Source organism: Sesamum indicum, linkage group LG9 (genome assembly GCF_026168435.1).
Source record: "Sesamum indicum cultivar Baizhima isolate 11 linkage group LG9, ASM2616843v1, whole genome shotgun sequence".
In the NCBI taxonomy this organism is placed as follows: domain Eukaryota; kingdom Viridiplantae; phylum Streptophyta; class Magnoliopsida; order Lamiales; family Pedaliaceae; genus Sesamum; species Sesamum indicum.
In genome coordinates, this window is record NC_142665.1 from 18429985 (window position 1) to 18571947 (window position 141963).

General features: G+C 35.1%; 10 protein-coding genes, 1 long non-coding RNA gene and 17 other non-coding genes across 45 annotated transcripts in view; 22 read left to right on the forward strand and 6 right to left on the reverse strand.

The window, feature by feature from the left end:
* Positions 1-4396: 4396 nt before the first annotated feature.
* On the reverse strand, positions 4397-8574 carry LOC105178157 (ATP synthase subunit d, mitochondrial). Its single transcript, XM_011101543.3, has 5 exons — positions 8268-8574; positions 6658-6739; positions 5565-5629; positions 4955-5041; positions 4397-4816 (listed from the first exon to the last, which is right to left on the reverse strand). Exons 1-5 carry the CDS (start codon positions 8436-8438, stop codon positions 4715-4717), a joined length of 507 nt encoding a protein of 168 aa, XP_011099845.1. The 5' UTR covers positions 8439-8574; the 3' UTR covers positions 4397-4714.
* A 1338-nt stretch (positions 8575-9912) lies between these two features.
* Positions 9913-13271, reverse strand: STR18 (sulfurtransferase 18). Of its 2 annotated transcripts, XM_088884896.1 has the most exons (6): positions 13112-13270; positions 12906-12992; positions 12672-12745; positions 12499-12569; positions 12244-12297; positions 9913-10159 (listed from the first exon to the last, which is right to left on the reverse strand). In XM_088884896.1, exons 1-6 carry the CDS (start codon positions 13129-13131, stop codon positions 10067-10069), a joined length of 399 nt encoding a protein of 132 aa, XP_088741022.1. In that variant the 5' UTR covers positions 13132-13270; the 3' UTR covers positions 9913-10066. The 2 variants fall into 2 exon arrangements, with proteins under 2 accessions (XP_088741022.1, XP_020554862.1); XM_020699203.2 differs by lacking the exon at positions 12244-12297 and having other exon boundaries at positions 13112-13271.
* Positions 13272-17879: 4608 nt separating this feature from the next.
* On the forward strand, positions 17880-17997 carry LOC148786965 (U5 spliceosomal RNA). The gene has a single exon (XR_016067641.1). It is a non-coding gene; the product is annotated as a U5 spliceosomal RNA (small nuclear RNA).
* A 287-nt stretch (positions 17998-18284) lies between these two features.
* LOC148786966 (U2 spliceosomal RNA) lies at positions 18285-18480 on the forward strand. Its single transcript, XR_016067652.1, has one exon. It is a non-coding gene; the product is annotated as a U2 spliceosomal RNA (small nuclear RNA).
* Positions 18481-18751: 271 nt separating this feature from the next.
* Positions 18752-18912, forward strand: LOC148786967 (U1 spliceosomal RNA). Its single transcript, XR_016067622.1, has one exon. It is a non-coding gene; the product is annotated as a U1 spliceosomal RNA (small nuclear RNA).
* Positions 18913-19912: 1000 nt separating this feature from the next.
* LOC148786968 (U1 spliceosomal RNA) lies at positions 19913-20073 on the forward strand. Its single transcript, XR_016067629.1, has one exon. It is a non-coding gene; the product is annotated as a U1 spliceosomal RNA (small nuclear RNA).
* A 1001-nt stretch (positions 20074-21074) lies between these two features.
* Positions 21075-21235, forward strand: LOC148786969 (U1 spliceosomal RNA). Its single transcript, XR_016067631.1, has one exon. It is a non-coding gene; the product is annotated as a U1 spliceosomal RNA (small nuclear RNA).
* Positions 21236-22236: 1001 nt separating this feature from the next.
* Positions 22237-22396, forward strand: LOC148786970 (U1 spliceosomal RNA). Its single transcript, XR_016067627.1, has one exon. It is a non-coding gene; the product is annotated as a U1 spliceosomal RNA (small nuclear RNA).
* Positions 22397-23326: 930 nt separating this feature from the next.
* On the forward strand, positions 23327-23487 carry LOC148786971 (U1 spliceosomal RNA). The gene has a single exon (XR_016067619.1). It is a non-coding gene; the product is annotated as a U1 spliceosomal RNA (small nuclear RNA).
* A 1002-nt stretch (positions 23488-24489) lies between these two features.
* On the forward strand, positions 24490-24650 carry LOC148786972 (U1 spliceosomal RNA). Its single transcript, XR_016067632.1, has one exon. It is a non-coding gene; the product is annotated as a U1 spliceosomal RNA (small nuclear RNA).
* A 966-nt stretch (positions 24651-25616) lies between these two features.
* On the forward strand, positions 25617-25777 carry LOC148786973 (U1 spliceosomal RNA). Its single transcript, XR_016067628.1, has one exon. It is a non-coding gene; the product is annotated as a U1 spliceosomal RNA (small nuclear RNA).
* Positions 25778-26775: 998 nt separating this feature from the next.
* On the forward strand, positions 26776-26936 carry LOC148786974 (U1 spliceosomal RNA). The gene has a single exon (XR_016067634.1). It is a non-coding gene; the product is annotated as a U1 spliceosomal RNA (small nuclear RNA).
* Positions 26937-27884: 948 nt separating this feature from the next.
* LOC148786975 (U1 spliceosomal RNA) lies at positions 27885-28045 on the forward strand. Its single transcript, XR_016067623.1, has one exon. It is a non-coding gene; the product is annotated as a U1 spliceosomal RNA (small nuclear RNA).
* Positions 28046-34336: 6291 nt separating this feature from the next.
* Positions 34337-34454, forward strand: LOC148786976 (U5 spliceosomal RNA). Its single transcript, XR_016067642.1, has one exon. It is a non-coding gene; the product is annotated as a U5 spliceosomal RNA (small nuclear RNA).
* A 274-nt stretch (positions 34455-34728) lies between these two features.
* Positions 34729-34924, forward strand: LOC148786977 (U2 spliceosomal RNA). Its single transcript, XR_016067649.1, has one exon. It is a non-coding gene; the product is annotated as a U2 spliceosomal RNA (small nuclear RNA).
* Positions 34925-35203: 279 nt separating this feature from the next.
* On the forward strand, positions 35204-35364 carry LOC148786978 (U1 spliceosomal RNA). Its single transcript, XR_016067624.1, has one exon. It is a non-coding gene; the product is annotated as a U1 spliceosomal RNA (small nuclear RNA).
* A 2461-nt stretch (positions 35365-37825) lies between these two features.
* On the forward strand, positions 37826-38973 carry LOC148786979 (uncharacterized). The gene is made up of 3 exons (XR_016067564.1): positions 37826-38018; positions 38334-38620; positions 38702-38973. It is a non-coding gene; the product is annotated as an uncharacterized LOC148786979 (long non-coding RNA).
* Positions 38974-39678: 705 nt separating this feature from the next.
* On the reverse strand, positions 39679-39839 carry LOC148786980 (U1 spliceosomal RNA). Its single transcript, XR_016067625.1, has one exon. It is a non-coding gene; the product is annotated as a U1 spliceosomal RNA (small nuclear RNA).
* Positions 39840-40118: 279 nt separating this feature from the next.
* LOC148786981 (U2 spliceosomal RNA) lies at positions 40119-40314 on the reverse strand. The gene has a single exon (XR_016067650.1). It is a non-coding gene; the product is annotated as a U2 spliceosomal RNA (small nuclear RNA).
* Positions 40315-40588: 274 nt separating this feature from the next.
* LOC148786982 (U5 spliceosomal RNA) lies at positions 40589-40706 on the reverse strand. The gene has a single exon (XR_016067643.1). It is a non-coding gene; the product is annotated as a U5 spliceosomal RNA (small nuclear RNA).
* A 7188-nt stretch (positions 40707-47894) lies between these two features.
* Positions 47895-55174, forward strand: LOC105178155 (26S proteasome non-ATPase regulatory subunit 4 homolog). 2 transcript variants are annotated; one of them, XM_011101541.3, is made up of 11 exons: positions 47895-48062; positions 48164-48277; positions 48444-48549; positions 48902-49016; positions 49109-49318; positions 49411-49720; positions 50715-50838; positions 54209-54312; positions 54464-54532; positions 54660-54727; positions 54911-55174. In XM_011101541.3, the coding sequence occupies exons 1-10, from the start codon at positions 48051-48053 to the stop codon at positions 54705-54707; spliced, it is 1212 nt and encodes a 403-aa protein (XP_011099843.1). In that variant the 5' UTR covers positions 47895-48050; the 3' UTR covers positions 54708-54727; positions 54911-55174. The 2 variants fall into 2 exon arrangements, with proteins under 2 accessions (XP_011099843.1, XP_011099844.1); XM_011101542.3 differs by having other exon boundaries at positions 47896-48062; positions 54663-54727.
* Positions 55175-56759: 1585 nt separating this feature from the next.
* LOC105178154 (Chalcone-flavanone isomerase family protein) lies at positions 56760-58413 on the forward strand. Its single transcript, XM_011101540.3, has 3 exons — positions 56760-56977; positions 57072-57523; positions 57622-58413. The coding sequence occupies exons 1-3, from the start codon at positions 56893-56895 to the stop codon at positions 58216-58218; spliced, it is 1134 nt and encodes a 377-aa protein (XP_011099842.1). The 5' UTR covers positions 56760-56892; the 3' UTR covers positions 58219-58413.
* Positions 58414-60096: 1683 nt separating this feature from the next.
* LOC105178153 (salicylic acid-binding protein 2) lies at positions 60097-64285 on the forward strand. Its single transcript, XM_011101539.3, has 3 exons — positions 60097-60528; positions 62639-62776; positions 63862-64285. The coding sequence occupies exons 1-3, from the start codon at positions 60157-60159 to the stop codon at positions 64141-64143; spliced, it is 792 nt and encodes a 263-aa protein (XP_011099841.3). The 5' UTR covers positions 60097-60156; the 3' UTR covers positions 64144-64285.
* Positions 64286-66560: 2275 nt separating this feature from the next.
* On the reverse strand, positions 66561-95848 carry LOC105178152 (Phosphatidylinositol 3- and 4-kinase family protein with FAT domain-containing protein). Of its 4 annotated transcripts, none has more exons than XM_011101538.3 (35): positions 95401-95848; positions 94509-95278; positions 94030-94155; positions 93864-93949; positions 92234-92342; positions 91920-92015; positions 91740-91802; positions 91595-91654; positions 89907-89975; positions 88644-88725; positions 88428-88480; positions 88252-88350; positions 86949-88181; positions 85555-86550; positions 85150-85485; positions 84146-84404; positions 83814-84036; positions 83355-83739; positions 78678-78827; positions 78350-78571; positions 77662-77883; positions 75903-76556; positions 74836-75096; positions 74397-74744; positions 73024-73436; positions 72517-72946; positions 70875-72173; positions 70419-70679; positions 70051-70341; positions 69487-69969; positions 68802-69233; positions 68236-68514; positions 67464-68015; positions 67142-67348; positions 66561-66846 (listed from the first exon to the last, which is right to left on the reverse strand). In XM_011101538.3, the coding sequence occupies exons 1-35, from the start codon at positions 95456-95458 to the stop codon at positions 66727-66729; spliced, it is 11727 nt and encodes a 3908-aa protein (XP_011099840.2). In that variant the 5' UTR covers positions 95459-95848; the 3' UTR covers positions 66561-66726. The 4 variants fall into 4 exon arrangements, with proteins under 4 accessions (XP_011099840.2, XP_011099838.2, XP_011099839.2 ...); XM_011101536.3 differs by having other exon boundaries at positions 85150-85497; XM_011101537.3 differs by having other exon boundaries at positions 88644-88728.
* Positions 95849-98964: 3116 nt separating this feature from the next.
* LOC105178390 (WEB family protein (DUF827)) lies at positions 98965-101021 on the forward strand. The gene is made up of 2 exons (XM_011101855.3): positions 98965-99326; positions 100116-101021. Exons 1-2 carry the CDS (start codon positions 99186-99188, stop codon positions 100638-100640), a joined length of 666 nt encoding a protein of 221 aa, XP_011100157.1. The 5' UTR covers positions 98965-99185; the 3' UTR covers positions 100641-101021.
* Positions 101022-102731: 1710 nt separating this feature from the next.
* LOC105178151 (ribonuclease H2 subunit B) lies at positions 102732-107532 on the forward strand. Of its 4 annotated transcripts, none has more exons than XM_088884502.1 (11): positions 102732-102897; positions 103005-103112; positions 103267-103326; positions 103746-103847; positions 104120-104196; positions 104482-104605; positions 104728-104792; positions 105662-105731; positions 106061-106136; positions 106776-106866; positions 107081-107532. In XM_088884502.1, exons 2-11 carry the CDS (start codon positions 103064-103066, stop codon positions 107201-107203), a joined length of 837 nt encoding a protein of 278 aa, XP_088740628.1. In that variant the 5' UTR covers positions 102732-102897; positions 103005-103063; the 3' UTR covers positions 107204-107532. The 4 variants fall into 4 exon arrangements, with proteins under 4 accessions (XP_088740628.1, XP_020554644.1, XP_088740627.1 ...); XM_020698985.2 differs by having other exon boundaries at positions 102733-102897; positions 103058-103112; XM_088884501.1 differs by having other exon boundaries at positions 102733-102897; positions 103062-103112.
* Positions 107533-110205: 2673 nt separating this feature from the next.
* LOC105178150 (cysteine--tRNA ligase 2, cytoplasmic) lies at positions 110206-119731 on the forward strand. Of its 5 annotated transcripts, none has more exons than XM_088884952.1 (11): positions 110206-110393; positions 113563-113639; positions 115063-115250; positions 116148-116211; positions 116725-116886; positions 117349-117519; positions 117607-117888; positions 117989-118114; positions 118601-118816; positions 118921-119037; positions 119130-119731. In XM_088884952.1, the coding sequence occupies exons 3-11, from the start codon at positions 115078-115080 to the stop codon at positions 119454-119456; spliced, it is 1638 nt and encodes a 545-aa protein (XP_088741078.1). In that variant the 5' UTR covers positions 110206-110393; positions 113563-113639; positions 115063-115077; the 3' UTR covers positions 119457-119731. The 5 variants fall into 5 exon arrangements, with proteins under 5 accessions (XP_088741078.1, XP_020554932.2, XP_088741080.1 ...); XM_020699273.2 differs by having other exon boundaries at positions 115067-115250; XM_088884954.1 differs by lacking the exon at positions 110206-110393 and having other exon boundaries at positions 113559-113639.
* Positions 119732-139718: 19987 nt separating this feature from the next.
* The window catches only part of LOC105178149 (Transducin/WD40 repeat-like superfamily protein), a 9829-nt gene continuing 7584 nt past the window's right edge, over positions 139719-141963 (forward strand). For all 6 annotated transcript variants that reach the window (XR_016067403.1, XR_849110.3, XR_016067404.1 and 3 more), the window contains exons 1-6: positions 139719-139866; positions 140043-140134; positions 140935-141035; positions 141453-141553; positions 141635-141701; positions 141796-141895. Coding sequence is in view for 2 of the 6 variants with exons in the window: in XM_011101531.3 (XP_011099833.1) it covers positions 139860-139866; positions 140043-140134; positions 140935-141035; positions 141453-141553; positions 141635-141701; positions 141796-141895 (468 nt within the window). In the remaining 4 variants the exon portion in view is untranslated. The remainder of the gene's footprint in view (positions 139867-140042; positions 140135-140934; positions 141036-141452; positions 141554-141634; positions 141702-141795; positions 141896-141963) is intronic.

Below are 141963 nucleotides of genomic sequence, written 5' to 3' on the forward strand. Positions count from 1 at the left end.
GCATATATAGATGTTTAGTTCAGGATGAGAACCGATGATCAATTTCATGACCTAAATTAAGACCGGAGATGGTCGATAGAAGGACCGTACCCATATGGCACTCGATAGCCTTAAGGTTCACGTTATTTTCACCTATTGTCTAGTGTCATGAATTGTTATTAGATGGCCACCTATGATGACAATTACTTTCAGATTAAATGTTAGCTAAATAGATTAATTAAATATAATTTAATTCATTCAGCGAAAAAATATTGACCCTTGCAATTTGTTAATATTAGATATAAATATGAACAAAAACATGAAATTGTATGTTATCAATACGTTTCCTCATAAAATAGAAAATATATTATATCTCAAGAACACAAAAACTATTTTATGGGAAATTTTTAAGATCTAAAATGTGAGTGTTGAATAAGACATTATTGACAAACAAATGATCATTACAACTAAAAAGAGGGTAGATTCGTATGTAGTGCAAAAACCCATACATAATTTAAGTCGTATAAGATCTATAACACTGATATTTCACTTATAACCAATCTATTTTGATATGTCATACTATGTTACAATTTGTGGACAATAATAATTGAAGGAAGAGAAAAAAAAAAAAAGTTAAGAACATGTTTATTTCATATGGAAATGAAAAATATATCTACAGAAGGACAGAAACAAAGGCCAAGAATTTGATCATTGTACGGAAACAAGAATCTTGAGACAATTTTTGTAAGACACAAACACGAAAAATCTAAGCCGACTGTTGGAAATATTTGAGAACCCATCATTGCTACGAGACCCATTAATGAATTAGAAAAAAGTTGATGGCTAATTAGATAATTCCTAGTGGCATTTTCAGTCATTTTCAGTTCATCATTCATCACTCTATCTGCTATTTGTTATTGGATTGACCTATTTAGTTTGGATTAAATTAGATTGATATTTTTTTTAAAAAAAATTATAGATATAAATTATAATTACGAGTAGAAATATATAGATTTTTACGACTACATCCTTTGTGATGTCTAGAGAAGGCAAATATAGATTGTTCCCTCAACCTCATTGCAGCCGGTCGATAGGGTACCTAAGAACAAGTGAAAAAATCTTAGATATTAGTTGCAAATATCAATTAATCATTTTTTGGTGGCAAAAAGTGAGTGGACTGTGAAAAATCCCCAAGGCTCTCATTCGAATGAACAAGATCGGCATCATAATGTTGGCATGCCTTTCGTATTGATTGCAGATAAAAAATTTCATGAGCAGCTTATAAACTTCAATTTCTTCTGTCTTTAGCGAAAAGTCTGAATCCATAAAACTTGTGGAATTAGAACATATTAATGAAATTAGAAGGAATAATACGTTTGTTGATAGGGGATCAGTTTGAAGACCAATACCCTCTCATTTCGGGTCGGGTCGCATGACCCAGACAGCCCGACCTGAAGAACCCGTTGCTGGAGACCATTGATCTCCCTAACATCGTACGAGCTAGGATCACATCACGTGACATAATGCAAGTGGACCCTTCAGATACGCAAGGAGACCCATTCAGACATTTTAAATATCTCATGTTCAGTTCATTTATGAAAAGACATTTATTGCACTGAGAACCCACATAAGATCGCAATTAGATCATTTATTCTTTCTCGAATACTTTACCGACTTAGTCATCAGAGGGGTTTAGTTGGGAACCTTCTAGTATGACTAACGATCTGCTCTTTTTTCTCAAATTTCAAACCTTTTCGAAAATATGAGATAACTAACTACCTGCGAACCAATTATTGAACATCCAACACTATTGAATTAAGGAGAGTATAGTAGAAAATATCATCTCATAGAAATCCAAAGGGCCAATTATAAATTGAAAGGACACATTACATTCAGTGCAGATCAAAGGGGGGGCCAATTTATAGAATAAAATATCATTTGACATTTATGCCTAATAAAGTGTTGTGTGGTGCATAATTAAATATCATCCCAACTAAAAATTTCTCTATTGAAGTAACACTCATTACACACCCCATGTCTCATTCATCTCTTTGCTTTCTGTATGAAGTACTATCATTATGATCATTAAATCACATCATTAAGATCATCAGATCATATCATTAAATCATACCCAACACCCCTTAAAATTAGTTCTGATTATACAAATATGTCATATCTTTTACAAAAGTACAGATATATTTTTTAAAATATATAGTCGTAATTATGAATATTCCCTTTATTCAGTGGTGTAGGATAACATTCCTTAGGATCGGGTGTGTACATGTAAAGGAGTAAGAAATATTTGGTTAATTACACAATTTCTTGATATCAATATAATTTATTCTTAAGTTATAAGATACTACTCTTAGGCCAAGTTTATTTGGGTGGATTAAGCCTGATATCAGGTCTACTCCGTCTTAATAATTTATTTATTTATTTATTTTTACCTGCCCGACAAAAATCAAATCGATTCAATATAAAAAAAATGGTATGTATTTAAATCCCACAAAAAGTAGGGAGATTTAAATTTGTTGGGGGCCACATATTTTGGATAATTTTTTATTTTCATTTTTACCCTCAATCCTCTATTTTTGACAGTAGCAAAGTAGCAACCTTTCATCTTCTCATGCGATACATATGCATTTTGCAACATAAAAGTTGTGAAAAATATAAGCAATGATTTGACTGTGACAGATTATCTGAAAATTACCTTTAGTGCAACATATTTGTTTATAAGTTTTCTCAATAAAAATATATTAATTTGATACCTTAATACAGTGCAAAACACAATCTTATTATACTAAAAAAAGATAACTATTAGTTATAATTTTTAGTGATCACGATTAAATAAAATCGATGCAAAAAAATAGATTCCACAAAAAAAAAAAATTATTTTCCATGACTAAGAGCTATGGTAAAAAATTTGCCATAACTTTTAGCCGCCCTCGCAGAGACCACGATCAAGAACCGTTGCATGACCGTGGTCAATAACTTTTGCTACGACTATTTATTTTTATTTATAATAATTAACTGTAATTAAATATTGCATTTTTTATACTGTTAACTAATCTACACTTAATTCATTTTATACAAAAATTTATATAAAACTAAAAATAAACATATTTTTTACTAAAAGCTGAAAATGAAAACACAAACAAATACGAAAACTCAGGTTCATCCTTAGCTTCTTCTTTTGTAAGAAGATCCTAGTCCATCCTTTCCAGTCTTGCCTCCAGCATCTTGAGAAATTTCATGAAGAAATTTCTTTTAAGTATTTTAAGAGTTTGGAGATATTATATATTTTTATTGTAACTCGAACTTTCATTTGATTCCATACTTTGATAAATCTCCTCCTTTAAAGATTAATATATATACATATATATAGCGTAAATAAATATTTTTTCAATAAAATCTAGATTTTGATATCATTTTCGCTTACCAGAGGTACATAAAGCGTACATGGACCAAGATGCACATTTTAAAGTTGAAAAAAGGTAAAATTATCTAAAATGCGTTCAGAGAATTAAGAACTGTCATTCTTCTGAAAGTGTTACGTCCGATAATTTGATAACCAACACGAATAAATAGTTAAGTATAGAATCTAAAATTGTAATTGCCCCCTTATATAGTTGCAGCATTTCAATGCAATATTGAGTTATGTTTGCGGCAAATTCGTCAACTGGCATAATTCTTTGTAAATTATAATAAAAAAGAAAAAGGAGGGTTGCAGTGGCGGCCACCTGACCACCTCCAGCTACACTGTGTTGGCTAATATATAAGCATTGATTCCGTTAACACAGCACCACCAAAGGCGCGAGTAGAATTCAAAGAAGTTGATGGCTAGTTATTATAAAGAAAATGCAAGAATAAGGTAAAATGGGGGGAAGAGGACTCCTGATTTTATGCATGTCCTCATATGAGATCGCAACTCGCTAATTTTTATGTTTTTAATATACGAGTCATTATTTGGAATATAACTCGTGTAGCTTTTTATTTTAATTTTGGATAAATTACAATGAACTTTTCTAAAATTTATTAATCACAAACGCCTCTTCTTTATTTGAAATTTTACAAATATATCCTAAAATTAATAATCATCTAATAAATACCCTTTTGACATTCCATCGCAGATGATATTTGTTAAATAACTATTAATTCTAGAGGATATCTATAATTTTTCAAACAACGAGTGAGTATTTATAATTATAAAAAATTTCATAGTATCCCTTTGTAAAACCAAATTTAATAATTAACGTAAAATTTAAAAAGTTAAATAAGTTATTTATTTTATCGATTTAAGGGCGTTTTTGACTTCATGAAAAAAATATTGCAGTAGTGTCTGTCATTTGTGAGTGTAGAAAACCAGACATCAGACTTGGCTATACGTACATAACATAAGAAGACGTAGAGAAGGAACTTTCAAATGCACAAGAACGCACATTAATTCAGAAAATGTTCCATCATTTGAATCCTAAGGTAAAAGGTCTGTCTGAGTGTGGAAATGCAGGTAAGTTTGAGGGATGAAAGTCACTCTTATCAATATTTTAACACATTTTAATCGGCCAACGGGAACTGTAATAACAATCCCAAGGATAAAATTTACTTTCGGATCTGAAGAAAAACCCTGAAAATCAAATGACAAAACAAAATCATTCTTCTCTTTATTCCTAAATTGCACTTTGAGCTCGGAACATTCACCTTTATGAGTTCCAAGAACAGCTATAGCGAGTCAAAACTAATAGCCCCAGTAATCATTTCGAATTTCGTCATCAAACTTCTTCTTGAGTTCAGGATGCTTTTCAAAGTATTCGTCAGCTGTCATGGTACTAAGCTTCCTCTGTTGCACCAGAAAAAGTGGGTATGAGAAATCCGGAGAAAGCGTCCCTCTATGAACAGAGAGAGAGAGAGAGAGAGAGAGAGAGAGAGAAGACGAAAAATATAGGATCATGAACGGAAAGTAAAATGTCTTCATCACCTTCAGCTCTTGAACCTCTGCAATTTCTTTTTCTAATCTTTCAGACTCCTTCAGTGACTTCTCCTCTGCTTCTTTCAGCTCTACCAACTGTAACTCGAGAAATTCACTATTAGATTCTCCATTTTCTTAATTTGACACATGAGCAGAACAGGGAGGTTTTGGAGATTCTAAATTGGTACATACAGTTAAGAATAATTTACAGCTGTTAAGTAACTGCAGTCTTGTGGCAATCATTAGCTATTTTTAATGCGAAACCTTATACTACATTTGCTATACCCTATGCAAAAGCGTACATATGATTTTTCAAGATTGTTTAGATGAAGTTAATTTGAAATGTACAGGAAAATCTCATCATAGATATGCTTCCAAAGAATGTTCCAAAAAAGTTGCTTCCAAAAATATCATTCCAGCATTTCAGCATCCACTAAAATGCCGATTTACACTAGCAGATGACCTCTTCATGATTATAGTTTTTAGTATGAAGCTTTTCAGAATCCTATGAAGCTATAATTGACCAGGTATAATTAACATTTCAATATTAGTACAAGTGGTATGAAAAAGATCCTGTAAGAAAAGTGGCAGTAAATACAAGATTCATGATTTTCCTCACCAGAGCGTCAAACTTGGGTTTGTATTGAGGAGTGACATTGTCAACATACTGGGGAATTTTAACTTCTGCAAAGTAAAAAATAAATCATGTATCGAACTTCAAATCAACTTATGATAACTGCAAGCAGATGCCAGATATTGCCTAGAAACAAGTCTAATGGCTAATGAAAATTCTAATCTTCATAATCTCAATAATTGAAACTTTCATTGGTCATATAGTTGATGATTGCTAGGTAACAGATAATTTGATATTATAAGAGAGGTTATATGACTCTCTCTCTCCTCTTTCTGGGAGGGGGGATCAGTTGATTGGGAATACTGATCAGAATATGTTTTTACAACTCATAAATGTCAAAGAACTTATCCTTCATCTAACTTTTAAGGACTCATAATGTTGGTGATCTATTTTCTGAGATCATCCATCAACAGATCATATATAGCCGTAGCTTGTGAAATCTCTAGACAAATGAGCTCTTCAAAAATTCAGCCTTGGTCTGTGAGTTACATCTTATTTACGTAAAAGAATTTCAAAATAAACTCCAGCGTGTGATATTAGATACCAAATTTTGTTGCCAGCTATTTGCCAAGACTTTGATAAAAAAATACCAAAGTCAATTAACAGGTATACCGACAGAAAAATATCAAAGGCAATTAACTTATATTCTAGTTATTACTTATTAGTATCATTGGGTCAAGATGTTTTGACTTAGTTTCAAGCTCAACCTGATTAATGGCACAGACTACTCCATATGGAAGCTTCTTTTGTTCTTTAATATGATTACAATATCCATTAGCAAGATACTTCAAAACTCAAAGTCTCACCTATTGCCAAAATGCAACAACAGCCCAATATTACAGAATTGTCTCTATTATTCATTCTTATTTTCCCACTTGTTCACTGTAGAGGGATTTTAACATATAGGTTCCAACATCCAAACAAGGAACAAATTTGCAGAAGATATTTGTCTTGTTTAAGTATATGCCCCACTCAAGATGTTGATTATTAAAGACAGAACAAAACACTTAAAATATAGAATCAACACTGTGCAGGTAAAGATATGAAACAAAATGAACAAACAACAAATAGAACAAACCATCATACGCCTGCTTGTACATATCAACCAAGCGAGATCCAATTCCTTTTCTGTAATACTCCCAGTCTATGGGTTCTGGTTCCTGCACTTTTCATAAAGAAAAGAACAGTAAGAAAGTCAGTAATTTATAAATATGCACTTTATTTACTTGTTTGAAAAGAAAAAGGTGCCAATCAAATATTTTGGCTAGTGGGGAATACTGAATAGTTTTGAATTTCCATATATAGTGGAGAACTCTCATTTTTATTAAACATTAGGGTAAAAAAGAACTTAGCTACATTGAAGCAGAAATTATGCGCAACGAGCCATATTTATCTAATGGAGCAAAAACTAGGCAGTTGCATGTCAGTTGACAAGACTTAGAAGTGAAAGGATCAAGGAAACTTGCAGGTTTCTTTCATATTTATGGCATATAAACTCAATAAGAATATTAAGTTGAAATAGTGGTTTTTCTCTTTTGGAAAACATTCTATGCCAAAGGATAATCTCCATCTTAAGTGATTTGTACTCAGATGATCATGCAAAACAACAGTCCAAAATTTCCAGGACTCATAGACAGAAATTTGCTCTATTCAGAACTTCATTAGATGATCTGAATCACAGATAACCACTGACACTCAGCAGTTCTGCACAGAATCAGGGACTAAAATTTCAATGAACAGACCAGACTTAATGGATCATTGCTTATTTTGCTCAGTGCCATTTCTGTAACAATAACACCAAGATGGCAAAGCTAAGTAGGATAACATGGATAAACAAAGCATAAGCCCTAAGGAGAAATGACGTGAGTCAACAAGGAGAAGAACATTTGCATCTACTTCTGCTTTTAGGTATCCATGAAAATCACTGTATTACATGTAATTCTTGTCTTGTGCCCCAACATCTTTACAAATTACAGCATTGAGCCTAATGTATAACCATCTCATTTGTACTGAAGACAGCACAGAACAGAAATCCATAATTCGTCGTGTGTTATAAGACCTTTAATTGATTTCGTAGAGGCACACCCTTGTCCAACTTTCCACCAATCAATGACTAAGTATATTCACGTCAAGTGGAATTGAAGATGTGACTTCGCATGGTCCAATCGCCATAGCAGCAACTCAGGAAAACCAGCTGTTAATACTAGTGTAGTATAGTTGAGTTATCATAATAAACTCAAAATATAAAAACTTACTTTTCTTCAACCTCAACTAATAATATTAATCTTCAATTCAAATTAAGAAAGGTAATGGATATCACAACCTCCTTTCAGCGGTAATATCGAGCAATTCAAGAGCAATGTCCCATTTGGTACAATGACATGAGGCTTCAGCTACGACTTAGAAACCACAAAATTCATTACATTTTTCAACCAATAAATAAAGAAAGAGCCAAATACGATATACAAACTCCACCACTCAACGATAAACATCAACCACATTCGTTACTTCTTCCAACTCTTCAATAAAGATCAAAATTAAACCACGCAAAGCATCAAGCAAACCCCAGAAGGAACAGATAAATGAAAGACCTGCTCCACACACCACTACTAATAAAATAAACACATGCACAAGTGAATCGGGGTGTAACTAAACCGCAAACAAAAGCATAAAATTGAGGAAATCGACCTGACTGAACTTGGTCTGGAGCTGCGTGATGACCTCGTCGAAGGCGCGGCGGAGGGTGGCGAACTCCCTGCGAGCCTCCTCGGAGACCAACAGCTTCGCCATTCCTTCCCAGTCAATATTCTTCCCGGCCTTGAATGCAACGTCGACTACCTTCTTCCCCGCTCCGCTCATTTTTCTTCGCTACGATTTGATTGATTGATTGATCAGTCGACAAACAAAGTGAGGCACAGTTTGTGAATTTGTGCGTGAGCAGAATGCTGCAATGTGGGTCGGAGGGTTGTGGGTGTTGGCCTTGATTCGTATGTATATAGTGTATGCATCACTGGACCAAAACATCATTTTGGATTTCATTGTTGCCCATACACTTATGGGGATTTACTCTCCTAGGCCCTAATTACTATCCTTCATTCGCTAGATCTCTCTCCTAATCCAGCCCAATCAACTATTACCCCCAATTTTTGTACAGTGCGCAATGTTATCAAAGGTGCGATAAATAATCTGACCTGCCCCAATAATGTAGTATAAAAATGACAATTGCTTAAGTCCATTTTGAATCTACACTTTAACATATGGTGAATAGCAATTTATATTATTGTGATATTGTAAATAAGTAAATTATTTTTTTTTAAAGAAATAACAGTTTATACTTTATATTCTATATTTTTTAAAATAAATCAATTTACTACTCTGTCTAAAAGATAAATTGCTCTATTTTACAAAATATAGAGAAATAAATTATTGTATCTTAAAAAACAAAGGCAGGTAAATTGTTATTCTTCTTATAAAAGGGTAATTTGCTCATTTACAATATGACAAGAGATTGCTAGTATTTTTTTCCTTTAATATAGGGTAAACTTATGACTACATTGCTTGAGGATAGATTTAACTACAGAAATATTATGTATTTTTTAAAAAATTATAAGCATATTTTTTTAATGGGATTTGGATATAATTTACTTGAGGGATTGTACTCGTAAAATTTTGAACTGATCAAAGGATGTATTTATAATACAGCTATAACCTCAAATAGTGTACTTATAATTTAGAAAAGGACAAAAATGTTTATAGAATTAGATCTAACGTTAGAGACTATTTATGTAATTTATCCTTTAATATGTTACTTGCAGACTGAATTTCAATTGTACAATTATATTTTATGCCTAAAAAATACACTAAGTCTGAGAAGAGGTTCAACTTAGGTGACGCCCAGCTAGGGGCCCAAAAATGCAAGAACCCAAGGGGGAATGGTCCATGCGCCAAGGTAACGAATGAGAAACAACTGTAACTAATAACATGATCAATTCAATAAAACTGAATATGAAAACCTAATTAAAGAATAATATGTCTGAGGAAAGGGCATTTGACTCAATCGTAAGCATTGATGTTTCCACACGATGATTTAATTATCCATAATAAAGACGACCAAAAATAAAAGCTGATTGTGTTGGAAAAATAATAAGGTCAAGTAATGGTTTAAGTCTATTGGCTATGCGTTCAGAAGCTCTCCTCATCACTACATTGCACAGACTAATTGGCCTTAGTTGGGATTTCAATTATAATAATTTTCAATTTTTTTTCCAAATATAAAATAATATATATATATATATATATTTCCATACTTCTATAATGATAGACACAAAATACATCGATAGAAGTTATAGATATTTAAATTTTTTTTTTTCATGTTTGGAACTTGAGAGAAATTAAAATCATAATACAGAAATCAAGCGGTGAAACTCGAAATAGTTCTTCCATAAATTATTGGGTTTAATCTCATGATAATATATATATTGTTGCAATCAGAGTTCCACTGGATTTGGCTTCTTAACAGCAAAACCGTTCCCAATCCACGCAATGTATCCCCCTCCCATGTTGCGTACATGCTTGAATTCCTGAAAAGCAACACACCAAATCTTTTTAAATTTATCATAATTATAAATAATTATTTATTATTTAAAAAAAATACAAATACCGTCATGAAATTATAAATGCTTTGACAAATACCCCTACAACGAGCTATCACAAAGAGTATTTGTTATATGGTATTTATAATTTTAGAAGAATATTTATAATTTTTTAAATAGCAAAAATGTATTAAAAATACAGAAAAATATTTTTTGGTAATTAAAAAAATTAGTGTTGCAGTGTAAGTAATCACTATTTATGAGTAAAAATAAATTTATATATATATATATGTAAGATAGATATAGATATAGATATAGGAAAAGATGGCGTGTGATGGTCCTTTTAAAAAAATATATACAATTTTTTTTATATATAATGCCCCTTCCCACTCACAAAATTTTGTAATTTATTAAATTATATATAAAATTTAATTATTTCTTTTATGTTGGTCCACAATTATTCAACTGTCCCCACTTATGTCCAAATGTAAATCAATGTATAATATATTTTTTCGGCCCTCAAACTTTCGTTTCTAAATCCCTTCCTATGAAAAGTTATTTTATTTGCTCCTAAAGTAACAAGCGGTAACTTTATAAATAATAGGGATTGTTTGAAAAAATATTGTAAGAGAATTAAAAGTGAATAGTATTAATGAAAAAAATAAAAAATAGATAAAAGTTAAATTGGGTAGTATTTGAGAAAAAATATTTTTAAAGCTAGATTAATTAATCAAATACCATTTTGTACTTGACTTTTGCTAATACTAATTATTTTTTTTTCAAAAAAATTATTTCAATTAGTATATCTCATATTTGATTTTTTGCGACTGTAAATGCCATAGCAAGCCTGCTCCTTGAAACCTAGCTTGTGGGGCATTGAAGGCGTAGCTGCCTAATTGCCCATTGGGACCAATGAGGCAACGTAATTCTTATTGGAATATTGAAAGACTGTGCCGTGGAAAACCACTGCCTTGAAAGCGAAATTTCGGTACTACCGTGGTGCAGATAGTACAAATCGATCGCTCCCTAAGGTTAACACATCTATTACTTTCTTACACGCGCACTCGTGGAAGAAAGCTTGGAACAACGAACGAAATATAAAACTCAGAAGTGAAAGAAGTGAAAGAAGAGAAGTGAGCTAGAAGAGGAGAGCTCTCAAGTTTCTTTTGTGATCTGTAAATGAAGGAGAACCCATGCCTATTTATAGAGCCATGACTAAGTAGATAAAATCAATTGGACTTATCCAATCCTTAATTAACTAAGTAGATAAAATCAATTGGACTTATCCAATCCTTAATCCAACGAATATAATAGAATAAAAGAGGATTTGTTGGTTAATTAGCTAAAATTAAGGCAAGGGACTTGGTCTTCTTATTAGTCATTCCTAACAATTTTCCGTTAGTTGGAAACTCAATTGGAGAAGAGAAGGAAGAGTTTGATATACGAAGCGGGCATTGAAGGCGTAGCTGCCTAATTGCCCCTTGGGACCAGTGAGGCAAGGTACTTTATAAATATTTGTCATTTACATTGTCAAAATATTGAATGCTAATAGAAAAATTAATGTGTTTAATTTAATAATACTCCCACTAAGTAATATAATTGTTCATTGAAATACGCCTACCAAAAAAATATATTTTTTTATTAATTAATCAAAGCAATTTAATTTATATTTTTTTTATGATATTGGAATGATATAAGATAATATAGAAAATAAAATTCCAAAATATATATTTTTTTAAAGCTCCAAAATATTAAGTATGTAAAAAATTTATGAATTTTATTAGTGTTAAATTAATTCATATTATTTGAAAACTCCAACATCAACTTTAGATTAAAAATTTCTAAAATAAATTTAAAAGCTAAAAGTTTTGATTTAAATTTTTTTTATAACAGTTTTAAAAGCGAAATTGATACTTCAAACACCTTAAAAATATTTTTCTAATTTTTTTTAAAACTCTAGCAAACAATCTCATGATATCGCTTGTCTCTAATAAATAGAGACACATAAAGAGCTAAAACATGGGGCGGGGGGGGGGGGGGATTGCAAATCAAATAAAGTGATTAAAACTTACAGCTTCAAGGAGATCAGTAGTTGCATATACAGACCTAACCCCGCTTTGACAACCCTGAATTTTACACCATCAATTATTTTTCAAATGATTTAATGTAAAAATTAATAAAAAATTATATCAACACCTCTTAAAATTAATACAAACAATTAATGTCCTTTTTAAAATCAAATGCACACCTCGTAAGAAGGTGTAAGCGTAAATAATAATACCGTAAATTAACTAATTAAATATATATTCTCTAGTAAGATGAATTACCACAAGAAGGTGATCTTCCTTCCCGGAAACGGCCAAAACTTGATCCACAAATTTGGGGTTCTTCACCCTGCCTGAATCCTCTCCCAATTACGTACTCAATTATGAATATTTTATGGGAAAAAATTAAATAAATTTACATATATATATATATATATATTAGTACCATATAATACCTTTTGGAGTATTAAACATGTATGGAATGTTGAAGGTGTTCTCGACATGTCCATTCTTAAATTCTTCTTCGGTCCTAAGTGAATCAGTCGCAATTACATCATAAGTTTCAATCATTGACAATTAATATAAGATAACAAAAAATATATAAATCATTTACACGTTTATGGGATTCGAACTCATGTTTCCATACCCGAAATCAGAAAAAGACAACATGGGATAGTGCAGCAATTTACCTGACATCAAGATAGCGGTAGAGGGCCTGATGAAGAAGATCTTTAGCTGCAAGAACATCAACAGTGATGACTTCTCCCCCTGATGAACTGCACAACAGACAAAGAAAGAAGAAGAAATCTTTATACAGACTGCAAAACTCATGATCCAAAAATTCTGTGTGTGTGTGTGTGTATATATATGTATATATATATATATATATATATACCTTTTCTTGATCAAGTCCATGCTTTGTATTTCTTGGGTCAATTTGCAGGCAGAGAAAAGCAGGTGGAGTGATTGTGGGTGTGCTCTTCCTGGTGTTTTGTAGTGTGTGTGCCACTCTGAAAATGTAGCACTCACCCATTATATATTGGGTAAATTGCGTCGGCATTCCGAGATGTTAGGTTTAATTATATAATAATTTTTTCTTATGGTAAAATGACAAATATGCTTTCTAAATGGGCATTAGTGTATTGTACCTTGGAATCGTAAGATATACATCTGATCCTGATGTATTCAGGGGGTATTTGTGTAAAATTTTATTACTGAATAATGGGTGTATTTGTAATTATAATTGCAATCTTCAAGATTGTACTTGAAATTTTTGAAAATGATGGAAAATATTTGTATAATTTAGTTAAGGGATAGTCACGAGCTTCTCTTATGAGATTTGATGTAATTACACGTAGACCCCTTGTGGTTTGGAGAATTATATTTAGTACCCTCGAGGATTGCTTCGGTCTAATAATAGAACCATCCGTCAGTCAAAACTCACTTAATCTATTGATGATATAACAAAAGAATTGAATAAAAACTTATATTTATCCTTGATTGACTTATTATTAATTTATTGCAGATCAAATAAATTTCTCTAATTAAATTACCCTTATAACGGTGAAAATATATTTTCTTATATATATTAATATGTAAAAATATATACAAAATAATTTAATTATAAAAAGATTTATGACACCTGATAATGACAATATAATTTACTAGATCTCATGGGAATGTGATTGTGCGTGCCTTAATGGGAGATGAGTTAGATGATTACGGTGTTTACCTAATATGTCACTAATTAAGTATTATTACTGTTTTACATGGTGGATTGTATTTTCCATAACTAAATATTAGAATCTATTCTAATTAAATTGTACTTTTTGTTATCAAAATGTATAATTGATTCTAATGAATAGAGCCCAAAAACAGTCCAAATTCAAGAGATAAAGGTAGCAATTACATGACGTAATCTCTAATTTGTGATTGTAACAATATGAAAGTGTTTGTGTGAGCTTTTTAAAAATGTTTTTCAACTTTTAGATTTAGAAAAGCACTTTTAATGTGTTTGGGATGCCAACTTCTGTTTTCAAAACTGTTATAAAAAATACTTTTAAGCCAAAAGTTAGAAGTACTTTGGGAGGTGCTTCTAAACGCTTTGGCTTTTTTATAAATAAATTTAATTTTCTTTTGACTACTTTAATATAATAATCTTACTTTGATTTTTTGCCCTTTTAATTTATTTTTAAAATTGCTCATCTAAAGTTGATGTTGGAGTTCTCAAATAATTTGAATAATTTGTCACTAACAATATTTATAATTTCACATATTTAATATTTTATAATTTATTTATTTTATTTTTTATATTCTTGGATATTATTCCTATATCATAGAATAATATAAATTAAAATTGCTATGATTAATTAATAAATATATTTTATGGTAGTCATGCAAGGTTATTAATTGTGCATGAATTACTTAACAACTAAATGACATAGTGAAAATACTATTAAATTAAACATTTAATTTATTTAATATTTAATATTTCAATAATATAAATAATAAATATTTAAAAAATTAAAAATACTATTTGCAATAAAATTTATTACTTTTTTTTTGCAAAAAATTATTATTATCAAATGACAAGTGCAAATATTAAACAAACATAGTATCTTTTTAAACATATAGACAAATTGGACGCGTTTTAATAGAATCGGACGCCAATCGAGCTCGAGTGATTTGAAATCGAATTAAGCTGAAACATAAATTGTAAACTTATCAAATAAAAAATTAAATTTGAGTTTGATTTGTTAAATAAATGATCGAATTGAAACAAATTTTAATTAGTCAATTAAAAATTGAATATAGAATAATTTGATTAATTTTTTTTAGCCTGAGTCGAGAATTTTTAAATTGGAAGACATGATCACGCACAATTCATTCAAAATTTTACCATTAGTTTTACATGCATCCATTTGTCACTGCATAGGACAAGAAGGCATGATTTGGCATTATTGATGAGACACTGGAGATAAGAAGATGAGAGCAGCATATCTGGAAGGAATCTGGGAGGAACCACAGGACAGAATATTAATATTTTCAAAATCTAAATAATGGAGCACTTGAGCATTTATCATTCATTGTCATAAAAGTTGCAATTTTTTTCCTTTAATTAGCGCACTACAAGAAATACTTAAACTAAAAAAATGTGATAAATATTAATTCACTTTGGCTATGCAACGACTATTAGATATTGCTTCGACAAATAAGGTCCGAATATTAGCCATAACTTATAATCTAGCTGACAGAATATTTTGGTATAGTTAAAACTAGGGGTGGTAATATGGATGGATATCTGTGGTTTCAGCCCTATCTGTAATTTTGGGTTGAGTTGGATTTAACATTTCTTAATGCGGGTTCCATATGAATTTGTTTAAATAAATTTAAATGGACTATGGGGGCCTATATCGGTTCTTCATATTCAACAATCTATTAGTCAATCAAAAGTCATTTTTAATAATGATGCAAGCAAAAATCACAAATCTTGAAAAGGGACTTACGAAAAATACGTTAGCACTCTGACGCTTAAGTAGGTATATGATGATAACAGTAATCATTAAACTAAAAAAGCATTATATAGAGGATTAATTTAGCATGAAAATGCTTTCAACAATAGTGTTTCTATGTGTGCAAATGTATAGAAAACCTTTCCTACTAAGGGGAGAGTGCTCCTTTTATAACTCTCCTCCCCTACCAGTTGGGAGAGTCTGGTCCCCTTGGAACTCGGGAAGAGGTTGCCATAGGATAGACCCCAACTGTCATGGGGGTGTTTTCTTGTTCATGTGTTTTAAGAATCTTAGCCAATGGGGATTGATCTCTCCGGATTAAATCCCTTCCTTGGATAAAGTTATCCTCTGCCTCGGGAGGCGCGATTGTAGCCACCCAATCCTCCTCCCTAGATCTTCGGCCTTCCTTCCTGTTAAGGGGATGTTTTTTCTTCCAAATTGTCCTGGTAAGGCTCATCCACATGTCATTCTAGCATTCCCCATGGCTGACCTGGCTGCCATGTGAGCCGTCTTGATGGACCTCCACAAGCCCTTCTGGGCTTTCTCGACCCTTGTTAGGCTCCTAAGATCCCCCAAGCAGGTTGGACCTCCTCCGAGGACTGAGAGTAAAACCCTTTTTGCTTCTGGGCCGTTGGGGAATGATCTTATTCCTTGACTTTCATAATTTATTTTCATGTACGGATTATATTTAATTGAGTGGATTGAATTTAATAAGGTTAATTAATAAGCCGTTTCAAACTGTTAAAGTTATTCTTAAATTAAATTGTTATAGCAGTTTTATAAAATATATTTCAAAAAAGTTAAAATGCTAAGTCAACGGCAACTTGATTAACAGAAAGAGTTATGTTTACAGATTGATTTATATGTTTTGGATTTATAACCAATGACGCGAAATTTAGAAAATAACTCTGAGTTAGTTGAGTTAAACATAATTGTATGAAAAAAACCTAAATAAATTTATGCAGGTGTTGATAGACTTAAATAAACTACTGTGCACAAGTTTCAAATTTGATTATATGTAATAATATTACGTACACTTCTCTTAAAAAAAAAATATTGAATTTGACACCATTAGTAATAAGAAATAAAACTATCATTTTCAGCAAATAAAAGAATATTTGGATTTGATATTGCTAACAACATTAAACCTAATCCATCAACTAATACAAAGATGTTCTCATTTTTTCATGAAATTCAATACAAAATTGAAGCATTACTTGCCTTCTCTACTAAGAAGAGTATCAAATAGGCTACACTCCATTTTATCCCCGGTATTTTTTTTGAAATATTTAAAAGTCTTCATGTATTTTAAAATAGTAATTCACAGTGTTTAAATAAATTCAACAAAAACAAATCCCCTTCTATTAGAAACTAACGGAAGGTGGGATGTACGCAGCTGAGGTGCATTTGAGCTTGTTTTTTTTTGTCTTGAATGACTAAAAATGCTCTTATATTGCATATATTTAAAATTATTGAGGGTCAAATTGATTTTTTAATTTTTTTTTCTTTTTGTATTTTCCTCTCCTCTAAAAATATAAATTCTTGTATTTTTTAACATATTTATATTAAATATCAAGATACAAATAAAAAATAAATAAAAACTACATTACATAGACTAATAAACTAAATTTTATTTTTCAATTTAGATATGCACATGAATATAAATATTAAGCAATTATAATGTTAATAAATGGGTAGGGGTCTACCAAATTCCCTGCCACGGCACCAGCAGATTTTAATTAAAAAAAAATTATAATAATAGTAAGTTAGAAATTAATTTAAATACGATAATTATTATAATTATCTAAAATTATTCTTAGTTAACTAAAGTATATTTAACTAATATAATTAAATTAATTTAAAAAATTAAAAATTTAGACGGCGGTCGTTGCCTTTCTCTCTTTCTTTATGTGGACGACATGGCCGGGGAGACGCCGCTCCGTCGCTCCAAACCATGTACAGCTTTGAGCATTAATACAAAAGAATTAACAAGATGCAGACGAGGACGAGACGATACAAGCAGGGCATGGAAGAGGAGGAGGAGACGGGCATCGACTAATTAATTTGTTCCCACATGGAGAAAGCAATAAAGGGTTGGCAGATTTAGTAGCAAAGAAAAAGGTAATGAGGAGATGCGGAGAGAAATTAAGGAGCCGTGAGGTAAGCACAGAGCGAACTATTCTTTCGCCTTTTACTAAAGAATACCGTGCGCTTGCCTCATTCAACGGCATACTCTAATTTTTGGAGGGTCTGAAACTGTAAAAGGTTTCGGCCCCTATAATATAATATATGTTGGAATTTTTGGTCTTATAAGATGTTACAAGAAATTGCTGAAACATACATATATATTAATCATTAGAAATGGAAGATGATTAATGCTGCAGCAGCAGCAGCACATAAATAGAAATCAAATGTGATTGCAATTGTACTTAATGAGGTATATTTATTTATAGTCAGCTCAAAAATCTGATTCTGAACTCCCACATAGGAAATGAACAGAGCATACAAAAGGGTTGTGGGTGCTACAAAAGATTAGGCTCCAGCACTGAGTTAATCATACCTTTCTCGGCCTTTTGGCTAAGATCAAGTGTAGTATCTGTTCTTATCAGTTTAATATCTGATACGTGGACCATTGGTCCACATGATATTAAATTAATTTTTCTAGGGGGAGAGCACATCACGGCAGCTTGCTGCTAGGGCTCTCAAGCGTCGCCTTGGCGTTGCACTATTGCCTTGGCCTGGCGCACCTCACCAATTCTAGTCTACATATCTTACTCTTCACTAAACATAAAAGGACATCATCATCATCATTATTGTCAAATAGAAACCTCGATCAGCATCACCATCATCGTCAAACAGAATCATTATCATCATCATCAGTGTGAGATCTAGCAGCAGTAATTCATTTCTCATTAACAAACTGCAAATTAAGTTTTTAATCCACATGCATCCCACATCGAATGAGTATTGTGTATCTAGTAGGAGAGGAACACATATTAGCCAAAGGAATCCCAACTTGAAACATACTTACCTGGACGGGGTCGATGGGCGATCTAGAAGGCCCATGGCCTAGGTTGGTGACCTCCATTGCACTTTGGTGGGGTGCTCGCCTAAGGTCTGCCTAAATGGTGGAGTCTACGTCATAATTTGTGGTAGCGGGGGCTTGCGTTCGCGCAGCCCCCACTCCAAGTCATAGTATCAAACATCTGTTGTGCTCGATACATATGTTCGAGTTTTTATTAGGATATGATCGGAAAAATGAATTTAGTTTGATATAATTTTGAATTTTCATAATTCCAGAATTTGTTGACTACTTTATAACTATTCGACAATTTCCTCTGTGACTTGAAAAGAAAGGTGAATAACAAAATAACCATCGTGGCATCCATTGTCCAGGCATACATTATCGAGAAAATCGGGCTATTCACTTCCCACTACTTTCAGCCGCACGTTCTTTGGAAGCGAAGCAGGCATGGTAGAATTGATGATCTTAAGAGGAACGATGATAAAATTCAACGGTCTATTTTCAAGCATCCTTGTTGGGCAAGTGGAGCTTTAAAGAAGAGATGGCTCTACGGGTTCAGAACGCCACATCATCAAGACTTAGATGTTGTGGAACTATGAAGTAGTCACGACCTATTACGAGTAAGAATATACGTATTTTTGTACATTGTGATTGTGAACATATATAAATACATACGTAATTAACGGAATTTGCAAACAACTAATTCTTAGTGAACTATTCGAGCATCACCATTTCGAGAACCCAAATTATTGATCAATTGATTTCAAGGATTGGTTCAAACGTCGTGTATAAGTTGATGACTTTGATTTTAAGCTATTAAACGATGAATCATTCTTATACTTCAACTTGATATGAACTGCGGGTTTATCCTGGAATATACTACACGGACAACAAGTTCCTGAATTGTCATTATGGGGTCTTAACATAGAGGTGACGATGTCAAACAAAAACTTAGAGCAGCGCCATCATCATTGTCAAACAGAAACCTAGAGCAACATCTTCGTCGTCATAATTAATGTGAGATCTAGCAGCAATAACTCATTTCTCATTAACAAACTGCAAATTAAGTTTTTAATCCACATGCATCCCACATCGAATGAGCATTGTGTGACTAGTAGGAGAGGAGCGCATATTAGCCAAAGGAATCCCAACTTGAAACATACTTACCTGGATGGGGTCGATGGGCGATCAGGAAAGCCCATGGCCTAGGTTGGTGACCTCCATTGCACTTTGGAGGGGTGCTCGCCTAAGGTCTGCCTAAATGGTGGAGCCTACGTAATAATTTGTGCTAGCGGGGGCTTGCGTTCGCGTAGCCACCACCCCGAGTCATAGTATAACACATTTGTTGTGCTCGATACATTTGTTCGAGTTTTTATTCGGATATTATTGGGAAAATGAATTTAGTTTGATAGAATTTTGAATTTTTATAATTCTAGAATTTGTTGACCACTTTAGAACTATTTGAACAATTTCCTCGGTGACTTGAAAAGAAAGGTGAAGAGCAAAGTAACCATCGGGGCATCCATTGTCCAGGCATACATTATCAAGAAAATCGGGTTATTCACTTCCCACCACTTTTAGTCGAACGTTCTTTGGAAGCGAAGTAGGCATGGTAGAATTGATGATCTTACGAGGAACGATTTAAAATTCAACGGTCTATTTTCAACCATCCTTGTCGGGAAAGTGGAGCTTTAAAGAAGAGATGGCACTACAGGTTCAGAACTCCACATCATCGAGACTTATATGTTATGGAACTATGAAGTAGTCATGTCCTATTACGAGTAAGAATATACGTATTTTTGTACATTGTGATTGTGAACATATATAAATACATATGTATGTAAACGGAATTTGCAAACAGGTAATTCTTAATGAACTATTCGAGCACCACCATTCCGAGGTCCCAAATTATTGATCAATTGATTTCAAGGATTCGTTCAAACCTCGTGTATAAGTTGATGACTTTGATTTTAAGCTATTAAACGATGAATCATTCTTATACTTCAACTCGATATGAACTGCGGGTTTATCCTGGAATAAACTACACGGACAACAAGTTCCTGAATTGTCATTAAGGGGTCTTAACATAGAGGTAACGATGTCAAACAGAAACCTAGAGCAGCATCATCATCATTGTCAAACAGAAATCTAGAGCAGCATCTTCATCGTCGTCATCAATGTGAGATCTAGCAGCAGTAATTCATTTCTCATTATCAAACTGCAAATTAAGTTTTTAATCCACATGCATCCCACATCGAATGAGCATTGTGTGACTAGTAGGAGAGGAGCGCATATTAGCCAAAGAAATCACAACTTGAAACATACTTACCTGGATGGGGTCGATGGGCGATCAGGAAGGCCCAAGGCCAAGGTTGGTGACCTCTATTGCACTTTGGAGGGGTGCTCGCCTAAGGTTTGCCTAAATGGTGGAGCCTACGTAATAATTTGTGCTAGCGGGGGCTTGCGTTCGCGTAGCCACCACCCCGAGTCATAGTATCACACATTTGTTGTGCTCGATACATTTGTTCGAGTTTTTATTCGGATATTATTGGGAAAATGAATTTAGTTTGATAGAATTTTGAATTTTTATAATTCCAGAATTTGTTGACCACTTTAGAACTATTTGAACAATTTCCTCGTTGACTTGAAAAGAAAGGTGAAGAGCAAAGTAACCATCGCGGCATCCATTGTCCAGGCATACATTATCAACAAAATCGGGTTATTCACTTCCCACCACTTTTAGTCGAACGTTCTTTGGAAGCGAAGTAGGCATGGTAGAATTGATGATCTTACGAGGAACGATTTAAAATTCAACGGTCTATTTTCAACCATCCTTGTCGGGAAAGTGGAGCTTTAAAGAAGAGATGGCACTACAGGTTCAGAACTCCACATCATCGAGACTTATATGTTATGGAACTATGAAGTAGTCACGTCCTATTACGAGCAAGAATATACGTATTTTTGTACATTGTGATTGTGAACATATATAAATACATATGTATGTAAACGGAATTTGCAAACAGGTAATTCTTAATGAACTATTCAAGCACCACCATTCCGAGGTCCCAAATTATTGATCAATTGATTTCAAGGATTCGTTCAAACCTCGTGTATAAGTTGATGACTTTGATTTTAAGCTATTAAACGATGAATCATTCTTATACTTCAACTCGATATGAACTGCGGGTTTATCCTGGAATAAACTACACGGACAACAAGTTCCTGAATTGTCATTAAGGGGTCTTAACATAGAGGTAACGATGTCAAACAGAAACCTAGAGCAGCATCATCATCATTGTCAAACAGAAATCTAGAGCAGCATCTTCATCGTAATTATCAATGTGAGATCTAGCAGCACTAATTCATTTCTCATTAACAAACTGCAAATTAAGTTTTTAATCCACATGCATCCCACATCGAATGAGCATTGTGTGACTAGTAGGAGAGGAGCGCATATTAGCCAAAGGAATCCCAACTTGAAACATACTTACCTGGATGGGGTCGATGGGCGATCAGGAAAGCCCATGGCCTAGGTTGGTGACCTCCATTGCACTTTGGAGGGGTGCTCGCCTAAGGTCTGCCTAAATGGTGGAGCCTACGTCATAATTTGTGGTAGCGGGGCATGCGTTCGTGCAGCCCCCACCCCAAGTCATCGTATCAAACATTTGTTGTGCTCGATACATTTGTTCGAGTTTTTATTTGGATATGATTGGAAAAATGAATTTAGTTTGATAGAATTTTGAATTTTTATAAAATCCAGAATTTGTTGACCACTTTATAACTATTTGAACAATTTTCTCGGTGACTTGAAAAGAAAGGTGAAGAGCAAAGTAACCATCGGGGCGTCCATTGTCCAGGCATACATTATCGAGAAAATCGGGTTATTCACTTCCCACCACTCTCAGTCGAACGTTCTTTGGAAGCGAAGAAGGCATGGTAGAATTGATGATGTTACGAGGAACGATTTAGAATTCAACGGTCTATTTTCAACCATCCTTGTCGGGAAAGTGGAGCTTTAAAGAAGAGATGTCACTACAGGTTCAGAACTCCACATCATCAAGACTTATATGTTGTGGAACTATGAAGTAGTCACGTCCTATTACGAGTAAGAATATACATAGTTTTGTACATTGTGATTGTGAACATATATAAATACATATGTAATTAATGGAATTTGCAAACAGGTAGCATTCCGAGGACCCAAATTATTGATTTCAAGGATTCGTTCAAACTTCGTGTATAAGTTGATGACTTTGATTTTAAGCTATTAAACGATGAATCATTTTATACTTCAACTTGATATGAACTGTGGGTTTATCTTAGAATAAACTACATGGACAACAAGTTCCTGAATTGCCATTATGGGGTCTTAACATAGAGGTGATGATGTCAAACAGAAACCTAGAGCAGCACCATCATCATCGTCAAACAGAAACCTAGAGCAGCAATAACTCATTTCTCATTAACAAACTGCAAATTAAGTTTTTAATCCACATGCATCCCACATCGAATGAGCATTGTGTGACTAGTAGGAGAGGAGCGCATATTAGCCAAAGGAATCCCAACTTGAAACATACTTACCTGGATGGGGTCGATGGGCGATCAGGAAGGCCCATGGCCTAGGTTGGTGACCTCCATTGCACTTTGGTGGGGTGCTCGCCTAAGGTCTGCCTAAATGGTGGAGCCTACGTCATAATTTGTGGTAGCGGGGGCATGCGTTCGCGCAGCCCCCACCCCAAGTCATTGTATAAAACATTTGTTGTGCTCGATACATTTGTTCGAGTTTTTATTTTGATATGATTGGAAAAATGAATTTATTTTGATAGAATTTTGAATTTTTATAATTCCAAAATTTGTTGACCACTTTATAACTATTTGAACAATTTCCTCTGTGACTTGAAAAGAAAGGTGAAAAACAAAGTAACCATCGAGGCGTCCATTGTCCGGGCATACATTATCGAGAAAAAATCGGGCTATTCACTTCCCACCACTTTCAGCCGCACGTTCTTTGGAAGCGAAGCAGGAATGGTAGAATTGATGATCTTACGAGGAACGATGTAGAATTCAACGGTCTATTTTCAACCATCCTTGTCGGGCAAGTGGAGCTTTAAAGAAGATATGACTGTACAGGTTCAGAACGCTACATCATCGAGACTTAACTGTTGTGAAACTATAAATTAGTCACGTCCTATTACGAGTAAGAATATACATATTTTTGTACACTGTGATTGTGAACATATATAAATATATATGTAATTAACGGGATTTTCAAACAGGTAATTCTTGATGAACTATTCAAGCACCAACATTCTGAGGACCCAAATTATTGATCAATTGATTTCAAGGATTGGTTCAAACGTCGTGTATAAGTTGATGACTTTGATTTTAAGCTATTAAACGATGAATCATTCTTATACTTCAACTTGATTTGAACTGCGGGTTTATCCTGGAATAAACTACACGGACAACAAGTTCCTGAATTGTCATTATGGGGTCCTAACATAGAGGTGACGATGTTAAACAGAAACCTAGAGCAGCAACATCATCATTGTCAAACAGAAACCTAGAGCAGCATCTTCATCGTCGTCATCAATGTGAGATCTAGCAGCAGTAATTCATTTCTCATTATCAAACTGCAAATTAAGTTTTTAATCCACATGCATCCCACATCGAATGAGCATTGTGTGACTAGTAGGAGAGGAACGCATATTAGCCAAAGAAATCACAACTTGAAACATACTTACTTGGATGGGGTCGATGGGCGATCAGTTAGGCCCATGGCCAAGGTTGGTGACCTCCATTGCACTTTGGAGGGGTGCTCGCCTAAGGTCTGCCTAAATGGTGGAGCCTACGTAATAATTTGTGCTAGCGGGGGCTTGCGTTCGCGTAGCCACCACCCCGAGTCATAGTATCAAACATTTGTTGTGCTCGATACATTTTTTCGAGTTTTTATTCGGATATGATTGGGAAAATGAATTTAGTTTGATAGAATTTTGAATTTTTATAATTCCAGAATTTGTTTGCCACTTTATAACTATTTGAACAATTTCCTCGGTGACTTGAAAAGAAATGTGAAGAGCAAAGTAACCATCGGGGCATCCATTGTCCAGGCATACATTATCGAGAAAATCGGGTTATTCACTTCCCACTACTTTCAGTCGAACATTCTTTGGAAGCGAAGTAGGCATGGTAGAATTGATAATCTTACGAGGAACGATTTAGAATTCAACGGTCTATTTTCAACCATCCTTATCGGGAAAGTGGAGCTTTAAAGAATAGATGGCACTACAGGTTCAGAACTCCACATCATCGAGACTTATATGTTGTGGAACTATGAAGTAGTCATGTCCTATTACGAATAAGAATATACGTAATTTTGTACATTGTGATTGTGAACATATATAAATACATATGTATGTAAACGGAATTTGCAAACAGGTAATTCTTAATGAACTATTCGAGCACCACCATTCCGAGGACCCAAATTATTGATCAATTGATTTGAAGGATTCGTTCAAACTTCGTGTATAAGTTGATGACTTTGATTTTAAGCTATTAAACGATGAATCATTCTTATACTTCAACTTGATATGAACTGCGGGTTTATCCTGGAATAAACTACACGGACAACAAGTTCCTGAATTGTCATTAAGGGGTCTTAACATAGAGGTGACGATGTCAAACAAAAACTTAGAGCAGCATCTTCATCGTCATTATCAATGTGAGATCTAGCAGCAGTAATTCATTTCTCATTAACAAACTGCAAATTAAGTTTTTAATCCACATGCATCCCACATCGAATGAGCATTGTGTGACTAGTAGGAGAGGAGCACATATTAGCCAAGGAAATCCCAACTTGAAACATACTTACCTGGATGGGGTCGATGGGCAATCAGGAAGGCCCATGGCCTAGGTTGGTGACCTCCATTGCACTTTGGAGGGGTGCTCACCTAAGGTCTGCCTAAATGGTGGAGCCTACGTCATAATTTGTGGTAGCGGTGGTTTGTGTTCGCGCAGCCCCCACCCCAAGTCATAGTATTATACATATGTTGTGCTCGATACATTTGTTCGAGTTTTTATTTGGATATGATCGGAAAAATGAATTTAGTTTGATAGAATTTTGAATTTTCATAATTCCAGAATTTGTTAACTACTTTATAACTATTCAAACAATTTCCTCTGTGACTTGGAAAGAAAGGTGAAGAACAAAGTAACCATCGTGGCATCCATTGTCCAGGCATACATTATCGAGAAAATCGGGCTATTCACTTCCCACCACTTTCAGCCGCACGTTCTTTGGAAGCGAAGCAAACATGGTAGAATTGATGATCTTAAGAGGAATGATGATAAAATTCAACGGTTTAGTTTCAACCATCCTTGTCGGGCAAGTGGAGCCTTAAAGAAGAGATGGCTCTACGGGTTCAGAATGCCACATCATCAAAACTTATATGTTGTGGAACTATGAAGTAGTCACGTCCTATTACGAGTAACAATATACATATTTTTGTACATTGTGATTGTGAACATATATAAATATATATGTAATTAACGAGATTTGCAAACAGGTAATTCTTAATGAACTATTCGAGCACCACCATTCTGAGGATCCAAATTATTGATCAATTGATTTGAAGGATTGGTTCAAACCTCGTGTATAAGGTTATGACTTTGATTTTAAGCTATTAAACGATGAATCATTCTTATACTTCAACTTGATATGAACTGCGGCTTTATCTTTGAATAAACTACACGGACAACAAGTTTCTGAATTGTCATTACGGGGTCCTAACATAGAGGTGACGATGTTAAACAGAAACCTAGAGCAACATCATCATTGTCAAACAGAAACCTAGAGCAGCATCTTCATTGTCATCATCAATGTGAGATCTAGCAGAAGTAATTCATTTCTCATTAACAAACTGCAAATTAAGTTTTTAATCCACATGCATTCCACATCGAATGAGCACTGTCTGACTAGTAGGAGAGGAGCGCATATTAGGCAAGGGAATCCTAACTTGAAACATACATACCTGGACGGATCGATGGTCGATCAGGAAGGCCCATGACCTAGGTTGATGACCTCCATTGCACTTTGGAGGGGTGCTTGCCTAAGGTCTGCCTAAATGGTGGAGCCTACGTTATAATTTGTGATATCTGTTGTGCTCGATACATTTGTTCGAGATTTTATTTGGATATGACTGGAAAAATGAATTTAGTTTGATAGAATTTTGAATTTTCATAGTTCCAGATTTTGTTGGCCACTGTATAACTATTTGAACAATTTCCTCTGTGACTTGAAAAGAAAGGTGAAGAATAAAGTAACCATCGGGGCGTCTATTATCCAGATATACATTATCGAGAAAATCGGGTTATTCACTTCCAACCACTTTCAGCCGCACGTTCTTTGGAAGCGAAGCAGGCATGGTAGAATTGATGATCTTACGAGGAACGATGATAGAATTCAACGGTCTATTTTCAACCATCCTTGTCGGGCAAGTCGAGCTTTAAAGAAGAGATGGCTCTACGGGTTCAGAACGCCACATCATCGAGACTTATATGTTGTGCAACTATGAAGTAGTCACGTCCTATTACGAGTAAGGATATACGTATTTTTGTACATTGTGATTGTGAACATATATAAATATATATGTAATTAACGGGATTTTCAAACAGGTAATTCTTGATGAACTATTCGAGCACCACCATTCCGAGGACCCAAATTATTTATCAATTGATTTTAAAGATTGGTTCAAACGTCGTGTATAAGTTGATGACTTTGATTTTAAGCTATGAAACGATGAATCATTCTTATACTTCAACTTGATATGAACTGCGGGTTTATCTTGGAATAAACTACACGAACAACAAGTTTCTGAATTGTCATTATGGGGTCTTAACATAGAGGTAACGATGTCAAACAGAAACCTAGAGCAACATCATCATTATTGTCAAACAGAAGCCTAGAACAACATCTTCATCGTCATCATCAATGTGAGATCTAGCAGCAGTAATTCATTTCTCATTAACAAACTACAAATTAAGTTTTTACCACATGCATCCCACATCGAATGAGCATTGTGTGACTAGTAGGAGAGGGGCGCATATTAGGCAAAGGAATCCCAACTTGAGATATACTTACCTGGACGGGGTCGATGGGCGATCAGGAAGGCCCATGGCCTAAGTTGGTGACCTCCATTGCACTTTGGAGGGGTGCTAGCCTAAGGTTTGCCTAAATGGTGGAGCCTACGTCATAATTTGTGGTAGCGGGGGCTTGCGTTCGCGCAGCCCCCACCCCAAGTCATAGTATCAAACATCTGTTGTGCTCGATACATTTGTTCGAGTTTTTATTTGAATATGATCGGAAAAATTAATTTAGTTTGATAGAATTTTTAAATTTTCATAATTCCAGATTTTGTTTGCCAATTTATAACTATTTGAACAATTTCCTCTGTGACTTGAAAAGAAAGGTGAAGAACAAAGTAACCATCGGGGCGTCCATTATCCAGGAATACATTATCGAAAAATCGGGCAATTCACTTCCCACCACTTTCAGCCGCACGTTCTTTGGAAGCGAAGGAGGCATGGGATAATTGATGATCTTACGAGGAACGATGGTAGAATTCAATGGTCTATTTTCAACCATCCTTGTCGGGCAAGTGGAGCTTTAAAGAAGAGATGGCTCTACGGGTTCAGAACGCCACATCATCGAGACTTATATGTTGCACTACTATGAAATAGTCACGTCCTATTACGAGTAAGAATATACGTATTTTTGTACATTGTAATTGTGAACATATATAAATATATATGTAATTAACGAGATTTGCAAACACATAATTATTATTGAACTATTCAAGCACCACCATTCTGAGGACCCAAATTATTGATCAATTGATTTCAAGGATTGGTTCAAACGTCGTGTATAAGTTGATGACTTTGATTTTAAGCTATGAAACGATGAATCATTCTTATACTTCAACTTGATATGAACTGTGGGTTTATCCTGGAATAAACTACACGGACAACAAGTTCCTGAATTGTCATTATTGGGTCCTAACATAGAGGTGACGATGTTCACGAATTGCCACAATTTTATCATACTAAGCATCACAATGTTGGCTAGTCAACTATGAATAGTGGGCTGTGTGTGAGAAGCTTATCATATACAGACACATATAGTAACTTCTATAAGACTCCCGAAGAGATAATTCAATTGGATTGCCACTTATTTTGGACTTGCATGTCGTTCTGTTCAAGTATTGTTGGGTAGATTCGGTCAGAGGTATGAATTTACATCCTCGTTATCACCTCGTTGATGTTAATTTCAAAAAAGTGTACCAAAAAGACAAACCTATTCATATTGGTAGAAAAACAATCCAAGTTTACTGCAAAGAGTATCCAAGCATGAGAGAGACAAAGTTGATTGGGTGGTTGTTTGCAAAACTAAAGCTCAAACAGTAGTTGATGACTCTCGATATTGACTGGTATCACATATCAACCTGATCATAAGGAAGTCTTATATGTTCAGTAAGTTGCTATAGATAATCAGTCATATGACATGCCTGAACCAGATGGTATATAACTGGTCGTTGACCTTTTTATGACAGTTCAATAGGGAGCTGGGACATCCCGTTCACACCATGTTCAATCCGACATTGAAGATGATGAGGAAGAAGAATATTGTTTTGATGGCTACAAGACTGGAGAAGATGGCTAAAAGACGTAGGAAATAGAACTATTTTTTTGGCAGAAATTGTGATTTTTGGGGGGAATGTTAGAAAGAAAAGTTTAAACAGCGCCACGTCCGAAATTTGGCAAAAAATTCAAATTCTGGAACGGCTTTTCTATAATACCGTTCCAACTTATTGTGATTGGAGCAGAAAAAAAAAATTTGGTGGATGTCCGTTTTTCAAAAATTCATTCCAAAATGTATAACTAGAAATATGCAAGAATAGTTCCAAAATTTTAAATATACCTGTTACAAAAGTTATCATCTCATACCAGAAAAATATGATGGTTTATATAACAAATCCATTCCAAAAGACGTAGGGAACATAACTATATTTAGCCGAAAATATTTAGAATACTAAATTTTGGAACAACATTTAAAAAAAAAAAAACCATTCCAAAGCTTGTTACCGAGCAAAATTAAGCTGGTGCCATGTCCAAAATTTGGATAAAACTAAAATTTTGGATTGATTATTCTATAATGCATTTTCAACTTATTTTGTTTGGCCTAAAAAATAAAAAATATGGTGAGTGCCCATTTTTCAAAAATTCATTCCAAAATGTGTAAGTAGGCAGTTCCAAATATCGAATATGCAAGAAGCGTTCCAAAATTTTAAATATATCCATTAGAAAAGTTTTCCTGTCATACCAATCCTATATTCGATTATGATATCTCAACATTCGAGAGCCAGATTTATACCAAACTTCAATAAATATAAGATTCTATCAACTTGATCTTGTCTGAAGTTTTGATATAAAACTGGATGGCCTAATTGAATGATGCACCGGCCTAAAAGATTATTTATATATTTCGATTACGATATCTCGACAACCATCTATCAAAGTATTATGAAACTTCTCGAATGTTTTTTTTTTTGACCGTTTGATAATATCTAACGATTTGATCTAAAATCAGATACTCTGATTAAGTGTTGCAGTACAACAATATAAGATGATAGTAACAACAGTACAATAATTACAACTATAAATATACAAATTCATTTTATTTTCCAAAAAATACATCAACCTCACTCCAAAAATTTTTATGTACTTAATTATATTATTGACCACATTGTATACTTTACTTTGATATTAAAGTGTCATAAACGTCTTTTTCTAGCTTATATTTATTTTACAAAAAAAATAATTTTTTAACAGGTTTTGGAACAACTCTAATAATTTGGAATGGGTTTTTGGCATCTTTACAAAAGTATTTTCATTAGGTTTTTAAAAAATTCATATCCAAAATTTATAATCCATGTTGGAACAGATATTGGAACGCTAGTTTCTGTTGGTACATTTGAACGACATCATTTAGATGTCTAAATGACATCATTTAACTAATTTGTAGTGACTTTTGAAACAACTTTTGCCCGTTTAAAAAATCAAGTATATAAACAACATTAACAAATTTTTTCCAGACACATTTTCACTTCCCTTTCTCTCTCTCTCCGTCACCGCCCCTGCTCCCGCCACTCCACTTCGCCTCTAGATGCGTCGTTGTCCCTCCGCCTCCACCTCGCCACTGCCCTCTACTAGTCCATTTCCACCTATAGCCTCCACTTGCCACACCCAGGTACGGCCAACATACTTATGAAATTTTTTTTGAATATTTTGAATTTTTTTCTCTAATTTTAGTGTATTTTTTTAGATTTTTGTCAAAATTTTCTGCAATTTTGGATAAATTTTGTTAAAGTTATTACTTTTTCTGTAATTTTTAATATACTTTACAACGTTATAACATAACGTAATTAATAACATAATTAATTCGACACTAATAATATAAATTTTAGTTAATTATAATATAGTATATCTAAATAAAGTGTGATAACTTTGCAAAAAAATTATAATATATTTTTAATTTTAATTTTACGTTATAGATTCATCACCATCAGGGTCCATCTCCTCCTCTATGACATGGTTGAGGTTGTAGCCCGCCTGTTCCACATCCCACTATTGATGCTTCCAATGATTGGGAAGCATTAACACGACCACCCCCACCACTGGAGCCTGCTCAGGTGCCTTAGACCCAATTGTGGATCCAACCACGTCGAATACTTCTATTGTGGGAGCCAGCATGTTATAGGCTGCCCCCCGCCCCTGGAATTTACCAGCATCACCACCACCACCGTCTACCCATAGAATATATCTGCTTCATCGACGCGAGTGAAAGTCACAAATTTCCTACAAATCATTTTCATTATAATTTTCTGGCCGAATATTACTAATAAATTATATTTTCTAGTCAGATCGCGATTTCCACAACACCATCAAAGTGTGGTGCGAGGCTATTTTTCCCATTCCTAAGGATGCATGTAAAAAAAAATCACTAGATCAACAATAGCTCTAGTTCGACAATCTCAAGATAAAAATTCTGAAAATATTTTATTTATGTTATTAATTGTTTATTATCAATTACTTATAATTTATTTTTGCTTATGTGAAAATTGCAACTTACTGATGGGTTGCAGCGATGCGTCCATGTTCAAAGTGTTTCGAATATTTAGTGGGAGGTTCCTATGGAAGCGATTTGTTAACACTAGGGCAAAGCTGGTCCAACCAATGTAGCTGGCCGATGAGATCTAGTGCCAGTTGTAGGAGTACTGGACCAACCCTGACTTTTAGGAGGAGACCGCCAATCGGGGGGCCAACAGGGCTACAGTAGCTATAATCGTCGTTGGGGATCATTACCCACCGGGATGCATAAAGAGGAGTTGATAACTTTCTTTTTTCTTTTTTTCTTTTTAAGTTTTTATAAATATTTATTTACCATCGAATATTTTTTCTTTTGTTGGACAAGAGACATCGGTTGATTGGACTCCAAAGCAGGTGGACCAGTTCTCCAAATGCTACAAAAGGACGGTGGGAGCTGGAGTGGCCCGAAGGGTTTATAGAAATGATTTTTATTTTTAATTTTAGTTAATTTATATTTCTATCAATAATGAATATTTTTCGTTTCATAGGAAACCTTCCAGAAGATGCTGGAGGAGCAACAGGCCCAAGCAACAACCGATGGGCAAGATCCTTCAGCCTTTTCTGAAGCCTCGCTGGGCATTAACAAGCAACAATTGTGGATGTCAGCAGTTTGCAAACGGGAGAAGGGACATGTCTTCGGTTTGGGTTTAGAGGGCCACAGCTCGTCATCTGGACCATCATAGCCCAAAGCGATGCCTACACAACCATAGCCACCGCCACTCCCAAATCTCGATGAACGAGTCATGAAGCTTGAGGAGATGTTCATGTATGTGATGACAAATTTGTCCATCCCTTTATTGCTCGATGTGATCCAGACTCCAGCTAATTCCCCAGCCTCCAACAACAATGCACAAGTCGATGTTGACACTGCTGATTGGTGAGGACGGTTTAAGTTTATATTAAGGATCTTTTATTATTTTTAAAAATTGTGTTTAAATACAATTTTTAGATGAATTGCTTATTTCTTTTTGTTATTATGTTAATAACATTTACTTGCATTTTTATTTATTTAAATATTCCAAATTTAGAAGTTTCAAAATCCTTTTTCTTTTTTTATAAATTTTAAATTCGAAAAAGTTATAAGAATAAGAAATATGAAATTAATTTAAATGTAAAAATTTATTTAGCAGTAATTTAATTATTTTAATTAAATATTTTACAATTGTAGCGAATTGTGTCATAGGTATTGTGATACAATTTATGAGCACATAACATGAAAATCGTTAAAAATCTGTTCCAAAAAAGAGCAAAAAAATACATATTTTATTTTTATTTGCTTTATTGCCCATATATACTATTTTCGTCTCCTTTTTTGTTGGTAATACTTGTATTTTAGAGAATGATAAGCAAATCATCTGAAAAACTACTACGCCGTCGATCGTTTGTATGAATTTTTATTTTATTTAAACTGAATAGCCACGAATAAATGCAAAATACTCATTTCATTGAACATTCTGTTAATAAAAAATATTTTTGTTTTTGTTTGACAAATAATTTCACTAACAAGTTTTTAAATTTTTTATATTCTAAAATTAGTTTAGTATAAAATTAACTTGTTTGTTTTGTAATATAAAATAAAAGGAAATGGATAATAAGTAAAATTACATAATTTAGTCTTCTCTTCTCAATATATTTTTTCTAGTACCGGACAATGAAAAGATTTTGTCATTTACTCCCGTTCCAATCATAGCAAACAACTTGAAGAAAAACTATTATCTTTTCCGTATCCGTTTTCATGTCATTTGAAGCAAACGAACCCTTGAAACTTTATCATCAAATGTTACGGTATGTCTATGATAGAATATCTCCTGAAAATTTAATCACATTGAAATATTACTTGCCTTCTCTACTAAGAAGAGGATTAGATAAGGTTAAGAATGTCCTCTAAATATAAAAAGAGAATAATTTGCAGAATCCACATATTTATATATAATAAAATAAATAATGAATTATGTAGAGTCAAAAATTGATTAAGACTAATACTGAATACTGGGAGAAAAATGATGAGGATGCTGAATATTATTGTTCATATAATGGTAATTAAAACATGTATTGTCTCTTACACTCACAGCTTTTGGAAGACGCATGCCTGCAACTACAGTAGTGTTCTATTTCATTGAATATATCAGAATAATAAGACTAATTTTCAGTACGTGAGAGACAGTGTTGATTGAAACCAAAGCATGCACAGCCTTGAGCATTAATACAAATGAATTGACAAGACGCAGACGAGGACGAGACGATACAAGCAGGCCATGGAGGAGGAGGAGGAGACGGGCATCGACTAATTAATTTGTTCCCACATGGAGAAAGCAGTAAAGGGTTGGCAGATTTAGTAGCAAAGAAAAAGGTAATGAGGAGATGTGGAGAGAAATTAAGGAGCCGTGAGGTAAGCACAGAGCGAACTATTCTTTCGCCTTTTACTAAAGAATACCGTGCGCTTGCCTCATTCAACGGCATACTCTAATTTTTGGAGGGTCTGAAACTGTAAAAGGTTTCGGCCCCTATAATATAATATATGTTGGAATTTTTGGTCTTATAAGTTGTTACAAGAAATTGCTGAAACATACATGCATATTAATAAGTAGAAATGGAAGCTGATTAATGCTGCAGCACATAAATAGAAATCAAATGTGATTGCAATTGTACTTAATGAGGTATATTTATAGTCAGCCCAAAAATCTGATTCTGACCTCCCTCATCGGAAATGAACAGAGCATACAGAAGGGTTGTGGGTGCTACAAAAGATTAGGCTCCAGCACTGATTTAATCATACCTTTCTCGGCCTTTTGGCTAAGATCAAGTGTAGTATCTGTTCTTATCAGTTTAATATCTGATACGTGGACCATCGGTCCACATGATATTAAATTAATTTTTCTAGGGGGAGAGCCCATCACGGCAGCTTGCTGCTGGGGCTCTCAAGCGTTGCCTTGGCTTTGCACTATTGCCTTGGCCTGGCGCACCTCACCAATTCTAGTCTACATGTCTTATGCTTCACTAAACATAAACAGAGAGGATCATCATCATCATTGTTAAAGAGAAACCTAGAGCATTATTGTCAAACAGAAACCTAGAGCAGCATCTTTATCGTCATCATCAATCAATGTGAGATCCAGAAGCAGTAATTCATTTCTCATGAACAAACTGCAAATTATGTTTTTAATCCATATGCATCCCACATCGAATGAGCATTGTGTGACTAGTAGGAGTGTAGCGCATATTAGCGAAAGGAATCCCAACTTGAAACATACTTACCTGGACGGGGTCGATGGGCGATTAGGAAGGCTCATGGCCTAGGTTGGTGACCTCCATTGCACTTTGGAGGGGTGCTCGCTTAAGGTCTGCCTAAATGGTGGAGCCTACGTCATAATTTGTGGTAGCGGGGGCTTGCGTTCGCGCAGCCCCCACCCCAAATCAAAGTATCAAACATTTGTTTTGCTAGATACATTTGTTCGAGTTTTTATTTGGATATGATCGAAAAAATGAATCTAGTTTGATAGAATTTTGAATTTTCATATTTCCAGAATTTGTTGACCACTCTATAACTATTTGAACAAATTCCTCCATGACTTGAAAATGATTGGTTCAAACGTTGTGTATGAGTTGATGACTTTGATTTATAACTATGAAACAATGAAGCTTTTTTATACTTCAACTTTATATGAACTGTAGGTTTATCCCGAAATGTACTACACGGACAATGAGCTTTTGAAGTGTCATTATGGGGTCCTAACGCAGAGGTGACGATGTTCCCGCGTTAGTTTGTGAATTGCCACAATTTTATCATATCGAGCGTCAGTCGACAAGTCAACTATGAATTATGGGGGGGTGTGTGAGAAGCTCATCATATACAGACACTGACAGTAACTTCTACAGGACTCTCACAGTGATAATTCAATCGGATTGCCACTAATTTCGGACTTGCATATATGTCTGTTCCAGTAGCGTTGGGTCGATCCAGTCAGAGGTATGAAGGTACATTCTCTTTATCACCTTGTTTATGTTAATTTCAAAAAATTGTACCAAAAAAAAGGACCTATTCATATTGGCATAACAAACAGTCCGAGTTTATTGCAAAGAGTATCCAAGCACGAGGAGAGACAAAGTTGATTGGGTGGTTATTTGCAAAACAAAGACTCAAATAGTAGTTGATGATTATCGATATGGACTGATATCAAATCAGCCTGATCATTAGGAAGTCGTATATGTTCAGTAAGTTGCTATAGACAATCAGTCGTATGACATGCTTGAACCAGATGGTATACAATTGGTCGTTCACCTTTCTACGACAGTTCAACAAGGAGCTGGGGCATCCCGTTCACACCATGTTGAATCCGACATAGAAGATTATGAGGACGAAGAAGATTGTTTTGATGGCTACTAGACTGGAGAAGATGGCCAAATGATGTAGGAAATAGAATTATATTTGGTAGAAATTATAATTTTTGGTGGGAATATTACGAAGACAAATTTAAACAGCCATGTCCGAAATTTGGCAAAAAATTCAAATTTTGGAACGATTTTTCTATAATACCGTTCCCAATGCCGTTCCAACTTATTTTGATTAGAGCAAAAAATAAAAAATTTGGTGGGTGTTCATTTTTCAAAAATCCTTTCCAAAATGTATAACTAGAAATATGCAATAATAGTTCCAAAATTTTAAATATACCTGATACAAAAGTTATCATCACATACCAAAAAAATATGATGGTTTATATAACAAATCTATTCAAAAAGACGTAGAAAATAGAACTATATTTAGCCGAAAATATAATTTTTTGAGAATACTAAATTTTGGAACAACATTTTTTTTATAAAAAACCAAACCATTCCACAGCTTGTTACAAAGCATAATTTAATTGGTGCCATGTCCAAAATTTGGAAAAAATTAAAAATTTGGAATTATTTTTCTATAATGCCGTTCCAACTTACTTTGTTTGGCCTAAAAAATAAAATTTATGGTGAGTGTCCACTTTTCAAAAATCCATTTCAAAATGAGTAATTAGGCAATTCCAAATATCGAATATGCAAGAACCGTTCTAAAATTTTAAATATATCCATTACAAAAGTTATCATATCATACCAATTCCATGTTCGATTATGATATCTCAACATCCGAGAGCCGTATTTATACCAAACTTCAACAAATATAAGATTCTATCAACTTGATTGTATCTGAAGGTCTGATTTAAAACTGGATGGCCTAATTGAATGATGCACCGGCCTAAAAGATTGATTATATATTTCGATTATGATAACTCGACAACCGTCTATCAAATTATTGCAAAACTTCTCGCATGTTTTCTTTTGACCGTTTGATAGTATCTAATGGTTTCAGATATTCAGATTAAGCGTTGCAGTATAATAATACAAGATGATTGTAACAACATTACAATAATTACAACTATGAATATACAAATTCATTTTATTTCGCAAAATTACATCAACCTCACTCAAAATATTTTTATGTACTTAATTATATTATTGATCACATTATATACTTTACTTTGATATTAAAGTGTCGTAAACATCTTTTTCTAATTTATATTTATTTTACAAAAAAAATTCTTTTTTAACAGGTTTTGGAACAACTTTAATAATTTGGAATGGGTTTTTGGCATCTTTACAAAATATTGTCATTAGATTTTTAAAAAATTCATATCCAAAATTTATAATCCATGTTGGAACAGATATTGGAACGATAGTTTCTGCTGGTACATTTAAAAGACGTTGTTTGGATGTCTAAATGACATCATTTAACTAATTTGTAGTGACTTTTGACACGGCTTTTGCCCGTTTAAAAAAATTAAGCATATAAACAACATTAATAGATTTTTTCCACTCACTTTTTCACTTTCCTTTCTCTCTCTATCTCCGCCACCACCCCTGCTCCGGCCACTCCACTTCGCCTTTAGATCCATCCTTGTCCCTCCGCCTCCGCCTCCGCCCCTGCTCCCGCCACTCCACTTCGCCTTTAGATCCATCCTTGTCCCTCCGCCTCCGCCGCGCCACAGCCCTCTACTAGTCCATTTCTACCTCTGGCCTCCAATTGCCACACCCAGGTAGGGCCAACATAATTCTAAAATTTTATTTGCAATTTCTATTTTTTTTTTTTAATATTTTGAGTTTTTTTCCCTGTAATTTTAGTGCATTTTTGTAGATTTTTGTGAAAATTTATGCAATTTTGGATAAATTTTGATAAAGTATATTACTTTTTTTGTAATTTTTAATATATTTTACAACGTTATAACATAACATAATTAATTAGATACTAATAATATAAATTTTAGTTAATTATAATATAGTATATCTAAATAAAATGTTATAACTTTGCAAAAAAATTATAATATATTTTTAATTTTAATTTTATGTTATAGATTCATTATTATCAGGGTCCACCTCCTTCTCTAGGACATGGTTGAGGTTGTAGTCCGCCTGTTCCACATCCCACTATTGATGTTTCCGTTGATTCGGAAGCATTGACACGACTAAGCCCACCACTGGAGCCTGCTCAGGTGCCTCAGACCCCGCTTGTGGATCCAACCACGTCAAGTACTTCTGCTGTGGGAGCCGACACGTTATAGGCTGCCCCGCGCCCCTGGAACTTACCAGCATCGCCACCACCACCGTCTACCAATAGATATATCTGCCTCACCAATGCAAGGTAACGTCACAAATTTCCTACAAATTATTTCATTATAATTTTTTGGCCGAATATTACTAATAAATTATATTTTCTAGTCAGATCGAGATCTCCACAGCACCATCAATGTCGTGGTGCGAGGCTATTTTTTCCATTCCTAAGGGTGTAAACGGGATGCCCCAGCTCCTTGTTGAACTGTCGTAGAAAGGTGAACGACCAATTGTATACCATCTGGTTCAAGCATGTCATACGACTGATTGTCTATAGCAACTTACTGAACATATAAGACTTCCTAATGATCAGGCTGATATGATATCAGTCCATATCGATAATCATCAACTACTATTTGAGTCTTTGTTTTGCAAATAACCACCCAATCAACTTTGTCTCTCCTCGTGCTTGGATACTCTTTGCAATAAACTCGGACTGTTTGTTATGCCAATATGAATAGGTCCTTTTTTTTGGTACAATTTTTTGAAATTAACATAAACAAGGTGATAAAGAGAATGTACCTTCATACCTCTGACTGGATCGACCCAACGCTACTGGAACAGACATATATGCAAGTCCGAAATTAGTGGCAATCCGATTGAATTATCACTGTGAGAGTCCTGTAGAAGTTACTGTCAGTGTCTGTATATGATGAGCTTCTCACACACCCCCCCATAATTCATAGTTGACTTGTCGACTGACGCTCGATATGATAAAATTGTGGCAATTCACAAACTAACGCGGGAACATCGTCACCTCTGCGTTAGGACCCCATAATGACACTTCAAAAGCTCATTGTCCGTGTAGTACATTTCGGGATAAACCTACAGTTCATATAAAGTTGAAGTATAAAAAAGCTTCATTGTTTCATAGTTATAAATCAAAGTCATCAACTCATACACAACGTTTGAACCAATCATTTTCAAGTCATGGAGGAATTTGTTCAAATAGTTATAGAGTGGTCAACAAATTCTGGAAATATGAAAATTCAAAATTCTATCAAACTAGATTCATTTTTTCGATCATATCCAAATAAAAACTCGAACAAATGTATCTAGCAAAACAAATGTTTGATACTTTGATTTGGGGTGGGGGCTGCGCGAACGCAAGCCCCCGCTACCACAAATTATGACGTAGGCTCCACCATTTAGGCAGACCTTAAGCGAGCACCCCTCCAAAGTGCAATGGAGGTCACCAACCTAGGCCATGAGCCTTCCTAATCGCCCATCGACCCCGTCCAGGTAAGTATGTTTCAAGTTGGGATTCCTTTCGCTAATATGCGCTACACTCCTACTAGTCACACAATGCTCATTCGATGTGGGATGCATATGGATTAAAAACATAATTTGCAGTTTGTTCATGAGAAATGAATTACTGCTTCTGGATCTCACATTGATTGATGATGACGATAAAGATGCTGCTCTAGGTTTCTGTTTGACAATAATGCTCTAGGTTTCTCTTTAACAATGATGATGATGATCCTCTCTGTTTATGTTTAGTGAAGCATAAGACATGTAGACTAGAATTGGTGAGGTGCGCCAGGCCAAGGCAATAGTGCAAAGCCAAGGCAACGCTTGAGAGCCCCAGCAGCAAGCTGCCGTGATGGGCTCTCCCCCTAGAAAAATTAATTTAATATCATGTGGACCGATGGTCCACGTATCAGATATTAAACTGATAAGAACAGATACTACACTTGATCTTAGCCAAAAGGCCGAGAAAGGTATGATTAAATCAGTGCTGGAGCCTAATCTTTTGTAGCACCCACAACCCTTCTGTATGCTCTGTTCATTTCCGATGAGGGAGGTCAGAATCAGATTTTTGGGCTGACTATAAATATACCTCATTAAGTACAATTGCAATCACATTTGATTTCTATTTATGTGCTGCAGCATTAATCAGCTTCCATTTCTACTTATTAATATGCATGTATGTTTCAGCAATTTCTTGTAACAACTTATAAGACCAAAAATTCCAACATATATTATATTATAGGGGCCGAAACCTTTTACAGTTTCAGACCCTCCAAAAATTAGAGTATGCCGTTGAATGAGGCAAGCGCACGGTATTCTTTAGTAAAAGGCGAAAGAATAGTTCGCTCTGTGCTTACCTCACGGCTCCTTAATTTCTCTCCACATCTCCTCATTACCTTTTTCTTTGCTACTAAATCTGCCAACCCTTTACTGCTTTCTCCATGTGGGAACAAATTAATTAGTCGATGCCCGTCTCCTCCTCCTCCTCCATGGCCTGCTTGTATCGTCTCGTCCTCGTCTGCGTCTTGTCAATTCATTTGTATTAATGCTCAAGGCTGTGCATGCTTTGGTTTCAATCAACACTGTCTCTCACGTACTGAAAATTAGTCTTATTATTCTGATATATTCAATGAAATAGAACACTACTGTAGTTGCAGGCATGCGTCTTCCAAAAGCTGTGAGTGTAAGAGACAATACATGTTTTAATTACCATTATATGAACAATAATATTCAGCATCCTCATCATTTTTCTCCCAGTATTCAGTATTAGTCTTAATCAATTTTTGACTCTACATAATTCATTATTTATTTTATTATATATAAATATGTGGATTCTGCAAATTATTCTCTTTTTATATTTAGAGGACATTCTTAACCTTATCTAATCCTCTTCTTAGTAGAGAAGGCAAGTAATATTTCAATGTGATTAAATTTTCAGGAGATATTCTATCATAGACATACCGTAACATTTGATGATAAAGTTTCAAGGGTTCGTTTGCTTCAAATGACATGAAAACGGATACGGAAAAGATAATAGTTTTTCTTCAAGTTGTTTGCTATGATTGGAACGGGAGTAAATGACAAAATCTTTTCATTGTCCGGTACTAGAAAAAATATATTGAGAAGAGAAGACTAAATTATGTAATTTTACTTATTATCCATTTCCTTTTATTTTATATTACAAAACAAACAAGTTAATTTTATACTAAACTAATTTTAGAATATAAAAAATTTAAAAACTTGTTAGTGAAATTATTTGTCAAACAAAAACAAAAATATTTTTTATTAACAGAATGTTCAATGAAATGAGTATTTTGCATTTATTCGTGGCTATTCAGTTTAAATAAAATAAAAATTCATACAAACGATCGACGGCGTAGTAGTTTTTCAGATGATTTGCTTATCATTCTCTAAAATACAAGTATTACCAACAAAAAAGGAGACGAAAATAGTATATATGGGCAATAAAGCAAATAAAAATAAAATATGTATTTTTTTGCTCTTTTTTGGAACAGATTTTTAACGATTTTCATGTTATGTGCTCATAAATTGTATCACAATACCTATGACACAATTCGCTACAATTGTAAAATATTTAATTAAAATAATTAAATTACTGCTAAATAAATTTTTACATTTAAATTAATTTCATATTTCTTATTCTTATAACTTTTTCGAATTTAAAATTTATAAAAAAAGAAAAAGGATTTTGAAACTTCTAAATTTGGAATATTTAAATAAATAAAAATGCAAGTAAATGTTATTAACATAATAACAAAAAGAAATAAGCAATTCATCTAAAAATTGTATTTAAACACAATTTTTAAAAATAATAAAAGATCCTTAATATAAACTTAAACCGTCCTCACCAATCAGCAGTGTCAACATCGACTTGTGCATTGTTGTTGGAGGCTGGGGAATTAGCTGGAGTCTGGATCACATCGAGCAATAAAGGGATGGACAAATTTGTCATCACATACATGAACATCTCCTCAAGCTTCATGACTCGTTCATCGAGATTTGGGAGTGGCGGTGGCTATGGTTGTGTAGGCATCGCTTTGGGCTATGATGGTCCAGATGACGAGCTGTGGCCCTCTAAACCCAAACCGAAGACATGTCCCTTCTCCCGTTTGCAAACTGCTGACATCCACAATTGTTGCTTGTTAATGCCCAGCGAGGCTTCAGAAAAGGCTGAAGGATCTTGCCCATCGGTTGTTGCTTGGGCCTGTTGCTCCTCCAGCATCTTCTGGAAGGTTTCCTATGAAATGAAAAAAATTCATTATTGATAGAAATATAAAATAATTAAAATTAAAAATAAAAATTATTTTTTAAACAACTTAGCACCACTTGCTCTCCCCGCGGGCCACTCTAGCTCCAAATGCCCTTCTGTAGCATTTGGAGAACAACTCTACCTGCTTTGGAGTCCAATCGACCTGTGTCTCATGTCCAACAAAAGAAAAAAATAATCGACGGTAAATTAAATATTCATATAAACTTAAAAAGAGAAAAGAAAAAAAAGTTATCAACTCCTGTTTGTGCATCCCGATGGATGATGATCCCTGACGACGATTGTAGGCCCTGTTGGCCACCCGATTGGCTTCATTCTTGGTGGACTCCTCCTAAAAGTCTGGGTTGGTCTAGTATTCCTGCAGCTGGCTCTAGGTTTCATCGACCAGCCACATTGGTTGGACCAGCTTTGCCTTAGTGTTAACAAACCGCTTCTATAGGAACCTCCTAGTGAATATTCGGAACACTTTGAACATGGGCGCGTCGATGCAATCCATCAATAAGTTGCAATTTTCACATAGGCAAAAATAAATTATAAGTAATTGATAAGATAAACATTTAATAACATAAATAAAATATTTTCAGAATTTTTACCTTGAGATTGTCGGATGAGAGCTACTGTTGATCAAGTGAATTGTTTTACATGTATCCTTAGGAATGGGAAAAATAGCCTCGCACCACAACATTGATGGTGCTATGGAAATCTCGATTTGACCAGAAAATATAATTTACTAGTAATATCCGTCCAAAAAATTATAATGAAAATAATTTGTGGGAAATTTGTGACCTTACCGCATCGATGAGGCATATATATCTATGGATAGACGATGGTGGTGGTGATACTAGTAAGTTCCAGGGGCGCGGGGCAGCCTATAACGTGCTGGCCCCCGCAGCAGAAGTACCTGTCATGGTTGGATCCACAAGTGGGGTTTGAGGCACCTGAACGGGCTCCAGTGGTGGAGGAGGTCGTATCAATGCTTTCGAATCATTGAAAGTATCAATGGTGGGATGTGGTACAGGTGGGCCACAACCTCAACCATGTCCCAGAGGAGGAGGTGGACCCTCCTCAAGACGACACACTTCCAGGAGGAGGAGGTGCTCGACCTCTACTTTCTCCTTGAAGCTTCCAACTTCGTGATGGCTTCCTTTAAAAGGCGGAGGTGTTTAACCTTCTTTCTCCTCTTAAGGCTTTCTTTAGGATGACTCTTCTTTAAAAGGGGGAAAGTGGTTGACCTTATCTTCTCTTGAGGCTTTCCTCTTCCGAATCTCCTTTAAGGTGGGGAGGTGTTTGACCTCCTCTTTTCTCCTGCGGAATTATTCGAGATAACTTTCCTTCAAGAGGGGGAAGGTACTTGACCTTCTCTCTTCTCTTGAGGTTCTCCTCTTCCCGAACGACTCTCCTTCAAGAAGGAGAGGTGTTTGACTTCCTATCTCCTCTTGAGGTTCTCCTCTATTGGATGACTCTCTTCTAAGAGGGGAAGATGTTTGACATCCTCTTTCCTTTTAAGGAATTCTTCTTCCAAATGATTCTCCTTAGAGAGGCGTAGGTGCTTGACCGCTCTCTCTTCTTGAGGTTCTCCTCTGGTGGATGATTTTCCTCCAAGAAGGGGAGGTGTTTGACCTCCTCTCTCCTCTTGATGTTCTCCTCTATTGGATGACTTTCCTACAAGAGAGAGATGTGCTTAACCTCTTCTCTCCTCCTGAGGAATTCTTCTTCCCAACAGCTCTCCTTCAAGAGGGAGAAGTGTTTGACCTCCTATCTCCTCTTGCGGTTCTCCTCTGTTGGATGACCCTCCTCCAAGAGAGCGAGGTGTTTGACCTCCTCTCTCCTCTTAAGGAATTCTTCTTTTGGATGGCTCTCCCCTAAGGAGGTGCTTCCTTAGAGGCGGCGGGGGCAGTTCGTTTTCCAGTAGGGAAGGCCTGCTCTCCACTTCTTCCTCTAGTCGGTCGTCTCCATGCTGGTCTACTGGCCTTTGCTCATTGTTCCTTGGGGCCAAGTCCACTCCAAGACCTCTACGAGGGTAACGAGAAGGTTTGGACGAGGCCGCATACTCTGCGATTTACTGTGCAATCTCCCTTGATGCAGCTTTTGCTGAGATGTCTTTGATCATCTGTCAAAGAGCGTCATGTGTAAGTTGGAGCATAAGGGGAAGGGGAGCTTGCTCCTGCTCTTCTAGTCTTCCGTTGCCTTCACCCATCCTGGGGCCGAATAGCTGCTAGACTTTCTCTTGGGTTCGGAGATCCCTTCAAATTCTCATATGCCTCCATTTTCATTCCATACTCTTGATCTAGTGTCCATCTTCAAATGTCGAACCGCACGTTCCCATAGACGGCGCCAAGTTGATGTCGCCAAAAAATAATATCGACTAAAAATTTGTATTATTGGGGCGCGTTCAACACACTTACACTAAAATCCTTACAAGTGATTTCTCTCCCTTCAAATGAAAAATTGAGGGGGAATTTATACTAATACAAATGTATGCTATTTAAGGTAGGCATGGGTAAAATACTACTATAACCGTCAACTACCCCCTATTACATGACTATAATTTATTGTCAGGATTATTCTAGTAATTCGTTGTTCCAATCAATTTGGTAAGTTGACTTGGATCTTCCTTTTTGAAAATGTCATTCTTGCCTTATTTAATTTGATTTCTTTCCTCCATCACTACTAATATACGCAAAAATGATTTCAACTTTCACAAATGAAAAGCATGAAATTACAAACGGTAAATGATGTTGAGAATAGACGCTATATCAATTGTTGCGAATGAACACTAAAGTAACAATAATAAAGAACACAAGGATTTAACGAGTTTTGATGCTGTGCCTATGTCCGTCCTCGAGAGCAATGAGTGGTTGTGTTTTATTATCTCAGAGGTTCGTCAATGCTCCAACTCGCTCATTACGCTGCCCTCCACTAGCTTAGTCTGTTCAACTCCAAAAATGCTTTTTTTTTTTGGGGGGTGGGGGGGGCGGGGGGGTTATATGGGCAATACGTAATAAATGGTAATTAACTTACAAATCAAAACCATGTCTCCATCACTTCTTCTGGAATCCATGTTTCAAAATTTTCACCCTGCGGCCCCATTTTCATAGGTAATACCAACGTAAACCTTGTTTAAATCCAAATAGCAACTTTGTGACCTCCAATCATTAGATTTTTTTTTTCATTAATATAGATAAACTTAAAAGATAATTGGCTTTAGCATGCATCACAAACTTGTTAAACTTTGAAAACTGTAATTCTGTTTTTAGCATCAAAGACCTCTTTAAGCTGATAACCATGCCAAGGTGTCGCGGGAGACTTGCAAATGGCCGGCGTACAACACACCACAGGTGGCAGGCAATGGTGCCCTCGAGGGATTTTTACAATTGTATGTTTACTATGTAAATTCACCTACAACAGATGTTGGAAATTTATGGCCAATGTCCCCTAGGCCAAGCCTAACACACTCCTCACTTGAATGACTAAACCCATCTCCATGTCAGCCCATTTAATATTATGGCTCAATACCTTTACAGCCCACACTATCTACCTGACCCAGTTGCATCTATTTATATGTAATTTAGCCGGATGGATCATTTTTCTAACCTAACCCTAATTTCTCCTAACTCTTCGTCTCTTCCCCTTCTCTCTCTTCTTGGATTTCTTCCTTCGCCGTTTTTCTTCTCTCTTTGTATTCAATGGCTTCCTCAATTAAATGTCTCATATGGTTTCAAAACCGGATAAGCAAGGAAGAAGGAAAAAGAAAGAGAAGAAGAAAAAGAATCAGTAGTTTTTTCTCCTTCCCCCTTTCTCCTGGTCATATAGTTCTCAATGAACATTCTTTTTGTGGAATCTTTGTGGTCCTTTGTGGATAGTATCTTAGTGATTTCGGTGAAAAATTGAGTGGTTCTGGTTTGTCCTTTATGGACTGAGCCTTGGTGGCTTTGGGTTTAGCACCCGTGAGGGGTTGCCGGCCATTGGTGGTATTTGGGCCTCCTTCTTGCTGGATCTGGCTCCTGAGTCAATTTTCTAATGAAATTTACTGCTTTTATATTTTATATATTCATATCTATTTATTTTTTATTTATTCATTAATTTGTAATATATTTGTATAAGGGTATTCCAACTATCATCATCTTTGTAATAGTTTGAAATGATTTATTTTGGACTATCACTGTTGGGATAAATTCCCAACAATAGATTAAAAGGTGGAGAAACAAACATGGTGAGGGGAAGGAAGTTTGTGAGAGAAAGAAGTTAATTCGTGTGAGAAAGATATGTGGAGAAGGGAAGTAAGAGAGAAATGCGGAATGGTGGATATGGAGAAAAGTAAATAAGTAAATTGTAATTGTGGAGTTATTAAAGAGATATTGAAATTACTATTAGGAATAATTACATTGTTTTTTCTTAAAATTTGTTGTAATTACGTAGATCAAGTAAATACACTTTCCTTCTTTGAGGTTTGTTTTTGTCTAACAAATTAGTCACACATTAGCCAAAATTCAACGAATTTGCTTATATTAACAAAAAAATTGAATGAAAAAATATTTACTATCGATTGTCTTATCACTGACTTATTATAGATCAAATGATTTTTTTTTCGACTAAACTACCCTTATAATGGTAAAGATATACCTCCTCACATGCATTAACACGTGAAGACGTATTGGGTAATTTGGTCATAAAAAATTATTTAACCTGAAATAAATCAGTGATAAGTTAATCGGGAATAAATACAGATTTTTTTTTAATTTTTCTTATTAATATCAACAAATTTGGTAAAATTTGACCAACAAAGGAACTTATTTGTTAGACGGACGCAAACCTCAGGGGTGCTAGATGTAATTTTCAAACTACAGGAGGTCTATGTATAATTACAACAAACCTCAGGGGAGGGGCGTGTAATTATCCCTTACTATTATATAATTATTGATATATATTAAAAGTTTTATTATATTTATTTAATTAAATTAAATAAAAGAGAGTAAAGATAAATAAATAAATGATCAAAATTGATAAAAATAAATTCTACACTTACATGAATAAAAAAATTATCAATAGAACTAATTAATTAAGCAAACTTACTTTCATGGAAGAATTAAATATATTTAAGAACATTTTAGTCAATTCGTATTTTTATCAAATAGAGCTAGTTACTAATTTACTATGATGCTTTTAAGTAAATCAATAGTATTAGATAAAAAGATAATTTACACAAGGTAGTTCATTGTAATTTTCCAAAACTTAGGGGTAAAATGATGAAACCGGAAAGGGAAAACCTTTTTCTCATTCTCCATGTCAAGTTTACAGCCCTGCAAGTAACCCCAAATTCTCTACTCTTCCACTAAAAAAACAAGACCTGTTTCAGCTGCTAATTTCTCCCGTTTTTAGGGCTCTGTTTTTCCCTATAATCTGATTCCAATTTTGTATAATCATGGTGCTCGAGGTTTGCCTTTCATTTGCCTTCTTGTTTTTAATTGAAATTAGGGTTCAATTTTTATTTCGATTGGTTACTTACTAGTCAATTTTTTATATTGCTGAAAATAGGCGACAATGATCTGCATCGATAATTCGGAGTGGATGCGGAACGGAGATTACTCTCCCAATCGGTTCCAAGCTCAAGCCGACGCCGTTAACCTAATTTGTGGAGCTAAAACTCAAGTATTCTCTTCGAACTTTTTTCTTATATTTTGTCTCTTGAATATGCCGCGTTTCTGATGTTGACCAAGGTTTCAATTTTGCTTGCCACTATTTGGAGCTTTATTTTCATTTAATCGTGGTAAGGTTTATTGATTGGTTTATTTCCTTTTTTTTCCTCTTTCTGTAGTCAAATCCCGAGAATACAGTTGGAATTTTAACAATGGCTGGGAAAGGGGTCCGTGTATTGGTCACTCCGACTAGTGATCTTGGCAAGATCTTGGCTTGCATGCACGGTTAGCTTTTATACTTGTGTTTGATTATGCTATCTTAATTTTACTATTTTTGTGCTTGAGGGAATTCCTTTTATTAATTGAAAAGTGAGATTTTCCTAAGTTGGGCCAAAGATGAATAGTTATGGGGTCCCTAAAGTACTTAGAATGTGTATGTGATTTGGTTATAGAATGAAATAAGGAAAACCAAAACAAGATATGGTTTCTATGGTTGTGAAAATATGGAAGTTCAGTGAACTGTGTCAGTAGGGATGGCCTGTGAGTTGTTTATTAATAAGTCATTGTCTATCTTAACTGATTATGTTGAATGTTGTTATTACTGTACAGAGTAATATTCCGCTTTATTGATATATAGGTTTAGAAATAGGCGGTGAAATGAACTTGGCTGCTGGGATCCAGGTTGCGCAGTTGGCTCTCAAACATCGCCAAAACAAGAAGCAGCAACAAAGGATAATTGTGTTTGCTGGAAGGTAAGAATCACTATTTTATGTACTTCGAAGTCAAATTTCTGCTATTGTTTTCAGATTTAATTTTATGTTTTTTTTATTTCGTGTGTTTGTAGTCCTGTTAAATACGACAAAAAGGTGTTAGAGTTGATTGGAAGAAAGTTGAAAAAGAACAGTGTAGCTCTTGACATTGTAAACTTCGGTGAAGAAGATCAAGAAAAGAGTGAAAAGCTCGAAGCTTTGCTTGCTGCTGTAAATAATAATGACAGCAGTCATATCGTTCATGTTCCTCCGGGTCCAAGTGCTCTTTCTGATGTGCTTATCAGGTTTTATTTTTTTCTTTTCCAGATTGCATTCTATGTCAATTCAAAATGAACCTATCATTTTATGATTTCCATTATTTTTCTTCATTCTGCAGTACTCCCATCTTTACTGGTGATGGAGAAGGGGGGAGTGGTTTTGCAGCAGCCGCAGCTGCTGCTGCAGCTGGTGGAGTATCTGGATTTGAATTTGGTGTAGATCCAAACTTGGATCCCGAACTTGCTCTTGCACTTCGAGTATCAATGGAAGAGGAGAGGGCAAGACAAGAAGCAGCTGCCAAAAAAGCTGCAGAAGAAGCTTCAAAACAAGAAAAAGGAGAACAACAATCCACTTCACAAGATGCTACCATGACCGACAATGTGAATGCTGATACTTCTGAACCTGAAAAGAAGACAAATGATCTGATGGTTGGACTCTCTCATTTACTGAATTCTCATGAGTGTCTCTGCTGTATGTATGAACTGCATGATAGTTGTGAAATGGGACTTCAGAAAGCTTTTTTCTTCAAAATGTTAATCCCATAGTTGGTTAATGACCAATGACATCTACTCCTTGACGACTTCAATTGTTCTTGCTTAAGTTTAAGCATTGAATTATAGAGAACACGGTTTGGACCAAATGTAATTATAGTGGACTGATCATTTTAGATATGAGCTCTTGTTAAATCCCTGAATAAGCATATTTCCTGCATATCAACACATTTACACAAGCACTTTAGAGCTGTGGAAGCATGGTTATCATACATATAGTCTTTATAGATTGACATGTTGTCAAGGGTCAGGGTATTTCTGGCATTGGTAAGTTCGTGAGTGACGATATCTGATGTTCACAAGCAAGTAATTGAATAAATGGGAGCCCCAAAACATGCAGGAAACATGTACTATTGGAATACTTGTATGTATCATAGTTGCTTAGTCGTATGGAATTGCTTGCAAGTCTTTTCTTTAGTTTTAGCAAGAGGCCATTTTGAAACTTTAGGAAAAGTTGAATTTTGTCTGAGGCAGAGCCGGCTGTTTCATAGGGAAAGATTGAGGAACAACTTTGTGACTTGGTGTTGGTGAGAACTCTTATGTTTATAGAAGCCATATTCTCCATATGATCATTAATAAGTTGGCATATCTTGTGGCATGGCCAAAAGAGAGAGGTTCTCCCCAGTCCTAATAAAGGGTTCACACAGTCAGTTATCATTTATGTGGATAAAGCTCCTTTAGATTTCTAGTTCTTTACTCCAATTGCTTGCATGTTCCTGTTCCCTTTGCATGTTCAAGTTTTTTTGGTTACTCTGCTAAGTGGAGCTTTCTAAACAATCTGAAACTCCTTTTATTCCTGTCCTTTTTGACTTCTTATGCATGACGATATCTGAACACTAGGCTACAGTTAACACATGATATATTCTTGCAGGATGATGAGAATGCATTGTTACAGCAGGCCCTGGCAATGTCCATGGATGATTCTTCCTCCACAGTTGCTGTGCGAGACACTGACATGTCAGATGCATCTGCTGATGATCATGATCTGCAACTTGGTGAGAGCTTATCATTTAATATCTTGTATTAACACATCTATTGTTTCTATCCTCTGACTTCGTCCTTTGCTGAATTTGATGACATTGCCTCTGTGACTCTGTCCCAAAATTATTGACTTAGTTCAATTTGGCAGTAAGCTTTAGGTGAAATCAAAAAACGAAAAAGTTTTGGATGTCTTTGCACTTTTTCAATGAAAGTAGTTTCAAGAGTTAATATGGTGGTTTAATTACTTTAAGGGAGATGGTGATTTTGAGGGAAAAGAATTTTCATTTTAGGAAATGGAGCCTTATTTTAGGTCGTAGAGAAAATTTAATAGGAGGAAGAAGTTGGGGAAAGGAGAGGGTATATTTAGTTAGCTGTAATGTCTAAGCTGTGTATTTTGATCGGGGGATTTTTGAATTCATTTCTTTTATTGCTTCTCCAGAAGAGGAACACTTGATTCATGGAAGAGTGGTAGACATCTTGGTTTTACTCTGATGAATGTTGTTGCTTAAATAATGTTAAGTCTATTATAGTAGTGTGTGGGTGTATGTTGTATGCTATTAGTGAAAAGGCCATATATATGTTTAACAGTCAATTTTATTTAGATCTCCTAAAATACTGCAATTAGAGCTTAGTAGCTTACTCCTCCACATTATGGAAATTACACCTAGACCCTTCTAAAAATGCTGTGTTTACAATTTAACCCTGGACTTTAGTATTTTGGATGGGAAATATCAACAAAAAGTTCTAGTGAACTTTCAATTTTGTTTGGGGTCCGAAGCCCTTATATTTTACTGGCCAGTATATCCTTGATGATGTTCGAAGCTTTTAGGAGTATAAGTGTTCTGATTATAATTTGCTTCCTTGAGATTTTTGGCTAAAAAGTTAAAAGTCTAATCTTAAACCTGCTGACAAATACTAAAGGTATGAATATATAATTTATTTCTATAAATCTGCTCCATGCTTCAAAAAACGCGCACCGTGCGATGCACTGTGCGGCATGGCTCCAGAACACCTTTCCTCCATGATGCACCATGTGCCTTTGACGACTATGGATATAAACTAGAATCAATTTGTAAGACTGTTCCCAGAGTATACTCAATAAAATGATCACTATAGGAGCTTCTTTATTGATTTCCTCAATCATTCTCTATATATGTAAAAGAGTATATGATGTCGTTATCCCAAAGAGACACATTTTTTAAATATAAATATTACATATACATCTATCTCTATTTTCAAATGTCACTAGACATCTCTATTATTAAAAATATTATAAATAGCCTCTTAGATTAATATAAGTTTTGCGAAGATACTTTTTAGCATTACAAAGGCAAATCACATCATAATTATATAAACATACACTAACTAGAACGCACAAAGTAATTGTGTGCATACTGGATACATGACATAATGAAAGAAATAAAATGTAGAAGAGTGGACATTCTGCCTATCCATCTTAAAAGTGTTGGTATTTCCTAATCAAATGTTCCAGGCATTTTCTTATAATTTTAAAAAACTAAAGAATGCCACAAAGTCTCTTAAAGTGTGTACATAATAAATTCACCCCTCACAAAATATAAATGTTACAAATAGATTCGGGGGCAAAATGGTTAGTTACTAAATTTATTTTCAATTATTTTTCTTAACTTTTTTTTTTAAACCAAGGGGAAAGTGAGAATTTCACCAGTTCCCATTGGCTTAACAAATGGAGCATTTTCAAGAGGCTTTTGGTATAATTTCCTAAAGTTTGAGTAGTTTTTAGAGAAAAATAACAGCCATGATACTATGATTTAGAGCTTGTTTGTGACTCTCGAATGAAACATTGACAACATCGAAGTTCAATTTTGCTACTGCAGGAAAAGAATGCGTTCGTTTGTTACGCTTTTGAATGATGATCCACTTTCAAACAGTACAAAGACAAATTTGCAATCTTTTTCCTTATTATATTTTGGATACATCCTCTCCAGTTTCTTATCTCCCATTCGCTAGTGCACCCATTACCTTCTTCACTATTTGTTCATAATTACTTCCCCTAGCTTAGCACATCTTATTTCTCTCTCATTTTCATTATAAACAACAAAACTATTACAACACGATTCAGATAATTGGTTACATCACTATTCAGATAATTGTAATCAGTTTTTGTATTAAAGATATCGCTGAGTTCATGATTTGATGCCACTAAAATTAAATCCATCCACTTGAAGTGATGCATGGAATTATTTGATACTATTTGAGAATTGTACCAAACAAGAGCCATTTGTTTATGCTTTCTCCTGGGATTTCTTCAGTTGCATTGTAAAAGATGTATCAAAGTCTAAGCTTTCAATACAGGGAACCTTGGGGTAAGCTGAGGTTTAGTTGCATTGTAAAAGATTTCTTTAGTAGATATGCGTGCAAGTGATATTTTTGAAAATGAATCAGAAGGATTTCTCATTATTTTCTGGTTAATTTTGTTTTTGTTTTTCCGCTAAATATACCTTTGTCATTGCTGAAGTATTCCTTGTGAAGCTGATTAATTGTGAAACATTTTGGGAAGTCCCAGATTCGGACTGTTTTAATGCTTCAGGTGGTTGAGACATCAGTTTAATGTTATTTCCTATTTTAAATTATGAAGGAGTCAGGTGAGAATGTTTGTCTTTGGTGTGTCCTTGTCCTTTTTAATGAAGTTAATGAAATTTTATAATTGGCTCTGGTTTTGAAGCTGAATGAGCATATCTGTGGCAAGTAATTTATTTGCCATTTATATATTGACCTGCAGCAGAACTGCTGTTATATCCTTCTAGGAGACCCTTCAACCAAAAAATAAAAAAGATAAACTGCAAACAAGTTGAGCAGATTTGGCATTTCAAAAAATGATGTTATTAGATTCTAAATTGACCAGATAGATCTACCTCATGCCATCAAGGTTCATGTTGTAGACGCTCAATGTTGGAGAATAACAGCTAAAAACCCGGAAGTCTCCTGGTGATGCAATTTCTTTATAGAGATTTGGGAACTCAGAACTGGGGTAGGGAAAAAAAGTACATCAAGCAATCCCAGAACATGATGTCCAGATTTGAATTGATATTTTCCAATTAATTTTAAGCTTTAGAGTGTGTGATAGAGTACCAAAAGATCAATGTTCTGGGACTTGACTTGTTCTTACAGGATTTCCTTCTTGTTGCTCTTGGCCATTTTCATTGTGCTATTTTATTATAATATGATAATTTTTGTGAACTTACCTATAAGCTTTTTATCCAGGGCTACTGCCTCGACTATATCTCTCTACATTTTAATCTCTCTTGCCAAAAATTACTTCTTACTTTCTATATATAGGATTCTGGTGGAATCATCTGCACCTGACTTTTCTCTGATATAGTTTATTTATCCTGGTTCTTTTAGCGCTTCAATTGTCCGTGCAAGATGGTGCAGCAGATCAATCGAACCAGACAGACATGAATAAGCTATTGGCAGATCAATCCTTTGTGTCTTCCATCCTTGCTTCAGTAAGTCTAATGTTGATATGTTCGTGTTTTTCTAGTTACATTTTCATATTTGATTGATTTTGAATTATGCAGTACATACTGAAGAAAATGAAAGAAACATTTTGCTGCTACTATTCTGTTGCTATATTCTATAAGAAATTTGCTTTAACAGCTTCCAGGAGTTGATCCAAATGACCCCCATGTCAAAGATTTGCTTGCCTCCATGCAGAGTCAGTCTGAGGTGAGTTCAATAATCTCTCTCTCTCTCTCTCTCTCTCTCTCTCTCTCAAACAAAAAGTAGTGGCTTTACTTACAGCACTTGAGTTCATGTTTTCATTTCTGTTGATTCTCACTGTATATGGTTCCAGCAGAACAAGGAAGAAGACAAGGCACCAAAAGAGGAAGAAAAGAAGTGAACATGCTATTCCACCATCAGGTGTACTTTCAAGCTTTACGAAATTCTTCTATCTGTTTATCGGTGCTATAATGGCTTCACCATTACATAAATATTCTTGGAAACTCGAGTTGATTACAATATATTCTTCTCTTCACCATATGACGGATATCATGCTATTGTACGTTGAACCCCTTCAGCTAAATATTCGTAACTTCTGCACAGGTCAAAAGCATCTTTCTTTCCGAGCTGCCCAAGGTGTTGAGATTGACACTACGGATGTTGGCAATCGATGTCACTAGGAAGAATGTGCCATGAAGATTCCTGTTTTAGATTTGTTATTTCTCAATTCACATCATATGGCTATTTCAATCAAAACATATATGACATGAGTTCCTTAATCTTAATCTGGAGTCGCTGTGAAAATTAAGCATGTGAAGAATAGCTATAGCAATCCAGTCCAGGATATAAGGATTGTTGCACATCTCATCCTTGTTGGGTGTCTTTTATGATTAGCTGCTCGGATTTCAAGTTCTAGGAATAATTTCAATGGTTTATGATAGAAAAAAATAAAAGAAAGAAAAACTACAACAGTTGCGAGTAGTAAGAGTAGAGATTTTTATTTTCTCAATATATTTTAATGGGCAATAGCAATTATAATTAAATAAATATATTTCTAAGAAGTTTTCGAACATAAACATAAGTGAATTGACTATTTAAAAGAACTGACAATTAAAGATGAAACTTTTTTAGTAATTGTACTCTTTGCAGATTTGTGAGGCATCCTTTTAGGAACATTCACTTTGGACGGTTCAAGACTTAAGGTTAATAATATTTAGATCTCTTTTGAAAATATTAAATAATACTCTCATTTAAGAAATTTTAAAATTATATATGCACTCCTTTTGAAACTCATCATTTATATCTATTCATTAGAGTTTGGCGAAGTTGAAAAATATCGATACTAGTGAGTTAATTATATATATATATTTAATTTTATTCCTCATTTAATTTTTTACGCAATAAGTTTGTGCTTGTAAAGGGAGAATGTAATGATGTTTAATCTTACTCTCTCTCTATACATGTATATATATATATATGTATATGTATATATATTATATTTATCTATTTATAAGAAGAAAAATTCTTGAAAATATTAAATGAGAGAAAATTTAAAATTTTATGTATATTCTTTTGTTAACTTCAATATTTTTCGTTCAAATACGAATGAAAGAGGTCAAGTGTAAATTAAGAATTTTTTAAGGAGGTGTAAGTGTAAATTCAAATTTTATATTTTTAGAAGGGATCTAGATATAATTAACTTTAATAGTTATATATATGTACTATATATATATAAAGGGAGAGTATTTTTTTTACTTTTTTTGTTCTTTTAATATTTAATTTAATTAATTATTTATTAATTTAACTTTTCATTTCCTCACTATTTTTTATAGTTATTTTTTCTAAATTTTCATGGATTTACTTTGTCATTATTTATTTATTAATTTAATATTAACTTATTATTTTTGTATATACTTTATTAAGTAACAAATATTATGAATATTTTGGTTTCAAATAGTATTATAAAATTTGCACACGGTTGTGCCATAAATTAATACTTGACAACAGTTTAAAAGAGCACATTCTGTATTTTTAATTCTGATCATTTAATATCAAAAACTCCTAATTGTCATTACTCAAATATTTTTGCAGACTTGATTCAATTAAATTTGTACCAATTATATGGTCAGTGTAATATACTTATTATGTAATCAATATATAATTAAAATTTACTTTATGATTGATTTAATTTGACTAATTTAATCCGGACAAAAATTTTCGTTCGCACAAGTGAGCTTTCATGTAACCAATGCTGCAAGAGAGCTGGAATGGGCCGAGCCCAACAGCCAATGGGTCACACCTTACCATATTGAAAGAATCCGAAATCCTGGGTCCATTTCAAATCCCCAACGGCTAGTTTCCGCCGTCTCAACAGACAACACGCTCTCTAACGGTCATATTACTCTTTCCAAACCCTCATTACTTCTCCATAATTTCTCTATAAAACCTTCCGTTCTTCACCAAAATAACATCTCCTATTGCTCCTAATCTCTCTCCATTTCTCTTCTCTCAGCCTCTCGCATTCTCGGCGATTACAAATCTGAAATTTCCCGACGACCCTTTTCAAGGATTTCATTCATTTCTCAATGGAAACCCCGTCATCCACAAGAAGAGTAACAAGATCACAGACCTTGGCTGCTTCTGCCAACAACAGCAACTTACTCCTCTCAAGTAGGTTTTTGCTTTCTTTGATCCTTCTAAGAGTACTTCAAGATTATCTTGATTCTGTGTTTTTTTTTACATGTTTTTCGATTTTGTTTTGCAGGGAAAGTTGAGGAATCTGAAAAGGTTTTGGCGAAATCAAGGCAGAGGAGTGCTAAGAAGCAGCAACAAGACCGATCGGCCCTCATCGATATTACGAATGATTCGCCGATTGTTGGGCTTGCAATGGGAAATCTTGAGACCCCATCATCGGCAATGTCCAAGAAGAGAACGGGCAGTCAAGGGCAGTTCGCTCGTACTCCGGGTTCCGGCGAGGCCCTTTTGAGGGGTCAAGTGAAGACCCTTTTGCAGAGAGTTGAAGAAGAGGCTGAACTATCGAAAATTACGCTCGAAAATAGGCCACTCTTCAACCTTCAAGGCCTTGTCAACTCTCCAATCAACCTTGTTGCCCCAACTCCTGCAAACACACCCCAAGTCTTGAACCTCTCTGCTAATGCTGATGGTTTGCCTTCTGTCACTCCCTCCCCAGTCACTGAGAAGTTTCTGATCCCACAGGTATGTTTGTTGTTAGTCTTTCTTGGTAAAGAAAAGAACTTCCGTTCTGTTGTTGAAGTTTTGAGTGTACAATGTTGATCCCTTTATCCTGATTTTAGATGTTTGATGAAAAGAAACAAGAGGGAGTTGAGTCTGAGAATCTGATCACAAGGTCTCTGTTGCTGGATTTCTCTGAGAAGTCTGATTCATCTGAGTGCTCTTCTGTGGTGACTTATCAAGGAGTAGTCTACGGAGACACAGAGAGTAGCAAAGAGAAACCCTCTACTGATGACGATGACTCGTCGATTTGGTCTATTCAGGTGAATGCAAGCAGCACTATGGATGACGACGAAGAAGAACAAGAAGGGGAGAATTGTCCCGAGGAAGATTGTGATGATGATTATTATCAATATGAAGAAGAAGAAGGGCATGAATTTGGTGAAGATAATGATGACCTGCTTGATGAGCTCTGTGAAGGAATCAGCAAGATTAGTGTGAAGGAGGGGCCAAAGTTTGAGGGGAAGCACATTCGGTTCGTTTACAATAGCGACGATGAGATTCAAGACGAGGAGCAAGTGTGTGTTGGTGATGAATGTGAATCTCCATCATTGGATGCTTCTTCACCTAGTCGTGGGGTGCTGCGTTTAAAAGGCTTGCCAACGCCTAAAGGGAAGCATCTCCGGTTTCCTCAGGAATCGGAGACGATGGAGAGATGAAATGTTGTCAGCACCCATGGGTTGTTTTTGCTCTTGATGATGGTTGTCTTCCTTGTGACACCATCATGGTTGTCTAGATTGTTTCTATTGTTTGATGATTCAATTGGTTCTGTTATTGGTTTACAATTGTGCTGATGATATTTTGCTGCTTTCATTCTAACTGATATATATCAATTGATATTGATTTTATGATCTCTTGAAGTGGAGTTCTGACTACATCAATCTGATTATGTGATGCTTTCAGGCTTTTTCAGAATCATAATTTCAGAAAATCACTGAAACGTACAAAAAGAAAATGCATCTTTTGAATTCAAAATATATGTAGATGAAGCAAGTTGCATGATGAATGATACTGGTAAGATCTATCATTTAAAATTATATGGAGGAGGATCAAAAGTCAGATTCTAAGTATAATCTCATGATGAAATTATTATATTTCTTCTTTAATTTTCAAGATTTTCCAAAATAAGATTTAATTATCAAAATAGTTATGTCTTTTCTCAACACTATTTCTATCTTAAAATACTATTAAGTATGTCTTAATTACACTGTTTTTCTATCATCGATTTAGTAAATATTGTAAGAAAACTTTTCCTTTAATATAATATTTGAAACTTCATATTATTTCAAGAATTTCCAAAAATCTTGAAAATCTTGACCTAAAATCCTGTAAAAAATGATGGATTTGATTGTTAACCTTCATCATCACCAATGGAATGACATCCTCATCTTCCCCATTCACATCCAATTCTAGGGTAACATTCTCAAGTTACATTACAAATGTTCTGTAGCAAACATTTAAAACTACATATGATGTGATATGTCGTCACGAGGATTCTTAAATGTATCCTCACAGTTACAAGTAATATTAAAATCGTGCTTTGTTTTAACATTCAATGAATGACATTAAACATTTTCGACCAATATCATTTAACAAAGTTTGAAACGTATAACATTTTACAATTATAATCACGAACTTGGGTAACACATATTATTGAGGAAATTAGAGAGTCCTTGTCAGTCACCTTCAAGAGGCTACAAAGACCAATCATGCGATGAGCATATTGGACTAGGATCAAGCCACTTTTTCTATAAATAGAAGGAAGTGTGGTTGGCCATATAATGGTTTTTTTTAAGCATTGGTGTGTGTCTTCATTTGTGTGCTTCTCCTCTTACTTCTCTCTATTTTTCAAAAGAGTTGTATCTCTTTCATTCCTTCCCAAGGACTTTAAACTCATTCAAACTTTTTTATTAAGAACCCTAAAATGGTTTTTAGTTTATAAAAATATTGTTCTAGTTCCACTGTTTTACGTCCTGGGCTTGTACTGATTTCTTCACTTACCTTCCTCAAGATGACCCTTTTACGTAGAAGGAAATATAGGGTCGTTGTGTAAAATAGTGACCCTAATAAATTATATGATAAATCGAGAATAAGTATATATGGTCATAAATCACAATAAAAGGGGCCATAAAATGAGTATTTAAAGTTTGAAAATCGTATAATAAAAATATAATAAATTCGCAATAAAATGAGACTATTAGTGAGAATTATAAAATAATTAAGGTTACGCTTGAAAAGATGAATTTTGATTTAGGTAAGAATTTCAAATTCATATATCTAAAATATCTTATGTGGAATTATAAGATTCTCATAAGGACTTCAAATTCATTATTTGACCAATGACTCCAAAAATTTCAAATCTATCGCGTCAACTATTACCATCATTATACTTTTATGTCACGTCTATGCCGCACTCTAAAAAAAAATCTTTTTGACCAAATTCATTCCTATGTCATTTTGTGTCACTGAAATGAGATAAAATGAAATTACAAGCAACCACAACCATGATTTCCCACATGTCGGTGGCGCTATATTATACACAACTAAAGGTGGTCCACCAACATTATAAGATATGCTTACACAAAAATTTATTACTAATGGCAGATGCAAAGCAACAAGTTCATATTATTCTAGTGCATGGCGCCTGCCACGGGGCATGGTGTTGGTACAAGCTGAAGCCGCTGCTCGAGGAGGCCGGCCACCGCGTGACGGCCCTTGACCTCGCCGCCGCCGGAATTGACAGGAGAAGTCTGGAGGAGCTCCACACATTTGCCGACTACTCGCAACCGCTACTGGAGCTGATGGCCTCAATTCCGCCGGAGGAGAAGGTGGTTCTGGTCGGACACAGTCTCGGTGGAATGAATCTGGCCTTTGCCATGGACATGTACCCTGAGAAGATTAAGGTTGCTGTTTTCATAGCAGCAGCGATGCCTGATTCCATACATAAACCATCCTACGTTTTGGACCAGGTAGATCTTATCATATTGAATTTTGAATTCAGGTACTGTTACGCAAACTACTACGTTTTTTGTATTTATTTATATCTATATCAATATTTATATTATTATAAGAGAAAACTTTTTATTTTACCAACTCTTAAACACTCAAATTTATCATTTTAAAGGAATATCTTAGTAGTGACTTGAAGGGTTAAATGCAAATTACCTTTCTATGTTATACGAAATGAGCAAATTATCTTCTTGTGAAAAAAATAGCAAATTATCCCCTTATGCTTTTCATAATAAAGCAAATAAGCCCCTCGCGCGAATTCGTGTCATTCATGTGCTATTTTTAGATTTTTTTTATTTTTAATTATAAAATTATATTTATAGCTTTATTAATAACCGTTGGACCTGCTTGTATCTAAGGCTTAAATTGAATTAACAAGATCAATGGTCTAATTTAAACTAAATTTGATAAACAGTCTAGATTCAAAATGTAGTTAAAAGATATATTCATGATATATTTTTATTAATTAAAATTATAGATGTAGGGGGGCGGCGTCGGCAAAGTGGAAGGGGGGGCTGGCTGGGGCTGCCTATTGGATTGTGGGGGGGGGGGGGGGGGAGGTGGGGGTCAGACGGCGGGGATGGTGGATTCGGGGAGGGGAGGGGCAATTTGCAGTTTAATTGGGTTGGGACAATTTTTGTTGTCATTAATATCTATATATATATATTATTATTGTGAAAAAAATATTTTTGTTAAATCAATTTTTGAGTACTCAAATATACCTTTTCAATTCATTTCTTCTCTTAGGGAAAAAAAAAAGTGAAAATAGTAATTTTAATATTTTTTTAATAATCTCACGATTAAAAAAAAAACAAAATTCTCTCAACCCACTGCTCCGCTTCTCCCTCAGCTTTCTCTTTTCACAAGCTTTCTTATTTTTATTAAACTCACAGTATCAATTTATTTTTTCTCTCTCCTTCACATTTCTTTTATGATCTAGGAGCTAAATAGTCATTTTTCTTTTGAGGGAGCATTAATAATTATTTAAATAACGAGAAGGTATTTATAATTATGATAAATCTCAAAGACGGTAGTTATAGTTTGCCCTTATAGTAGGAATTTAAAAGGTTACAACAGATTCTGCACCAAATTCTATCAAGACTCTAAAGTTAAGCATGTTTGGGTGAAAATAATATTAGGATGAATGACCCTCTGAAAAGTTATAATGTTGCACCCCTTAAAAAGAAAAAAAAAATCACAATAGATTTTTCAAAAACATATTTTAACTTCATAGAAGAAGACATCCAGACCAATAAGGCCTCGTAGTCAAGAGGTTGTGAGTTCGAGATCCTATGTATTTTAAATATAATAGTTAAATTTAAATTAACATTTAAATTTATGTGTATTAATGTAATAATGATTGGAAAAAAATTAATAAAATATATTATCTTTTTCAAAGAAAAGAAGAGGACATCCAGAAGAGAAGGGACCATCAATTAAACTGACTTGACAAATCCTACAAACAGAACAAAAAGGCATCATTATTGAAGTTGCTTCCTTCATTTATCTTTCGAAATATCTATATATTTACTCTTCTACATTTGGAATGGCGGAATATATATTATATATATATATATATATATATATCTCCAAAAACAAGTTTGTAGTTGTTATTGGGGGAAATTGCAATTTTTGTAAGTGTTGGGAGTAGCATTTTGGGTTTCGTACAAATCTAATTTTTTGCAATTTGGTCCCACAAGCTTTCAAAATTCACGATTTGAGTACAATTCTCCCAAAAAAAAATCATAAATTGATCGTAAATCACTAAATTAGCGTGTCACGTGCACAACACATGTAATTTTTTTTTGCGAATTGATCGAAAATATCCTCAATTCACGAATTTTGAAAAATTATGGGACTAAATTACAAAAACATATTTGTATAGGATTAAAAATACCACCCAATACTTACAAGACCAAAATTACAATTTTCGCTTGTTATTAGTGGTGGTTGGTGATAACATTGGAACAATAATTTCATCTTTTATTTAATTTCTTATTTATAAATGATTTTAATAATCTCTTAATTCACAAGATTTCATATTAATTGATCTTTCATTTTAATGGGAAGTCCGTGGGGATGAAGTCAGCAGAAGATTGGGTAGACACTAAGTTCATACCCTTCAGTTCTTCGGAGGAGAATCTAACTTCAGTGCACTTGGGACCCAATTTCATTTCCTCCAAACTCTACAATCTATGTTCTCCCGAGGTACATTCCTTCTCCTCAATCCTTTTTTTCTCCTATAGATGCATTTTTAGTCCCGTAGCTTAGATTATTTAATGTTTTCATCTCTTAATTTTTTAGGATAGTATTTCGATCCTACATCTTTTTAAATTTTGCAATTTCAGTTATTTTTTTTCTCCAGAGTTCACCTCAACATACTTTTTTTTAGACAAAAAAGCTCAGGTACTTTAGATTCTCCAAATCCAGAAACAAAAAATGAGTTGCAGCCCCAGGGGGGTCTCAAAAGTCCACCGTAAAAGTTCCTGCAGTACGAGCGATAGAGTGAGCTACTCGATTGCCTGTTATACAATCTAAAGAAAGTGAGTGAGAAAAGCTAGATACAAGAACTTTGATATCCCGAACAATGGAACCAATAATAGATAGATCCCCACTACTGGATTGTAACTTATGAATTAGAGAGGCACAATCCCCTTGAAACATAACAAAGCGCCAACCCATCAGAAGAGCAAGAGAGACAGCATCCCAGAGGCAGCCAAAGCTTCAGCCAATTCTGGGAAAACAGGCTGGACGAAGCAACATGCAGCCCAGGCAACACACTGCCATTATCCGAGCGAGCCACAACACCACATCCATCCTCCAAACCCTCCAAAAACACACTCCATCAAAATTAATCTTCACCCACCCGACTTCTGGAGGCCTCCAACCGCTACCCACAAACATCCCACCAAAATTTTACCCCTGGATGAGTGTCTCTGAAACTCTGCCAAGAAACGAGAAACCCCAGTCAGAATCTCCAGATGGTCCTTATGTACATTCTGGATCAATACCTCGACTGTAATATTATATTAGAAAGTTAAAGGACAATGGAAAAAACCAGCCAATAGGAATAGTAGCCCCAACTTTAAAAAGTCAAGTAAGATGCACTTGTATTTTTCCGACAAAAATACCAACTCGAAATAACGAGAGTGAAATTACAAAAATTAAAAGAACACAAGACCAAAATCTTATTTTTATGTAATTTAATTTACGGAATCCATAATGCATTTAAATTCAACAAATAATTACATGCATGTAAACCATTAAAATATTAAAACAATGATGTCTGGCAGGATGTGGCATTAGCAAATATGTTGGTAAGGCCATGCTGTCTATTTCTTCAAGATTTGTCGAGTAAGAGTGCATTCTCAAAAGAAGGGTTTGGGTCAGTGAAGAGGGTTTTCATAGTGTGTCCGGAGGATAAGACCATCCCCCTAAATTTCCAGCGCTGGCAAATTGAAACCATTGGAGCGGACCAAGTCAAAGAAATAGAGAATGCAGATCACATGCCGATGTTCTCAAAGCCACGAGAGCTCTGCCACTCTCTACTTGAGATTGCAAATTACTATGTTTAATTTAAGTCCTACGTACTAAAATTGCTTTTGATAGTTGATTTCCAGTATGGATTACGATGTGTATGGCAATTGAATGCTTCGTGCAACTCATGAAGGACTGTCTGTTTGTGGTAATAAAATAGACATTTCACTTTCTGAAGCAGTTTGTTGTCAAATGGAAGTCACGTACGATCATAATGGTAACGAAAGAATCACTAACAAAAAAATTGTTTTATTTGCGATGGAATTTTATGGAACTTGTAGAATTCCGACAAGCATTTGTTTTTTGCGACGGAAAAAGACCAGTACCTTTATAGTTTGGACAGATTATAATATACGTAATTTGCGACGGATTTTGTGACAATAAAATAGATTCTTTACTTAATATGTTTGGGACTTTATTTGCTATAACAAACCTTTGCAATGACATTCATCAATGTGATGCTTTAGGGACGGTCATTTGCTACTGTTGCAAATGTTCAGGCGAAATTTGGGATAATTTTTAATTAAATTTATATTTTTTATAATTTAAAACTGAAATAGAATGCAATTAATTAAAAACGGAATGAATAAATTTAAAAAAATATAAATAATGAAAAAGTAACAAAATTCAATAAAATTTTGTTTTCAAATTGAAAAAAAAAGAATCCGAATCTGATGAGACATCCCTCCTGATGTTCATCGCCCGATGGCCCTCAACGGTGTAGTCGGCTTGCCGAGTTGGGACACCTGTGGAAAAATAAAATTTGTTAGCCTCGCAATTAATAGTATTTTACAGAATATTATGGAATTTTATAGTAATTGAAAATAATTCACATCATTTTATATCATTGTATTTCGTAATATATTCTATATACATTGTACTGTTTATAATATTTTAAATTTTGGAATAATATAATTTCTTGTTTTTTATAAAAGTAATATTAAAATATTTCTTAAAAAGTACATTTATTATAACATCTAAAATCCTAAAAGTTCATAAGTTTAAATGAAATGCATACAAATTCTGTTGTGTTATCTAATTACCCCTAAAATTAAAATCACTAATTCAATGTATAAAGCAATAAATTTTCAAAATTCCCAACATCAAAATTCAAATAATACACAGAATATATTCAATATATACAACAATATATTTTCAAAATTCAAATAATCTCACAAAAATTCACCAATTCAACTTATACAACAATCTATTTTCAAAATTCCCAACGTCAAAATTCAAATAATCCACAAATATATATTCAATATATACCACACTATATTTTTAAAATTCACTAAATCTATACTTGATAATGTTGTCCAAGGTGAACTATATATCTCAACAATGGCACAAAAATAATTGACTTAGTAAAAACGAAAACAAACAAAAGTCAATAAATATACAAAAAGATAATAAAATCAACAAACTTACAAATTTTGCCATGAAAGTATATATTCATTTCATAAAAAATTTTGAAAAAAAGGCAATTATTATAAACCATGTAATAATTACTATATTGGTACCTAATAAATAATTATTACTAATTATATTTTTAGAAAAAAATTCAAAGCTTTGTAAAATATTTATAACTTTTATAACTATTTTTTTTTTTTTTATTTTTGTTTTGACAAAAGAAGCGCAACTAACGTGTAGTGTTAAGAAATGTAGATAATAGGAATGAATTCTTGAGCAAAAGAATTAGAAAAATCAAATCCAATGTAACAACACAAGCATAAAATAGCGTTTTGTATACAATAGTATGAAGGTTAAAGAAAATATAAATAATATATAGAGAATAACAAGTTTATAATATACCCAGCAGAATAATTGATAGTAAATTATAGTTAGCATATTTACAAAACCTTACAATATAAATTGTGATACTATGGCTATATAGTATTAGATTAATTTGTTATTAGTAGATCAAATATATAATATAGAGAATGATGTTAAAAAATTAAAGATAAAAACAACAAACATAAAATTATGCAAATGAAAAAACAATCAATTCTTATTAAATCAATTTTACTTATAAAAAATTCAAAACAAGAGATCTTATACCTTTCTATTAACTAAGTTTGTGATACGATTTGGATAATCTTTTACAGATCACTATTTTTACTACAGCACTAATTGATTTGCTATAAAATCATGCATAATAACTAGCTCATGGATGAACTTTTTGTTTGATAATAACTTTTTATCTACACGTGCATTGCACGTGATAATTGCTAATATTTCTTGGTGACATAAGTTAGAAATGAAATTCCAAGAATATATTAATATTCCTTCTAAACTCATGAGTTGATGGATATTTGCAGGCTCCGAATTTTCAAAATTGGCATAACTCACTGCATCATGAATCTGAGAAATTGTCTCCAAATGCAGAGTCTGACGGAGTGATTTTTAGTTGGTGACTTACTCATATATTAGCTTATTTATAGATGAACCATAGAAAGACAGAAACAAACAAAATTGATATTAGCACAAATATATTTACACCTTAGTAGAAGTATTCAAACAGCACTTCAGTTCCCAATCACCTACTTAATGTTACTCCTACCTGAGTAAGTAATGTCAATCTATGGGGACTGGTGCAACTATACAAGCAGGTTAGCAATAAATTAAAACCAAGGGTGCCACGTTGGATCCATCATGCATAAGTTTCTGGGAGTAAGAGCAGCCTCGACCAACTCAGCAACGCCCCTCTGTACTGATTGTGGTGGATCCACACCATTTTCTTCCTATATTCCAATCACATTATTCAGTAACAAAACCATAGCCAGCCCCCAATGAAGCAAAATTTTAAGTGGGCATCACATATACATATAGAAACATGTGTGTGTTTGTGTGTAGGTGGTTAGCAAAATAATCAGGAAACCTAGAAAGTACTGATGCTTCTGATTCACAAGTCAAAACATAAAGAATCATCATTCAATTGCCTCTTATACGCAGTAGATCTATTCAGTAATTGAGGTAAATCCGTAAATGCATTTGAATATTGGTATAAGAATATAATGACCACACTGTAAAACATACCTCTTCAGATATGTATTGTGGGGCTATCCCATTGATCCGGCCTATGACATGCTCGACATTTGTAGTAACTTTCTGTTTGAGGTCCACATTATTCAAACTACCGCTTCCCACAGGTGCAAGTGGCATTCCAAGAGGTCTTCTCCAAGACCAAGATATCAACTCATCACGGAAGAACATTGCCAAATGATGCCACAAATGCTGACTTTGCTGTAACAGTGAATTTTCAAACATTAAATATCAACCTAATAAGCTGAACTTAACCAAAAAAAAAAAAAACATTAATAAGTTGGAGATGATGGCATATACACGAGCCTAGACTTACTTTGGGTGAAACCACAGCCTGTGCAGCAGCACACATCGCAGACACAATAAGGCCTTCGACACCAAAATGGGAGAAAAATGCCTGCAGATTCCTTGTCAATCGGAAAGGCACTGGTTCATTGAACTCAATCATTCCATTAGCGTCATATGCTGGATGAAAATCTGTCTGAAAAATTTTTCCTGTGTTCTTGGCAAACAGAATCTTGTTTGGGGACCTTCCTCCAATATGTAGCATGAAGGACATAAAGCTTGAAAGAGCCAACTGGACTGCAAATTGTTTCTTGAATGCCCACGTATGATTTCCATTTAACAAAGTTTTGTACATGTACTGTGAGAAAATGCTCTCTGTCACGATACTTTTTGTAATATCATTGTACGCTTGCAGACGAAGGTCTACCACAGCTTCTGGTGATATCTGGCCACATATGGCTTGGTTCAGTTGCTCCTTGAAATAAGTAATCGGTAAGTCTGCCTCCCGGTCATTCCTAGCACAATGGTTTTCATATACCTCAAGGAAGGTGCTGTACATCAGATCATCTTCAACCATGCGGACCTAAATGAGGCAAATAAGAGTCATTTCAGCCAAAGATTGATTATACACAGGCAAGGCTCTAAGAAGCTTTTTACTAATGTAATATGTAGCTACATCGATTGCCAGATTTTTTCAGCAAGAAAATTTTGGTGAATGAGGTTACTAAACTTTTATCTCTAAGTCAAATTATCAAACAGTAAAAGCAAAACAACATATAGTATCTTAGCACCAACTTTATTACCTGCGACCACACCGGAATAATGATTGGCGTGTGAATGCAAATATGGCGACGCCTGGATTCCTTGTGCTTATCGAACATTCGGTTCATTACACGGAAGAGTTGCAAGATTCTTTCATCACTTCTAGCATTGGGGGTTAAAGATGTCTGAACTATAAAGTGGCGCTGAGAGCCATCAGACCCAATCAGAGTCAAACGCCGGAAACTGCTACCATGCCTTCTAACAATAGGAATGTCAGCTCCCACTCTGTCCAACTTCACTGTATGATCAGGTGCGACTTCCTGAGATCAAACCAGATTGATTTCAGTTCAAGGAACGGAATGGACCTGGGGATTCTTAAGGAATGACATTTCAACAATAAATTATACTAAACACAGGTTTGGAATAGATTTGCGAGTGCCAATTAAATGCCCATCCCACATACCAATTGCACGTAAACCAAAAAACCAGGACCAATAAAACACGATTGCAATCAAATTTATTTTGTTCACAGAGAACTTATAATTTGATATTGGAAAGTCGATCTGAAAATTATATCATAAAATTTCAACTTCAGATGAGGAGGCACCTGATCCGCAAAATACTGTCCAGGAACTTCAACATCAACAACATGGAAGTCTCGCAATACCCTGCTTTCATCCTCCAACTTCAGAACAGCTGGAAAGCGGTCTTCAACATTGCTCTGGAGAATATTCTTCCAGTGCTTCAATCGTTCAGTTAGATCAGCAAGGGTAGCTGGAAACGTTGCAGTACTTTCTGGATCAAGGTCACGCTCAAAATCCTGCTTGTATTCTCTCACGAATTCAACATGCTTGTTCACAGCATCTGCTGAAAAGCAAGCTCTGCAAACACCAGAAAGCTCTTTTTTGAGAGACTGGGGAACTTCTGCTGTAGTTGCAGTTGGGTACTTGTAACAGCGATGAAGCAGGGCATTAACTACAGCCAGCAGTCTCTCCTCGGGCAATGTAACAAACCTTGAGCCAATTTCCGTGAGTAGAATCTGTACAGAAATGATAGACCACAATGTTAAAAATCAATCCCTTCTCAAGCAAAGGTCAGCAGCTTATGATCTATTAATTAAAAAAATGATAAATAAAGCACCCCGATTCCTGCTCTAGCATTATCAATGAGTTACCAAGCAAATGTAAACAAGTATATTATATTTGCTTACTAAACTGAAGAATAAGTAATAGATAGCATATGCTATAAATGCCCAAGCAAATTGCCTAACCCAGAAAGACTAAATAAGCTACCTCAAGTTCACTGGCCAGATTGGTGTGTTTGCTTCTAAGAGTCTCCATTATGTCTTTTGCAGCATCAAAAGCACTGGCAGCAGAGGCAACCAATCCCATGGCATTGTTTCGCCTCAATACATTCTGGCCTCCTTCATTACTGGATGAAGTTTGATGCAATGATTGGTCATTCCCAGAAGGCATACTATTTTCAGCAGCACCTTGTCTTTCAGTCTCCTGAACCTGCGAGCTACTTCCATCATGCGACCCAAGCCCTCCAGCAGATTGAGCTCCCTGATGAAGTTGATTCTCCGAGACAATCGTGCCCCCACCCTGAACAGCCACTCTTGTGCTTCCATCAGGCAAGCCCATAGACCCAGCTGCACCAACCCCAGAGACATTTTGCTGCATTCTTTGCTGAGCCATTGCCATCCTACCGTATTCAGACTTATTAGCAACATCACGGCGTTCAAGCAGATACGTACGAAGCCAGTAATACAGTGCCTGGAATTTGGAAGAGGATGGTATCAACACTAAGATAAACATGTAAAGATGGATTCAAGGCCTGTTCTAAGTGATTTCTACCTGAGGATATACAGTTGCAACTTTAAGTAAAACAAGTTTGCAATGAGGAGCTTCAGTCCTTTGTAGAGATAGCAATAACTGGGGAATCCAAGATAGCCAAACCCATTGAGGTACTTGCTCCATGTACTTATCAAATGCCCTCCCCACAGGCTCACTGGGAGTATCAAAACTGAGAAGATATAGAACACGGGCTAGGTGGCTTCTTGAATTTGGAATCCCAAATTTGATGCCCTGAAGAAAGCAGCTCACTGCATATTCTAACCAGACCTCTTCGTGGGTTTCCCTGTAAGCCTGTGATAGGAAGAGCACAATAAGAACTTAAGTCACTGGGAACAGATATATTGATGACCAAGCACGAATGTCAGTACCATGTCACAATAATTTCCCCAACTAATCCATCCTTTTGGCAAGTTCTTGAAGAGGGTGATAGCATTTGAATATGCAAGATTGGCACCTTCACAGTCGCTAAGCTTCAACAGGAAATCACCTTTAAGGCGAAAAATTTCAGCCTTGTGTTTGACAGGAAAATATTCCAGATTAGTACTATTAATCAAATTAAGACCACTGGTTAGCTCTCCCTTCATCTCCAGGTACGCTTTTGCTTGTTCCCTTATCTTAACAAAAGCCTCCTGCAGAAATTAATCAACAATGAAGTGAAAAGTAAGACAAATGAAGTACTGATATTAAACCCACCTTTGCCACCATCCATCCACTCATCCAAAAGAAATAAAAAGAAGAAACTCGGAAAAGGTACGTGTGGAGTAGGATTGGTAACACTGGTGGGAGAACATAAAATATAACATAAAAGCATCAGTGGACTGCACCTGAACTTCCATCGTGGAGTGACCATACATCTTTTCTAGTATAGAAACACAAACATCATACAACCCATGCTTACGAGCAATGTGGGCAAGCTTATTGACATTCCATGCCTTGTCACGGAAACCAAGATGATGGAGCTGTGAGTTCGTATTACCGAAATCCTTAAATGCATCTATAACTGCATTGTACATCTCATTCCTCCATTGAAGTAAATCATACCAAACAGACATATTATCCCATTCATTTGGTGTTCTTAATCGCCATGTCTCAAGGATATCCTTGAGATCTGCATATAAGCCACCATGAACACCAACAACAGAACTGCCAGAAAGTTTGTTCCCATTTGCTATATCAACTATAATTCTAGCTGATTCTTGGACTTCAACAAGTTGCTGGAACTGCTGCAAAAGAGGTATTCTGGCATGAATGGACATTTCAGGCAATTGCCACCACTGTTCCAAAGCAAGATCAACACCTTTTCCAACTATGTTTTCAGCCTCCGGTACCCCATTAGTGTTCTTTTCATGAAGGGCAAAGTAAGCCTGAATAATACGAAGCTTTGGAGTTTCTTCTAGTTGAGCCTTAGGAATAACTTGATCTTTTAGATATGCCCAATCTGGCTGTTTCCAAAGACTATCAAATAGTATCTCATAATTCTCAACCAGTTTCCCAAAATCAGAAAGAGCATCCCATTGACTAAGTTGAGTAGCAGCATGGAGCCACTGTTCTTCCCAAAGGCACATCTCAGCTTTTGGTACAGTATTGTTGTAAGTGCCTTGGGTTGCCTTCACCATGGCCTGGTAGAAAAGGCTTTGTGCTCTTTGCCAATACCCATGCTGAACAAGTGAAAGGCCAGCCCTAGTTTCTGCAGTAATTGACCGTTTCATCCACAAACCACACCTCATATCTTCCTCATTCAGCAAACGATAAAGCTCAGCCAGAGACTCAGAACACTTTGTGTCATTCAAGAACAGCATAACATGACTTTCAAGCAGTCCTAGAGCAATGTGCCATGCGTTGTAAGTCTTACCTATGTATTTGATTAGTTCACTGGGCATCCGTGGTTGTGGGTGACTTAACTGAAGCCCTTCAAGAAGAGCTTGGACAACATTTGGCCGATGTGCTTGCTGTTTCTTATGATAATCTTTAGATAAGAGAGCTATCATTGGCTTAGCTAGTGCCACCTGCTCTTCCTTATGCAAGGTCACCCAAACAATTGGAAACACCAAAACCCATAAATGATATGCAACATTTGCATCTGTATGAGCCAGCTCTCTCAATGGAATAATAAGGTCCGCAACCTACAGTATAAGATAGATTGAAAGCAATTAGTCACCCATACTTTGGAAGGAAGAATGAAAATCAATAGTAATATACACTGACATCCTATTTTGCATTCAAACCAGGGAAAACAAAATTAATGCCAAAACATTAGTGTTAGACACAGAAACATAAAAAGCCAAAACTAAATGTTATGGCAGCATAATGCCACATAACATTACGGATAGCAACATGACCTTTATAAGCGAAGTGTACCATCTCCAGATTCATAATTTCATGTGAACAGGACTCTTTTTAATCACTGAGAATAAAGTACTAAGCCAGCCTTAGTTACAGGGAAATAAGTAACATAAGGAACAGCACCTGAAGTTTGCTCATCTCATTAAGAAAATGAGCATGCTTCAAAACGAGGCTATCTAGTGTGAGAGGAACCTCATCTGAGCCTTCAGGAATATCAGTTGCCATGGGCTGCACACCAGAAGAATCAGGAGCTGCACCTGATACCAAAACAGGTGGAATCTTTGCAGAGTTTGGAGCTAGCGTAATAGGTTTGTCCTCGACTAATATAGCCAAAAGGAGATCAAGTCCTTGCTTAAGCCAGAAGACATCACTCAAAGCCTCCCAATCCTGAATTTGGATAATGTACTGCAGCCTTGTAAACAATGTTTTCCCAAGGGATTCATGATAAAGGGCAAAGAATTTCATCCGCACTTCAGGATCCTTTGCCCGCAAACCCAGTAAATACTGTCTCTCTACTTTCTGAAACACTTCTTGACGTAGCGAAAGAGGATATCTGCAAGACAACTACATTAACATATTGCATACAGATCAGATGTTTAAATAAATATAGACACCAAGAATTTTAATTACTTATTTGAGTCAGCACAAAGTCCATATAGAAGTTCAAGATACTTCCGGTCCCATTCTTCTGCATTGCTTGCAGAAAAATTCTGCTTATCAACTTGTGAAAGCTTCTGGAGCAAAGAAACAACTTCCTTAGGAGTAAAAAGGGTACTAGATGCAACAGGTGTTCCAGGTTTACCAAAATCATCTTCAACCCAACCCTTTATTAAATCTAAAATGCAGAGAAGCACAGATGGATCAGTGCCCTTCTCAGACAGCAAGGAGTTCAGAATTTGAGTAACAGATCTTTTGCAATCAGGTACAATCATGACTCTTTCACTGATAAGTTTCAAAACAGACTTAAGGTTCCCAGTCACAACTCCAACATCAGCACCTTGACGAGAGGAAGTGACTGCAGAATCTGGGTCTGATCTCTGACCCTGGAAGAGAAAATACGAAGCCGTGTTCAGAAAAGTATGATACTTTCAGGAACATCAAAATTGATCACCAGCATTTGCAATTAATGATGCTAAGCAGAAAGAGCATGGCTGTGCTCAAATTTAGCTATGAGTCCATACATGTTGGCTAGGCAAGCTTTGAAAAATCGGTTGCAATGTACATACTTCAAAGTGATAAATGGAATATTCCAGGATAAACAAAATTTCAATTTTGATTATACTAAATTGACAGAAATCTATAAAAAATTAACACAACCATGCATCTCTTGAACTAAATATACATATACATATATGTGTGTGTAGATGCAACAAATTCCATAAAATGGTGCAATTGAAGTGTGTCCTGATACAGATGAAAATAAATATTGTTTGCTCAGACGTATCCCCTAGATCTTAAATAAAAAGAACTTCACTTAATTCAATTACACACAATATTGATAAAATCTATCAGTTAGACCCATATCAAGTTTCTAGGAGGACCAAACTCACTGTCGCTAATCCCTTTCCCACCTCTCTTCTTATACTATCGGTAGTACTTTCAACTCATTTCCCAAACTTATTGTTCCTCTTCACTTTTTAGAATGTAAGAAAATAAGATTCCGGTTTTTAAAATACAATTATATTTTTTTAACTGAATCTTGGAACTTAAACTATATATGCAGTTAAAATATTCTATTATTTTTCATGATTAATTAGTAATTATCAGCATCATTTAACAAACAAGAATTCCGGGAATTCTGAAAATTTCATAGAATTCTGGAAAATTTCAATGAACATCCTGTAGAAATAAATGGATAGTTGACTATCGAAAGCTTCAGATGTTCCAAATACCTGAAATTCCGAGATTTCTATAGAAATTTAAAACAATGGAGCAAAATATCAGCTCAAAAGCAACAGAACAAAGCATGCTATGTATGTGTGCTTATGGGAAAAGAAACGTACTTGTCTTGTATAAGTACCATTAGACAACCCCATATCCCGTGCAAGGCGCTGAAGGACACGGACCAAATTGATAGGGTCGACAAGGTTTTTGTGCACCTCTGCCAAGGATTTAATGACATAAAGCACAAAGCTAATCATGCTAGCTGAATTATCTTCTCCTGAGGTCTGAGGGGCAGCAACCACTGCAAGGTGCTTCTGAACAAGCTCCTCTACTTTTTGATACAACATCTTCACATCTTGTGGCGTGCTCACTGCTTCAGGAGAGAATGCAGCAGAAACCATCTTCAACAGGGAGCACAAAGAATTTCCAGCATCAAGCATTTTGAACTTGAAGCATGGTTCCAGAATCTGTCAAAGATTTATGAATAATTAATAGTGATATTGGAGCATTGGCCTTTTATGAAGCCGCACCACAAATCATAATTCTACAAAGACATACTTGGGAGATCTGGTTGATATTATTTCTCACAAACAAATGGGGTTGCTTTTCCAGAACCTTGTTCATCACATCTAAACCCTGGGATAGCGCGGTAGATGGATCCTTTGATTGGGATGATGGAGTACTGCTGAGCAGCTTCTCCAAATAATTGAATTTGACATTAGCATTCGGCCACACTTCCAAAGCTTGAGATAGAAGCTCTAAAGCTTGCTTGTACATAAGACTTGCTTCCTTATCTTTAGGTTCTATTACTAGGGCTACCTACATAATAAAACCAAAGCAAAGTTACAATGCCGATTTACATCAACTAATTGTGAAAGTTATCTCATGACATATGGCTGATTATGGAACAAACACGGAGACCGGGTATAACAGAAAATAATAAACATAAAGAATTAACAAAACAATAAATAGACAATACCACATCCTTTAGATAAAGTGATATAATAGAATAAAGAGTAGGACTGAGTTAGAATCATAGAAACTCTTGTTTAGGACCAAGTTTACACAAGCGTATCTGAAGTAGAGATTCAAGGAAAATCAATAAGGAACACCAGATGTACTGCTCAGTTTCATCACACACATATCTCCTTATGAATTCACTGCTCATTGTCCTGCTTTGCGCTGGAATGAGCACCATATATCTTCTTTAGTAATAAGAAAACTCCTCTCATTAAGCAATTATCCATCAATGATATAGCTAAGTGGAAACAAATTTTGGGAGTCTCAGAAAGCACATACCACATTCTAGTTAACTATGTCAGTCACCAAATGTCGCAACCAATTCAGGAAAGGGAGAGTGCATTGCAAAATAATCAAGGAAACCAGCTAAAAATCCACCTCTATGATGCAGTATATAACTTGTAAAAGCTGATAACTACAAAGGGAGTCGCATTCCAATAATAAAAGTGCTCTGATTTAGAGAAAGAGAAAGTAATGAATAAACTTATTAATTGTTTACATGAATATAGATGCTGATATTAAATTGTGTGTGTGAGGATGGGTGTGCTTGTCTATATGCACACTATACTTACATACAAATAATGTCAAGTGTGATAGAACCTTACTCTTATAAGAAAATTGATAATCATCTCTTCCATTGCAGCATTAGGCTTGAATTCTTCATCAGGTTGCCCAGCAGATCCGGGTGTTTCAATGTTGGGAATTGAAGAGGCACCTCCAGGTGACATGACACACAGAGATTGCAGACCAGGCTCAACCTTTATTCTCTTCGTTGAATCTTCAGAAAATGTAGATCCATCAACAGAAAGCTTAGGATCCCCTCCAGCAGAGGTAAGATGCAGCCCGTCGGTACTCTGACTGGTGCCATCGTTATTAGTCCCTTTCTTCAGGTCACTTTGTCTTTGTTTTTCCCAATTGACAACCAGTCCAGCAAGTTCAATAGCAAGGCGCCTATTTTCTGCTGTAGTATTGTATGGTAGCCCAAGGCGACTGAGAGAATTTACCATCTGAGGGACAAATTGTGCCCTACAGCTGTAGAAAAGATCCGAGTGGCGGACAATGAGCTGGAATATGTGAATAAGATTGGGAATTGAGTGACCTTCCTCAACTAAAATTTTCTTAGTGTAACGTATCCATATAGGCATACGTGAGTCACCAAGTGGCAATCTTCGTGGAAGTGCTGGCATGAGGATGTCAAGGGCTTGTTTGACCAACATTTTATTCTCAGGCTGGCAAGTCCTCAGAAGAGCAACAAACACCTAAAGCAGCTCCAGGTTGTTAAGAAGATAGCAAATTGATAGAAGTAACAATCACAAGAGAACAAAAGAGTTACAAAATAAAATGAATGCATCACACCATAGGTTAACGCAATTTCTCAACAAACACATTCCATATCAGTAGCATAGTAAGTGATTGCATGCATCAACCCAAACAGCCTCAGTTTTTCCAAGTGATAAGAACAAAAGGTGACATTGATTTAAAGAAAAAAAAAACAATAAGCAATTAAATCAGCAAAACACAGTGTAAAGACTGGCAACTGAAGCCAACTCAAGTATTTTCACATAAAGTTTTTGATGGGATGAAGTTGTATGTTCTTTTTTCCTTTCTACTTTGTGAAACACTCTATAGACTTTTAAGTGGCCAAGCACAAAGGAGACATGCATCCAGGTCTTTGTATAGCCGTTATTGATGGTACCGACTCCTCCAGTTTCTCTCTAGATTATCAAAGTTCTCAGGTCTGGTTTTTAAGCACAGTACACTCCCTAGTACATAAGAATAGCCATAAGGACACTCTATTTCGTCAGACATTATGCCTTTATGGCAAAAGTACTAATTATCAGCATGAGAAAAGTTAATCTCCATCTCCCAAGATAATTTCCACAGTTAAACCGAATCCAACTGTTACATCTAACAGAATGATTAATCTGGCTCACAAATCAAGTCAATTTATATCCATTCTCTCCACAGTGTTTAACTAAGATTTTAAAGGATGTGATGTTCGCACAAACAAATGTAAATTATCTTCATTTGTATCCCTCATTTTTAACCCATCTTGTATTTTTCTCTCTGAGCCATCTCAAATACTTCCACCCATTTTAACATGGACATCTTTTTCCCCTGCAAAGACAGTAATCTAGGACAACTGAAACATATGATATTAGTTTCAAAGTTGAACCTAGTCTCTGTGCATTTTTAACTTTCAAATTCTTATACAAACACACAAGAGCATATCGACACACTTCAAATACATCCTCGACTAGAAGCCCCATGATCTGATTTTCTAAACACCCAACTATATGATCAAAAAGAGTCCATTTGTAGACACCAGGAGCGAGAAATTATAAAGAATGCTAAAAAATTAACCTGAAGTATAATTTTCTCTGGAGCTTGATACGCCTCCAAAAAGTGGCAAACATTGACAAATGCCCACTGCTTGCTAGCACTATCTTCGCGCTTGAGATGATTCCAGCCAAATTTGATAAGTTCCTTTCGATGATGAACAAGGTCATTCTGCAGATACTTGAGAAGAAGAGTGGCAAGCTGTAGAAGCTCAATCCTCAGGGGCTCATCATAATCCGCAGATATCTAGGAAAATACAAGTGAAAGTTATACCCAAACCATAATACTCTGAGGCCATCATTATATTTCTGATTATAATAACATAATGCAACTGAAGCATTGTTTTGTTCCATAATTGTTATATTAAATGGAAAAATTTTAACTTAACGTGTAAGAGTTATATCAAGACATCTCAATGCAATATCATAAAATTTCAAATGAGAGAAATTCCTTGCACCCTGGTCTTTGTATACCAACTCTTCTATGACAAGCATTGACCTCTAAGTCCATCCCAGTACACCACCTTCCCTTCCGCTGATTTCAACTTGAATTTCAAAAATTATTTTTATTCCATACAAGAAAAATAAAAAATTGAAACTGCAATCACAAGGAAACTAGTACTAAGATTAACAAGAAACAACACCCATTCAAAGAAAAGTTTGAAACTGAAAATAGAATCCATAAAGTCCAACTAATCAAATAGACTATCTACCTCTTCTGGGGGATCAAGCAGTTTGTCAACGATCGTCTTAATTGTAGCCGCATCAATGACTTCCCATGTTTGGCCATTTTGAAAAGCATGAGCTAACATCGGAAGAATGAGCATTTGCATTACGATTACCATATGATCATGGCTCAATTGCTTTAGCTGGAAAAGGTTCAGAAAATGAAGTAGCAGTGTTTTCTTCAAGTTGGGCGGATAGCCCTCAGCAACCTATATCATGAATAATAATTGATGTCTTAAAAGCAACCATGAAACAGAAATAATAGATGATTGATTCTTCATATAGAAGTGAAGATAATGTAACACATTCATATACCTCAACAATATAGAACTCCTTTAAGAAAGTAAAGTCTATGCGAGTCCGATACAGGAAAATTGCGAGGATATCAAATAATACATTGACCTCCATTTTGTCATGACGCAAGTAGTTCAGGAAACATTTGACAAGCCACTTGCTTTCTTTTACCTGCAAATGTTTATCACAATTTTCATCGTAAATAAGCCAACACACTAAAGCTCGTAGAGGTAAATCAATTGCCAACCCTCATAATAATTAACAGAGAAATGCGGATAAATAATAAAATTATACCGACTTTTTTACGGATTATATATTTAATTATTTATCTTTCTTAATATATTTATTCTCTTATTTTCAATTAAAATATGACCAACCTACTAAAAATTAATATAAGATTATTTAATTAAAATAAACCTTGTTTTACATATGATCTTGCATCCCATTCAAGATTTCATAATATTGACGCTGTAATGTTTTGTAATTCTACTAATACACACACACATGCATACATGCATTGTTATTAATATTTAGTTGCATATATCTACTTTGACCTTTACAATATTTGGAAAATTACACTATCTCCATTCCAAAAAGGATGTCAAGACAGACTTCTCCTATTAAACAAGAAAAGCCAAGATGTTTACTTTCACCTTTACAATATATGGAAAATTACACTATCTTCATTCCACAAAGGATGTCAAGACTGACTTCCCCTATTAAACAAGAAAAGCCAGGATGTTTATGTTCTCTGCCAAATTACCCTTTTATAGGACTTTATTTATAACTGGGTATTTCTATAAGTAATTACTTAATCTTAAAAGGGCGTATTGTTGGCAATAAAACCATTTTTTTTTTATTTGGTAAAAAATAAGACAAGTATACCCAAACGAAGAAAGTGCTTTACAGGAAGGAGGGACCAATAACAACTAGAATATAAACACAAAAAATTGGACGAAAGTAAAGTACAAGATATTAATAAACTTTAATTTTAATATTATTTTAAGTCATTTCCCAATGTATATATGAATATGTATATCAGTAACACATACACACAATGTATACATGCATCCATATAATATGTACATAGTCATATCCAACCATATCATGTCACACCTTATATTTTCAAAAATGAACATATCCAGTTGTCATTATGATAATGTATCCATCCTAGATTCCATACTCATACATCACAAGATTGCATCAGAGAACCAAAATTTCCAAAGTGCTACTGTTATTACTCCATCTCAAGTGCTTTTGTTGCTTCTCATGGTGAGTCTTGGTTGTTGGAATCTAGTGCCACCAACTCATGACTGCTGGTACCAAGTTTTGTTCCACTTTTCTATATGTCCAGTCCTTTATTTTATATACATCTCGCCCATAGCACTCATTCCCATATCTGTGGCTCAAGTAAAGTTAATTGCACTAAACATCTTACACTTAATAATGTTCTTTTTTGCTCCTGTCTTTCCAGTTTCATCATGTCTATTATCAACTTACTAAGTCCTACAATTTGTTAGGTAACTTTCATTCCTTCATACAGTGTGTTCAGGATTTGCAGACAAGAGGATGACTGGTGGCAGGAATGAGCTACGCGGTTTATACTATTAGGATACACCGATTACACCTGTAGAAGGTCATGCCCTTAGCAATCTATCTCCCCTTTACAATGGCAAGTGTCATCTTGGACATGCTTCTTTAGCTACGTCAAAACAACTTTTACCATTTGACTTTGAGGCTTCTATTTCTAAAGTTATAATGTGAGACTTGTGATTTACGAAAGCATCATCTTGCTTCCTTTCCTTCTAGAGTAGAAAGAACCATAGTTCTTCGCCTTTTGATCTCGCCCACTCTAATGTGTGGGATCCTAGTCTTGTTGAGTTGTTGGTGGATTTAGATATTTTATTACAATTGCTGATGATTGTTCTCACATGACTTGGATTTATTTACTTAAACATAGGTCTCAAGTTCCTCAGAAATCACTTCTTTTTATAAGTAAATAAAAACCCAACTTTCAACTCTCATTCAAGTTCTTCAAACTCATAATGAGAGAGTTTGACCAAAAAGATGACTCAACATTTTGTCACTTAAACTAAACTTCATGTTCCTTACACAATGCGTAAACATAGCGACCTTCAAGATGTTGCCCATACAATTATGGTTCACAAAAAATTAGTTCAATTTTTCTGGGGGATGTTCTCCCTACTTGTTTCTTATAAATCATATGACCTCTGGTATCCTGCATAGAGATATGCCTCTAACTGCCTCTTCCCTGATCAACCTCTCTTTCCTGTCACTCCTTGGGATCTTGGTTGTGTGTGTTTTGTGCGTCCTTTCACCCCTAGTTCTAATAGATGGTCTCCTTCGTCAATCAAGTATATTTTTCTAAGGTATGCTTGTATGCAAAAAGGTAACCGTAGGGTTTCAAGCAAACTTGTGTTGTCAACTATGTTGAGACACTCTCTCCTGTTTTCGTCTCAATTTTCTTTCGTGCCTTGTTCTCCTTAGCTATTAATCAAGATTGACCTATGTATCGTGGGGATGTGAAGAATCCCTTCTTCTATGGTGATTTAAGTGAGGCTATTTTTATGGTGCAACCTCACAGGTATGTTCCACAGGGGGGGAATCAGCACATGGTGTACGAATTGAAGAAGGCTAATTATGGCTTAAAACAGAGTCCTTGAGCTTGGTTTGATAAGTTCAATCGGGTAATAGAGCTTAGATTCCAAAAATGTCAGCAAACCTATCTATATTTGTGCAACAAGCACCATCCTACATGGTGATTCTGGAGTTTATTGACGCGAGAAGACTAAGGCATATCTTCAGGACAACTTTGTCGCCAGAAAGATGGTATGTCCTAGATATTTCTTTGGCATTGAGATTGCTCATAACAAGCAATGGATCTCTCTTGTGCCAAGCTCTTGATTTACTTCAAGAAAGCGGCCTACTTACTTAGCATTATAACCGTTGATACTCGTATGGATTTCAACTCTAAACATTGGGACGAACTGATGATTATTTAAAAGAGAAGGCAGAATACAAATGACTGATTCGGAAGTTGACATGTTTCACTGTAACAAGACATGATATTCCCTTTATTGCAGGAATAGTCGGTCAATTTTATGAATAAACTGCAATCTATTCATTGGAAGCTGCCCTTAGATATTGAAGTACATCAAGGCTACTCCTGGTAAAAGGTTTGTTGTTCAGAGAAGATAGAGGCTCATTCAGATGTTGACTATGTTGGCTCTAGAAGTGCCACAAGGCATAAGGTCTACTTCGGATGTTGCACCTTTGTTGGGAGAAATCTGATAACTTGGCATAGCAAAAAGCAAACTGTTGTTGCTCAACCCTGTAGAAGCAGAATACAAGGCCACAGCTCATACTGCTAGTGAGACAATCTAGCTAAAGAATTTACTCAGTGCATTGGGCCTTGCATACAATGTTAGAAATAGAAGCTTATTTGAATATCTGTTACATACATTTCCCTTTTTCAGGATAGTTATGTTCGATAGGTAAACAATCATGTTATTACCATATCTCAGTTCCTCGTGCCCATCTCTATATATTTGAGAATCGGCTTCTGCTATAAAATGCACTCTACCAGCTACTATTTACAAAGATAGTCATGCAGAAATATATATGTTTACCTCTCTCCTACCCTCTTAGGCAGAGACTTTTGATGCGGAAAGCACACGAATCCTGGGCCATCTAAATTCACCAAAACACGGCATAAAACCTATGACTAGACTATGAATCTATTGACATTTTCCCACAAATTCTGAAAATTGAACATCATTAAACCATAAAAATACCCTTTTCCGTGAATCACATAAATCATGCAAATTATCTGACCTTTTTTTCCCTATTTTAAGGCACGCTAAAGATGAAATTTGAAGGGGGGGAACCCCTAAACACCCCCTTTAGCGGTCAAAATTCTCATGTTGCCCCAATCATATATGTTATACTTCATTACTTCGTCAACTTAAACTTACTTCTATAAACCAAAAGTCGGTCAAGCATTAGAAATAGCAAACTTTTATTATTGACACATAATAGCAACGGAAAAAGCCTCAACTCAAAAGAAAACTTATTTGTACTAATCTATTCTCTTCCCACAATAGTTTATCAAAGGCTATCTTCAAGTAAACAATTAAGATCCAAATCTTCTTAATTTCATCATTCCACATAATTTTATATCAAAATTCCCCTCCATCACTTAGTGGTCTTTGAGGAATGTGCCCACATATCGTAAGTAGTGATGCCTTGCATTGAACAAGAACAAAACACTTTCTGAGAATAAGCACACCAGCCTCAACTAAATTCATATTAGATCTGAGTGACCTCAATTTACAATTTTCTAAGGTATACAGTAAAGAACAAAGAGTCCCCTAAACTAATCTGCATCCCTTTCTTTGACGGTTAGGCCCATTAGGAATATCATTAGACTTGTGCAAAGACACTTAAAGATTGTGTGTAACAATAGTGGTTCCACTCACATAGTAGAGCGAAATGGAAGGGGCAAGAAAGGGGATCTGATAAAAAGTTAGAAGAATGCAACAACCAAAGCCTAAAAGATTAACAGACAGAAAGAAGATATACAAGATACTGACAAGGTTAAGTTTATTCAGAAAGAATGAAAACATGCTTTTCAAGATATAAAAAATTCCATAATATGTTATTAGAAAGCCGACTTACTTGCATGAGGTTCAGTTCCTGCTCATTTTGTAATCGGGATATCCTAGCTGGGGACTTCCATAATAAAACCAACGTATCAAAGACAACACGGTTACTTTGCAACCAGCCAGGCATCAATTTCACAAGAGTTTTAACAAGAGCAAGACCCTGAAAGTAAGCATCTGATGTTGCACCAGAGGTGGTTAGCAATTGAACAGAATCTTCAGATTTAGGTGTAACAAGACTTTCATCACCCATTAGAGAACTAGAAGGATTGGAAGATCCCTGAGTTGCCTCAGTTTTTTGAGAAAATTCAGGGAATGCATTAGCTATTATCTTTTCTGGTGACTTTGCAAGTTCTTCTCTCAAAGGTTGGCCAGCATCTGATCGTATTATATACATGAACCTGTACAATCAGAATTGAACCCAATTAAGACAAAAAAACTTTCTTCCAAACCTTAACCTAGAATGACTTGTTACCTCCGGAAATACTTTGGCTGGGATAATCGAGCAAGAAAATAATCAACAGCAGCAGTGGGATAACGATTAAGAAACTTCGTGAGTGGCAAGCGATAGGGACTGTTTATCTCACTATAAAATTGACCAGGTGGAAGGGCAGCTTCCAAATCAATAGTTAAAGTTACAAGTTCATCAAGAAACTTTCCAGCCGCTGATGGAAGCAGGTGGAAGAGCTCAATGATAGCTGCAAAAGAAGTAAATTATCATTACGAAAAGGCACCATATGCTTGATTGAGGTTGTCTGTGCAAACTCTTGTGGCCAGTAATGGTGATGAAGCCTTAGTAACACTCACCAGCAGCTATTTTAGGCTCCTCACCAGCCTTCCAAGACTTCTGGCACTGTGCAAGTTTTTCAGGTTCCAACCATTTCTTAAGATGCTCTAACAATTTACCACCTAAGGTAACATTAAACCAGTTAGATAGAAGTTCAAGCAGTCGGGCAAGACCTTGCAGAAGAGGCATGCTGAGATTTTTGGTATGCGCCAAATTAACTAATATAGGCCTCAAGCTGCTCTGTAGAAGTTCTTTTGGCATTCTTTGCTGCAGAATAACCTAAAAAATAGTAGCAAAAACAAATTAATTTGTTAAGTTATTACAACAATACTAAGCAAAGATTCACATAACTGAATCAGCATGTACTCTTATGCCCAAAACTAAAGATTCAATTGATCTTATAATCAAGCACTCAGGTCCAAGGTTCAAGGAAGCATCATAAACCACTTTTTCCACATTGTAAAGCACAAGTATAGGAAGGATGAATATCTCAAGCAAACTAGTGCAGTCATTGACAACTTATGCTAACATCTTCAGTCACAGAGATGAGCCAAAGCCACATTCAATTTCCGCCATACTCTTTAGCCTTTGAGAGCAGCTAATACGGCGGGAATCATGAAGTTGCGGACAAGGTTACCAAAGAATAACAGGAGAAGCATATAAATAAGAAAGTCCTCTTTGACACTTTGTTACATTCAAAGAAAGTCCTACCACCTCCTTGAATATGTCTTCCTCACCCAAAAACAACAAAACAGAATATCCTCTAAGCCTGCCCCATATCCAAAAACAATTCAGATAATTCAAGCAACAGCTTTTGCAACTGCAAACAGAACTTCTCAAAAACATCACTGAACCTTAACTTTGAAATAAGCCAGGAGGGTGAAAACCAAGCAAATCAGCAAACAAGATATATAATTAGCCAAGAAAACCACTCAAACAAAAAGCAACCCTATGTTTGGGTATTTATTAGTTCATCAATTAAGATGGAACAGTTGTAATACAATATGAAGAATCTGAGCTCAACCTGGCGTAGCCCTTCCTTAGCAACAGCTACAATTTCAGGACTCCTGCTCGTCAAGGACTTGAAGAACATTGAAATTATTTTGGCTCGCAAGTCCGAGTGATTTTGAGTTTTAAAGTCTGCCCATGCCATGGCAGTGCACAGGAGTTCAATGCAAGCAGTTCGGAGTTTATTCAAAGATGTCGCCACTTTTGGATTCATATATTTCACAACCCATACAGATTCATCCGCCTCTGCTATTTGCAGAGCTTCTTGCAAAAAATTGATTAGCTCTGGTGTTAACTTAAGAAGGGGGGGCCTCAAAGCTAGGCAGAAATTCAGAGCAGTTACGGTGCCGACCTGCAAAGTTGCCTGCATTAGAAGTAATTATATATGTAAAACTCATCTTCATCAAAAATACAACTATACCTGTTGATCAACAGTCTTAGACCGCAACGGCCGCATGATGAGAGGCTGTAGCAAAGTCTGGTGTAAAGGTTCAAGCAACTCAGAAACTTCACTGCCAGTCCTACTTGCCAAAAGTGCCAAAGAAGACTGCACAATCTTTCTCACATTTATAGATGAGTTGGCATTAAATAATTCTGAAGCCAAATATTCAACAACACCTTGAAAACTTTGCCTGCGTGCTTCGCTGTTTGCTTCATCAACATTGTTGACCACGCGTAGTACTTGCGTAAGCACCTGACTTGTCTCTTCCTGTTCTTTAGTGGCATACGTAGGAAGTCTTTTAAGAACATAGACAAGTGCTCGAACAATACGTACTTGAAAGAGACATAAAACTTCAACAGTGACCTTTCCAATCAAAGCACCAAGCCCCATAACTCCTCCCATTTGTGCTTGCCAGGTACTTCCATAGCAACAATGTAAAAGTCGAGGCAAAAGTTGCTCAAAACAGGCAACCCGAACGCTTGGAGGAGGTGAATATACAGGGCTCATCGAGGGGCTGGAGACGATCATAGGAGTGCTAGGACCTCCTCTGGACATCAGTATGTCACTGTGTTTAGATTTAGCAAGGAACAAAAGTGTCTCTGTGAATGTATTTAATGCATTTAATGCAGCTTTAGCATACAGTCTATTCTCATCTGCCAATACTTCTACCAGAGCATCCAAAAAGATTAAAGGATCCAACTCTTTCAGATAAGTATTATGCCTTAACTTTGAACTCATACTAGAACTGGACGAAATCATTGGACCCCCAGCAGATGTGGCAGAAATTGAAGTCTGAGCAGCTGGACTCTCAACATGAAATATTATAGCAAAATGGCGACATATGTGACCGATATATTCATCCTTAGGGTCATGTAGCTCGGGTTCTGCACTTGCAGCAATTATTGTCATCAAGAGAATCTTGAACACAGATTTCTCAGCCATAAGTTGGGTCTTTGTCTTGACACCTAAGTCAGCCTGCATTTGAGATTCTAATGGTCAAATCGCAATAAATATCATTCCCAATGGAGTTCTAGTCCCTTCACTGTCAAGAAGTTAGAGATAATTGTAAATATTGCTCTGGCAATTTAGACAAATAAACAAAAGAAAGAATAGAATACAGGAAGCACCTCAGTAAGGCAAAAACGTTTAGGACGCAAGGAAAAATATTATTCTTCACAGAGGACAAACTTGATAGTTCAGGAGGACTTAACAATTTCTTACACAATACAAACCAAGACATGAGAATATAGCGAGAAACTGATAATCATTATGCTTCTTAAGAACTTGGGAACACAGGTATATAGAAAGTCCTGATAAATTTAAATGTAACAAGATCAAAACTAAGCATATGAAACATTATATTATTTTCCTACCTTGAGATCAGCTGTATCAGATCTTCTCCAGGAAGGATCTACTGAAGAACTTAGACAAGTAGACAGTTGCTTAGATGTTGATCCGTCATCATTAACGAGTCCAGGCAAATTTAGCTGAGAAGACAAGCATACACGAAGGAATTTAAGTGCTTGCTTCCGGTAGAAACCATCCACTGTGCTATTCTTTTGCATGACAGCAGCCACAGCAAGATTAATACAGCGATCTAGTGGCACCAAAAATGGAGTAGAAGGCTCAAATGTGAGAATTAATCGAAGACCATGCTCCGGATTTTCCTTGCATTCAAGTGCCAAAGGCTCTTTGAGAAAACGTCTGTTCCGACCACCTAACTTCCCAAGAAGTTGCAATGACTTGCCACCCCAAGGATAGGGTGCAGGTCTTAAATGAGACCATAATGCCAAAATTACCTCAGACATAACATTTGCCATACTTGGTTCTAGAAAATCAGGGTTCAAGCTATCAATCCAAAACTCAAGTGTTCTTAAACCAAGATTGATGAGGTCATCACTTCCCTTGAGACACATAACCAAAGGCTTCATCAGACGAGGAAGGTGAGGTAGTAGTGAGCTTAACCGTGCAGGTAATGTCAAACAAAGCTCTAACAGAAGTTCTCTCATATCTTCATCAGTAGGTCCCTCAAGCATTGCAAGCAGCATATTTAAACATGGTTGCAGCATAGGAATCAAGTCACGAAGCAGAAGTTCAAATTTACCTCCAGCAAGTGCACGAAACATTGTGCGAAGAAGTTGTAAATAAGCAATTGGTCTCTCAATCTCGGTTGCATTTTTCATGCAAGTTTCCATGATTACAGGCACATGCGGTTGAAGAATACGCTCACAGTCTGATGGAGCCTTTGCAACTGCACTGAATAGAAAGCGGAAGAGATGCAAAACAAGTTTTGCGGCAGGAGAATCAGGATGCTTAAGAACATCAAGTTTGCTGTTCACAAGAAAATTAACTAAAACATCTGCGAAAGGGCGGAAAACTTTGGGGGCTTGGAGAAGAGTAGAAAAAATGTGAACTAGCTGGCTGTTAGAAATCATGCACTCAAAGAGCTCTGGCATGCACAATGAGAACATGTCCATTAAGTCCCGTGGTTCCATGATGGCCAAGATATTGGAAAATAGATGGACCATTTCTCTCTCTTCATCCTTCTCCTTGAACAAAGCTAAGCAATGCACACCACTCTTCAGAACACCTGAAGCTTTGCAGACCTATCAAACACGAAAGAATAAGACCATGACATTAATACAGGAATGAGAAGATATTGTAGAAATGTGATACCTCGTCTTCTCTCATCCCCTTAAAAGCTTGTGGCGTAGAAGAACCTGATGATGTCGACGCAAGCGCTTGCTGTGGGTTCGCATGTGTGGAAGGTGAAACCTACATCATTGAAATAATTGTATAAATAAGGCTAAACCTTGTATCAAATACTCATTCAGTGGCAGTGGCATACGAACCTGCGACCTTGGTATATGTGCATGAGTGATGCTCCAGATAATTGTCTTCATTCCTGCAGGAGTGTCACAATGATTTACAAAGTATATAAAAAGGTTATACTAACTGAAACAGACATGAAGCCATTTGACCCCTCCAGAATGTCATATAAACTCTTATGAAGTAAGTGTAATGGCATTTTTATCAGCAAAGTACAAGAAGGAATGAAGAAGGTTTACCCATAACTAATGTCTTTATCAGATGCTTACAATCATTGACTTCCTTTGAATGCTCAACAGATGTTGGCAGATTAAGGACTGCCTGCTGCAGCAAAGCGAGTAATTAGAAAAGAATGGGAGGCTATAAAGAAATCAAAAAGCAATATAAATGCAGGATTGCTCGTTAATTGATGTGAAAACAAATTGTTCCCAGTTATCCTTATACAATAATCTACTCTGTTTTTCTTTAAAGTAAAGAAATCGATGTAAAAGAGTGTTCCAGCAATTATGCAGATTAAAACAAGTAACTGGATTATCCAGAGCAAATGAATTTAAAAGTCAAATTTTTAAGTGCTTATGGAGTGAAATGAGTGTTGACTGTTTACAATATTTTGTAAAAGCTTGTTGCTAAACAGACTATTTCTTTTATAATATGACTGTATCCCAACCCATAATGTATCACATACTAAAAGAGGGAAATTGGTCAAAGCAATGATTTGGACAATGACATGTAGCATTCCAATTGCAAGTATTAAAACATTAAATATGATCAATTTGCTACTAGCCATGCATGTACTAAGTAAACTTCATTTTGACGAGCAAATCCCACTATAAATACAACACTAGATTTCACAATTTCCTGGCACTAAGGAACTTTACAAGATGAAATTAGGAATTACTCTGGATTGCAGTTATCAATTAGAAATTATTCAAAACCTTAATTTCGAGTAATGGCTTTGTGAAGGTCCATAAATTCAAATATAAGTGGGCAGAAAAAGTTTTTTCTCCATGAACTTTCAAGGGAAAAAATTACAATCACCGCCTGAGCATCTAGGCACTTGAATTCTGGACAATAAATTGATAAAACATAAAAACAAATAGAAGGTGGACTTTGTTAACCAGAACAAACTAGTATTTACATTATCATTATGTTGTCAATTTTATCTAAAAAGTTCACATGTACGAAAAGCTTCTTTAAATGTCTACATACACTTCATAATCCTAAAATAAAAAAGTGGAAAATATACTTCAAAATCATGTAATAACAAATGACTATCTGCACTTCCAAATTCTAGAACAAATACAGAAAAAGATAATGCATAATCACATAGTCAAAAAGTGGCAATTATTAATCAAGTAAAAGCTTCTAACTCAAGAAATGTAATTAACAAGCTGTCAAATGACAAATACCAAAAAGAAACGAACTTTTAAGGGAAAAAAACAAGAAAAGGATCAATTGAAAATAAACAGAACAAATCTAAACCAAGCAATATACCAAATTACCTGTACTGGCACTTCAAGTTTTGACCTCAATGTAGCCCGATTTTTCCCATCCTCTCCCTCTTCGAGCAGCTACCCAAACAAACAAAAGGGGTCCCGAAAGAAAACAAATCATCAGGCAATATAGAATTATGACTGTCTAGTACTAGCACAAGATGTCAAATGGAATTATTTGTTTTAACTTAATTCATTGCTTCAGAAAGAAATGAAAATATGAATGCAGAAGAAATAAATAGGAGAACAAAACTTTTACAGTTAAGCATTCCCAAAACAATATGTAGACAATAACCACATTTAGCATAAAAAATATTTAATAAAGCACCAGATAACATATTTAGCCAACAAAAAAGTATCAAGTCCAAAGAGCTAAGAACTCTAATATTTGCATATCTGCAATATGTTGACAGTCACCATACTCAGCATAGCCAAAAAAACATCAGCAGACATTTTTAGTGACTGGATAGTTCCAGTTTCTTAATATTTTCTTGAAATCTCACAGGTAAGACCGTAAGATAGACTTAAATGATAACGCACAGTTTATTGATGATTCATGATAGAATATAAAAAGAATTTATCTATTGGTTTGATGCAACATCTTGGCTATATAGTAGCCAATGATAAAAAAAAATTACATTCTATTTAATTTGCTAGAGCAATAGGTGCTGTTTAGATACTGAGAATTTGTGTTATTTAGGTTTCCTGCCATAGTCTTCATATAAACAATCAATCCCCTCATGCAGAAGTAAATATTTGATTTTTATTAACAAATGTACATGATTTTCACCTTTGTATATAAAACTCAACATCTAAGACTTTGTTGCAAGTAATCCATCAATTATAAGTTGATTATTTTGCATGTAGCTCTTACTTTTAAATAAATACCAGACAAATAAACTTGATAGAATATACAATACTTCTGTCAATTCATTCTTCTATCCCACAATGGCGGCAACATAAATATAGTTACAAAATTGGATTCTACAGTTTTGTCACTTCCTCTATCTAACATTAATAATATAAAGACTATAATTTTGTGAACCAGTTAAATATGTTCTTAGATATCCTCTTATAATTTAAAACATTCATGACCTCACTGCAGCATTTAGTTTCAAAAAAATCATCAACCCAGTAAAATGTAGACTTCAAAATCTTTTATCTTTAGATGTATAGAAGTTAGTATTTTCCTATAAAAATTATCAGATTAATGAACAAACTTAGTAGCCCTCCACTTAGTATCTATAAATTATTGTGATTTTTGTAATTTAAATTTTTCCTACGCCTCTAAACGCATTCCCTATCATTTTCTAAAACCTTTACTATTCTTCCAGAAAATAGTCTTAACAGCCACATGTGTTTCCTCAGTTCCTAGGTATATTACGGGTATTTTGGTCAGTTAGTACCTTCTATTAACAGCCATCCTGATTTCGAAAAGGGAAGTTCGCCCTAAGGACAATTTAGAGTTTTCTTTTCTGCAAAAGAGGTATTTGGAGCTTTACGGTAATTCACCCTAGAAGAATTACGAACAAATTTTTGCTAAGCAACAGGGGTGTCCAGTTGGTTCGTGGGCATGCAAAGTACTTCTCAAAAAGAAACCCAAAAGTGGATAGAGTAGTGAAATTTGGATTAATATAAAAGATCTAATCATTCTATACCAAAGAACTAATCTAAAGTATCATATAAAGCTGAAGTACCTGGGGAATAGTGCGCTTGAAAGTGTTAAATTTCCCAACAAAAGCATCCAATATCCGGCCCTGAGATGTAAGTGGCATAAGTTATTGAGAAGGAATATGCATATGACAAGTAACATAATGTACTCGACCACCAAAAGAGATATACCAACAGAATCCGTGCTTCATCCATTGATGCTTGATCTACACCTTTCTCAAATATTGGCTCCACCTTAAAGTTAATAAACCATATTAAGAACTCACAATAGAACAAGAGAAGTATATAAAATCTGCAATAAATATGTTATTGATTTGATAAAAATTCCAAATCCTCATTCTGAGCATATACCAGATTCAACATCAGTCGAGCACAAGTAGTATGAATGCTCAAGGACAATGAGGCATCATGCATGTTGCTCGAGAACAGGTAAATAATCCTTGATAACTGCAACACATTTAGACACAAGAATTATAAGTGAATATTCACTGAAATATGATTCCAAGCAAAAGTTACTGGTCAATATATCCAGTCTGAAAAATGTTGAACACAAAAGAAATCTTTTTCTCAATAAAGATCAGTGAATCAGGAACCAAGGGCTGATTCAAGAAGTAAGTAAAAGTTCCAGGAATCTTTCAAATACAACAAGAAAAGTACAGTTTTACCTGAGACAATGAAAGATCTCCTCTAACATGATGAACAATCTCTGCCAAAAGACTATAGGCCAATGGCCGCAATGCCTCAAAGCATGCTCTGCCAGTACCAACAAGAACCCTGATGCAGCCAAACATTGAGTTCATGAGGATCAAACAAGGCATGATGTCAAACATAAGCCAGAAATCATAAATTTTTAGGAACTTCGTTGAAAAATAATAACACAAAATAAAGAGACCTGCAAAGGACTCAAAGGAGTAGTGTATAAGAATCAGTGATAGTTTTACAGAAGATATCACTCTTACTTGTTCCTTCCTGATAGGTTTCCTCAGTATAGTTGTGAGAAGACAAATGAGCAAGCTTGACTGCCTCTTTTAGCATTTCCTTTCCTTTTCCTTTTCTATCATTTTCTTTTTGGAGTCATAAGGGTTTAATTTTGTCAAAGACGATGTACTTTTTGCAAGGCCTATTTGATACTCGACACCCTTATATGGTTTTGAAGTTAGTTGAGGGTGGTGGAGTTGGAGTTGGGGAATGAGGATTGCATACAACACCTAAAGTCTACCGTAGTATGTAGTTAGAAAGATTGCTATCATCAGGAAAAAGAAACCCCGCAAAGTTTTCCATAATACTACCTAAAAACTAAATACATTTGTCTATTTCTAACCGCATTCAACCGAATAAGTTACTGTAGCAATTACTATTGGGGCGTTCGGTTTTATTTGTAAAAAGCCATTTCAATGTTGCAATATTTCAGCATTTTGGCATTTGGAAGCTTGTTTGTTTAGCCCAATTTCAATGGAAATTTGCAGCCTAGGTCCACTGAAAACAACCTTTTCATATAACCTCTAGGCCTCATGATTTCTTTTGTCTTCAGCTACACAATAGGACACAAAAAGACATGTTGTCATGCCATCTTCACTTATGTTATACTATAAATTCAACATACAATTAAGTACGAAATAACTATATAACAAATCAAATCCAAACAAGTTCCCATTTGTCACACCTATAAACCTAGGTTTCGAAACATACAATCCAAACATATTTTCATTTCTTGCACAAAAACCAATAAAGCATTTTTACCCTATTGCAAATGCTGGAAATTGAAAATAAAACTGGAAACAAAACGAAAAGCCCCATATATGTTTAGGATAAACAGTCACTTAATTGGTTGATGCAAAAAGGAACTTCTATTAATTTTATTCTCAGCATGTACTTTTGTAAACAATCTGGAGCATCCTAACAACCCCGTTCCCACACCCACATTGATATACAGATACCCAATACAGGAATTCCAATGCAAAAGGAGAAAGGTAATCAATAACAAGAAAACAATTATGATAAAGGGGGCAAATTCTATGTTAGCCACATCGCTAAGAGCCTTTAGATGTTAACAGCACTATATACATACATATATATATATATAAAAAACAAGGCCTGAACAAATACAGAGCAAATATATGGCATGCAAATTCTGCGGTTTCACATGCAACACATATCTGCTTGAGGGAGTACTACTGTAATATACACATCATATATACAAAAAATTCTCACAACCCTGTCAGAGGAGGAGATAGACCGCTAGAGGAAGCTTATATCATCAAAATGTTACCATAAACTCTTTGTCAGAAAGTATACCTCTCATCCAAAAGTGTATCGATTAAAGGAAATAAACCCCTTTTGAAGTCCGTCCCAAGAACATGTTTCAGAGCTACCAATAGTTCCTGAAGTCAACAATTTTTATATGTCAATTTCAAGGTGAGTAAACAATAAATAACAAACAATGTTGCAAGAGAAAGCCAACCTTCCGAATTGAAACTGAGTCAGAGCACGTAACAAGGAGATTGACAATGCTTTTGCATATGCTTTCTTCATGTTGCTTGATATAGTCAGCAAAGCTCTTCAGCAGATAAGTTAAGAAAGAAACAGTCTGCACATAAAGAATGAAAAAATAGCTTATGAATAAGATGCCAAGGAGGTGGCAAAGCTGGAAATGCATTCCTTTGTATAGTTCAGGAGAAACTGGTGGGGGGAGAAATGATTATACAGAGAACTCATTCGACATCATCTGCTGCCTTTATAAAGGATAAATAATAACAAAGAGATATACTTTCAGACCAGAAACAAATAATTTTTTTTACATAAATCCAATCAATTTTACGTTTGGAGCTTATGCTGGTAGTCTTGTACTCTTAGTATAAGCAACAAAAATTACTGAATAACTGAGAAATTTCAGAAAATGATTTCCAAGCTGTGTGCAAAAGAAAAGGAATCAAATCTTACCTTGACTTGTGCGCCCTTCAGCTCAATAAAATGAGTCTTCAAGTGGGGTGGGACCTTCTCTGGACCTGGGACTGAAATTGCCGCAACCATCAGCGGCAATAGATGCGGGATATTAGTCTGAACCAGTCGACCATACAACTGAAATAGAAACATAACTACCAGCGGACTCTCTGTGACAACCTTAAAAGACCTTGTACTTGGATTAAGCTGCCCTGTAGCCCCAACATAACCACCCGAAGGACCCACTTGATCAGAAACTTCGATAGGCTTTACATCATCACCGCTCAACGATGATCCCACAGACCCGGAGGTGGTTGGTGGGGCTGGTGGTGGTGCCATCATTGCCCCACTCTCAAAGAAGTAACTAACAGTAGCCCTAAAGTTCTGGTAAATTTTGCAGACAAAATCCAGAAATGGCTGAACTTCAGTCTCTAAACTCGGCCTAAAGTTCCTAAGCAAGTCAAAAATAATCCTAATGCAAATTAATCCATTTTCCTCATTGTCTGCTGTTAGTACGTGCATTGCTACTTTAAGAAGCTCCTGAACAAAGGGCCTAAGAACCTCACTGTGGGGTAAGCGATTGAGAATTTCAATTATAATATTACGAAGCTTGTGCTCGGGGTTATCGGCAAACTGGGGCTTGGTAATATGATATAGAATTGCAGAAAATGCACGGAAATAGCACTTCAAGAAATTCAAATACTCCCCTGTATGGCATATCTCCAGACTGTCCCGTACCTCCATCGCCATTTGCAACCTCGTTTGAATTGCTGCACCAACAGAACACAAAAACCGAATAAGTGCACAAAACTAATACACAGAGCATACACATACACATGCACTCAAAGCCGAAAAATAATATATAAAAGCAAAAGAGTGACAGTTCGCGTACGGAGGTCAGGCTCAATTAAATGTCGAGCGTGCTGCTCGAAATTCTGAACTGGACTCATGGCCGATGAATTTACTAAAACCTAAAGACCCCAACCCAACGAAGAAAAACTACTTGTCAGCACTGGTTTACGGGAAGAACTGGGCAAGCGAGTTTTAACTTAAAATGGCGAAGAACATCAAATTTAGGGACAGAGGATGTACAGAAGGTTAGAATTTATGAATTTTGAGGGGTTGATTCTGAAATTTGGGTTGTTAATTATGTGTCTAGGGTTTTGGATTGGAAGAACAAAGAAGAGGGAAAGGGGTTTTCAATCTAGTGATCAAGCAAGGCAAACGGGGGGACAGTCTCGCACAGTTAATTTTCCCCCTCAGGGAACGCTTCCGCTCCTTTGGAGCACTCGGCTTATATATAGGCGAATTAATATAAGTTGTTCTGATTTCTTGCAATTTCATGCACGGCCCAAAGATGCTTTAGATATGTCGAGTTATCTCTCATTGATCTCAAAGAGAAAAAGAGAAAGTCAAGCTATACGTTTTAAATATAGACTATTGTTTAATTCAACAAAAAATTAGCTCCAGTTGGAATTTTTTTGCATTCATCTTAAATGAAAAAAAAAAAGAGAAAATCAAGTTATAGGATTTTAATACGAAAAATACAAGCAACTCTTTTGAAAAAAATATATATATAAATTATTTTTATGTGTTTTTAAAAACAAAATAAATTTTTTCTGTATTTTTTAAAAATAAAATAATTTTTTCCCTTAAAAAAAAATGGATTGCACACGCCTTATGTACAACTTTAATTGATTTTTAAAAATAATATATGTTATTTTATTTTTATATATATAATGTACTATATATAATAGTAATACTATATGTATTATATAATATTTATCCACACACACCCTCGGTCCCCCTCCCGTCCTCCCCTTCCCCGTCGCCCCCCTCCCCAACTGCCGCCTTCCCCCTTCCTCGCCGCCGCTTGAACCCATTCCCTATTGCCCTCCCCCCCATAGTCGCCCCTCCTCCTCTACCCTCTCCCCTCTCCCACCTTGGTTGTCGCCCCCTCGCTCTTTCCCTCCGGTCACCATCATCACTGTCCTCCCTCCATCCTCTTGACGTAGTCGCTTTTCCCTCTTTTCTCTCTCTGTATATATATATTAGTTATCGTATTTTTAATTAAAATTTATATAAATATATATATATATATATATTATATAAATATACAATCTTAACTCCATTTGGCCTTGTTTGAATTAAGTAAAATATAGGCATTGATATTGTTAGTTGAATTTGGACCTTAAAGTCAATTAATCTAACTATTCTTAAGTAAGATTATAATATGAGTTTATAATTAATAATTTAAAACAATAAAAATAAAGCGCGTGATAGGGTAAATTACTGTATTTTGACAAAAACATGAATGTAAATTGAATACTTCCAACTTAAATAGACGGACTCGAGGGAACAAGCTAGTCCTCAACCACCTAATTATTACCTAACGACATATTTAACAACTGGCAGTCACATGCCAACTATCCTCACAAAATATCTTACGGCTACAATAAGAAAACACCGCCAATTCACTGTTAAAAATATATTATAAATATACATGACTTTGTATGAGGTTATAATCCTCTTTGTTCAATAGCTAAGTAATTGCTAGAGGGAAACCTGCACCTGCAACTATGATTTCCAACACCAAGTTGCAACGGTAAAGAAGAGGAAGACGTCCCCCGCGGGTTGATTCCTACCCAAGCCACAATCTTGTGTCTTGGTGCATGTACACCAAAGACTTCATGGGCTGAAAATTAAAAGAAATAAAGTGGACCTCTCTTTCAACTAAAATACAGCCCAAGTTGAAATATATTGTAGGGCCTATTAATTTGGCCCAGCAAACACATTGACCTAATATTCTAAGGCTACCAACAACAAACAAAAAAAAAAAAAAAGTTTTTGGCTACCTCCAAGAAAATTATCATATCAATTTGCGACTCATTCACATTAAAAAATTACAAAATAAATTTAGATTTTTTAATTATATTTTAAGATTAGATAATTTTTATAAAATTTATTCATAATTTTATTTTTTTTGTCACTTTTGAAAATATAAAAAAAAAGAGACTATTTAATTTTACATTAAGCAATATGTTATTATATTTACGGGAGTTCAAAATTTTTATTTTTATACTAGATAATTACATTATATAAAAATATAAAAGAAATATAATTTTCTTTCTAAAAAGGACTAATTTGATAATTTTATAAATTTAAAAGACTAAAGTGATAAAATTAAAGTTAAATTGACAATTTTACCCTCCAAAAAGTCAAACTCCGGCTATATTTTTGTCGGAAAAAGGCTAGAGGAACAAAATGACACAAAAATTAAAACTTAAGGATGCTAAAGTCAATGGATGAACTTGAGGGACTAAAGTGATTTTCAATAAAAACTTAAAGGACCAAATGTAACAAATTTTCCCTCAAATAAATGAAATCTAATCTAACACCTACTACTCAATAGAAACAACACACGTGCTATTCAATAGACACAACATCCCACGCATAAAGCGAAGTTCGAACCAATAACCTCTAAAATCATGCGTGGGATGTTGTCTATTGTATAGCAAGAGTTGATCTATTGCATAGTAAGAATTGTTGTCGACTATAATAGTAGTGGGATGTTGTTTGCTGTATAGCAGTAGTTGGTCTACTGCATGTAGGAGTCATTGTTTACTGTAATAGTAGGTATTATGAGCAGGATATGATTATTGTAATAGTTTTTATTAGATATTGATGTCGACAAATGATTATACTTGTAATCGATTTATTTCAAAAATTTCACGCAATATCGGCTCAAAATTTTGGTCCTTCAATTTACATGAACTTAAAATGGCCTTAACATTGGATTATTGTTTTTCTTTAACACATTTAGTCTCACAGTTCAACTTTCATAAAAAAACAGATAGTAAAATCACGTGCCCAGCACGTAGCCGTTATTTTTCAGCAAAAAGTAGCTCTTAAAAATTCCAATATAGGACCAAAACTGTAAATTCCCTTATCCGTGTGACGAAAAGTGCAATTTTGCATTTTTCGTCCCACAAGATACAAGGACCTACACTTCTGGTACTAGCATTTTTAATTATTTCGACTCATTTAGTCCCAAGAGCCACTTTTCATTGGAAAATAACAAACACGTGCAGAACTTGAATTACGGGACTGAATGTGTCGTGAAAAAATTTAGTCTTATGACTATTTTTAAACTTGTATAAAATAAATAACTAAAATATAAATTCTTCAATTTTATTGGACGAAAAATACAATTTCAACGTAAAAAACATTTACAACAATATTAAAAAATTGATAGTACATATATAAATATACAAGAACCAAGTTACACTTTTAGTATGACGTTAGTGCAGGAGTAGACTTGGATGGAATTAAGATAGGCCAACCACCACCCAAAACCCATCAGCATCAATTAACAGATGTCTAGTGAAGTGGACGCGAAGAAATTAAACAAACACCCCATGATTTTTATTAACTCATTCCTTCCATTAATCAAACTTTCCGCTCTGCAATCCTTCCCTACCACCTCCACCACTACTAACACAACTAATTATCCTTAGCAGCTACCGTACATGTATTCCTTTCCTGCCTGTCTAGCTATATATAAGCAGCCAAGACTTGCTACCTTCTTGCCATACATAGTTCATATATACGCATTATTATTAGGATACGTACCTTGGACGTTTTTCCCCGACCGTCGGCAGCCGGAAATTGGGAGCCATGCAAGGGGAAGAAGGTCTGGTGGTGAGGGGCCGAGTGGAGATCGACACACGACAACCGTTTCGCTCCGTGAGAGAAGCCGTTATGTTGTTTGGCGAAAAAATACTAGCTGGAGAAGTCTATGGCAACAAGCTCAAAGAGGTCGTTTCTTACATCTTTCCCTTTAGTTTTTTTTTTCTTGTGTTTTTTATGGTTTCCTGCTGCCTGTGACGCTTGAAGAACCGAAGACTTATGACATTTTTGTTTGTAGCTGATCTAGCCAATTGAACATTCTATTCATTAGCTATGCATGGAACCGTAGCATCTACCAAATAATATGGGTTAAATAAAAAGTAAATTGCAACAATCGAGCTTTCTAATGTTTGATATATATGACGACTCCCTCGTTGTTTGAAAAAGTATTAATATTTTGTCACATGTGATAAAATTATGTAATCCTTGATGTAAGTTTGGAATTATCCATTTTGTCTTTGTTGAATTTTTTTTTCTTATGGTTAGTTTACCTTGAAAAGTAGATGAGAATGGAGACAAACAGATTGAATTAGTTGTTGGTTCGTTCTTAAAATTAGAATGATATTGACAATTTTCCAAATAACAAAAGATTTTTATAATTATATCAAATATTAGGGGAACTCATTATAATTTAGCCTTGAATAAAACAGAATTCTCGTAGAAATAATAATAGGCCTAAAAATTCCATTAAAGAAAAAAGAGAATATGACCCCTAAACTTTTAAAAGAAGCGAAATTTTGACTCTCTCGGTGGCTACTGAGCTTCTTTTTCAAAAGTTTAAAAAGGAATTCGGCAAGATGTAAAATGCAATTAACCATCAAACATGCATCATCAACTACACGATGATTCAATTTCCAGGAAAAGAATTTTGTTCTTAGGTATTCATGATAAAGTTGTTCATATACATACTGCGATCAGATGCAAAGCAAAGCAAGTAATGGGCAGAGCCAGCCCTCCAAGATAGGAGCAGTAACGGCAGAGCTCGAAGAGACGAAGCAAAGCCTACAAAAAGCTAAAGAAGAAGGCAGTCTCATGGCTCACTGCCTAACTTCCCTAAGGCAAGAACTTGAACAGACAAAAAGGGAGCTGCATCAACTCAAGGCCAAGAAAACCAACATAGCACCCCATTTTGATATTGATGAAGAACCAGAGATTGAAGAGCTAAAGTTTGTGGAAAACACGAGCAATGTGGAGATCACGGTGGGCACCCCAGGGAACGACGAAGATGGATTGGAGTTTGAGAAGAAAAGATCGGTCAAGTTCGCGAGTCCTCCATTGTTAACAAAAGTGATAGTCAGCAAGGACAGCAGCACGGCTGAAGACGGCCAACGAGCGCCTTTGAAGTCGAAAAAGAAGATGAAGAAGAACCCTTTGGTTCCATTGATTGGAGGGTTGTTCTTGAAGAAGATTAAGGGGCGCAAAGAGTCTGAATCTTGCAACTGAAGACAATGTTTGGTTTGCATGCTATACACTTGATTTGCGATCTTTACTATACTACAAGAAGAGGGGTCTTGGGTGATGGATTGATCTTACTTCTGAGTGATCATAGCTTGGCACTGTTTGGGAGTAGAAATAATGAGATATATTTCCTTCCAATCCAATTCTGTTCTTTCATGTTCTGACCCCTATTTTTGGGATTTTAAGGTTTGGTGGGGGGTTGATGTACGTGGGATAGGACAATATTAGGTGATCTTGTTTCATATGATGTTCATGTAACTGTTCTCTGTGTCTATCATGTTCGTTAGTTTGTCAAATTGTTCAGTTGGGATTTGTTTTAGGACAAATAATAGTATCAATGATCATGAACTTTGAGTTCTGTATCAATTTACTTTTCTAATGTTTCATTTTTTATCTTAAAGCCCCTAATGTTTAGTTGGTGTTTCACTTTTTGGAAAACTTTTACACAAACCAGATTTGACAAAGTTAAATTCTTCAAGAGCAAACGTGACATACTTGTTTACGTAATTGGTCATTTTTTTTTAATTATACATCAATCAGATTAGTACTATACTTTCCACATAATTAGTTTAGGTTCGACCAAATCTGATTTATGTTAAAATTTTCCCGTAGTAGTTGTGTATGCAGAAAAGTTGGCAACAAATTAAAGCAGCGGCCCAAATGGCAGTGAGGCGTCAATTTTAGCTGGTAATTTTTGAAGGCGATAGCACTATCATTATGGCAAGTCTAAAAATTACACTTACAACTTTTTAAAAAATTTCTATTTACATCTGACTATTTCCTTAGTATTCGAAAAAATTACTAACATCAGCAAAAACAAAAATAAAAAACTATATATAATTTAGTCACTATTTAAAAAATAATAATCTTATAGTTTTTATTCAAAATGTGAATCTCATGGCTTCTAATAAAATTTGATTTCTTTTAAATCACATTATTACTGCATATGAATTAACACTTGAATTTAAGAATGATGAATTAAATTAGAAAAGTAAACGACAAATTACTTACTATAATTACACATAATCAAATATTAACTTCTATCAATTGTTTTCTAACGAAGTATTTAATAATACATTAAATTGAAATATTTATTCTTGCATTTATTTTGCTCTATTATTTTCAAACATTGCTATTAATCCAATTCTAACACACTTAATTACTGTATCAATAAATAATATATATATTTTTTCATATTTTAGTTATTTATAATTATAATTTAATAAAAGATTACTATACAAAATTGTCAAAAAAATAGTATGAAAATAAGATCTTCAAACATTTCATTGATCAAGTTTTTGAGGCTTGAAAGCAATAGTAAACAACATAAAGTTGTTTTTCTCACAAATCGAATAATTTGAGGTCTTAATTGTAAATAACACAAACTTGAATTTCCATCTGGGTTAAATACAATTTACCCCCTATATTATTGAAAAAGTACAAAAAAGCTCATATGAAAAAATAAAGTGTAATTTACCTCCTTATAATTTAGAAAATGAGCAATTTATCCCCTCTAACAAGAGAGCTAAATATCATTTTTAGTATCACATTGGGTAAATTATATTTTTTTTTGTTGAGGTTCTTTTGCACCCTGCCATTAATACATGTAGGATTATGCATTGCGATTAACCGAAAATTCGATTCGGAGTTTTTAAAAATTGAAAACCGGTTTGGTTCGATTCGATTAAAAATTGAATAATTTTGATTTTTTAGATTTAAAAAACTGAAAAAACTATTTTTTTAAAATAATATATATAAATAATTGTGATGTTTTTTCAATTTTATCAAAAAATAAAAATACTAAAATTAAATTCTAATTTAATAGTACAATTGACAAGTGTACATTAATAATAATATATGTAATATGTATACATAATAGTTATTTTATTTAATATAATATTTAAAAAATTGATTTTTGGTTCAATTCGATTAACCGACCGATAATAAAAAAATCCAACCGAAAATCGATTAAAAAAACAAAAAATCGATGACCGAATTGAAAATTTCGGTACGATTCGGTTCGGCCGCTTAAACCGATCCTAAACGCATGGGTTAAATTGCATTTGATCCATTTCGATCCCTTTTCATTTTGTCCAGTTTTCTTCAATTTAGACTAGAGTTGTCAATACATTTGAACAACATCATAGTAACACGATTCCAGCTCCAATACTGAAAGGAAACGAAAATGGCGGGAGTCGCTACTGCGAAAACAGGAGGAAGGTAAACGGCCAAAAGCTCTAAGGTTAGGGTTTGAGATTTTTGATTATCCTTAAATTAAATTACCGTAGGTTCAACTCCATCTCCTCACTACATTCTGCTACTTGGATTTTCGTTGTCTAATTTTTGAAGCTCTTACGTTGTTGAACTGAGTAATTTGCTCATATTTCGATATTCGCTAAAAGCTAGGGATGGCTTGGCGGGAAGGCGCTAATGAAACTCGCGTACTCATTGCACAAGGTACCCGTTCAGGCATTATTTCTTACATTTATGCATTAAACGCATACATGAAATCATTAACTAATCGAGCTTTTAGTTATTTAAGCACAGTGGGAATTATTTGTGTTTCATTTGGTTGAATTGTTTCATATTTACTTTAAGTTCATGATTGCAGATCTTTCGACTCTGGGGAAGCATTTGGGTAAATTTTTATCACTTCGGCATCCAAGAACGGGTAATCTCCAACAAAGAGTTGTCTTTCTTATCCTCCCGTGAGATCACTATTTGGTGATAGTATTCATTAAGCTATGAAGTCGAAACAGAGTATTGTTTGACAACTTTGTTATAGTAAATTTTGATCATATTACTGATTTTACTTTTTTGTGCTCATTCCATGTTTCCTTTATTTTCTAAAATTTTTTGTTGTTATGTCACCGACAAATAATATCTGATGTATCATTTTCCCTGAACATTTTACCAATTAGTGAAGCTTGGTTATCCTACTCACTGTTAACCAACAGCCCCCCAACCAAACATTTTCGTCCCTCCCTCTCCCTTTCTCTTTCACAATAAAAAGATTTTGGAAAGTTTACTTGCTTTGCTTATTCCTAGTCCTAAGTTCAAGACTTTGAGATGATTTTGTTATGTTACCAGGAAATACAACGTGCTACCTCTATAGCGATGGAGGTCTTCAAGAACTTCACTGGTTGAATCAATCTTATGGGTCCTGGTTTCTTGGGGATTATGTTTGTGAAGGTAAAGATTGATGTCTGTAATCTATTTAAAAAAAAAAACATTGACGCATGTATGAATGAGGGCTATGCATGTGGATCATATCACATTGTGCTATTTGCCATAGATAATGATTGGATGGGATTTTGGCACTTCTTAGATATTCTAATCTCCAAATCCAGGTTGCTTCTTTTTCTAATGCAACCTTCCCACAGTTTTGTTGATACCTTCCATTACTACTAGATATTAAGAAATCTGCACATTCTTATATAATTTTGTTGGTTTTCCCCATACAGATGGTCGCTTGTATACTGCCACTCCAGTTGATCCTGTTTTCATTCTTTTGCCTATCTTTGAGGAAGCTCGAATGAAGGTCTTCTGTCGTTATTGTTGGCGCTTTCTACTTGGAAAAGCTTTTCCATGTCTTCTTTATTTCTTTAAAGTGCTTCTACAGTATAATTTAGCAGTTTCGATATAAAGTTGAAAGCATATCTGAAAATCAATTAGATTATGCAGTGTGTGTCAGAGCATGAACTATGTGACCCTCATTTAATATATGATTTTAACTTCTCACCCCCTAGTGAAGTACAAAAGTGGAATGTGATTTTTTTCCCTGCTTCGACTCATCTTTAGCGTTTCTGAATTGTAATGAATGCAGAAAGGAAATGATCCAGGGAAGTTTAGACAACTTGATGAGATTATTTATATTCATGGGTATCCAGGATATCAATCTCTGTCGTCCATTGCGGAGAAGACTATGCAAGTCGTTTGTGATCTTAAAGGTAGTTTGCTATCTATTTTCTTATGAAGGTACTTACATCCGATGTATTTAGGCACACATGGATATAAATGACACCAAGTGTAATACTTTTATATGTTTTTCAATTTCTTTCTCTTTGACCAGAAGTTGGGTCAACCAAGTTTTTCAGGCTCAATGACTTGAAGGTACTGAAGTGGTTATGCTATAAGGTTAGTCTCGTTTGCCTGTTGTTTATCTACTTAGTGGACTTGTGGTTATTTGATTTTTATCAGAAGGCTTCCAGTCTTACTGTGTGTTCAGTCATAAGTTATTACAGATCAAATGCAAGATGTAGAGACACATTGGCATCATAAGAGAATATAGATTAGGGAAAACAATCCTGATGTTCAACCTGTTACAGCTTATGTCTTAAAGAAAATTTCTCCTTCTTAGTTGTAAGACTAAAGATCGAAAAGTCCTGATGTTATTGGTGTGTTTTTTTAAAGCTTTGTGATCCGTCTCAATCTTACCTTCCTCACTATGACAATAAGAGCTTGCCTGATCTTTATCGAAAGTTGCACAACAACGTTGGAGAATTAGCCTTGAGTATTCAGAACAATGCATACCCACCTAGATGGCTGTAAGTAATAAGAACCATTAAGGGCATGGCATGTGGATAATCACAGGTACATTATGTTTGGCATGGAAAGGTTCCACCAAGGAACCTCCATGTTCACCAGTAGCACATGGATATTTAGACATGGTAAAAGATTGCTCATGAATACCAAAATTACATAACTGATGTTACAGAAGAAATATGTTCCTTTACCTTATCATGGAATAATATGGAATGAATTAGAAGATGAAGATGTTTGATGTGTTGTAAATTTATGTTGTTATTCATTATGTAACTGGAATATTCAAAGGAAATGGAATGAAGTTGTGAGGCTTTGCTAGAGTACCTCTGCGTGTTGGTTGTACTCATGAATTTACTTGTGAAGGCATGACCGATCCATTTCATATTTTACCCCCATCACCCCCTTTTATTTCTTGCTCCCTGGCTACTCTTGAACGATTTTAGTATCTGAATAAATTGTAGGTACATCAATTGAAGCAGACACTACCAACTTTGGATAATAATTACGCTGCTCAAGATGAGAAAGATTCATGTATGTTGTCATTGAATACAATATTTTCACCCTTTTGTCTTCGGTTTAATGAACTGACCAAGTTTCTGCTCTTTGAAGTCTGAACTCCTTATAAAGATCTTTAGGTTTGGTGGTACATTGACCAGTTTGCTTGCCTTTAGAATGACATTTGGGCACACAAATACAATACTTATTTCTGCAAATTATAATCTATTAGTGTCCAAATGACATTCTTTTGCATAGAATCAGTGTTGTGTTTGTTTATCCAAATCTTATGCAGCATGAAGTACTACATGCAAGCAAAAGTTTGCACTAATTTTGTTACTAATTGACATTGTTTATTTGCACAGTATTTGATGCAGTGTCAATAGTGGGAGAATACTTGAAGGACGAACCATGGGTGAACCTCCTGTGCAACAAATTAAAGTATGTATTGATTTTTCAGCAGTTAAACATGTTCTTTTTCCTTTTTACGTACACTATCAATCGGAAAGAAACTCGGTTCTTTTGGCAGGATACCTTGCCTTTGTTGAATGTCTTTTGAAATCCAACCATTAACTTGGTAAATATCTGAGTAAAAAGTAAAATGTCAACTGCTAATTCGAGTTAGGATAGTTTCAGCAATAATGAAGCAACTAACATGGTAATATTTGAAAAGGTGCTCCAAACATGCAACAGTGCTCATTCCAATTCTTGAAATGAGTTAAACTTCATATTTCATTTGTTGTAGAAATAATGCAAAATTACTTTTTACTTTGTTGCAATGATCAGTATTCGTGTTTCAAAGGAATTATTAGAATGGACCATATTTTATTATAGGAAAGTGCTGAGTATGCATGGTCAAGTCTTTTCAGCTTGGAGCAAAAAAAGGAGCCAGTGACTTAAATCCATCCTCCTCCAAATGTAATCAAGATGCATAATGTGATAATTATGGATTTCATTTTATGTCAAGAATATGCATTATGGAATTATCATGCTTAAAAGACTAATAAAGATCTAGGAGTCTAATAATGCAATGTTTTTATCAATATAAACCTCTAAATGATTTGGTGCTCATATTTGCAGATTAAACTTACAAGACTGGACGAAAGCAGAAGATACTGAAACACTTCCACCTTCCACAGGAAGTGGTCCTGCATCATTTAATCCTGTAAAGGTATACAACACAATCAGTTTTTCCAGTTTTGACGAACTATGGGACTGTTGCCGCTGCAATTACATTATATTGTTTCCTCTTTGCCTCCATTTGAGTGTCTGGGAGTGTAGGAGGTATTGGAAGGGGGCATGTCGAGGATAAACAAGAGATGCTAAAAATCAGAGTGGATGAGGTAGAAAGTTTCTGATATATCACCTAATTCTGCTTTCCTCAGGAGAATAATGGGATAGACAGGAAAGTTGTCCGGAGCACAAGACAAGCTAAGAAGGCCAGAGTAGAGAAGGATATACAGAATATCAAGGAAATGTTCAGCAGGGTCACTAGAAAGAAAGGATAAAGGCTTTGATCCTGAATTAAAATCGTTTAGAATGGCATCTCTGGAGGATAGAAGATAGCATCATCATCTGCATCGTCTACTATCAATATTTGCATGGAAAATGTAAGAAAATTGTTTTAGAATCAGCTACATAATTATCTGTGTGGGGCTATTCTTGCAATTTCAGGATCGTATGTTCATGCCATGAACCATATAACAGTTTGGGTTGTACCATATCCACTTATATATCTTATTTGAACTGTGTAAAAATTGCACCTTATGTACTCCTAACTGTCATTCCATAGCTTTGCTATGAAGAAATGTGAGATGAAGTTTAAGTTAGAAATTTACTCATGGGGCGTGTACGCAGTAGTGCACAACTCGTTTACAATAGGTGTTTTTATATAAGAAAAAAAGAAATCTGATTTATATATCCTCGTGTGCATATGTACTCTAGCCCTTGTTAATGATTGATAGTTTAATTCAAGTTCTCTATAATACGAAGTGTACCAGATAGCAGACTGTGTATTGGGTATTCATGCTTATGTTTGGTTGCAAATTTCCAGCTTTTTTTATTGTTGAGTGGGGTGCTTGTATCCTATTAAATTACCTGTTCTTGGGTTTGACTTATTTACATCACTCTTCTTGCTTCCTTTGGGTTTTCATCGAGGAAGTGGCATGTCGGGATAGAATTTTATTACCACCACAATTGTAGCACCTATAATCCTTTTTTGAGTTTTGTTTTTCATCACTCTTTTTTTTATTGTTATTATTATAGTATTTAGACTTAGAAGGACTTTTACCCCTGCTTCTACTACGACTTTTATTGTGTTTTCTAAATTTAAAATCATTTTTGTTATTTCTAGTCTTAGGTTTTCCTTGACAAAATTAACTTCACTATTACTGGAACCTGGGTTATTAGTTTTCAAATTCATTTCTTTACTTTTTAGACCATTACAGTTTCTAAACTTACATTATCCTTGCCATATTTAATGGTAGCCTTAACATCACCACATGATTCAGGTATAGCATTAAGTAAAACTATAGGTGAATAATCATCAATATTTTTATTTTTAGTTAATTTAATATCTTAAATTAATTTTGTAAAATCATCAAGATTTTCTTCAATATTTTTAGATAAATCGAATTTATATCTAAAAAGTTTTTCAAGAAGAAATAATTTGCTAAGAAGTGAAGTTTCAGTAAAAAGATCTTCCATTTTTTGCCATAGTTCTTTAGCAGAGTTATGTTTTCTAGCTTTTCTTATTACAGAATCAGACAAGTTCAAAATTATTGAAAAATAAACATATTCATCGTTTTCAAGCCGTTTTTCTTTAGAAATGTTTTCAGCATACCTTCCATCTATAGCCTTGAAAACTTTCTGTTGGATTAAACTACCCTTCATTTTTTGTTGCCATATAGAGAAATCAGATTTACCATCAAAGGATTGCAAGTTATAACCAACCACTTAAACAGATAACAAAAATATAACAGACAGCAGTATGAACAAGTAATTACAACAGAAATAAAAAAAAAAAAAAAGAATACTGGGGGCCTTAAACTGCCCCTCAAGCCAGATATCCGACGGCTTCAAGAGCTCGGCCAGGTGAGGACAGTAGTAAGGTTTTTGGGGAGTGGGACTGAAAAATTAAAAGGAGTAAGAGAAGGAACAATATTACCGTGCGTGGGATTTTTGAGCCAGAGACTTAACCTAGGGCTCTAATACCACTGTTAGGAATGGATCGGTCACCAGCTCAAACAATATATAGAAATTTTAAAAATTAATTACAGGCTTTCTAGGTTAATCAAACCCCTATAACAAATTACAAAGAATCTAACAAGCTGAAATAATAATACAATGAACAACCCAAAGAACTGTAGCATAAGAGATATGAAGAATATAAGACAATAACAGATCTAGGCTCATAAAGCCAAGATCCTTAAGCCACCAAGACCAAATGCCACAACCCAAACACAGTTGCTCAAATCTCACAAAGCTACCAAAAGCTTACACCACAAAGGTTATTCACAAAATCCACTAAGGATAGGCCATAGAGGCGTTTACAGAACCACGAAGGTTATGCCACTTAGGCTATTAACTTAACCCAGTGACTTCGAAACTTAGGGCATGAAGAAGCTGGTAGTATTACAGAGAAGGGGGGAAGAAGATGATAGTATTTTCAGCTGATACTTCAAAAACCATTTCGAACTAGCTATATAGAGAGGCTGGACATTAAATGTCCCTTAAAAGCCATTTTTGGAGAAGGAAGAGACACAAAGGAGATCGAGGAGAAGGGGGAAACCCAAAGGATCGTCTGGAGAAGAAGGAGAGAAACAGACGGCGGATTAAGGGGTTTAGGGTTAGGGTTAGAAGAAATGGGAAAGAGGGAGGTTTAAATTCACATCAAGCGGGTCAAACCTTTTAGTGAGCCGGGTTGGTGGATTAAGTGGCCTCTTGGGCCTTGTGATTTTGGCCGTCCAGTGTAAGGGTTCAGCCAATGGTTTGGGCCAATTTTATTTACAAAAAGCATGAACAAAATTAAAGTTGAATACTTGCGCATAAAACGAATGGCCTCGCCAATATAAGAGTTCGCTCAAACTATGATATTTTGCTTTAAAAAATCATCATAGCCTCAAACATTTCCATAGTTTGTAGTTTAGGGTTCAAGGAATACGATATATTTTATAAAGTGAAAATTGCTGTGAATAATCATCCTTTTAATGGTTCTATCTTATCCCAAGCACTCCAATCTAGGAGTCTAAAATGATTAGAGTTGGCTCAATTGAAGTTTGTGTTGAGTTCGCGCTCTTTGATTTGTTGTAACATATATATTTTTTTAATATTTTTTTATAATTATATTTATTTAATATAATAAATGTTCTTGAAATTAAATTAAGATACATAAATGTTCTTTATTTTTATAAAGTTACAGCTATATTTTATCATATTATTATTAAAAATTTATCCTATTCAATATTATATACTATTATATACTTTTATAATAATGTAATTTTATTGAAAAGAATAAAAAGTTAAAAATAAGAAAATCACCTCCTAAGTCGTCTTTCTCTTACGGCAATGCCCTAACCCCAACGGCCAACCTCACCCCCGAAACAGGGCCAACCCCGTCCACCGGCGTACTCGGCGACAGCGACAGCAGCGGCCGGTGACGTCTACGAAGCTTACCGGCCGGACACGAAGAAAAAACAGGTGGGTTGCGAGTTGCGACTTGTTTCTCTTTTCCCTTTTCTCCTTTGTGATTAGAAATGGATACATGAGGAATGAAGATGCTTTGGTAATGAAACTGTTTGAAGATGTATTGAAAATTTGAGTTTTCGGTGGAAAAAGCAATTACTTGCTTATGTGGGTATGGCTCCTTGACAATGCGTAAAGAAACAAATTATGGTACCAATTCTATTGTCTTTGAGATGAAATGGATATATGTATTTTCCTTAGAGATTCTCTGTATTTGCAGTTTGATTGTTGTCCTGGATGCTTCTTAGTTATTTCTTGTCATACCTAAGGCTAGGAGAAGGTTCTGCTGTATCTTTGTTGGAAAAGGTGGTAATGTGTGAGAAGACGCTAATCAATGTTAACATAATACTGCAGAAGGTTTAGATATCTAAGAAAATCATATAAATTTTTCTAAGGCTGATATATGAAACAACTGAAGTGTTGGTGTATGTACAGTGTGTATTGGGTATTCATGCTTATGTTTGGTTGCAAATTTCCGGCTTTGTTGATTGTTGAGTGGGGTGCTTGTATCCTATTAAATTGTGCGTTCTTGGGGTTGACTTATTTACATCTCCTCTTCATTACTTCCTTTGGGTTTTCATTGAGAAAGTGGCGTGTGGGATAGAATCGTTTGACGTTTCTCTGAAGTTCTTGCAGCCAAAATAAGCATTAATTATCAAGAACTATTTGCTTGAAACCTAGAAGTTCTCAATGCAAAGAACTGAACTTTTATGCTGTCTTTTCTGGTTTAGGAGGGTAGGATTTGAGACTTAGTAATTCTCACCCCGAGCTCGGCTCATTTGCAACTGTACTCCGATCCATGAAAGATTTTTGTTTCTCAATATCTTTTAGCATTTAGCACTGGCATGAGATACGAAGCATTACAGAATGGAATAATATTTGTCTCTAATTTGTAAATTTTTACAAATTAGAGATCAAAATGTTAGACAGAAAATTTCCATCTTGGAAGTTTAGATTATCAGGATTGTGAAAATAAATTTGTCTTAAATATGTCTAATTTTTCAAAATAACAAAGATAAAAAGAAGAAACAAGGAAATATTTCTTAATAAAACATTATTTTTTATTCAATAATAAATCCATTCCTACATCTTTTATTTAAAAAAAGTCTACATTTTTCATTGATAGAATTAAAAGTTTATTTGATGAATTTTTGAATATTACATTTTAGGGTATATATTACAACGAGCTCCCTTGAGGTTTGACATAATTATAGATATTCCCTTGTTTTTTGGAAAATTACTAATACCAAATATGAAATTATGTAATCTTTGAATGGAGGTTTGGAATTGTGAACTGTTACTGCATTTTTTTTTCCTTTTTCCAGAACAATTGAAAAATTCAAAAACCTGAGAGATTGATGGAAAATTTTTAAAATAAAATGATTTCACAAATTTTTTGAACATAAGGGTGTTTTAGTCAGTTCACCTCAAAAAATGGATGGTAACCTAATGAAGACTAATGAATTGTGCTAGTTTTTAGACGGGGGGGTAATTGGTATTTCCCAAACAATGAGGAAGTATTTGTACTTATGTCAAACCTCAGGGGACTTGTAATTTACCTAAATTTTATTTTAAGAAACTTTTAATAATTTTCAAGAATTTCCATTCTGTACCCTCATTTTCCCCTTGGCCTATCTTCCCTCACATCTGCAAATACAACATAGTCGATCTGCAAACAAACTTCAGTAAAATTTTCGTGAAGCTACTATCTTATTCATCACTCATCACAAGATATACACTTGTTGAGGTAGTATTTTCGCATTTAATTTTGAAAGGCATGCTTTAATTTTGAGGTTCTCACAGTATCCTTGCCCTTCTTTGCTCGATTCAGAAATTGCCTGCCTGTGAGTATCACATCTTACTGGTTGATTGAGTTGTAGGTTTCTGATTGTTTCATGTTTACTATGAATTCTCTGATACTAATCAAAGTCCAGTTCTGCAGAACATAATGCCTAAGTCAAGTCAGTACCAGCATTAATTGATCCAACGAGTTGGCATATGGGGCAAAATTCTACTATTTTATTTCTGATACATCTGCCAGCATGTTGTTACTTTAATTTATGGTTATGGGAGATCACAAAGAGGTGGCCCATAGTTGTTAAAAGTGCGGAAAGACATGGCGCGCCAGGCGCGAGGCTAGCCATTCTTAGAGGACGGGGGGGGGGGGGGGGCTTGCCATGGGGCGTCTTTCTGCCTGGAGCAGAGAGCCCAACCCTTTTGGGTGAGGGTTCAGGTGCCTTGAAGGAGGGCGCCAGACAGTAGGCGGGGAGGTGGGTGGTACACGAAGGAGGCGGCGGCTCAGAACTAGGGTTATAGAGAATGAGGAGAGCTTCTCTCTCTCTCTCTCTCTCTGTTTCTTATTTCCATTTGAAAGGAGAAAAGGAAAAAAAAAAAGAGAAAGGAAAAGAAAAAAGGAATATAAATCTAAAAGAAAGTAACGGAAAACATGTAGGGTTTTTTAAACCTTTTAGAAAAAACAAGAAAGGAAAGCGAAAAAATCCCTTACTGGTTGTTTTACATTAATATAATTTCTATTTATATTTTAATTGTTTGTGTACTATTGATGTTAAAAGATATTATGATATTTTATTTACGCAAATATGCACCATGCATTATGCCGTACGCCATGGCTCCAGGTCACCTTTGCGCCTTGACGCGTCATGCGCCTTTAACAACTATGAGGTGGCTTTGTGCGAGCCCACCTAGTTTGGGGAAAGAGCGTAGAATCCTTAGGTTTCCTTTGATAGTTTGTCATAGTGCACACTTTTGATGTTGATATTTGATTGGAATTTAATATTTTTCAGCGCATTATAAACTAATCCTGTTAAGTTTCCAAATGAGACATTGTAATACATGTCTATATGTATAAATGGATTGTAAACCGCTAGAGTTATCTTTGCAAATGAGATGATCTCGTATGCTTGAACTTAAAGTTTTTCAAGATGGGAGAATTTACTTTCTGCTTTCACTTACAATTTGTCAGCATCTTGTGGTGAAAACTGAAAACATTGGATTAAAGAGACTAGGTGAACCCACAAATTACTTGTCATTGTTCTTCTATTATGTTATGAAATTTATACTTTATTTTAGTGTTTCTACAATCTTTTTTTCCATGTTGCTACAGATCCAAGTTATTCTAAGATATAAGATTGTGGAGATTCTCAAGGGAAGAGATTGTTGAAGAACAAATTGTTTGTATCGGTAAGTATTCTTGCCTAGCCGAGTATGTATTTATCTCAATGAAGGTAATTCATTGAGTGTTCGACTGTGTTCATGTATCTAACTTTTTTGATATGCTAACTTCTGTTGCCTCTTCTGAGTGATAGTATATTGCCTCTATGTTTTGGAGCATTTCGATCAGTTGATTTATGACAACGGTCGCTTTATGATTCTTTCACTTACCATGAATATGATTACCTTTTTTATCTTTAGAAAGTCTTTAGTTTCTCCTCTGAATGGACAAAAGGATAGTAGGACACTTATTCTATTACTTCCATGTGCAAGTAAAATGACTCCTTTATTTCTTTAAATTGGAGACATGTTACATGGAAGTAAAATTGTCCAACAAATCAGTCGATGCTAATAATTCATTTAGTTATTGTTACACTTAAAAACTTCCATATGTTAGAAGTTTTAATAATGTTGTTAGATTGTTTTTCCAAAGTTTTCCTGGTTACCCACTGCTACTAGGTCATGTCACTTTTTAACTTCATTTCTCTTAACATAGTGTAATATGGCCAAAGCTTCTTTACCTTAAATTACCACCTGCTGATACATTATGCACAAAGAAGAAAAAACAGAGTTTCAGAGAATTAAAGAAAATCTTGAACTTTTTAAACTTTATTCTTCAAAATTGTTGTTTTTTCTTCTTTTCTCCTGATAATACCAATTGCACACTTTAAATTATGATCATATTATTCTCCAAATTAACTGTTGAAAATCTAGTTTTCTATCTACTTCTATTCTCTGGTGTTTTAGTTTTATTCTGTCATGGATGCTTCTCTCAGGTTCCGTTGGTGAATATAGTAAGCATTTATAAATATGAATTTTCAATACTATGATTTTAGTCGATCATATGGTATTTCTTTATTGGTAATGTAAATAAAAGAACATAGGAGTTAAATTAGTAGAATATAATATATTGAAATCAACTTTCTTAGTTTTAATCCTCCATAAATGGCATATTGATCTAGATGTCTTACTCTTAACATCTTTTTATAATGATGGAAAAAGTTCTACCATAAAGGACACCGAGGTTTTCAGCAAGTTATTTGTTCAACTTACGGAATTGGATTATAGTAGTTATATTTTATTTTATTCAGTTAGGGAAATGTCAATGAGGCTAAGATTAGTTCTATATCCACAACAGGAGGGAGCTGCATTTCTGAGGTGATGCTTGTTGTTATTGTATGAATTTCGATGTTTGTCGAAATTATTTGCACTAAAGATTCTTGATTGAGCTAAAAATCCTTCAGAGATGTTAAATTAAGAACTGAAATGAGATTTAGCCCACTCTTCCAGTCCCACCTTCCAAGTTGCGCTGGAATAATCATCCTTCCAATGTCATCTGATTCCAGACACCCTGATCCATTAAAAACATTTTTTTTTCTCAATTTTCTGCTAGCTAGTTCTAGAAGAAATGGCGAACAAGAGGCCGGAATTTCAAGTGTACAACAGTATGACGAAGCAAAAGGAGATCTTTAAGCCCATATTAGAGGGCAAAGTCGGAATGTATGTTTGCGGCGTTACCTCTTACGACCTCAGTCATATTGGCCATGCGCGTGCCTATGTTGCGTTCGATGTTCTCTACAGGTTTTCATTTTAGATTTTTTTGTTCAGATTTTTTATTAGGTTAACTATGGAGATTAAGCTGGATTCACATATTCGTTTGAATAAATGGTTTTGTTGTGTATGTGTTCATTATGTGCATGAATTGTAATTAAATTTGTTTTGTTATTTATTTGGAAGATGAATCTACAATATGGAGTTCTTTTCTTGTGCGTATGTTTTAAGTTGGAGACATGTGGTGTTTGTTTCTGGTTATTGCTTGGCAGTGGGAATAACTAATGTGGATTTTCAAGTTGAGAGGCTTTAATGGAAAATGAGAAAAAATTTAGACAAATCGTGGGCTGTAACTGATGAATCCCTTGAATTGCGCTTGATGCATGGATGTACTTTGATTCTGTATATAATGAGGCTTTGCCTGTGAAAATATGTCGAGTAATTTGTTTTGATGCTTAGATAGAAAATAGCAACTGATAAATGCATGCTAAACCTAAATTGCCAAGCTTAGCACAATGATGCTTTTGCATCTTGGACTTGTGAATACTCTTGGAGTTGACTAGTTTTTGTCTAAAATTCAGTCGTTTTCTAGATTGATAAAGACTGTATAGCTTACTTTTGCATTTTTCTTTAATTTTTTAATCATATTACCCATTTACGAAAGATCAAGCGTGCTAAACCTAGTTTTATTGTCTTGAGGTGTGGCCATCTTTGTTAAGAGGCAACTCATAGCTGTAATTTGTCTAAAAGAAAGGGGATCTAGAAAGTGGATTTTTTTTTTTTTTTGGGTAATTCTTGGACTTGCATTTGACGGTTATATATGTATTATGACTATGTGAATTCTTGGTCCTACCAAATGCTGTTGCTTTGATGTATCCTACATGTGCATTCCATCTGAATTTGTGTGTTGAAATTTGATTCGTGTAGGTATCTTAGATATTTGGGCTACGAGGTTGTTTATGTGCGCAATTTCACTGATGTTGATGACAAGGTGAGATGTCTTTGGCTGATGCTTTTCCTGATTTCTCAAGTGCTCAGATTATTTATAGAAATGAACTACTGAGTGGATAATAAACTGTTCATTTTCAGGTTTGTTGCAAAATGACAATAATTTTCGTATTTCTGTCCAAGTTGTCAGTAATGATAAATAAGGGAGACTAAACTGGGAATTTATGGAAACAGAACAAGGATAACATTTGTCAGTGATTGTATTTCAACTTAATAAGAGATCCTTCAAATCTATGGGACATAAATAGAGCACATTGAAGGGGGGATGGGGAACTGGTATTTATTTCTCAATGATATCAATGTCCAAGCTGTTTCAGGTCAAATATATTCTCAATGCCAGAGCTAATCATCAGTTGGAGTTGGACCTTCCTGCACGTTTTTGCATTATGCATGCTTGATGAATTGTGTTTGAGGAGCATGATTCTTGGTTGTAGATAGGGGCAGTTATATTCTTCATATTAACTTGTAATGGTCCTTAAAGGATTAACATGTTCAGATTATTCGTAGAGCGAATGAGGTTGGGGAGGATCCAAAAGCATTAAGCTGGCGGTTTTGTCAAGAGTTTCTTAATGACATGGCTGATCTCCAGTGCCTGCTTCCTACCCAGCAGCCTCGTGTTACTGATCATATGGAGCAAATCAAAGACATGATAGCTCAGGTTCTTTTCTCACCTTTGTTTTCTTTTATTTTAGTATAGGTCACGATCTTCTTCTAATCCTCATTATACATATATTTTTCTCTCTCGGATAGAGTGTTTTCATGCTCTTGTTCATGCATGGACATAACATTATCAGTAACTGTGACATATGTTGAAGCAAACAATATGTTATGTATAGCTTTCTTTGATGATTTACACAGGTTTTTGTTTTATATTTGAAATCTAAGTATTTGAATTTTAGCTTATATATTACATAAGACATCTTTGAAATTGTTGTATTTGATTTTGACTGAAAATTATGTAGAATGTGTAATTTCTTTTCCTCATGGTCATGCGAGCAGGTATATAGTTTTATGACGTATCCTATGGAAAATAGAAGTTCGATTTCTTTCTACATTTTGGTGCATCCTTTTCTCTGAATTCACTGAACATTCTTGTGCTATTTTTGTTTTGTTTATGTAGATAATCAGCAACGGTTGTGGTTATGCTGTTGATGGAGATGTTTACTTCTCTGTTGATAATTTCCCAAAATATGGTCTTCTATCAGGACGGAAGCTGGAAGACAATAGAGCTGGGGAAAGAGTTGCTGTTGATGACAGAAAGCGGAATCCTGCTGATTTTGCTTTGTGGAAGGTGAAAAACTTTTACAATTTGATTTCTGGTGTAATTATTCTTTTATGCCTCAACCTATATGTCTACATATGTATATTCTTTTTACAGGCGGCAAAGCCTGGCGAGCCACTATGGGACAGCCCCTGGGGTCCTGGAAGACCAGGATGGCACATAGAGTGCAGTGCCATGAGTGCTTATTACTTGACACATACATTTGATATTCATGGTGGTGGGATGGATTTGATTTTTCCTCATCATGAAAATGAGATTGCTCAGAGTTGTGCTGCTTGCTCAGGGAGTAAAGTTAATTACTGGATACATAATGGTTTTGTTACGGCAAATGATGAGAAAATGTCTAAATCACTGGGTAACTTTTTCACCATTCGTGAGGTAAAAGATGGGAGTTATTAATTCCCTTCACTTGATAGTTTTGAACATTCTGCTTTTGTTGTTTGGATCATCACTATCCTGATAAATTATTCCTTTGCAGGTTACAAAATTATACCACCCACTTGCGTTGAGGCATTTCCTGCTGGGAACTCACTATCGTTCTCCTGTCAATTATTCAATATCACAGATAGAAATTTCTTCAGAAGCTGTTTTCTATATATATCAGGTAAAAAACATTCCAAATTTCTCTCATGGAATATTGTTAGTGGCTCTTGAATGATTGTTTCTATCCTTCAATTGCACATCCATCACTTGTCATCATTTTTATTTGGGTCATAATCGCTGGATTTTGTTTGACAGTTGGTGAAAAATGATCTACATATTAGATCTGGGTAAATAGATTTTGCTCTTGACCAGCTACTTGTTTTTATGTCATTTGACAGCAGAAAATAAGTATGGAGTCTCATTATTGTTCCGTTTCAATCATATATTATATTGTAGTAAGTTCTATCACGCTATCTACGAGCTTTTTTTTAAGCTCAGTGCATTCTTGATTTGATAGATTATGCTTTATGCATAACAAATTTGGTGGCTAGTCTCCGATGCAGTGCATGCATGCACAGCAAAGTCAAGAATAACATATTCTGATTTGACTGCTCAAGGTTGGAACATTGTTAGGGAACAGTTTTATGTGTCATTTTTGTACTAGCAGACTTTGCAAGATTGTGAAGAGTCAGTATCCTCACTGAAAGAAGAAAGTGCAACAAATGCCAAAGTCCGCATCAGCCCCGCTGCTCAAGAATGTATCAGTAAGCTGCATAAAGAATTTGAGGCAAAATTGGCTGATGATTTGCACACACCATCTATCATAAATGCTGCTCTTCAAGAAGCTTTGAGATTTATCAACAGTTCTGTAAACACGCTCAAGGCAGGGATCCATATTCAATAGTCTCTCTCTATACATTCTCATTCTGTTGTGTATGCCCACAAAATTATGTCTTTCTTAGGGTATTTCTTTTTGCTTACTTTCAGAAGAAGCAGCAGCAGCAGCAGCAGTTATCCACTGTTAAGTCTCTTGTTGATCTAGAGAAGCAAGTCAGAGAAGTCCTGGATGTTCTTGGATTACTTCCCAGTTTGAGTTACGCTGAGGTGCATTTCAATCGACTTCTTTCACATTTGTACCTGTGACACTTTCGATGACTCTAATGTCGTAATGTGTTATTGGGCACTCTGTTGTACAGGTTTTGCAACAACTGAAAGATAAAGCTTTGAAAAGGGCAGGATTGACTGAAGCTGAAATTTTTCATGCAATTGAGGAAAGAACGGAAGCCCGGAAAAACAAAGAGTTCTCAAGAAGTGATCAGATCAGGAGTGATCTTGCTGCTAAGGGAATTGCCTTAATGGACATGGGAAAGGAAACTGTTTGGAGGCCTTGTGTTCCTGTGCAACAAGAACAGCCAAGAGTGCCAGCTCAACAGGAGAAACTTGGCGCTCCAGGTGAACAACAGAACCATCCTCGGCCAGCTGAAAAGCCTCAGTCTGTCGTACCAGCTGATAAACAGCAGTAGATAACTATCATACTTGTGGACTAGGTAAGTAAAATCAACAGGTGACACAATGTTGGAACTGTTAATTTGAGTTGCTTCACTTTATTTCAAGATCTTTGTGCTGGTGGGTCTTTACTGAATTTTGTCCCTTGCCCTGGAACCTTGATGGAAGGCCAAGAAGCTCACAGATGGTACGATTGAAGGTCTATTATTGTTATGGAGAATATTAGTATCAGTAAACCTCCTCTGACATCAACTTGAAAATTGATGTTATTTTTTCTCTTCTGTGGTTATCATCACCCCTAGTACCTGTCTGATGCCGTTTATAGTCATGTTCACAACATTTACTTGCAGAACAAAAATAAATATCGAAGATGTCGAACAGACTGTTGACACTGGCAAGCAGTTTCCTCAACTTGTCATATTCATTACAACGATGATATTTAACAGGATCAGTAAAATGAGAACGACTCCTGAATCGACATCTAAGGAGTCAATAAGGTGTGGAGAAACCTGAGGTAGGGGTCCTTCTAGGAAAAGTTTGGTGAAACAGCCCGTAGTCATGATCTAGCCTGCAGTCTGTGCGGTCACCAACGCCTATGGTTTTAAACGTACTACTCTGTAGGCCAAATGATGGTGAAGTACTTTTTACGAAGATTAATGGCCAAAAAACTGAAGCACTTACAATTACTCACTAAGTCAGTAAACTCCATCATTACCTCTATTGGATAGATTCCATCAAAGCGGTATGAACTACAAACATATAATTGTGCTTGTGAAATGATAGTATTGACACTTTATAAATTAGTTATATTGCTGCGCTTGCAGACATCAGCTAGCGCGCAAATAGTTGAACCTGTCTCCTTAATGACAATCATCGACACTTGACGGATGACTGGACACTTTGTCGGAAAATTACTGGAACATGATTGACCCAACAGTTGGGAAATGGCCTTTGCAGTTTTGTAATGTCTTAAATTCATCGTGGCCCCTAAGTTGCAAAAGAGTGTGTATGCAAGTTCTGAGCAAGTTCCCTTGTATTGCATGCTTGGGGATTAATGTAATGTTGGGTTTATTCCTGTAAATCTTACATCGTTTATGTTTATGGTGGTGTTGGCTTGCAAAAACATAATCAGGAACATATATGGAAAATGAGTACTTGAGTGTGTGAGAAGACTGGCTGATTGTGAGTGAACCAGGTCGCAAAGTGGCAAAAAATTTTGATCCAGTGTAAACCCCTGTAACTTCAGCTATGTCAAAAGTTCCTACACCAATTCACTCGGTCAAAGCTAAGAGGCTGGGCGCATTATCTCTTCAAGAAATAGGAAGACAAGCTCCTAGGGTGTTTCATTCAACCACGAGATACTTTATGTATATAATCTCTGCATTGAGATTATAACAGAAAACTCACACATACGTTGAAGAAACCGTAAAATGCAAAACTCCCTTGTGATATCGCAAATGACCTTCATATGAAAAAAAAATAAAGAATTAGCAATTTAGCTTTTTGTATTTTTCAAAATGAATTAATTTATCTCTTTAGATAGGGAGATAAATTGCTTCATTTTAAAAAATACAAGGGGATAAATCGCTATTATTTCTTTTATAGGGGGATAATCTGCTCAATTGTAATATCGCAGGGAAGTAAATTGTATTAAACCTAATTCAAATGAACATCACAATGAAAACAACAATCTCACCTCTAAGGAAGCACAATCATTGATGAGTCCAAACTCCAGAAGCCATTCACTAAGTTTACTAATTCTATGTTTGCAAATAATGAATGAATTCGTTTTGTTTTTTCATTGCATTCAATTCAGATACTTCTCTTAATCAAGAAAATTGAGTCATGCGGAACTGCTTCACTAATAGTCTCAATAATTAGTTGGTATTATATATAGTACAAATAATAAATGATATGTCCCAACTCCTACACTTAGCAAATACTATACAGAAAACCCAAAAACTAAAATACAGCTTCACCATGTTTTCCAGACATCTTTTTCTTTTTTCTTTTTGGTTGAAAGTGTGCAATTATATTTTGGTATTCTTAATTGTTCAAAACTATAGAAATTACATAACTCGACAACTTTATTTGATCTGTTAGTGTAAAAATTTAAAGATGGAGGATATTTCCAACTCCGAAACTCTACATGGGAACATGGAATGCTGGCTAATTAGATCAGCATACACTAATGTTTTTCATGTCCATAAAAATCTTCTTCTATTCTTATTTCTACTGTTTTTTACACTATTTTTACAATAAATGCACATTAATAGGTGTGGAACTTGAAGCTAAGGATTTAAATTCAATGATAACATTTGGATCAAATGACTTGAACATGTATTGGGATAATGGATCGCATTATAAAATAGTATGGGTATTAATTGCGGGTAATTTTGTAACGGAATTTTTGTGACTAAGTTTGGGACGATCACATTAATTTGTCTCAAAAGTCATCTCCAATCCGTCCCAAATTCAAAATTGAATTTACAAATAACGTCGTTTTTATTTGCGAGGATGTTTTTCGTCCCCAATTTCTAGTACCCAATTGCCAAATAATTACTTCACCAAATAATTAATAAAGCATCTTATCATAATTCTGTTCTAAAATATGCCAACTACATCACAATTCTGTTCTAAAATATGCCATAAGTTGTGATATACTTACTATCCTTCCAAATCCATTGTAAATGGGGACGAGTTTTGCAACGATTTTTCTATCGAATCCACCTCATCAATATTTTTGTCATAAATGCTTCGCGATTCCATCCCAATGCCATCACAAATTTGTAACTATACGGATATTTTATGGCATCCCAAATCACGAATTCAATTTGTGATGACTTGTGACAAATTGATCTCCGCCTTTTTTTAGAATGAATTTATAATCTATTTCCTGACACGTGTTCCACCGCAGATGCTTGTCATTTTTTCTATGACAAAATTTGCAATATTTTTGCGCACATACTGATTAGTCATCCCAAATATATCGAAAAATTCATCTCAAATTTTGTCACAAAATTTCATAACAAATAAATTATTGTTTTGCAGTGGCATTTCAATCTTTTTACGTCTTAACAAATATTTAAGTTGGGTAGATAGCCAGTGTGCTACATTTATAATTTGACACAAGGGTTAAGTGATTTTTATTTACAAGGGAATGAAAGGTATAATTGCCATTTTTCACTATTCACCCCTAGTTATAATAAACACGTAATAAACACGTAAGATTTATATGAATTCAAAACAGGCAATAAGTCACGCAACATAATATTAATTTAATCGCAAGTCGCATCGATAATATTTTACTTTTCCTTAGGGTTATACATGGAATGTAACTCTATCAACAAAAATAGTTAAACTATTTGTTAAGATAAGTTTAACATGGAAAAAATTGTATTTCTCGTCCATTGTTTACAAAATTTTCGAAAAAAGTCTCATAACTTGTAAAAATTTCAATTTAAGTACTCTTGTTAATTTCAGTTAGAAAACTAATAGAAAAACCCATGTGGATGTCGCATGAGCATTGTCTTTTTAGAGTGAAGGAAAATGGTCACATGACTTGCATGTAATTTTTTTCATCAATTTCTTGACGAAATTTGATAGGAGAACTGAAAGTGAGAATTCTAATGTTATCATATTATTTTTGAGAATTACGTAAATAATGTGATTAAAATGATACGGGACAAAAACTGTAATTTCAACACTCTTATAAATAAAACACAATCAAGTATAGAAACTTATTACTAAAATGTATGTAATTACTAGAAAAGGTAAATAGTAAAGTATGAGGTTAAACGCAATTTATCCGTAATATGTGAAATGAGCAAATATCTCTTTGTGAAAAAAGAATTAGTAAATTATTCCCGTGTTTTAAAAAATAAAGCAAATCACCCCATATCAATGGTTTGAATAGAAGGTATGTAATTTGTTATTATATTTTTTATAAAAAAATTATTTATTTTTCCACGTCACGTGAAAATAAATTGCATTTTTCGTTAAAATATAGGTAGAGAATGTTGTAATAATTGATGTCACATATATTCTGATGGAGATATGGAATTTGTGAAGGATGAAACATTGAATAGAATGTTGTTGGGGACAAGAGAACAAATAACAAGAAATTTAGAAATGCGTGTAGTCGGTAAGTCGGCTGTATTGAATAAGGGATGTGGTCAATTCATGAAACCTTTCAATTAATTAAAATAGAAATATTTAATTAATTAATTTTTTTAATTAATAAATGGAAGTTGGCACATGAATGCATGTTAACCCCATTCATCAAAATTATATATATATATATAAAGATGTATGTGTGTTTGTATTTGAATAAAGCCTTCCTCAGCTCACAAGCCATTTATGTTTATGGCTTCTTGATTCCTCCACCCATTTTTAATTTATTTTTTTTAAAATGTAAAGTCGCTTTAAAATGTACACTTTTTTGTTCTTGTGGGACACGCGTTCCACATTGGTTACAAAGGAGGAACTTGAAAGGTTTATATATAGTAAGCTCCAAATTCTGTTCTCTCTAACAAAACTCATTTTCAGGACAAAATCGTCAGTTCATACGAAGTTGAAAAGAGTAATACCTCATGCAACTGGTTAGTACTTGAGTCACATGGCACATCATTTAGCATTGTATATGAGGATAAGACCACGTGTCCGTCCCAAGCCTTTTGCTTTGGGATTGGGGAGGCGTTTATGATGTAGGTATGTGTTCCACATGTGTTACAGATGCGTAGTCTGTGGGGATGAGACCACGTGTCCGTTTCAAACCCTTGGTTTGAGGGATTTATGATGTAGGCATATGTTCCATATTTGATGCATACGAACAACTTAAAGGCCTTATAAGTCATAAAATTCTCCTCTCCTTAGTAAAGTACTTTTTTTAATACAAAATTATAAAATTTAAATAAAATTAAAATCGATAATATCCTGCACAATATGACACTAATTAAAATGCACGCCACATCATGCTAGTTAATCTTTTCCTAATTATAGATTTATTGATGTTATGAATGAGTCAACTTGACTATTTCTCTGAGTCGGTAATTTGATTATTATTTTCTCAAAGTAGAATTTATACTAAATAATTTAAAGTATATAATTTAGTCACAGAAAATTTATTCATTTACTTATGTGTTCTACTGATTAAGAGCTACTATCTTTTTCTGGGACATTTCAAAGGAAGGTTTTATTTTCTCTTTTCTTTTTCTTTTTCTTTTTAAAAAAATATAAATATACGAGTAATTATGCTATACACTTTAAACTTTGTATAGAATTTCATCTCCTAATTAAATGTTTTCTGGTTACTGAATAATATTATTTGTCTAAAACATTATTTGGTAATTAGAAAATAACTCCGTACCTATTAAAAGAAAAAACTCCTTACAATTGTTATATACGTACATATAATATTTATATATATTATAAATGTGAACTTAAAGTACCTATATATATAGTAATGGCAGAAAATGTAATTTTAATTTTGTAATTTATTCTGGGATATTTTTAATCCTATATGAATTGATTTTCGCAGTTTAATTTTGTAATTTTGAAAAGTTTGACAATTTGCATCCTTCTTTGTCCAATTTGGTTGAAAAAGTGCATGTGACTTGCACATGACCCAATTAAATTGCAATTTTAGTCATATAATTTCGAAGTATTGATATTTTTAATCCTATAACTAAGGAGAGTTGGCATTTTTCGTCCTCATGAATGTCTCGTGGCTTAGGCTCAAAATGTTTGGTGGAAGAGTAGTGAGGACGTTACCATGGCAAAGGTGTAGTGATGAAGGCACTCTTGCAACATAGATGTGTGGAGGATTGTGACTTCCTTCTCCATGAGAGTTCTTCTTCCTCTTTTAAGGGAGATTATCATCATCTGGAAGAGTTCATTATCCGCTTCCTTTATTCAGAGAGTTGTTTTTCTTCTTCCTCCAACCATAGTGTTCTTTCTCTGTCTTTCTTCAAAGGAGTTCTTCCTCTTCTTGGAGAGTTCATCCAGTCACTCTCATGGGCCTGGATTCTCAGGAAGGATGGGTTTTGTTAAGTTGTGAAGATTGATTTGAAGAAGAAAAGGATAACCTGATTCAACTTAGAATTCCCAAGTTGAGTTGGAGAAGGATAACCCGATTCAAAGTTGAGTTGGAGAAGGATAACCTCATTCAACTTAGAAATCCCAAGTTGAGTTGGAAAAAGGATAAGTCATGGCTATATATACTACTCTTATTAGCATTGTTTTAATAGAGCAAAGTAGAATAGAGTAGAGAGAAAAGAAAGAGTTGAGACGAGGGTGAGTGTTGTCTTTCACGTGTGGTGAAGACTTGCATACAAGTGTGTGTGTGTTGTACTCCTCAATTTTTCTCCTCTTTGAGTGTTTTCTCCTGGCTTGGTATCGCCCCCAGACGTAGGATTTATATCCAAACTGGGTTAACAAATTCGTGTGTCTTTTACTGCCTTCATATTCCACCTGTTATCCATCTTAACCCGATCCATTTCCTAACAACTGGTATCAGAGCCTGGTTCAAGGAGTTAAGATGGAGGGAAAGTTTCCAGTCGAACGGTTCAATGGTTCCGACTTTGGGTTTTGGCGTATGCAGATGGAGGCCTACCTGTACGGGAAGGACCTGTACGAACCACTTGCAGAGAAGTCCGAGAAGACGAGTGATGAAGAATGGAAGGTGCTCGATCGAAAGGCGATGAGCGCAATAATCCTGTCGCTCTCTCGGAATGTCGCCTATCATGTGAAGGGAGCAAAGAGCACGAAGGAAGTTCTACAGACTCTTGCCGATATGTACGAGAAACCCTCAGCAATGAACAAGGTTATGCTGATGAAAAAACTATTCAGGTTGCAGATGGAGGAGAGGAAGTCGGTGGCCGATCACCTCAATGACTTCAACCAACTCACGACACAGCTGGCGTCTGTGGATATCGTGTTTGACGATGAGGTAAAAGCGTTAATTTTGCTTTCATCTTTACCTGACAGTTGGGATGTGGTTGTTACTTCAGTGAGCACTTCGTCTGGGAAGGAGAAGATGAAGTTCGACAACATCAGAGACATGATGTTGAACGAGGAAACCCGTAGAAAGCAAACGGGTGGATCATCTGGCTCTGCGCTACATACAGAGTCCAGAGGGAGACCTGACACACGGGGTAAATACCGTGGAAGGTCAAGGTCAAGGTCCAGGGGGAAGAACAAGGGCAAGAAGGAGATGGTGTGCTGGAACTGCGAGAAGCCCGGACACATGAAAAGCGAATGTCGGGCGCCAAAGAAGGAAAAGGAGGGCCGAACAGCGAATGCCGCGACGGAGGAGATCACGGATGCACTCTTGTTGAGTGTGAGCAGTTCTTCCGATGATTGGGTTGTGGATTCAGGGGCCTCATTCCACTCATGCAGCAACAAAGACATCATGGAGCCATACACCTCAGGTGATTTTGGCTTAGTTTATCTTGCAGATAACAAACCCCTCAAGATTGTAGGAAAGGGAGATGTGCGGATCAAATCAACGAATGGGTCATGCTGGACCCTACATGATGTGAGACACATACCAGGACTGAAAAGGAACTTGATCTCAGTCGGACAGCTGGATAGTGATGGATTCCACACGACGTTTGGAGACGCGAAGTGGAAGATCAGTCGGGGAGCAATGACTTTGGCTCGAGGACTAAAGTCGGGAACGCTCTACATGGCGGGAGGATCTAGTTCAAACATTCCCTTTGCAGGAACTGTATCGCAGGCTAACCTGTGGCACAATCGCTTGGGCCACATGAGCGAGAAAGGAATGAACGTGCTGAAGTCGAAAGGACGGTTGCCCGAGTTAAAATCGGTGGAGGTGGGTCATTGTGAACACTGCGTGTTCGGAAAGCAGAAGCGGGTGAGCTTCTTGACCACAGGAAGAACTCCGAGGAAAGAAAAGTTGGAGCTTGTTCACACCGATTTGTGGGGGCCAGCACCAGTGTCATCTCTTGGTGGATCAACGTACTACATGACATTCGTCGATGATTCCACTAGAAAGGTATGGGTGTATTTCTTAAAAAGAAAATCTGATGCCTTTGATACATTCAGGAGATGGAGGGCACTAGTGGAAAATGAGACAGGTCTACAAGTGAAATGTCTCAGATCGGATAACGGTGGCGAGTACAACAGTGAAGGTATCAAGAATTACTGCGCCGACCATGGAATCCGAATGCAGAAAACAATCCCGGGGACACCTCAGCAAAATGGCGTTGCTGAGAGGATGAACAGAACACTGAATGAGCGTGCGAGATGCATGCGATTGAAGAGCGGACTACCAAAGATGTTTTGGGCAGATGCAGTCAACACGGCTGCTTTCTTGATCAATCGAGGGCCTTCTGTCCCGTTGAACAACAGGATACCAGAAGAGGTATGGAGTGGTAAGAAAGTGGATCTTTCTTTCTTACGTACGTTTGGTTGTTCAGCCTATATTTTGAACGATGATCGGACTAAGCTGGATGCTAAGTCGATTAAATGTACATTCATTGGGTATGGGACTGACGAATTTGGGTATAGATTCTGGGATGATCAAAACCGGAAAATAATTCGTAGCAGGAATGTTATATTCAATGAGGATGTAATGTACAACGACAGGAAGGTAAGCCCGGACGATGACAAGAAGGAAAGGGAATTTGTTGATCTCGATATTTCAAATTCCGGGATCATGAGACCAGCAGATACGGATTCAGTGGGAGTTCAGACGGACGAAACCGAACAAACGGAGATAGAGCCAGAACCAGTATCGGAGGAACCGATTACTGAAAGCAGCACACCCTTGGCACTAGGTCGAGAACCGAGGCTGAGAAGGGCCCCAGATAGGTACTCCCCCTCTCTTTATTACTTGCTTTTGTCTGATTGTGGAGAACCCGAATGTTACGCAGAGGCAGTCAATGATGTCCACAAGAGCAAGTGGGAGCTTGCGATGAACGACGAGATGAACTCGTTGAAGAAAAACAACACATGGGAATTGTGTCAGCTCCCAAAAGGAAAGAAGGCCCTACAGAACAGATGGGTCTATCGGGTTAAGGAAGAATCAGACGGGAAGAAGCGGTACAAGGCAAGACTCGTAGTAAAGGGATTCCAACAAAGATACGGTATTGACTTTACTGATGTTTTTACACCTGTTGTCAAGTTAACTACTATTCGTCTTGTGTTGAGCATGGTAGCGGCAGAGAACCTGGAGTTACAACAGATGGATGTAAAGACAGCCTTCCTACACGGGGATCTTGAGGAGGAGATATACATGGTACAACCAGAGGGGTATAATGGAGATGATCAGCAGGTGTGTCGCCTGAAGAAAAGCCTGTATGGATTGAAACAGGCTCCGCGGCAGTGGTACAGGAAGTTTGACAACTTCATGCTAGAGATAGGTTTCTCTAGATGCAATGCTGATCATTGCTGCTACGTGAAGAGGTTCGATGAGTTTTTTATCATTCTACTCCTGTATGTTGATGACATGTTGATAGCAGGATCAAATGTCAAGGAGATCAATAGGCTCAAGGATCAGTTATCGAGGAAGTTTGACATGAAAGATCTTGGCGAAGCAAGACAGATATTGGGCATGAAAATCACAAGGGACAAAGGTATTGGTAAATTATGGTTATCTCAATCTGATTATATTGAGAAGGTATTATGCAGATTCAAGATGGAAAATGCAAAACCGGTTGGAACGCCATTGGGAAATCAGTTCAAACTATCCAACAGTGATTCGCCCCAGACTGACTCCGAACGTGCAAAGATGAGAGTCACACCGTATGCCTCAGCAATTGGGAGCCTGATGTATGCTATGATCTGTACTCGACCGGATATAGCACATGCAGTGGGAGTAGTTAGCCGTTTTATGAGCAATCCAGGAGTGATGCACTGGGAAGCTGTGAAATGGATTCTTAGGTACCTGAGGGGTACTAAGGACCGAGCATTGGTGTTTGGTAAGGGCAAGCTTACCTTGTTTGGGTTTGTTGACGCTGATTTTGCAGGGAGTGACTATGACAAAAGGAGGAGCACTACAGGGTACGTGTTCACATATGGCGGTACAGCCGTATCCTGGGTCTCAAAGTTGCAGAAGGTTGTCACACTGTCCACGACGGAAGCTGAGTACGTGGCAGTTACTGAGGCAGCTAAGGAGCTCATTTGGCTGCAACACTTGTTGGGTGAATTAGGGAAACCTCAGGCAGATGTGATTCTTCATAGCGATAGCCAGAGTGCGATCCATCTGGCAAAGAATCCCGCGTTCCATTCGCGGACAAAGCACATCGAGATCAAGTACCATTTCATCCGACAACTTCTGGAGAAGAAGGCACTGCAGCTGGAGAAGATCCAAGGAGAAAAGAATCCTGCGGACATGCTGACCAAGGCGGTTGCGATGGCGAAGTTGAAGCTGTGTACGGCTTCGACTGGCCTTGATGACTAGAGTGGACAAACCCGGCGGTACCAAGAAAGAAGTGGAGAAAAGCTAATCAATCTTCAAGTGGGAGATTGTTAAGTTGTGAAGATTGATTTGAAGAAGAAAAGGATAACCTGATTCAACTTAGAATTCCCAAGTTGAGTTGGAGAAGGATAACCCGATTCAAAGTTGAGTTGGAGAAGGATAACCTCATTCAACTTAGAAATCCCAAGTTGTGTTGGAAAAAGGATAAGTCATGGCTATATATACTACTCTTATTAGCATTGTTTTAATAGAGCAAAGTAGAATAGAGTAGAGAGAAAAGAAAGAGTTGAGACGAGGGTGAGTGTTGTCTTTCACGTGTGGTGAAGACTTGCATACAAGTGTGTGTGTGTTGTACTCCTCAATTTTTCTCCTCTTTGAGTGTTTTCTCCTGGCTTGGTATCGCCCCCAGACGTAGGATTTATATCCAAACTGGGTTAACAAATTCGTGTGTCTTTTACTGCCTTCATATTCCACCTGTTATCCATCTTAACCCGATCCATTTCCTAACAGGTTTAGCCTTTTAGGTTTATAGAGGGTTGCTAGAGGCGCTTTCTCTCTAATTAGTCATGGTATGTACGTCCACCTCTCGCTCTTAACCTCTTATGAGGGGGTGTGTGTAGAAAACGGAAATAGACAAAAAGAGAGTACGATACATGAGAAGTAAATAGCAGAAATTCAAAGAGAGGTCATGATATAATCTTGAATTCATCAGCTTACAATGCCTTTTAAAGGAAGAAGACGGTAGTGAATTAACCACCATTAACTGATAACACTTCTTAACAACCTAACTAATAAAAATGTATTACAAAAATAAGTAAAAAGTGAAAACACGCTTCTAACTAGTTTGTGGTGCTTCTTTGTTACTTACCCACTTTCACATAACACAAACAGTAGCCTGAGAAACATCCTCAAATCTTGAACCTGCATACATTCCCTGCAGGTACTGAGTAACCCTCTGTGGGTTCCATGTAAATTTTCTCATCCAAACTGTTGTGTAAGAAGGCATTGTTGACATCCAGTTGGTGAATATGCCAACCGTGAGATACAGCTAGAGCAGGTAGCACTCTGACGCTACTGGTGAGAAACACTTAAAGAAATCAACTCCTCCACTTGTGTGTAGCCCTTTGCCACCAACCTGGCTTTATGCCTATTAATGGTTCCATCAGGTTTAAGTTTTATCTTGTAGATCCACCTACTACCAATGGCTTTCTTGTCTCTTGGAAGAGGGTAATATCCCATGTCTCATTTTGTTCAAGGGCTTGAATCTCTGCTTCCATGGCTTGCATCCAAGCCTGTTGTTTGCTAGTTTGTAAATAGTTTCTAGGTTTTTGCATTTCAAACAAGCAGGCCACAAATTCTGCATGCATAGGAGTTATAGATTGCACTACAACTGGAGAAGTATCAGAAGAGGAATAACATTCAAAATCTTGCAAACATGCAGGCTTGGTAACATGTCTAGATGACCTCCTAAGGCCAGCTTCAGTATTAGTATGTGTAAGTTGATCAACAGGCTCGTGCCCTACTCTATCATCTGTAGGATCATGCTCATATTTATCCTTGAAATGAGGTTCAACAGATTCCATTTCTGGTGAAGGAAGGGGTAAAGAGTAAGAGATTGTTGCCCCTCAAAAAGGAAAAGTGTCTTCATGGAAAGCTACATCTCTATAATAAGGGTGGTTCTCTTTTCTAAGTTTATACCCCTTTCGTCCTTGTACATACCCCAAGAATATACACCTAGGTAATGAGACTGAACCATGAGGGCTCCAGCCACTTGTAATAAATGTTGATATTTTCTTTCAACAATATCATTGTATTGGGGAGTGTACACACAAGTCTTTTGGTGTAAAATCCCCTCATTAGCAAGAAAGTCTTGATATTGTTTGCTTAAAAATTCAGTCCATTATCAGTCTATATTGGCTTAAGGTTTCTATTTTCATAGGTGTGTGGATTAATCTATATCCATAGTTTTGACCTGCCTTTGAACTTCTCCCACATCTTGGGAGATCTTCGAGGTATCCGACTCAGATTCTTTCCAATCAGTTCCTTTAATCAAAATTTTTTAAAACTGTAATTGCGGTAGGATTTTACCCCTTTCGCTTCTCTTGACGGGAATTCATCCATGGACTTTGGTGGAGAGTAATCGCCTCACCGCTTTTTTTAGAGTATTTAGTTGACTTGAAAAGTGCGCATCTCTTCCTCTATTTCTTCTTTCGTGAGAAGACTCAGTTCAATCCTTTTGGAACCATTGTAATATTTTTCAAGAATCTCCATGAGAAATTCCCTTCTTTGTATTATCAAAATTTAAAAATATTCCCTATTGTCATCAGTTTCATTTTCTTAAAGAATCTTCTCTGTTAGTGGAAAAATTACTAACTCCAATATTAGCAATATATTTTTCAATAAATCTAGGCTCTGATACTATTTTCAAGCTAAGGGATTAGATCTACGAAAAAACCAAACTTTTTGGGACTGAAATGATATTTTCAAAAGTCAGAGCATGGCATCAAAAGTGTCAAATCAAAAACTAAGGTACTATAATTTCAACTTTTATAAGTTATGGTATCAAATCTATTTATTTTAAGAAGTATGATACCTAAATCGCAAAGTAACCTATATTATGGTACTAATTGTGCATTTATCCCAATAGTCTATGGCTGACAGACTAAGTTAGTTCGGACAAGGACAGGAATAATAGTCAATATCCCTACTCGTCAAGGCACAATCTACACTCATTTCACCCACCCTCCGAATAGATCTATGAGTGGGGGCCTAATTTTGTTCATTAATTTATTTACTTAATTAATTAGTACACATTTTGTGGCCAAATTTCTGGGAATTGTTATGGCGTGGGCGCAGCCTGTGCCCATATACATTCCAGGTTGAATGATGACACCCCATTTTGGTTATTTACGTTAAAATTAATCTTTCATGGCATACACTACAAAAAGAGACAAAATTAGCAACAAATAAACAAATGAAATAATTAAGCCCCTCTTTTGAAATTTGATGCTTCATGTGATTCAAAAAATTATATCTAATATTTTTAAAAATTTACTTTTATCTAACAAATAAGTTTTTCATTAATCAAAATTAACTAAATTTACTGATATTAATAAAAAAATTGAATGAAAATTAATATTTACTTTACTTGACTTATTGCAGGTCAAATAATTTTTTTTTAAATTAAACTACCTTTATAATGGTGAAAATATACCTCCTTATATGTATTAATATATAAAAATGTATGAAGATAATTTAATTATAAAAAAATTTATTTATCTCACGATAAATCAATTATGAGTTTAAGCACCCACTCATCCTCCCCCCAACCACACCCACACACACAGAAAGAGACAAAGAGAAAGAAAAGACAAACAATAACATACGCCAAGATTCCAAGATGGCTCGGCTTCAAACAACAAGCCAAGCCAACCCAAAAAACAAGTGAGTTTCACCGTATTGTTAAATACCATTGCATGTGCTTCCTCACACTAGTCATAGATTCTCTTCCTCAAACACAAACACACAGCTCCAAGAAACATGATCAAGAATCCATTCTGTCTCCCCGGCCGGCTCAGGCCTGCCCGGAAGCCCACCCGCCGCCTCTCTCCCATGTCGCTGCTCGACCGCCTCCGCGACGCCGTTTTCCGCCTCATCATGCTCTCCGCTCTCTCCAAAAGCGGCTCCGCTGACGCCCGTCGATCCTCGTCTGCTCAGCCGTCTGATCACTATTACTATTCCAGTACCGATCCTCACCACAGTGAAGCCGTCGCCGACTGCATAGAGTTCATCAAGAAGTCCGCCACCGCGACTGACGATGCCCGCGGCTCCACCGCCGGGCCCTAGCTGCGCCGTCGCCATCAGGGAGTGAATTGCTTGTTCTTCTCTCTCATGAGTAGTACTTTTGGTTTATTTGGCAGATTTTTTTTTAATTTTTTTCCATATTTTCGGTATATATATATATATGTATGTATGATTGTATGACTGTGTAGAGGCAGTTCAGACGGAGATGCCCACATTTGGGGTATGATTGAACTGTAAATTGATGCGTGTGCAAAGAGTTAATAGAGTTAGCTTCTGTTTTTTGTGTGAAAATGGATGTCCTTGATTCTTGATATTATAGGTTTTTTTTGTGGTAATAATTACTAAACAGGGATGATGATTTTGTAATAATTACCCAACAAGATGAATGATTGGATTAAATCCAATTCTCATTGGGTATTTTAGTTTTTTATCTTTTTAAAACAGCGAATATGTCTAGTAATATTTTAATTTTTTTTTATTTTAATTTTTCGAAGTTTGCAAACATTACTGAAAAAAAGTATGCACCCTTCATGTGCTTTTTTAATTTGGAGTTTTGATTCTCATTAATTAGTTAATTTAATGGATCAAAATTATAAAAAATTAAAAATTACACGACTTATTTGCTGCTATAAAAAGATAAAGAACTAAAATATCACATGAACAAAAATTTGCTCCCATGCTCGCAATTGACCAATGGACACAAATTATAAAAAGCACATGGAGCCACATGCGTTTTTCTTACAACATTTGCAAATTTCAACGATCAAAGGACCAAAAATTTAATTAGAAAATTACAGGGCCTATTTACTATCCTGAAAAATGAAAAACTAAAATAACGTAATACAAAAGATACAGAATGAAAACTGCATTTAAGCCATTAAAAGGTGGATGGTTTGGCATAATTTATTGTCTGTGTGCATCTTAAATTAGAATTTTTCCATTGTTGGTAATGAATTTTCATACATTCAGCTGGTGAGTATATATAATAAATCAATAACATTTACCCTCCTTGAAATTTTAAAACATTACAATTTCGCCCGAAAGGACATTTTTGTCCAAAAAAATTGATTAAATTCTATTCAAAAACTTTTTATAAGGGGTATTTCTGGAATAATATATGTTAAATTTACCGAAACCCTACATATGGAGTTAAATGTTACATTGAACAAATCTCAAGAAGGGTGTATAATTTTTTATCTAATATGAATGTATTTATAATTATGCTAAATTTCAGGGGGTCTGGTTGTTATTTGCCCTATATATATACATATATATTTTGAAGAAAAATCGATTACAATTAACCACATGATAATCTCGAGGAGAAATTATAATTTTTAGTCCTATTTAGCCCTGTATGAATTTTTTTTACAATTATATCTTTTAATTTAAAAATTTTCACAAATTGAGGACAGAAAACATCAAAATTTGCTAAATTGACCAAAAAAAAAAGTGCAAATTAAGCTGATCACGTGCAAGTTTTCTGCGATTTTAAAAATCTCGATCATTCATTATCCTCAATGGGCAAATTTTTTAAAATTATAGGACAAAGTTACCGATCCTATTTACTCACAGAACTAAAATTACAATGTTTTTATTATTTCAATTACTATAACAATCAAATATACTGATTATGAATATCAGATATTTATAACTAATCAACAACTGATATTAAAATAAAAAAATAAGTACGACTAAAATTAAATAACAACCCATACATTAATAAAATTCAACTATCATAACTTAATAATCATGCATTGCTATTATTTTTTTTTATAAAAAAATAATTTACTCATTTACAATATTATAAAAAGGTAAATTACATTAAATACAGTATTAGTCTGACAAGCAACATATATGACTACTCTTTATAATCGAAGAATATATATATATATATATATATATATATTTGTGTCATGGATTTTCACTTCTCTCTTATCAATTTACAGGTTTCTTTCATTTTTCTCTCAACAACTTCTCATAAAACTTGTTTTCTTTTCTTTTTTTTCCTAATATTCTTTATAATATATTAAAATATATTCTTAAAAACAAAAAATCATCTTTTAAAATTTTTAATTAATTATTCGTCCATTTAAGTGTGTCATGCCTACTAATATAGTATCAGATAAATTATATTGACACTTTTTAAAATTATGTCTAATTATATCATTATTTTCCTAGTTTTTAAAAAAAATTATAGGTACACCTCATGAGGAGAGTGCTAGTTGGGTAAATTATTACCACAAAGTTGGGGGTGTAATTGTAATTACAACTATAATATTAAAGGATGTATTTTAACATGAGTTGTTTTTATTATTTGACTTAATTTTAGGAGGTATCGATGCAATTTAACCTATAACGTATTTTTTGGACACTATATATACCACCTATATTTCTTAATCGGATATATTAATTGGATAACATTTTAGTTGGTCGAGTTAGGTCAGTTGAATAATAACCTACGACCGAATTGACCCATATAAAAATTAGACTGGTCCAAGTAGGCCCGCTAGGATTTAGCCGTCCCAAGTGTATCACAGCACAATCTAGGATCAGAGTGATCCAATAAAAAAATAGTTTGATTCGACCTAAACGCGCTTGAATTAGGTCGATCCGAGGTACTGACCTTACATAGTAGCCCAGGAGCACCTGGTTGTGCCTCGGGCATGGGCCAAGCTTATTGAGCCATTTGTGTCTTTTACTTTTAGTAATGCATGACATATAATTTTTATTTTATTTTTTCAAGTTGACTAATATAGTAGGTTTCTTATATTGTTGAAATTTTATTTTTTTTTCATCTTTATTGTTCTACTCCAAAAATTTTAGTACATTAATTTATTAATATTTTTGTTTAATTTTTTTAAAGTGTATTTAAGTCCTTTTTGGATTAATTATTATCTAAATTTATTATTATAAACTTGTTAGTTAAATTATTATTTAAATTTATTATATAGTCTTCCGACTTCGAACTGTGCTTTTCCATACTAACAATTCGAGTGTTTATAGCATTTCTCATCTATACTTTATCATTAAGAGAGAATCGTTTCGATGTTTCCTTAATTAAATTTTTAAAAATTATACATACACATAAAATGTATTACAATTTTCTGTACTGGAAAATAGATGTCCGGACCCGACTCAGTCAAATACGAACCAATCACACAGTAAGTACAATACACTTATCATATAATTAGTGTACAATTTAGAAAAAGTGATCAATGACAGAGCAAATCCAAACAAAAATTTTCCATACTACATAATTGAAATTAAATAATTTGGACCAACTATATAGAGGTTAGGAATCCGAATGGCAAACTATTTGACTTCTGGCAACCTTTGGGCTCTGCTCAACTCATGATTGGATTATTTAGATTTGATTTATTTTTAAATATTTATAAGATATTTTTATATCATTATTGTAATGTTGTAAATATGAAATTAATGTTAGTAATCGAAGAAAATTATGAAAGAAATGTTTGGAAAATTTGTAGTGATGCTTTCCGGTTACTACAATAATAATTGCAGTAGGCCCTATATATTTAATTATATTGAAAAATGAGAATCAAACTAGTAAGATTATGCTGATCAAATCCTCAATAATATCTCCTAAATATATGCATTATCGTAATCAAATCTTCGATCATATCTCCTAAATATATATATAGGAAAAAATGCAAGCAACTCATTTGTAATATCGTAAATGAGCAAATTATTCCCTTATGAAAAAATAAATAGCGATTTTTACCTTCCTATATTTTTAAAATACAACAATTTATCTCCTATGATTTTTAAAATGAAGCAATTTACCTCCTTGTATAATGAGGTAAATTGCTTAATTTTAAAAAGTATAGGGGGTAAATTGCTATATTTTTTTTTATAGGGGGACAATATACTTATTTTTAATATCATAGGAGAATAAATTGCTATTCGTCCTATATATATACTGAAACGCAACTAGTTTAAGTGGTATAGGACTAATCCTCAAAGTTTCCGTGCTTAACAAACTCGGAATCGGATTTAGTTAAATATAAACCAATTATATAATAAATGTAATATACTTATTGTGTACTGGTGTATCATATTGCTATGTGAATGGTTTGATTCCATCCAACATGGTTCCGATAAGAAGTTTCATAGGTTAGGAAAATTTTAGCCCGGACCTAGCTCGACTATACATGAACCAATCATATGGCAAGCGCTTTCATTGAGCATGTGATTGGTGTACAGTTTAGGAAAAGTGATCAATCACATAATAAGTATATCGCACTTACTATGTAACTGGTTTGTTTCGGTCCAACTTGATTTGAGTAAGAATTTTTTGAGACGTAATATAAAAGAGTCACATAATCTAAAGAATATTATGTTGCGCTGATACTGAAAATTTTATCTCCATTCTTACATTTCTCCCTACACTAACATCTTTATTATTGAAAGTGACTTTCAAAATTTTCTTTGTCTGGAAATTAATATTTGCATCTGTATCTCATAACAACGATGACGATAATGATAGTGATTTCAATCAGTTGGTAAGTTCAACGTCTGTTTCATATTCATTAGTTGTTGTTACATGCAGTTTCTGCGAGTATATGAAAAATTGTAGTGTGAAATAAAGGAAAAAAAATTATAAAAATACAGAAAACATAATGATGTGATGAAAAAGAAAGAAAGTATCTAATAAAAAAATATGGAGTAAAGTAAGTAAAAAAGAAAAATTATAAATTATGAGTTTATTAAAAATATAAAAGCTTGTAAAAAAGTATATATATGAAGAATGTGGGATAGAAAATATTAATTGTAATAGGATTGGTTAAAATTATGGAAGTTAGTGATGGTAAAAAATATGGAGAACATGAAAGAGAAAAATTACAATTTTAAAATAATCAGAAAAATATTAAAATTACTATTACGAGCAATTTTTTTTTTTAAAGAATAAAATCCTAGCGAATTTTGCATTTTACTATTTAAACTTTTATTATTATTATTATTATTATTACAAAAAGTACATAATTTTTACAAGTGAACATTCTAGGTTACCTTTTGATGAAAAAATCCAACAAAGAGTGGTCACATGACATGCAAACTCGGTTTGAAGCTCGACTCGAGCTTGAGATATGAAAATTTGTTCTTACGCCCATGAGCTCTTTTTTAAATACTTATATATATAATATATTATTTTTATGTATTTTCATATATTTATGCACATATTCAAAATTCACCATATATTGTAATTATTAATATATCAAGATCAAATATTTTAACTTTAGATAACGATAAATATGGTATTTTTTATTATATTATTTAATATCTATATAAAAATAATTTTAATCAATAATTTAGTAATTTTTAATTATTTTTAAATAATTATTCAATATGATGCATATGATTTTATGTTATATTTCAATATCCATTTATGATCTCTTGTACTTTTTTAAATTAACAATTTTTAAAAAATTAACTTATAACTTTTTATATTTATTTGTGACTATATATTTATGCAAATGCATAGTATACAATCTATTTTCTTATGTATAAATGTAAATTTTTTATGGTTCATATGAGTTAATTTAAAGATAATAATAATATTAACAATGGTTGAACAATTTTATTATTATTGCATTATATGTATAATAAAATTAATTAAAGTCGAGCTCGAGCTAAAAAAATATATTGAAAAATTCAAGTTTGGGCTTAAGATCGAGCTTGACTAGGTGGAAAACAAGCCTGACTCGAGCCCTGAGTTATTTATATGTGCTTCTTGAAAATTTTCTCGAGCTTTTTCTTTATAATCTCGTTTAGTTCGAGTTCTTTATATGTGATTTAAATTTAAAATGAATTTCTTTTGCATAAAACTTGTTGAGCTCGGACTCGATCTAAAATAAAAAATTCATTCATAATAATCTAAGCACGAGCGTGCAAAATATGATCGACTCATTTACGCCCCTAATTATTTCTAAATTACCTAATTAAATAAATTCAATCCTTTAACAACACTGCCCGACCGCCGAGGGCCAAACCAACCCGATTTTTAGACCCGACGACCCAAGAACTAGATTCGTTTGAATAAGCCCGTTTTATACATAAGTCATCGAGGATCCGGAAAACCATTTCTTTTCCCTCCCCAGGGCGGTCTAACGGTGTGCGGTTTCTAACTTCTGAGAAACTCGAAGGAACTGCAATGGCGGGTAATGTAAACAGGGGGAAATTGAGTTGTTTCCCATTTGCTTTTCTTTTCATTGCGTGTTTTTTATTAGCATTCTCCCTTCATAGCTGTTTTTTGATGTCTATACTTCAAGTTCAGCTGAATTGCAGTACTGATTTGGGTATTTCATTTCTGTTTTTGCTTCTTCCCCTGTAAAAGGAGGTCAGCCGGAGAGAGAAGACAAAGTATCCTTGGAACTCACCGAAGAAATTCTTCAGAGCATGGAAGTTGGAATGGCTTTCCGCGATTACGTATGTGTTACTGTATTATTTTCTTAATTTTGTTGTAATTAGTGGGATTTCTTCAAGAAAAGTGTAACTTTTGTTCCACTTACCTCATTTTCTTTTTCATCTGTTGTAGCTCCTGATAAATACTAGTGGTATTATGTAGTTGTTAAAACCTTTGGTTATATGATGCACTTTCTGAGTCGGTAAATCTCCCTCCACCACCCTTTATCTTCCTCTCTCTCCGTACAGGAGATGGTCTTCGAGTTTGTAGTCTGATTAACAACAGATTTTGCACGGAACCAAGTTGGTGAAAGCCCAAGTTATATATATGCTACTCAATGTTAGTACTGAAGAAGAAATTAGTCTATTGTCATTGGATGAAAAATTGAACTGAATATAAATACTGGAACATGAAGTTTGTTCACGTCTACTTTTGCAATTGGTATATTAATCACCAAATAAGTTTGTCATAGAATATGCCTCCTATCTTTCCACACTTATTTTTGCTGCGGATTGAAGACCATGTTTGTTCTATCTGAATTTGGGCTGAAAGGGATCTTATTATCATAACCCCTCCCCTCCCACCCCCCCCCCCAAAAAAAAAAAAAAAATCTCCCCCATGAGATGTTTTCGGGTCCAATTTCAAGACCTGAACCTTCTGTAAGTGTGGCTACATATATGTTGCAATTGGGGTTTCAGGTAAATGATCAAGTAATATGAGGTTAATTGTTTGTGTGCTTTATCTTTTAACATTATATAAATTGAGGTGATTCACTCCATCAAGTCTATATAGCAATGAGCAAATGTGTTATTTCCCTCTGCAGAATGGAAGAATTAGTTCGATGGATTTCCATAAGACCTCAAGTTATTTGGTTACTGCTAGCGATGATGAATCCATTCGCCTGTACGATGTTGCTAGTGCAACGTAAGCATCTCTACTTTTATTCAACTTAAATTTCAAGATTCCTTGGTGAATTGACCATATAATGTCAAACATTAGGGATTTTGGTTTCCTGAGATATCGCTAAAGCAGTGTAGTAATTTATTGAAAATTCATCGGAGCAAAACTTTACAAGAAACCAAAATTGCAGAAGAAAAGGGTATCTGCTCTGTGTCTCTGCAGAAATAAATTGTTTCAATATTTGGACGTTTACAATTTTGAACTGAATTTGTTTCTGTAGAGATTTTGAATGAAAGGACAAAGGATTCTTTTTAACCTCTAACTGTATGTCTTCCTTTGTATGTAACCTTCTGTGACGTCACTAATTACATCTATTTGGAGTCAGCTTATAATTGTGTCCAGTTGCATGATATGCTAAAAGAATTTACTACTTGTGTTCAGATGTCTGAAGACAATCAACAGTAAAAAATATGGGGTGGATCTAGTTAGCTTTACCTCTCATCCTACAACTGTTATTTACTCGTCAAAGAATGGCTGGGATGGTATGCTTATTGAAAAATTGTACCCATCTACATGTCAAAGTAACGCATGCAACCACTAATGCATTTTTTTCGTGGCAACAGAATCACTACGGCTTCTCTCATTGCATGACAACAAATACTTGAGGTACTTCAAAGGTCATCATGACAGGCACGGTTCTCAACCTTTAAGCATTTTTCATCGTCTGGAATTGCGATATAGTATTTATACAGTACAATGTGACATTAAAATATTGGATTTACAGGGTTGTTTCCCTTAGTCTCTGCTCTAGAAAAGATTGTTTCATTTCTGGTTCTCTTGATCGAACTGTTTTGCTTTGGGACCAAAGAGCAGAGAAATGTCAGGTGAGACCAGCCATGGTATCCTTAATTTGTTGAACTATTTTTTATGTTCTTTGTTAAATTATTTTCTG

Bases quoted from the DNA above. Each gene is read 5' to 3' on its own strand.
- LOC105178157 (XM_011101543.3), bottom strand. From the start codon at position 8,438: ATGAGCGGAGCGGGGAAGAAGGTAGTCGACGTTGCATTCAAGGCCGGG. The intron at 5,630-6,657 runs GTTTGTTCTATT...TTTACTTTGCAG, and splicing joins GTACAAGCAGGCGTATGATG to AAGTTAAAATTCCCCAGTAT. The intron at 5,042-5,564 runs GTGAGGAAAATC...CTCGAGTTACAG, and splicing joins AACCCAAGTTTGACGCTCTG to TTGGTAGAGCTGAAAGAAGC.
- STR18 (XM_088884896.1), bottom strand. From the start codon at position 13,131: ATGGACTTGATCAAGAAAAG. The intron at 12,993-13,111 runs GTATATATATAT...TCTGTTGTGCAG, and splicing joins ATGGACTTGATCAAGAAAAG to TTCATCAGGGGGAGAAGTCA. The intron at 12,298-12,498 runs GTAATTCATCTT...TGTAAAATTCAG, and splicing joins AGGAAGATCACCTTCTTGTG to GGTTGTCAAAGCGGGGTTAG.
- LOC105178155 (XM_011101541.3), top strand. The intron at 49,721-50,714 runs GTTGGACTCTCT...ATATTCTTGCAG, and splicing joins AGAAGACAAATGATCTGATG to GATGATGAGAATGCATTGTT. The intron at 54,313-54,463 runs GTAAGTCTAATG...TTGCTTTAACAG, and splicing joins TGTCTTCCATCCTTGCTTCA to CTTCCAGGAGTTGATCCAAA.
- LOC105178154 (XM_011101540.3), top strand. From the start codon at position 56,893: ATGGAAACCCCGTCATCCACAAGAAGAGTAACAAGATCACAGACCTTG. The intron at 56,978-57,071 runs GTAGGTTTTTGC...TTTGTTTTGCAG, and splicing joins CAGCAACTTACTCCTCTCAA to GGAAAGTTGAGGAATCTGAA. The intron at 57,524-57,621 runs GTATGTTTGTTG...TCCTGATTTTAG, and splicing joins AGAAGTTTCTGATCCCACAG to ATGTTTGATGAAAAGAAACA.
- LOC105178153 (XM_011101539.3), top strand. From the start codon at position 60,157: ATGGCAGATGCAAAGCAACAAGTTCATATTATTCTAGTGCATGGCGCC. The intron at 60,529-62,638 runs GTAGATCTTATC...TTTAATGGGAAG, and splicing joins CATCCTACGTTTTGGACCAG to TCCGTGGGGATGAAGTCAGC. The intron at 62,777-63,861 runs GTACATTCCTTC...GATGTCTGGCAG, and splicing joins ACAATCTATGTTCTCCCGAG to GATGTGGCATTAGCAAATAT.
- LOC105178152 (XM_011101535.3), bottom strand. From the start codon at position 95,458: ATGAGTCCAGTTCAGAATTTCGAGCAGCACGCTCGACATTTAATTGAG. The intron at 93,950-94,029 runs GTTGGCTTTCTC...TGTTGACTTCAG, and splicing joins ACTCAGTTTCAATTCGGAAG to GAACTATTGGTAGCTCTGAA. The intron at 88,729-89,906 runs GTAATTTGGTAT...GCTTTGCTGCAG, and splicing joins AACTTGAAGTGCCAGTACAG to CAGGCAGTCCTTAATCTGCC.
- LOC105178390 (XM_011101855.3), top strand. From the start codon at position 99,186: ATGCAAGGGGAAGAAGGTCTGGTGGTGAGGGGCCGAGTGGAGATCGAC. The intron at 99,327-100,115 runs GTCGTTTCTTAC...TACTGCGATCAG, and splicing joins ATGGCAACAAGCTCAAAGAG to ATGCAAAGCAAAGCAAGTAA.
- LOC105178151 (XM_088884502.1), top strand. From the start codon at position 103,064: ATGGCTTGGCGGGAAGGCGCTAATGAAACTCGCGTACTCATTGCACAA. The intron at 103,327-103,745 runs GTAATCTCCAAC...TTATGTTACCAG, and splicing joins ACTTCGGCATCCAAGAACGG to GAAATACAACGTGCTACCTC. The intron at 106,137-106,775 runs GTATGTATTGAT...TCATATTTGCAG, and splicing joins CTCCTGTGCAACAAATTAAA to ATTAAACTTACAAGACTGGA.
- LOC105178150 (XM_088884952.1), top strand. From the start codon at position 115,078: ATGGCGAACAAGAGGCCGGAATTTCAAGTGTACAACAGTATGACGAAG. The intron at 116,887-117,348 runs GTTCTTTTCTCA...TTGTTTATGTAG, and splicing joins TCAAAGACATGATAGCTCAG to ATAATCAGCAACGGTTGTGG. The intron at 117,889-117,988 runs GTAAAAGATGGG...ATTCCTTTGCAG, and splicing joins ACTTTTTCACCATTCGTGAG to GTTACAAAATTATACCACCC.